General features: G+C 41.7%; 1 protein-coding gene across 1 annotated transcript; it reads right to left on the reverse strand.

Annotated features, from left to right (window-relative positions):
• Nucleotides 1–1,225: 1,225 nt before the first annotated feature.
• LOC122797883 (zinc finger protein 883-like) lies at nt 1,226–113,466 on the reverse strand. The gene is made up of 4 exons (XM_044066402.1): nt 113,375–113,466; nt 60,371–60,497; nt 41,973–42,080; nt 1,226–4,945 (listed from the first exon to the last, which is right to left on the reverse strand). The coding sequence occupies exons 1-4, from the start codon at nt 113,384–113,386 to the stop codon at nt 3,198–3,200; spliced, it is 1,995 nt and encodes a 664-aa protein (XP_043922337.1). The 5' UTR covers nt 113,387–113,466; the 3' UTR covers nt 1,226–3,197.
• Nucleotides 113,467–144,179: the final 30,713 nt, after the last annotated feature.

Genomic DNA, 144,179 nt, shown 5'->3' on the forward strand with positions numbered 1-144,179 from the left:
GAAGGAGTATAGTTTCCCCCTTGTTATCCAGGCTGATCTAATTTAAAGGTGTGTATTGTAAGTAGTTTTTACTCGAGGCTAAATCACTGTGTAACAATGTTAGTACCTTAAACCAATGGTTGAGTACAGGGTCTGCACCTGGCATTTTCCAATTGGGAGCCTTTCTTAACTTGCTATCTCATTTGCAGTTACTTCACTGCAATCCATATCCTCTGTTTTAGAATTTCTTTTTTGACTTATTTTATCCATTCAGCTTCCTTGTTATATTCAACTGGGTCTTCATAGCCAGAATCTATTAAATTATTCTATTCCTGGTCGTGTCTCAATTTTAGCTTTCTTTCCTAGCTCCTTTAGAATTTCTTTGGGTCGTCCTTAACTAACATCTAACATCCATAGTAAGCCAACTTTCTCCAACAGTTACTTCCACTACAATGACTGGCACCCAAAATTTCAAAAAAAAGCTGTGGTCAAAGGCCAGCTAGTAAGGCTTGCCAGAATGGTTTCAGATGAGTCTGTATTTTTGGTGGTGTGTGACAAATTGTTGGAAATGTTTATTAAACAGGCTTATCCAACTGAATTTTTATTGGGCATTAAGAAAGTAGTGGAGAAAAGGCGGGGGGGATTATATGCCCTTGCTACCAAAACCTATTAGTATTTGTGGTGGACCACTCAATGCAAAACACTCAATGGTGAGAGTAGATAAAGGAGTGGACTTTAGTAAACCCTTTATTCTAACTTTTACCATTGACGCCCACAGAATAGTGGATTGTATTTTAGAAAACGGGTTCATTATATCCTCTGATGAACACTTGAGTTTATTGGGTGACATGCTGAAAATGGTTTATAGGAAAAACAAATGTTTCAAGAATCTATTGGGAAAAAAAGCCAGAAATTTGAGTAAGCACAGTAATGGTGGTGGTGCTGCGGTAGCGTTGTCGCCTTACAGTAAGACGCTGTCCGGTTTGATTCTCAGCTAGAGAGTCTTCTGCGTGGAGACATGCGTGAATGCGCATACCTTCGTTGAAGGTTGTGCGTCAGGGCTGGTAACTCGGCACGTAAAAATCAACTACCAATCATCAGCGGACCAGAGTTCCACTGTGGCAACCCCTAACCGGGAAAAGCCGAAAGACACAACAACAACAGTAATAGTGGTATGTTTAAATGTGGGCATTGTAGGCATTGCCAGTTTATATTAGTGGGTGATACCTTTTATATTAAATGGCACAAATTTAAAGTTAAAGGGCATTTCAACTGTGAGTCTAGTTGGATAGTTTATATTGCCTGTTGTGATTCTTGTTTTGCCTTTTATATAGGGAAAACCTCCAGAAAATTAAAGCAGAGAATTTATGAAGCTGGCCTGGAAGTTAAGAAGGCAAAAACTAATGATGCCTTATACAAACATAAACGGGTTTGCCCTAGTCACAGATTTAAATTTAAAATTCTAGAGCAGATGAAAAGAGACACAAGGGGCTATATTATTGAAGAACTCCTGTTGGCTAGGGAATTTATTTGGCAGTTGAAATTAAATGCAACAGCACCCCCTGGGTTGAATAAAGCCTGTTCTATTAGACATTTATTAAAGTTAAAAAGGTTTATATGTTCAGTATTTTTTTTTAAGAATAGATATTATTTATATATATTTTTAAAGTTGGTGTTATGTAAACATATATTTAATATCTAATAAATTATGGGGCTGTTGTCCTGATATGACTCCATGCATCATTCAGGGTCACACACATCTGTTCTTATTCTGTTTTATGTATTTGTGTTTTACTTTAAGCACTAGGTTTTATATACACAATCTTAAGGGTTTTATTGTTTTATCAAACTGATTGGTTTATTAGATGTCGCATGATTAGTTTGAGATGTATTTAAATGGTTTGTGTTTTAATAATGGCAGTTCTGGAAAAGTCCCATTTGGGGATGAAAGCACTTAACTGTCTGTAATAAATCTGTGGAGTTTTATCTGGACTTTTGTTGTCTACCACATTTCTGGTGTAGTTATTGGTTGGACTGTTTGTTTGATTTGTTGTCATCCTTAAACTATTTTGCATCTTTTCTTTATATTTCTCTGTGTCTCCTGTATTTTTTCAGCCTGTGCAGAGATTTGTTTTTGAGATTTGAATTACAAGATTTCCGTTTTTCATTTGTTTTAGCTCACTCATTTTTCTAACATTGTTTAGACTGATTTCCTCTTCTATATTATTCCAATAATGATACTTCTTTTCTTCCTCACAGTTGTCTTTAATTGGAATTTCAGTGGTAGCGTTCTTTGTGTTCCTTTATTTCCCTTCAGTGACGTATGCTTTCTGGTAATACCCTGTCTGTTATTAGTTTTGCTGCATAGTAGTGTATTCTGTTAATTTTGGTTATGTCATGTGACTCTCTCTTTTTATGTAGTTCCAATTAATGTTATTAGTTTGGTTTATTAGCTTTTAACAATTTGTGTTGTACTTACTCTTGGTAGCCTCTGTCTGTCATCTATATTGCTATATTCACCCATGTCTATCAAATCCAACAGGTATTCACTTAAATTATTCTCTTCATGGCTAAAAGTTTCTTCTAAAGTATGTGTTCCTGCTCTCTCTGCCTCTTTGGTGATATTTTGTTTTTTCTGAATGGTTATCTTGCTAGATCCCATTTAAATTCATCACTTCTTAGCTGATCGATCAATCAGTTTTCAGTTTGCTCTTTTTCCCGATTGCTGAGATGTGTACTCTCCCCTGCATTACACTTCTGTTCTAGTTTGTTTTGTAACAATTACCATGTCTGTGTGTCTTTGCCTACGTGTATCATCAAATATATTTGACTTTGTTTTATGACTGAGAATCAAAATTGATTTTTTTCTGCACATGTGCTGCAACATGTTAGGTCTCATTTCTTCATAGGTGTATAGGCCAACTGCCCTGAAGGGTCATTTTAAGTCTAGTCAATAACCCGAGGTCAGACTCAAACCCTGCACTATAGGTCTATGAGGTGAACACGTTAACCATTATGCCAGTCCCTCTTCTCTCTACTCCATTCCACTTGAAAGTTGCAAATTCATGTGGTCTTTTTCCTTTCTCTCTTAACACTTCCTTTTTTTTGCATCTCTTTCTAATTTATCCAATTCTTTCTCATCTGCACACTGTTTTGTTTTTATTTGCTACATTAATGATCTCAGATAGGTATTCATCATTTCTGACATTTTTTCCATTTCAATGATCAGTCTCTTTTTCTATTTTTCTCTTATTCTTGCAGTGCAACTCCTTCTGCCCATTGTGGACATACTGGTGCCTTACCATGTTGCCTTTCTGTGTAAAAGCCTTACCACATATGGCACATTTATACGGTTTCTGTGCAGCATGAAGGATCTGATGCCCTTCCAGACTGCTCTTCCATCTGAAGTTCTTGTCACACCTGCTGCATTTATAGGGTTTCTGTCCAGAGTGGGTCATCTCGTGCTGGATCATGTGTCCTTTCTGTGCAAAACCTTTGCCACATGTGGCACATTTATAGGGCTTTTGTTCAGTATGGACATACTGGTGTCTTACCAAGTTACTCTTTTGGATAAAACCCCTTCCACAAGTGGCACATTTATATGGCTTCTGTTCACTGTGCACAGACTGATGTCTTACCACGTTATCCTTCTCTGTAAAATCTTTGTCATATGTGGCATGTATTCTTTGATGTGTTACCAAAATGCTCTTGTATCCAAAGCTCTTGTCACACAGGGTACATTTATAAGGTTTCTGCCCAGTATGGTTAACCTGATGCCTTACCAAATTGCTCTTGTATATAAAGCTTTTGTCACATGTAATGCATTTATATGGCTTCTGCTCACTGTGCAAATACTGATGTTGCCTCAAACTACACTTCTGTGTAAAACCCTTGCCACATGTGGCACATGTATAAGGTATTTGCTCACTGTGGGTGCTCTGATGTCTTACCATAGAACTTTTGTAACTAAAACTCTTGTTACACACACTGCATTTATAGGGCGTTTTCCCACTGTGGCAGATCTGATGCTTCATCAAGATAGACGTGTGTCCAAAAGTATGATCACACTTGGTGCATTTGTAGGGCTTCTGACTAGTGTGGGTATATTGATGCTGCCTCATGCTACCCTTCTGTGTAAAACCCTTGCCACATGTGGCACATTTATAGGGTTTCTCCCCACTGTGAGTGACTTGATGAGTTGCCATAGCACTCTTCCTTCTAAAACTCTTGTCACACATGGTGCATTTGTATGGTTTTTGCCCACTGTGACTAATCTGATGTTGCATCAAATTACTCTTCCTTACAAAACCCTTGTTGCAGATGGTGCATTTATAAGACAGTTGTCCAGTGTGGCTAATCTCATGCTGTATCATGCTGTTTTTGTGTGCAAAACCCTTTCCACATATAGCACATTCATAGGGCTTTTGTTCAGCATGGATATACTGATGCTGTATCATGTTGGCCTTCTTTTTGAAACCCTTTGCACATATAACACATCTGTACTTTTTTTGCTGAATGAGGACACACTGATGCCTTACCAAGTGTGCTTTCTTTGTGAAATTCGTGTCATATGTGGTGCATGTGTAGGATTTATAGCTTTGCTTATGGACTTGTTTGACATTTTCATTTAGCTTCTCAGTACTGAAAAGTTGTTGTAGTGTTTCCAAGGTACTCTTCTGACTATTGTCACTTTGAATTAAGTGGTCACTACGAAGGGTAAATGTGTCATTGCCGTTAAGCCATTTGCATGACCCTTCATCTCCAAAAGCTTCCAGATGCATTTCTAGTAGAGTTTCCTTGATAAAGTCATCACTACTTTCCACATAGTCGTGACAGTTGCTTCCACACTGCACCAGGTAGTGTTTTGTGAGCTTATCTGTCAAAGCATATTTACATTGGGAATTCCAGTACTTCATATGAAACGACTGCTGACTCTGAAGCTTAGTGAAATCTGTATCCCTGCTAACTAAAAAGAAAAAAAAACACTGAATCAGAAAATGATGCTTCATACTGAATATTTCTTTTCTTACTTGAAGTATAACAAACTGAAGTGCCATACCTCTTAACCTCTTAGAGCAAGAAATCTGGAGAATGCCATACATAATGGGAGGGGGAGAGAAAGACTCAATACTAGGGAACATTTTTAAATATTGCACTTACAAAGTTGATAGAATAACAGGCGGACTTTAGCATGATTTTTCTGAAGGGTTTGCAGTATGAAATTCAAATGTCTGCCATAATTTTGGGTCTTCAGTCTTTAATGAGTTACCAATAATTTGTCAGAACACCAACATTTTATGAAAAATGAACCAAAATATATGGCAAAAATCTGGAAATTCTACAAAAATCAGTTGAGAGGTATGGGAACTGCATATCAATATATAGTTTAGTAAACCTTTCTTAATGTTTAATTATAGTAAAAAAAAATCAAACCACTGTTACCTAAATTTTCAGCAGCAAATATGTTACCAAAAACTTACAGCAATGTGAGCATACTCACCATATGATTACATGTGTGAGTTTAGGCATCAGTGTTGTAGTATCTCTGTAATGAATGGGAGGTACGCACAGCCAGACATCTGACAATCCATGATGTGTGAGTTTAAGGATCAGTGTTACAGCATCATTGTAATGAATGGGAGGTACACACAGCCAGACGTCTGACAATCCATGACGTGTGAGTTTAGACATCAGTGTTACAGCATCATTGTAATGAATGGGAGGTATGCACAGCCAGATATCTGACAATCCATGATGTCAGAGTTTAGGGATCAGTGTTATAGGATCATTGTAATGAATGGGAGGTACGCACAGCCAGATGTCTGACAATCCATGACGTGTGAGTTTAGGGATCAGTGTTATAGTATCACTGTAATGAATGGGAGATATGCACAGCCAGATATCTGACAATCCATGATGTCAGAGTTTAGGGATCAGTGTTATAGGATCATTGTAATGAATGGGAGGTACGCACAGCCAGACGTCTGACAATCCATGACGTGTGAGTTTAGGGATCAGTGTTATAGTATCACTGTAATGAATGGGAGATATGCACAGCCAGATATCTGACAATCCATGATGTCAGAGTTTAGGGATCAGTGTTATAGGATCATTGTAATGAATGGGAGGTACGCACAGCCAGACGTCTGACAATCCATTAAGTGTGAGTTTAGGGATCAGTGTTGTAGTATCATTGTAATGAATGGGAGGTATGTGCAGGCAGACATCTGACAATCCACAATGTGACAGTTTAAGGATCAGGGTTGTAGTACCATTGTAATGAATGGGAGGTATGTGCATCCAGAAGTCTGACAATCCATTACGTGTGAGTTTAGGGATCAGTGTTGTAGTATCATTGTAATGAATGGGAGGTATGTGCAGGTAGTACCATTGTAATGAATGGGAGGTATGTGCAGGTAGTACCATTGTAATGAATGGGAGGTATGTGCAGCCAGACATCTGACAATCCAACATGACATTAACAGCTTAAAACCTCTCCTTTGAGGGGCCAGATGCTTCCCATCATCTCCTTTCAGTGGCTTGACTCTCCCCATTCTACAGACATTACTTGGATGAAAGACAAAGGACAGCGTAGCCCATGCCATTCTCTTTTGTTTTTTTAGTTGACAGATATGGTCATCACCATGTATGTGCTCTAGATCGGGACACAAGACAAAAAAGATGAGCTTTTCTCCCAGGAGAAATGACAAAGGTATAATTCGAGGATGTTGTCTCTACTCCAGGGGTGTCAAAGCATGTGGAAGCAACAGGGAGCAACTGAAAGGGTGACACTAACTGGAATGGGGGCTATAATACTATAAAGACATTAGTTCATTAAATTAACAGATGGATTTCAAATCTCAGCTGCTCTGACAAAATGTAATGCCAGATAATATTTCCACCATGCATCCCTCTTAACACATATAAATACCTCTGTGTTATAGCCAGTAAAGTACAGTTGTCTACACTTACCATAAATGTAGATGTTCGAGAGTATTCACTGTTGCAGTCATCACACTTGGGTTATCTGCCTGCAGGCAGCCGTCAGTCGACCCGAATACCAGAGTCTTAGATTTCTGCGTCTGATGCTGTCGCTTCTTGCATGACGTCAGGTCATCAGGGGTATAAAACAGGCAGCCAACGCCATTACATCAGTTTTTCTTGCCCCAAATGTCAGGAGCCCACAAATAGGAAGCTAGTATATGGTGGGGAATACAACCAGTAAAAAGTAAATACCAATGTCATTAGGAATGGCCATAGAGAGGAGAGGTAGAAAGACAGAGAAAGCCAGGGGGTGGAGGGAGGGAAACCAGGACAGCAACAGTGAATACACTTGAACATCTACATTTATGGTAAGTGTACACAACTGCACTATGTTCTTCGTGTTGGTTTGGAGGAAGGTCTGGAAACCCGCTTGAGGTTGGCAGTGTATGGAAGTAGAATCTGTACCCCTGGAATACAATGTTTAGGACCCATCTGTCCTGAGTAAAGGACATCCAGTTCTTTTTGCATGAAGGGCAAGCTTTCCTCCTAGGGACACAAGTAATTGGGCAGGGCTGGGAAGGATAATTGAAAAGTCATTGTGAACTTATTCCATAAGGGGGCAGCTTACCACTCCCTGTTTTTGAGGTGGGGGCACTCCATTGTTTAGATCTCTGCATACCCTGAGACTGTAGTTTGGGTGGCCTATTTCACCTGGGCTTGGTCTGAGAAGGCCTAGATGGGGTGGGAAAGGGACAGTTTTTAGAAGGCCAATGCCTACTGAATCTAGGTGGTTGCACTTGTAAGAATTCTTTAACAGTTTGCATAGATTGTAGCTTTTTCTTCCATCCTTTTAAGAAACTCTTCTGCTTTGGTGGCAAATAAACAGTCCTTATTTAAAGCAGCATCTAGTAATTTGGATTTGACATGATCTGGCAAGGTTTGTTCCTTCAGCCAAGCATGCCTTCTCAGTACAGATCCAGTGACTGCAGCCCTGCAAGATGCTTCTAGGGCATCAAAGCCACACTGCAAAGTATTACTAACTTGGTTTGCGGAATGCATTAACTCTTGTAATCTTTATTTTCTGCATAATCTGGAAGTAACACCATTTTTTGTTTAATTAGTTCCATAATATGCTGCTGGCACTTCAACACGTGAAAAGTACAGTTTTGTACCTACCATAAATGTAGATGTCCGATAGGTATGCATCTGCAGTCATAACATATGGGTTGTCCTGCCTCAGGCAGCCCTTCGGTCAGCCGGATTCCAAAGTCTGGGTCTGGCCTCGGCTGATGTCGCATTTTCCCCGACGTCAGAGCTTCTGGGGTATAAAGGCATCAGCCGACGCCATTTTCCTCAGTGTTTCTTGCCCCAGATGCCAGGTGCCCTCTAGGAAGGCTAAATTTGGATAAATGTTGAAAATTCCAAACAGTAGCAAACAAAATATATATATACATATATACATACAAACAAATACACCATAATAGATTCCCCCAGCTAGCTGAAAGAGGGGTAAGCACCCTAGGAATACCACAGCTAGCTGAAAGAGGGGTAAGCACCCTAGGAATAACACAGAGGGGAAGGAGGGTGGGTAATCCTGACTGCAGATGCATACCTATCGGACATCTACATTTATGGTAGGTACAAAACTGTACTATGTCCTTCAAGGATGCATCTGCAGTCATAACATATGGGTAGAATACCATAGCCAAAACTGGGGGAGGAGGTACTAAGATAAGGAAGGTGTAGTTAAGATCCCCTGTAAAACTGCAGTTGCAAAACCTGCTCGGGATCTGGAGTATAAAGGTAGATTGTAATGCTTGGCAAATGTATGCACGGAGCTCCAAGTAGCAGCTTCTAAAATGTCCTTTGTAGCCACCCCTCGTAGGAAAGCTGTAGTGGTGGCTGTGGCTCTTGTGGAATGAGGCCTGATATTTTCAGGAGCTGTCTTTCCATGAAAAGAGTAGCAAAAACGAATGCAATTTCCTATCCATTTTGAAATTGTCTGTTTGGAAATTGCTTTTCCTTGCACTCCAGTTGCATATGCTACAAAAAGTTGTTTGAGAATAAAGCCAGCTTTCCGCCCAAGGGTGCTTCCAGTTGTTCCCTGGTAGGCGGAATCAGAGTCAAGTCATTGTGTCTGTCCTGTGGAAGTGGTTGTAGTTGCAGCTATAGCAGTACTCCTCTGGTTGGCAGGCTGCCATTGACGACCCCTGTAGGCCCCCTTTGATTGCCCTCTACCTCTTGGGCGTCTATTCCTGCCTCTCTGTGCTCTGGAGGTGTCTGGAAAGAACCAATTCTTTGAAGGCCAGTTTCTGCTGAACCTCGGAGGTTGAACCTGCAGAAAATCCTTTACTGTTTGCACAGATTTTGCTTTTTCTTCCACTTTCTTTAGAATGTCCTGTGCAGGAGAGCCAAATAAACTTTGTTTCTCTATTGGAGCATCCAGTAGTTTAGCCTTGACATGGTCTGGCAAAGATTGCTCTTTTAGCCAGGCATGCCTCCGAATTACTGTGCCAGTCATAGCTGATCTAAATGAAGCCTCCAGTGCATCATAGCCACATTTTAAGAAATGATTACTGACCTGCTGAGAGTTGTGTACCAAATCCTGAAGAGACTTACGGTCTAAAGGTTCAGGTGAAGAAAGCTTTTTATTCAGCTGATCTAACAAGTATTCTTGGTACTGTATCATATGGAATTGGCAGTTTAATGCCCTGGCAGAAAGAGTAGCAGAAGTATAAACCTTTTTACCCCATCTCTAATGCTCTAGACTCTCTTTCAGAGGGTAGGGGGTTCTTGGCAGTGGCAGCTGCAACACCTTTTGGGCCCTGAGAAATAGTTTCTGGGTCTGCAGCATGGGCTTTATACAGGTGGAAGTGAGAATCCGGGACCCTGTAATATCCGTCAGGTTTGGCAGGGGCCGGGGGAAGAGAGTCAGGGGCAGAACTGACATCATTATACACATCATCAACTACAGTAAGCACAGGTGGTATGGCTAAAGGCCTATGCTGGGGCAAATGTAAGAAGGTCCTTAATCTTTTTCTAGAATCAGAAAAATCCTGACCCTGCCATTGAAAGTGTTCCCTCATTGAGTGTAAAGTCTCCCCAAAGGAAAATTCTTCAGGAGGGGAGGCAGAAGGGATAGAGTCTTCTGCATCTGAATCCTCATAAGGAGAGTAGGGCCCTTCCTGATGGTCTGATAAATCAGATCCATCTGAGGAGAAATCAGAGGATAGAGGTTCAGGTGGTTCAGTCCTAGGCCTTTTGTCAGGAGGAGGGTGAGAGGCCCTGTCTGGGTGAGGTTGGGAACCCCTAATCAATGATATAAGGTCCTCAGCAAGAGTGAGAATCTGAGAACTTGAGGAAGGTCTCTGAGAGGAAGATTTGGCAGGTAAACCTTTTGAGATTTTGGCAGCTTTGGCCCTGGAGAATGCCTTAATAGACAGAGGCAGGGGGCCTAGCTGCCCCACGTGCAGGGGTAGAAATGTCCAATGGAATGGTGTCGGACAATTCTTGTGCGCTAGCTTCGGTAGGGATTTCTGAAGCCGACTCAGCCGGGGCCTCTCTGGCCTCGGTTGTCGGAGGTAAGATTTCGGTAGAAGTAAGAACCGAGGACTCGGTTTCAGCCGAAACCGAGACACTCGCGGTGGGCCTAACCGTGGTTTCAGCCGAAACCGCGGGTCGTGAGTGTCGGTCCTTTTCCTTGTGTTTTTTGGCCAAATTTGTAGTCTGAGTCTCCGACGGCATTTTATATGCAAAAGCGGATCCAAAAAACTCTTCTGCAAACTCCGACCGATGTCTAAGAGTCCGTCGGTTGAAGGAGGCACAGGCTAAACAAGCTGATACGTCGTGGTCTGGGCCTAAGCAAGGAAGGCAGTAAGAATGGAAATCCTTATGAGGTATTTGTTTCCCACAAGTTAAACAGTTATTTACTTTGTCTGACATCGGCTGAGGCAAGAAAGAGTCCCCAACGGGGTACTTAGCTTTTTTAGAAGTCTTCGGTAGCTGAAATCTCTGGATCTGACCGACCGGCACTTGCGAACAGCTTCTGCTTCAGGCACCGCACGGCAAGAAAGACTGAGGAAAATGGCATCGGCTGATGCCTTTATACCCCAGAAGCTCTGACGTCGGGGAAAATGCGACATCAGCCGAGGCCAGACCCAGACTTTGGAATCCGGCCGACCGAAGGGCTGCCTGAGGCAGGACAACCCATATGTTATAACTGCAGATGCATCCTTGAAGGACATCTGGCAGTTCATTGCCTTGATGACAAGAGTTGCAGAGGTATACACCTTCTTACCCAATCTGCTAAAGCTCTGGAATCCCTATCTAAAGGGGTAGGATTTTTGGCTGTAGTAGCCTTAATACCTTTAGGTCTCTGGGAAATGGTCTCTGGATCCACAGTAGGATTCTTGAAGAGAAATTTGTGGGAATCAGGTACTCTGTAGTACCGGTCAGGTTTCCTAGGGGCCGGGGGTAAAGTATCTGGATTAAGACTGGATTCCATAAAAACATCATCTACAACATCCAGGACAGGAGGTATAGCTAGAGGCCTGTGCTGAGGCAACTCTAAAAATTCTCTGAGTCTCTTTTTGAACTGAGGGTAGTCTTGGCATTCCCAGTGGAAATGCTCTCTTAAAGTATGCAAGGTTTCAACAAAAGAAAAATCCTCTGGAGGGGAGGCAGAGAGAATGGATTCCTCTGCATCTGAATCCTCACAGGTTGATAAGGGCATGTCCTGATAATCAGAAGGGTCAGAGTCATTGGACTCCTGGTCTGTAGAATGAGAATGAAACTCAATTCTTTGTCTCTTAGCAGGGGAAGGATGGCTTCCCCCAATTAGGGTAATAAGGTCTTCAGCCAGTCTAAGCATTTGTTTTTGTGGCATGGGAGCTTGAGCATGCACATTGGTCATCAGTGCATACTCTGGGCCTCAGAAACTCTGTAATTTTAGATAAAAACAAAGTCATCGGTTTAATTCGAACATCTGTAGGTCGAATTACACCCTCAGAAGCCAGTGCCAGTGCCATCTGCAGGTTCCATAGTCGAAGAAGCATCTCATGGCATACCGGACTCTGGATGGATCACAGAAGAGGCCTATGAATCTGCAGAAGCGGGCATCAGGGGCTGGAAAGGCGCCTCACTGAGTACTGGTGGACTGGCAAAGCATCGTTGGCAGTTTTGGACCAATGCAGTCTGTCTCTGTCTTTATCTTTAAGTTTTTTCGGAAGATCAGTAGTCAGATGGCTTATCGAAGCCATTTTGGAAAACGGAGAATGAGAGCAAAAGAATTTAGTGACAAAGATAGCCCAACAATGAATGGTTCAGGCATTAAATAAGGCACAAAATCGACAGCGAGGAACGTCATGGTCTGGGCCTAAACAGGTGATGCAGTAAGAATGAAAATCATTGTGAGGTATTTGCTTTCCACAGGTAAGACAACTGTTAACTTTTTCTGACATCGGTTAGAGCAAGAAAAAAGGATCCCCAATGGGATACTTAGCTTTAGAAGACTTTAGGATTACAAACTTGAAAAAGAAAATTTCAGGTAGCAGCCAACCAGCACTTGCGAACTGCTTCTGCTTCAAGCTCCTCCTCGGCAAGAAAGACTGATGTAATGGTATCGGCTGCCTGTTTTATACCCTTGACAACCTGATGTCATGGAAGAAGTGACAGCATCTGATGCAAAAATACTAAGACTCTGGTATTCGGGCCGACTGAGGGCTACCTGCAGGCAGATAACCAAAGTGTGATGACTGCAACAGTAAAACATGAAGAACATCACAGTAAATAAGTTAGAGCTTTCCTCATCTTTATTATAACACTGGCTTATGTTTGAAAACCTTACAGAAAGTACTGTTGTGTACACTTACCATAAATGTAGATGTTCGAGTGTTTTCACTGTTGCAGTCATCATCTGTGGGTTATCCCTGCTGTGGTAGCCTTTAGCCGTCCTGAATACCAGAGTCAATGTTTTTCTGCATCAGCTGCTATCACCTGTAGACTGACGTCAGGTCATCAGTACTATAAAGCAAGGCAGCTGACACCATTACATTGTTTTTTCTTGGCCTAACCAATCAGAAGCCCCAGGGGATAAGGCACAGAGGTCTTAGTGGTTAGCAACCACCTCAAGAAGCTTATGTCTCCCTAATGAAAGAAGATATAAGGGGGAAGGAGGAAGGGAGGGAAACCAGGACTGCAACAGTGAATACATTCAAGCATCTACATTTGTGGTAATTGTACACAATTGTACTATGTTCTTTGTGTTTCACTATTACAATCATCACCTGTGAGAGGATTCCCAAAGCTGAAGAGAGGGGTGACAGGATAGTCTAGAGACCTAAGCAGGGGAAAGAAGGCCCTGCAGTACTGCAGAGGCAAACCCTGCCCTAGCCTTAGAGAAAAGAGGAAGGTGGTAATGCTTTGTAAAGGTATAGACAGAAGTCCAGGTGGCAGCTTCCAAGATGTCCCTGGTGGGGACTCCTCTGTCGTGTGCTGTGGAGGTGGAGGGTGCCATAATGGAATGAGTAAGAATAGACTTAGGGGGAGGTTTCCATGAAATCTGTAGCAGAAATGGATACAGTGTGATATTCATTTAGAGATAGTCTGCTTGGAAATGGGCTTCCCCTCTGCCCCTAGGGCAAACCTAACTAGAAGTTGGTCCGTTTTTCTGAAGGGTTTAGTACGGCCGAGGTAGTATCTGAGCTGCCTGCGCACATCCAGGGAGTGCAGAATTCTTTCCCCCTTGTTTTGAGGGTTGGGGAAGAAGGTAGGCAGATGAATGGCCTGGTTGCAAGTCACATTAGATATCACCTTGGGCATAAAAGGAGGGGGTGATCCTAAGGGACACCCTGTCTGCATGGAAAATGATGAAGGGCTCAATAGTCATCAGTGCCTGAAGTTCAGAAATCCTTCTGGCTGATGTGATGGCTAGCAAAAAAGCAGTCTTCCAGGACAGGAATTTCAGCTCTGCTGAAGCAGCAGGTTTGAAGGGGGGGGAGTAAGGTCAGTACTTCCAGAACATAATTAAGATCCCAGGATGGCATGGGAGGCCTTCTGAGAGGTCTGATGTTAGAAGCCCCTCTGAGGAATTGCTTAATCAAACAAGTGAGAGAACAAAGACTAGTCTGTGTTAAACTGAAATTAAATGGCTGAAGCATGCATTTTAACAGAAGAGGAGAGGCCACTGTTAAGTAATTCCGCTAGATAGTCCAGGATAAGAGGGACAGAAGGTTTTGAGGAACTAGCCTCCCTGGACTGGCACCAGGAGCAGAATTATTTTCCATTTCCCTGCATAAGATCTTCTGGTACTTGGCTTTCTGGCCTCTATGATAATGTCCAGGACCTGCTTGCTTAGCAGGGGTCCTTCCCTTACCTTGGGAGTATCAGCCATGCTGATAGCTTGAGAGTCTGCAAATCTGGGTGCAGCATTTCCCCCCCTGCTTGAGTCAAGAGGTTTGGGATCTGGGGGAAGCTGCCAGGGAGGATGTGACGTGAGGCTGCACAGCAAGGTGTACCAATAGGTCCATAGGTTGGTACTAGGCTATCAGTCCTAGGGCCTATACAAGCCTGGCCATAACAATTCCCTGGCTATTTCTTCCGAAACTATTTACTTCCCTGGACCCCTGTCTAGCAGGGCGACTGACGTGATCCCCGGGGTGAATTTCCTATCTCCCATCCAATCATCAAGGTTACTTTTGAAGAGGGCCAAAGAGGCTCTCTGCTTGACATGTATGGGCAGTCTATTCCAAAGTCTGGGGAGTCTCTGGGTCTGGAACCTATCCCTCCAGCATGTTTTGTTCATTGTGATGACAAGATTTAGATCCCTGGAGAGTGGGTCCCTGAGGGACTGGGACCAACAGCTCTGGGTTTGACATGGCCTGGTATGTTAAGCAGAGATCGCCTCTGAGTAGACGATATGCGACAGATTATAGGTGGAGTTTTTTTAGATAGTCAGCATAGGGCATCTGCTTTAGGCCTGTGATTCTTTTAATGAGGCATTTCTGCGGCCTTTCCAGTTGTTGCAGAGGTCTTGAGAGGTACATACCAAATGGGGCATTGTATTCTATAATGGGTCTAATGAGGGATAAGTACAGTGAGACAATGCCCTCCTTTTTTCTGGATAAAAAATCCTTAGTGATGAGGTGTGCCACATAGAAGGACTTCCTGACTGTTGTGTTGATGTGGTTTTCAAAGGTGAGACCACTGTCCACCTATATTCCTAAGTCTCTTATCACACTTTCGGTGTTTAGTGTACTGCCACCTATGTAGTAATTCACGGGTACATGTTTTTTCCCAAAGGAGATAACTATACATTTCTTGGCATTTGAGCCCATGGCTCTGGCACCAAGCATCTGTTTCTGTAAGGCCCTTTTGTAGAATATCCACATCATTTGGGGATTCAATAATGGCTCCCAGTTTGCAGTCATCTACGAACTTTGTTAGCCAGAGTCCCTTAGTGTTGGCCTGTACTTCAGAGAAGTAGATGCCAAACAAGAGCGGTCCTAGGCCTGAACCCTGAGGTACTCCACTTGTCACTTGCCTGGAGCTGGATTTGGAATTGGCTACTTTTACAGTGTGGGTTCTGTCAGTAAGCCAGTTGACAACCCATTGAGTGATGTAGGGATTAATGCCCAGCTTAATAAGCTTATCTATGATTCCAGAGTGGGGGATGGTGTTGAAGGCCTTGGCGAGGTCCAGATAGGCTGTGTGGACCACCTTACCCTTGTCAACGGCTCTGGAGACTGATTTGAAGAAGTCAATCAGGTTCAGGAGACAAGATCGGCTCTTCATGAACCCAAACTGCGTGGGGTCCAGTGTTTGAAGGTTGCCAGTATCTTTGTTTATAAGTTCCATGATAATGCGTTCCATGGCCCTGCAGATCAGGCTTGTCAGACTGATGGGGCCGTAGTTCCTGGGATCCAAGGTGGATCCCCCCTTGTGGAGTGGGATAACTGTAGCTGTGTGCCACTCACTGGGCATGAAGCGTGACATGAGGCTATGATTAAACATGACACTTAGGTGAGGTGCCAGTTCATTTTGTAGTGCATGTAGTACAGAGCCTGGGATGTCATCTGGTCCCATGGAAGCTGTACTCTTAGCTTTGGAGAGTGCGTATTTTACCTGTGTGGTCGTTATTACCGGAATTTGGCAATTTTTAAGGGGGTGGGAGGGGGGTGAAGTTTGCACTGAGTCGATCTGCCAGGACATTGGCAATATCCTTGTGATCAGTATATTTAATGCCATTCTGTTCTAGCTCAGAGCAGATTTGAGCATTGCCATTTAGATTCTTGACATAGCTATAGAATGCCTTATGGTTGTCTTTGGAATATTTAACAATTTTATTTTCGTAACTAGCTTTGGAGGATTTTATGAGGGATCTCAGCTTCTTTCTGAGGCTGGTAAGGTAGTTTTTTGCATCCAGGGATTATCCTTTTTTTCTGGAACAGTTTCTTCCTTTTGTTGTAAAGTTTGTTTATGGCAAGGGACCACCAGATTGGCTTCCTTTTTCTGGAGGAGAGCATCTTGGTTCTATTGGGGATGGCACGATTCATGCACGAGTGGATGTGCTCGTACAGTGCCTTAGTGTAGGATTCCTGTCTGCATGGGTGTCATGAAGTTTGTCACTTCTGACTTGAGTAGCATGAAATTGGCTTTGGAGAAGTTTTTTACGGAGGTTTCCTTACTGGAGGGTGGGGGTGGGATGTGGATGTCAAGGGTGATTAGCTTATGGCCAGACCTAACCTACGAGGGGGTGATCATAGGTGTGGAGCATCAATTTCCCATGTTAGTAGTGACCAGGTCTAGGATATTGGAGCCCCTATTGGGACCAAGGATTAGTTGATCAAGGGCATTGGAATTTATGAATTCCATGAACAGCTGGGAAAAGGTGTTGGCACGTGAGTAGTTTTTCCAGTTAATGGCAGGGTAGTTGAATTCACCCAGTATTAGGGTGGCTGGTTATAGCTTAATATTTTTCAGTATGTTTAGAAAGGTGTAGTGAGAATCTTGGGGCATGGTGGGGGATCTGTAGCAAGCTACAATTTGGAATGCCATCTTACCTAGTGTTAGTTGCACCTGGGGAATTTCAGATGCATTGTGCTGGGCAACTAGCCTGGTGTTGTGAATATCCTTGGTGAATATGGACACTCCTCCACCTTTAGTGTTTCGGTCCTCCACCTTTAGTGTTTCGGTCCTGGTTTGGTGGCTGAAACATGTGGTAACAGTTGTAGCTTGGTATTGCAGGGGTGCTCTCTGGAGCCTTGAACCAGGTCTCAGTTACTGCACAGATATCAGTGTTCTCCATTTTTAGGAGTGACTCTAGAGAGTGCATTTTGAGGTTTAGACTTCTAGCATTGAGTAACATTACCTTCAAATTTTGCATGCTTGTACCTGTTATGGTAGTCCTTTGAACTGTGCCTAAAAAAGGCACTATGGGGTGGCAAGAGCCTAAGCCAGTAACCTGAATCCCAGGGGTGACAGGTGCAGACCATCTCTGACAAAGCATCGTGGTCTGTCGATCATGCCACCCCAGGCAGACAGATACTGGATCCCCTTTGAATGACACCAGAAGCTTAGCCAATTGTTGAAGTCAGTCATTTTGTCCTTATACTGTGGTATAATTTTGGGCGAAGGCACGATGCTACTCAAAGCTAGGGTCATACTTGCCTGGGCCACATGATCCAAGAGCTTTTCCATGTAGTCTAGGGAGGTACGTCTCAAGTCATTCACTCCAACATGGACAATGACAGAGTCATATTGGTACTTTTTGTGGAGTGACTTGAGTGCATGCATTATGTGGCAGATCCTGGCACCAGACAGGCAGCTGACTGTACTTGTCTCCTTGTTCAGCCTGGTGAGTGGGACATCTGTGTGCCTGACTATAGAGTCACCTATGACTAAAGTGTTGGGTACGTTGTCTTGCCTTAGGGGCTGTTGTTGGGTGGCACACTTGTGTTATGAGCTATGTGACACTTTGGTTGTGATTGGTGTTTGCGTTTCAGCTTCAGAGGTCCTTGTTGCTTGGGCAGGTTACTGTTAAGGGCCTCCACATATGTGGGTTTAGTGTTGCTATGTGTGGGTGTTGGTGGTGTGGGTTTAGAAGGGCTTTGTGTTGCTTGAGGTGTAGTGCAGGTGTTAACCTTCTCCTTTTGTCTGTCTAGCACAAACTTGGGTGGAGACAGCTTTGCTTCCAGTTTGGCTATGTAAGTGCATCTTTCGCAGGTTGTAGTGTTGGGTGGTAGGATGAGAGGGTTGTATGTGTACATGAGGCAATTGCTGCATTGCCCCAGTATGCCCAGATTCACCAGGTGAACAGGAGAAATCACTGGAAGATGACCCTTGGACATGCCAGGTTTGGTGCTTTTTTTTTTAAGTACATGAGCCATTTTCCCTTACCTTGGCAAGGTACTTTGTAATTATAGGCTGTTTAGTGACTATAATTAATTTCTCCTTATTAACAAGGAGAGTTGAGCGTTTGTATCAGTTTTAGACTTCCTAATGCTTTCCAGGAGGTTTTAAACCAAGTGCTAGTCACAGGGATGCTTAAAGAGAAGATGAAAAAAAATGGTTTATCATAAACACTGCAGTGTGCACTAGAGGAGTTAGATGTGAAAGTAGGTAACTTAAGTTTTACTTGTCTAAAAAGTTAAGTTTTAGTGGAGAGTCATTATTTTTAAAACAGCAAGATAGATTGAAAGGGGGTGGTCACTTTTGTATTCTGGTACTATGGAATAGAGTAGGATGGCCAATAAATTTAAATAGTTGAAGGTGAGTGATTTCACAAAATAATAATTTTGTGCTTACTCACACAAGTCAGAAAAAACAGAGAAGAAATGAACTATATGGTCAAACTAACATAAGGGGAAGGCAACTAGAAAGACAGTTGTGTAAGAACCGGGTGGGACGGTGGGGAAAAAAATTCTGCCTGACTCACAAGAGACAGAGCTGTGGTCTCTTTTCAAGTTTTAATATGCAGTTAAAAGCAGAATAAAAGTAAAACACAAGGTGGATAAAACAAATCACAGTAGTAAAGCTCTGAAATGGTTTATTTTACCCCTTAAACAGAAGGTTTAGTTCCTAGCTCCAGCCCCTCAATTCACAAATGATTAACCTTAACTAACCTGTTCTATTGACCTGTACTAATTTCTGTCTGACTCACAAGAGACAGAGCTGTGGTCTCTTTTCAAGTTTTAATACGCAGTTAAAAGCAGAATACAAGTAAAACACAAGGTAAATAAAACAAATCACAGTATTCAAAACAGAAAAAAGCAATAAAGTAATACAACAAATAAAACGTAAACTAACCTTTCCCTCACAGCAAAGTGTAGCAGAGTCTGGGTGAGCCTTTCAAGTAAAGCTACAATGTTGCCTGGGCCAATCTGGAGCAATGAGGATGGCCTTGGGCCCCTCCTCCCTGATTTTGATGAGTACCTTGGGAACAAGAGGTAGAGGGGGGGAAAGCGTACACAAAGAAGGAGTTCCAAGGGAAGGTTAAGGCATCCACCTTCCATGCTAAGTGGTGATATTCCCTGGTTCAAAATTTCTTTAGCTGATGGTTGAGGTGCGAAGCAAAGAGATCCACCTCTGGATTTCCACACACTTGAGTGACTTGCCCAAAGTTCTTTTTGTGGAGCTGCCATTCGTGGGGGTCCACAATGTGTCTGCTTAAGTTTTCTGCCAGGCTGTTGTTGATTCCTGGGAGGTATTGTGCTATAAGATGTAATTCCATGGGGGAGGCAGTCAGCCAGAGATTCATGGCTAGCCTGCACAGGGGGTAAGATTGTGTCCCTCCCTGTTTGTTGATGCACCACATTATTGTAGTGTTGTCTGTTTTGGTAAGGAGAACCCCTGGCATGAGATGGGGCTGGAAGGATACCACAGCCTTCTGCACTGCAATAATTTCCTTCTGGTTGATGTGCAAGGGAAGGTGTTGGGCATCCCAAAGACCCTGGGTACACCTGCCTCCTAGGCGGGCGCCCCAGGTGATGTCTGAAGCATTGGTGGTGAGGGTCTGGCCTGTGGGGTGGTGGATGAAGGGGACATCCTGGTTCGTGGCACATGCCCCTGCCCACCAGAGCAACTCTGCCCTTATACAAGTCATCAGAGGGAGAGAGGTCTCCAGAGGTTTTGAATGTTGGCACCAAAGATTCCTTAGGTACCACTGAAGTTTCCTCATGTGTAGTCTGGCCAGAGGAATCAGAAGGATGCAAGAAGCCATGTATCTCAAGGTTTGCAAGAACTTCCTTGCTATGGGGTGACTTTGGACACCAGCTGGGCAAAGTAGAGAGCCAGGAAGCTCTGCTTCTCTGGGGGTAGGAAGGCTATTTAGGATGCTGAATCCAGCAGAGCTCCAAGAAAGATGATACTCCTGGAGGGAGCCTGCCTTGATTTCGTCTTGTTGATGTTAAACCCCAAGGAAGTTAGGCGGGTTTTGACGAAGTGTAAGTCCTGCAGCAGGTTTTCTTTGCTCTCTGCCTGGATGAGGCAGTCGTCCAGACAGGGATAAATCTGTAAGTTTTTCTGTCTGCAAAATGCTATTACCAGGGCCAAACATTTGGTGAAAACCCTGGGAGCAGTAGATAAGCCAAAGGGAAGAGCAGGGAACTGAAAGTGCTGTGACCCTGCTCTGATATGCAGGAATTTCCTGCAGGACTATCTTATGGGGTATGAAGGTATGCATCTTTTAGGTCTAGGGTCACCAACCAGGCATTTTTTGTTAGCATTGGCAGTAGCTGCTGCAGAGTTAGCATTTTGAATTTGGGGACCACCAGGGATGTGTTCAGCATGGACAGATCCAGGATGGGGTGTCAATTGCCCTCTTTTCTGTGAACAAAAAAAAGCCTGGAATAGAAGCCTTTGCCTGCTTGATCTACGGGAACCGGTTGTATTGTCCCCTGGTCTATGAGAATTTGGACCTGCTTTAAAGCCTCTGCCCACTGATTGGGAGGCAAGTCTGGGTACTCTCTGGGAGTTCGTAGAAAGTGAATTTGTATCCCTGGAAATGATCTTTAAGACCCATTGGTCCTTGGTTACAGACATCCAATTTTCTTTGCAGAGGGACAGCTTTCCACTGAGCTTTTGAGGGAGAGGGGGCAGAGGGGGGTGGGGGATTCATTGTGAGTTTTTGCCATAGAGGGATGGCTTAGAACTCCCTGCCCTGGGAGCGGAAGTGGTCCATTGTTTGGCTGTCTGTTGTCTCTGCTGTAGAGACCTGGTGTGCCTGTCCCTGCGGGGTTTAGCTTGCCCCCGTCTGCTGGGAGCAGGAAAGGACCAGTGTTTAGAGGGAAAGTTCCTGCTGCATCTAGGAGGTTGAACCTGAAAGAAGTCTTTAAATGTTTGCATGGATTTTGCTTTGTCTTCCATTATTTTTAAGCACCTCTTCTGCTTTTTCCCCAAACAAGCGGTCCTTGTCCAAAGGTGCATCAATTAACTTTTACTTGACATGATCAGGTAGAGGTTGTTCCATCAACCATGCATGTCTCCTAATGACAGATCCTGACACTGCTGCCCTGCTAGAGGCTTCTAGTGCATCATATCCACAGTGTAAAGAGTGCCTAGCCACTTGACAAGTGGAGTGCAGTAAATCTGCTAACTCCTTAGAACTGGCACAGTCAGGAAAAGTAGAAATCTTTTGCTTTAATAGCTCCAAAGTGTGCTGTTGATATTTTAACATATGGAACTAACAGTTGAGAGCTCTGATGGCTAAGATTGCAGAGGTGTATACTTGTTTACCCCATCTGTCCAGAGCTCTGGCATCTTTATCAGAAGGAGTAGGGTTCTTTGCAGAACTAGACCTGGCTCACTTGGGGCCCTGTGTAATGACCTCTGGATCAACAACAGGATTTCTGTACAGATATTTGTGAGTGTCTGGTACTCTGTAATACGTGTCAGTCTTACTGGGAGCAGGAGGAATGGCATCCGGGGCTAAACTGGATTCAAGGAAAACATCATCCACCACTTCTAAAACAGGGGGGATGGCAAGGGTCTGTGCTGAGGAAGGTCTAGAAATTCTCTTAGCCTTTTCTTGGACTGGGGGAAATCCTGAGATCCCCATTGGAAATGCTCCCTGAGGGTGTGGATGGCTTCCCCAAAGGAGAAGTCTTCCGGTGGGAAGGCAGAAGGGATGGATTTCTCTGCATCTGAATCCTCATAAGCACTAAGAGGTTGTTGATCCTCTTCCAATTCTAAATAATCTGATTCCTCAGAATCTTGCTCTGTCAATAGTTCAGGAGAAGGGTGTCTTTTCCTTTTAGAAGAAGAGGCTTGACTGCCCCTGATAAGAGAAATAAGATCTTCCGCTACCTTATCTGGGCCTGGGGTGGAGGGGCGGGAGGAAGGTGGTGGCTAGAGGAAGATTTCCTAGGGGTGGCCTGGCTTCTAGGCCTAAGAGAAGTCATTGGTCTGAGATTTGTGTTAGTAGGGAGAGAAGACGTCAGTTTCTGACTGGAATCAGTAGTGCGAAAGACTTCCTCGGAAGCCAGTGCCTGCTTAGCAGCTCCAGACCCAACTGTGGCAGCGACAGCCAAAGGCTCTGAAGACGAAGAAGATTTCTGCGGCATACTGGACTCGAAAGGGTCTTTGTAGAGGCCTGCATAGCAATCACATCGGTCATCAGGGGCTGCGAAAGCACCTCACTGAATTTCGGAGTACTGACGACCTGCTTAACGGAGTCGTTGGAAGGCTTGGCCTTGTGAGGTCTGTCTCTAGCTTTATCCCTACTCTTTTTCGGAGGATCTGTGGATTGTTGGCTGACCGACGCCATATGAGAGGATGGAGGACGAAAATAGTTATCTACAAAAAGAGCTCTCCAATGAATCGTTCTCGCGTTAAAGAGGGCACAGAACCTACAGTGGGCTACGTCGTGGTCTGGGCCTAAACAAGTGACACTGTATAAATGGAAGTCTTGATGTGGGATTTGCTTTCCACAGGCAAGACATTTGTTAACTTTTTCAGACATCGGTTAGTACAAGAAAAAGAGATCCCCAACGGTGTACTTAGCTTTAGACATTTTCAGCTGTGATCCGAACTCTGGTAACGACCAACTGGCACACTTGTGAACTGCTTCTGCTATGTGCTCCACGGCAAGAAAGACTGATGTAATGGCATCAACTGCCTTGTTTTATAGCACTGACGACCTGACGTCAGTCTACAAGCGACAGCTGCTGACACAGAAAAACATTGACTCTGGTATTCGAGCTGGCTGAGGGCTACTACAGCAGGGATAACCCACAGGTGATGACTGCAACAGTGAAACACAAAGAACATCTGGACAACAGTCACTGCAAAAGGAGTGGCAGCTGAGTGAGTATCTTGTAAAAAAAATATTACCTCCTACAACCATCTGTCAGGAAGATGCACATGGAATAAATGGTGTGTAATGTAAAGGCATGCATTACTGAAAAAGTGATTTCACGTTACTACAATCTGGTACAAAAGCAGCAAAAATGCATTTTATGATCAGCTTTGCAAAAATGCCATGATGGCAGCAGCATAAACAGTCAAAGTGAAGTTGTGAATTGGAATGCCATTAAGGAAAGCTCTCTTCTAGAAGATATACAGTAAATTACCACACAGGACCAATGCACAAGCAATTGCAGCAGTCCTTTGTTGGAAGAGCATTCAATGAGGCACTCTTGTTTGTGTCTTTTTGGCTTTTCCCAGTTAGGGGTCGCCACAGCGGAACTCCGGTACGTTAATGATTGGCAGTCTATTTTTTTGGTGCCGAGTTGCCAGCCCGATGCCCAACCTTCAGCGAAGGCACGCCCATTCATGCATGTCTTTCGGAGGCCACTCGACTGCGGGAAGGACATGCAGACTCCACACAGAAAGCACTCCAGCCGAGAATCGAACAGGAGAACCTCTTGTTGTGAGGCAACAATGCCACCGCGGATCTACTGTTCAATGAGGCACTTTAGATTCCTGAAAAGTTGCTTGAGGGTTCCATGCTAGAGTTTTCTATAATCAGTGCAAAGTTAACATTAAAAAAAACCCAGTAAAGTCACTTAATATGTTGTCTTTTTAGTAGAGGACAACACCTGATGTGTACAATTAAGCTCGGACTCACAAGATTCATGCAGAACGCTGACATGTAAATCCATAGTGGTTTGTAGCTCAAATGATTGTCTGGAAAGTACACCCATTTCTCTCCATCCATCCTCTGAAACCATATACATAAGAATAAAATGATACAGCTTTATCTTTGTTTGTTTACCAAGTAATGGGACCACTCCCCCTTGGATCTCATTCATTCAAAATAATAATGCATGCATGCATGCATACACAGACACAGAGAGACACTCACACATCCTTGTCAACAGTGGCATGTATTTAGAAAGGGACAGCATGAAAACCTTCTGTGATTGACTTACAGGTTCACAGATGAATACTACCTTAACTGCCCTGAAAGGACATTTTAAGTTTAGCCATGCTATCCTATTAACTGTTCAAATTACCCTTAAAATGATTTTTTACTTCCCATTTGTGAATAGATGTTTCTGGGTTCACAACAATGACTAGTGAAAAGGAATCATGCAACAGGATAGAACTTTTAGGTGCTGCCTCTGCTATTAGTAGCATAAGGTTAATAAATTGCTATGGAGATGCTGGGAAATGAACCCAGGACCTCATACATGCAAAGCATGCACCCTCTGCTATTAGCACAAGGTTAGTAAATCGCTATGGAGATGCTGGAAATGACCCCAGGATCTCATACATTCAAGGCATGCACTACACCACTAAGCTGCATCCCCTCACAGATATGATTTGCAGAGCAATGGATGAAGGCAAACTGAACAGAGTTTTCTTTTTGAACTGATCAAGTGACCAAAACTTTTTAGGGTATTTTAAAATCTGGAGATTTAACTTGAACAAACATTTTTTCTCAATTCTTTTTATTGAACATTTTAACAGCAAAACATTAATATATGATAATAGAAATTATAAAACAAATATGATATCTAAAAGAACAATAATAAACAATTAAATACCTATTTAAAATGGTGTCTACTATAAAACAAAGCTTTTTAAGCAGAAAAAGACATGTGATGAGTAGTTGTTAGTCAATTTTTAATGTGTTTATGTAGTGGTTCTTTGAATTTCAACCATAAATTATATGAAGAGGTGATTCTAGACGAACAGTTTTGATGAAGTCTGATGGAGAAAATGAAAGTGCTGAACTGTTCTGTGAATTTCATTAAGCAGACATTTCGCAAAAGTTCCAGGAGGTATTTTTTGTTATCCTACTATTCAATGTTTTCAATGTACAAATTCATAGCCTAAAAAAAAATCTTATCCCCACCCACTTATTCAAACCCCTCTTAAAAGAAGAAGTGATTCCATCTACTAATTTCAAGTGGTAAAGTATTCCACAAAATATCTACCCTATCATGGAAGTTCCTTCTTAACAAGGTAGTTCTCGACAAGTTAACATCTATAAATACATTTTAATTCCTAGTCTCTAAACAGCGATCTCTGAAATTAATCCTACTGTCACCCATGTACATTACTGTGCATCAACATAAGGCTTCCCCTTATCAATCTACCACTTATGATAAACAAGGGTAATTTCTCCAGTCATGCATTACAGCTCAACTGCTTAACACTAATAATTTACCTAGTAAAATATCTTTGTATTATTTTTAATCAATTAGCAAATAAACAGTTGTAACTATAAACTGATGCACCATATTCAACATTTGATCTTATAACTGATTTATAAACTGGAAGTAAAACTCACTGTCCCTACTTTTTATTGTCCTTCAAAACTTTTTAAGATTGTGATAACATTTCCTAATCCATACAAAACATGTATAGCAAAAGAAAAGTCCTTATCAAGATTAACTCGTGGATCTCTTATATGGCTGATGCTTGAAGAATTGTATTACTTGAAACGTATAAATAATGTGCTTTGGAATTTCCAACGTGAATAGCCTTTGACTTTTTTAGCATTAAACTACATTCAGCAAGGCAAAACATTCAGCCTATCCAAAAAGTTCTGCATACTATGTTAATATGAAACATTTGTAACAAGAAGTTATGTACTCACCATAACGTTCTATGTATGTGGTCCATCTCGCCTCACATTCTTACCAGTGGGTTCGGAGCCGAATATCGGATCCGACTCGGCCGATTTTACTATCTCAAAGTCTCTCATTGGCTGGGCTAAGAGGGTATCCCATGGTGCACTGCTTCAGATCCCCAGATCTAGTTTGCTATGAAAGAAACATACATACATCATGCACACCTCACACCCGTATCAACAACTACTTAAAGGGACTCTGCAAGAGACACCCTAACCTCCAAATCCTCCAGGCAGGGGGAAGGTGGGAGGGTAAGTAAGAATGTGAGGCGAGATGGACCACATACATCCAACGTTATGGTGAGTACAAAACTTCTTGATGTTATGTGGTCCTATCTCGCCTACATTCTTACCCATGGGGCAGTGTCCCTAGCACCTATATCCTGGGCAGCTCATAGGAAAATACTCCCGAGAACTGTGGAGCCAAAGGAAGATCTGCCCCTGGAGATCACGTCCAATTTGTAATGGGAAACAAAGGTGTGCGGACAAGCCCAAGTAGCTGCAGCACATATATCATCCACTGACAATCTAGCTTGAGAGGCTGTGGATGTAGAGACAGCCTACGTTGAATGTGCCTTGACTGGGAATGGCAAGCTTTTACCTCCTGCCTGATAGATGAAAGAGATACAGCTGGTGATCCATCTAGATAGCATGACCTTGGACACTGGAGAACCTAAACAGTTTTCCAAAAAGGAGACAAAGAACTGGTCAGATTTCCTGATATCTTTTGTCTGGTGTAGACAGAAGCGCAGCTGTCTATGTACATCCAATTGGTGAAATCTGAATTCTGCCTTGTTAGAAAAGTGGGGGAAGAACACCGGGAGTTCAACAGACTCATTTATGTTAGACACAGAAGCTACTTTTGGAAGGAAGGAGGGATTTGGTCTGAAAGAGACCCTGTCTTTATGGAAGATCAAATATGGGGGTTTGGTTGAGAGAGCTTGAATTTCCGATACCTGTCTTGCTGAAGTGACTGCTATTAGGAATGCTGTTTTCCATGTTAAGAACTTTAATTCACAGGTAGCTGCAGGCTCAAATGGTGGTGAAGTAAGAGCTTGAAGCACAAAATTGAGATCCCAGGGCATGACCGGTTCAGACACTGGGGGACAAAGCAACAGGGTACCTTTTAGGAATGCTTTGCATAGTCTGTGTGCCATGAGAATGGGTTCATTTGCTACGTGAAAATTAGATATAGCCGCCAGCTGAACATTGATTGTGGCTGATGCAGACCCCTGATAAAATAACATAGACAAAAACTCCAGAACTGAATCTATTGGAGCTGTGTAAGGATCAATGCCCTTCGTATGAGCCCAGATAGAGAACCTTTTCCATTTGCTAGAGTAAATCTTTCTAGTGGATGGTTTATGAGAGGACGATAATATATGGACCACTTCTGGTGAAAAATTATGAAGTCTAACTAACGATGGAAGTGGAGCAGCCAGGCTGTCAACCGGAGTGTCCTCAGAGAGGGGTAGAACTGTCCCAACATATGTGTCAGTAAGTCTGGTAGGGGATCCAGAATCCAAGGAGAGTCCACAATGTATGGTTGAAGAACAGGGAACCATACTTGACGAGGCCAGTGTGGGGCAATCAGAATCATTCTGCTTCCCAAGGATTACGCTTTCTGAATCACCCTTGAGAGAAGGGGAAATGGAGGGAAAGCATAAAGCAGACTGGAGGGCCAATCGTGGACTAGAGCATCCCTGGGTGATTCCCCCTGTGGTGAGATCAGCGTGGAGTAGTCGCTGCATTTGGCATTGAGGGGGCTGGCAAAAAGGTCACAGCAAGGCTGACCCCATTTGCTGAAGATTCGCTCTGCCACTCGGCGATTCAGGGACCACTCGTGAGGCATAAGTATCGCTCTGCTTAGCCTGTCTACTATCACGTTGGACTTCCCTGGAATGTGCATTGCCACTAGAAGCCATTGGGAAGCTGTTGCCCATTGCCACACTCGCATAGCCTCTCTGCATAGGGCGTAAGATTGGGTTTCCCCTTGCTTGTTGAGATACCACACTATGGACATGTTGTCTGAATGCATCGCAATAGTCCCTAGAGGAAGAACTTCCTGAAGTGCCTGCAATGCAAGAAGCACTGCTCTCATCTCCAGGATGTTTATATTCAAATGTATCTCGTATTCCTGCCACGTGCCTTGGACTGTCCTGCCGAGATAGTGCCTCCCCACCCCATCTGGGAGCCATCCGTGGTCACTGTGGCAACCGGGATGGAAGGAACGAAGGGTTTTCCCCCGTTCAAGTTGTCTGTGCATAGCCACCAATGGAGGTCCTGCTTGCATCTGTCTGCGAGTAGGATGGGGTGAGATAGAGGGAGTCTTTGGAGAGACCATTGGACAAAGAGGAGCCATTGAAGTAGTCTCATGTGTAATCTCGCTAGGGGAACCAACATGATAGTTGCCGCCATGGTCCCTAGGATTTGTAGAACCAGTCTTGCTTTCACTTGTCTCAGGGGCATCAGCATGTGTATCTGTTGCTGCAATCCTGTGATCCTTTCCTATGGTAAGAATGCTCGCATTCGAATGGTGTCCAACTCTGCTCCTATAAAGGTGACATGCTGTGAGGGCAATAAGGCAGATTTTTCCCAATTTAAAGTTATGCCCAACTGTTGACATAGGCTGATGGTCGCGTCCCTGGTCTGAACTAGTAGATGCCTGGTGGGAGCGGTAAGGAGCCAGTCGTCCAGGTAGAGAAACACCTGGAATCCCTGACATCTCAAGTGAGCAGTCACCACTGCCATACATTTGGTGAACACCCTGGGGGCTGTGGTGAGACCCAAGTGCAGGGCTCTAAACTGGAAATTACTGGCTCTCAGCCGGAAGCGTAGGCGACTCCTGGATGCTCTGTCCATTTTGATATGGTAGTAAGCATCCTTGAGATTGATGGAGCACATCCATACTTCCTCTCCCAACAATGGAAGAATCGACTGAAGTGTGACCACACGGAACTTGGACTTGTGTACGTAATTGATGATTCGACTGAGATCTAGAATGGGTCTCAGGTCCCCTGTTCTTTTCGGCACCAAAAAGAATCTTGAGTAAGTCCCTAATCCAATTTGGTCTAAGGGGACTCAATGGATGGCTCCTTTTTCTAGCAGCTAAGAGACCTCTAAGGCTACTTGATCCCTTTGACTGGGTGGAACGTCTAGGATTTTCCTTATTGGCGGTGGTATTGAAGAGAATGGAATGGGGTAACCTCCGGAAATTATCCTTAATACCCATCGATCCTGAGTGATGCTCTCCCAGGCTTCCGGATATAAGGAAATTCGACCCCCCCGACTGGCTCCGGATAAGCACAGTCGGGCACACCCTCAGGAGTTAAAGAATGGAGAGCCACAGAAGGAGTCGTGGTCTCCGGAATTGCGGGGGCCCCCTCTAGCTCTGGGGTGACGTCTCCCCGAGTAACCACCCCCTCCCCTGCCTCTGGAGGGGGGTTCACCTTGTGCGGCAGGAAAAGACCTCTGTGATTTCTTGAACCACATCTTCCCTCTGTGCCGAGCCTTGGGATAAGGCCTAGATAGAAGGGAAAGACGGACCCCAACAGCAGACAGGGTCTTTCCCTCTTGCTCGCACCTGGTGAGGGTGTCTTTCACTTTGGTCCCAAACAAGGAGGAACCGTCAAAAGGGATGTCAGTGAAGGAAGACTTGAAGGCCTCCGCGAGGTGACACAGGCGCAGCCAGGCTTGCCTTCTAAGGGCGACTCCTGAGCTCGCTGCCCTACTCGCTCCTTCGGCTGCATACGAAATGAGCCGTATGGATGAGTTAGCTATGGAGTTGAGGATAGAAACCTCTGCATTGACCATCTGAGCCACCGCTTCAGGTATGTTACCCACAAGAGTATCTCCCAACTCTTTGAGGAGATCTCTCTAGAGCCGAGTGAAATGGGACAAGTAATTCAGTGACCGTAAGGTGGAGGTTGCTGAAGAAAGGGTACACTTCCCGTACCAGCCCATGGTCCTAGACTCCTTGTTAAGAGGATGGACCGATGAGGAAGACTCTGCAACTTCCTTCTGTGTGGCTGCCGCCACCACCATGGCATATACAGGGACTCCTTTCGATAGAAACTCTTTCCCCTGGGGTGCAGACAGGAATTTGTTAGGGCACCTGGGGACAGGCTCCACAGAGTCAGGGTTTTCCCACACTCTTCGACAAATGAGGTCAAGAAGTTCGTCAAAGGGTAGAGACACCCAGGAGGTGGAGGGTTGAGTGCCAAAAGCCTGAAGGAATACTGACTCCTCCTCGGAAGGAGTTTTGGAAAGCCAGTCTCCTCTTTGTTTCAGTATCTCCAGGATATCGGGGAAAGAAACGTCATCAGAGGAAGACTTAGGGGACCCTTCTGATTCCTCGAGGTCAGTATCGGAGGTAAGAGACTCATCTTGGGAGTCTATGCGCTTCCTCTTGCAAAACTTCTTTCTGGGAGGCTCCTCAGGCACAGACTCTGTGGGACCCTCAGAAAGTTGGGGAACGCTTGTGGGGGTATCCTTAGGGCCTGGCGCTCTACTGTCCATGGATAGGTGAGTGTCAGAAGCTCTCGCCGGGGTGCTCTACTGTCCATGGATAGGTGAGTGTCAGAAGCTCTCGCCGGGGTGGTAGGGGACGGCATGACCGATCCTTGTGATGTCGCTGATGATCTTGCCAACATGCTCCGTATGGCCTCGAAGGCAGGTCCCCCCAAATCCGAGGACCGATCGGCCTCTGAGGCCACGACCAGGACCAGGGTCCCCAGAGCCGAAGCACCGAGTGGGAGACTAGGAACCGACAGGTGTACCGAAGTACCCCCCTCGGGCCCGACCGAAGAGACCTGAGTCTCGAACCCTGTGGACGGAACCAACATGGTTGGAGCCGATGTCGGCACCGATAGACCCAGAGTGGGTATTGGAGCCGGCACGGGTCACTCGGAGTGGAGCATACCGGCTCGGACGACAAAGATGTGCTCGGAGGAATCATCATTGAAATGGTCATAGGAACTGGCTCTGGAGCCGAGTGGGTCGGAGCAGAGAATAATCTGGCCAGCACCGGCGATTGTAGGAGCCTCTGCACTACCCTATCGACGTCCAAATCAGAAAGCCTGGAGGATTTGGAGGATAGTGATCGAGAATGATAGGAGCCGATGCCGATTCAGTTACCACTGATACCTCCTGAGGCCCCGAGGACAGTGGAGCCGAGGAAGTCGATTCCAAAATAGTAATTTTCTCCAGAGGCTCCGAGGTGGCAGATGGAGCCAGAGACCTTTTCTTAGACTTTGAAGTCTTAGATTTAGACTGAGTACTAGCCGATTGTATAGATTCTTCAAAGGACTGTTTTAGAAGTCCCTTTAGGATCAATTTATTTTTTCTCTCCTGGAGCACCCTAGGACTGAACGCGTGGCAAAAGCTACACGACTCCTGTAGGTGGATGGCTCCAAGACAGTACACACACACAGTGTCCATCCGTGATGAACATTTTATATCCACATTTTGAGCATTTTTTTAAAGCCAGATGGCTTATGCTCCTTTTGATCTTTAGACATTCTGTAAATAACAAAGTACAACACCTAGATGCAAGGCACAAAAAATGTGGGAAGACAGTACTAGGTACACTGTGAGAACCTCTAAATTAAACTGTTCACACAATTAGAACAGAAAACAGTGTAATCACAAGCAAAAACTCTAACACAACCCGTTGAAGACACTAAAGGGAGGACTAGGTCCTCTAACTAAAACGGGCCTAGCCCACTGGGACAGTAAGGATACCAACAGACAATACCACACTCAACTACCTAAAAAAAACACACAATTAGCGAAGATTCTCAAGAAATAGTTATAAAATGGCTATTGAGAAGGGCTTACACAACAAGGGAGAGGACTAGGTTCTCTAACTAAAACGGGCCTAGCCCGCTGGAACAGTAGGGATACCAACGAAAAACTTAACACACTCGATCCAGAAACACAAAAAAGCGTTCAGCAACAAGAAATAGCTATGAAAATAGCTTTTGGGTAATAACAATTTTCTCAAGAAAAAATTGCCAAAAAGAATTTACTTACCCACAGCCAAGCGAGACCACGTCCAAGCTTCAGAAGCGGCAAATGAGATCTGGGGATATGGAGCAGTGCACCATGGGATATCCTCTTAACCCAGCTAATGAGAGACTTTGAGCTAGTAAAAATCGGCCGAGTCGGAGCCGATATTCGGCTCCGAACCCAAGGGTAAGAATGTAGGTGAGATAGGACCACATAACATCCACAGTTCCAATCTTCCAGTTGTCAGTAAACTTACTCAATGGAAAGCAGGATATAAAGATGAAAAATAAAACTGGACCCCTGCGGTACCTCTGAATATATACTATTTGTAAATGAGGTAATGTTACCTATTTTAACTCTACAGTTTTTATCTTTCAGTCAGTTGCCAATCTATATACACTACCCATTAACTTTATTCTCGAACATTAATTACAAAAACTCTCTATGGAGTACCGTGTCAAACACCTTTGCCAGGTCCAACTAAATAATACTGCATCTAATATGCACTACTAGAAACAGAGTAAGTTTTTTTAAAGAATGATGCACAATAAAAGCCATGTTGGATTATGTCCATACAGGATATCATTGAATAAGATATAATTTCCTTTAACAAACTTTGAAAGCAATTTTCAAGATTGCAAATTAGACTGAATAGTCTAATAATTTTTTTTTTTTTTTTTTTACAGAAGTTGGTTCCCCCCACATGCAAAGGTACAATAAGCTATACCCTACTGTTGAATTAATGTTCTCCAATGTAAATAAGTAAAGCTGTTAAAAAATAACTGTTTCACTTCACAGCAAGGTAACAAATCACCATGAAGCACTGAGGAAAGAAAAAGAAATGGCTGCCATCTTACACACTCTAAACATGGCTGAAACACGTTTGCTAGAGAACATGAATAATAACTTATCCAACAGTGCAAATACAGTACTGCTCACCCTCAGCCTTCAGTACCACACCAGGTTCTACAGTAGTGCTCACCCTCAGCCTTCAGTACCACACCATGTTCTGTAGTACTGCTCACCCCAGCCTTCAGTACCACACCATGTTCTGTAGTACTGCTCACCCCAGCCTTCAGTACCACACCATGTTCAGTAGTACTGCACACCCCCACCTTCAGTACCACACCATGTTCTGTAGTACTGCACACCCCAGCCTTCAGTACCACACCATGTTCTGTAGTATTGCTCACCCTCAGCCTTCAGTACCATGCCATGTTCTGTAGTACTGATCACTCCCAGCCTTCAGTACCATACCATGTTCTGTAGTACTGCTTGCCCCCAGCCTTCAGTACCCCACCATGTTCTGTAGTATTGCACACCTACAACCTTCAGTACCATACCATGTTCTGTAGTACTTCTCACCCCTGTCTTTAGTACTACACCATGTTCTGTAGTACTGCTCATCCCCAGCCTTCAGTACCACACCATGTTCTACAGTACACCTCACCCTCAGCCTTAAGTAACACATCATTTTCTGCAGTACTGGTCACCTCCAGCCTTCAGTACCCCACCATGTTCTGTAGTATTGCACACCTACAACCTTCAGTACCATACCATGTTCTGTAGTACTGCTCACTCCCGGCCTCCAGTACCACACCATGTTCTGTAGAACTGCTCACCCCAACCTTCAGTACCACACCATGTTCTGTAGTACTGCTCATCCCAGCCCTCAGTAGCACACCATGCTCTGTAGTACTGCTGAACTGCAGTCTTTAGTACCACACCATGTTCTGCAGTACTGCCCACCCTCAGCTTTTAGTACCACATCATGTTCTGCAGTACTACCCATAGTCACCCTTCAGTACTACATGCTCTGTAGTACTGCTCACCCCTGTCTTCAGTACCACACCATGTTCTGTAGTAATGCTCCCCCACAGCCTTTAGTACCACACCATGTTCTGCAGTACTGCTCACCGTCAGCCTTCAGTACCACACCATTTATGTAGTACTGCTCACCCACAGCCTTCAGTACCATACCATGTTCTGCAGTACTAATACCCCAGCCTTCAGTACCACACCATGTTCTGTAGTACTGCTCAACGCCAACCTTCAATACCACACCATGTTCTTTCTGTAGTACTGCTACCCCAGCATTCAGTACCACACCATGTTCTGTAGTACTGCTCAACCTCAACCTTCAGTACCACACCATGTTCTTGCTGTAGTACTGCTCACCCCCAACCTTCAGTATTACACCATGTTCTGTAGTACTGCTCACCCTCAGCCTTCAGTACCACACCATGTTCTCTAGTATTGCTCAACCCCAGCCTTCAGTGCCGCATTATGTTTTGTAGTACTGCTCACCCTCAGCCTTCAGTACCACACCATGTTCTGCAGTACTGCTACCCCAGCCTTCAGTACCACACCATGTTCTGCAGTACTGCTCAACCTCAGCCTTCAGTACCACACCATGTTCTTGCTGTAGTACTGCTCACCCCAGCCTTCAGTATCACACCATGTTCTGTAAAATTGCTCACCCCCAACCTTCAATACCACAGCATATTCTGCAGTACTTCTCAGCCCCAGCCTTCAGTACCATACCATGTTCTGTAGTACTGCTCACCCTAGCCTTTAGTACCACACCACCCCAGCCTTCAGTACCACATCATTTTCTGCAATACTCCTCACCCTCCAGTACGACATGATCTTCTGCAGTACTGCTCACCTCCAGCCTTCAGTACCACACCATGTTCTGCAGTACTGCTCACCCCCAGCCTTCAGTACAACACCATGTTCTGTAGTAGTGCTACCCCAGCCTTCGGTACCACACCATGTTCTGTAGGACTGCTACCCCAGACTTCAGTACCACACCATGTTCTACAGTACAGATCACCCCCCAGCCTTCAGTATCACACCATGATTGTTCATCGTGTTTCACTTTTGCAGTCATTACAATTGGGTTATCCTGCTGGCAGGCTACCTGCAGTCGGCCTGAAGTCCTGGTTCGCCATAGGTTGCTGTCGCCTCCTCCCTGACGTCAGTGCGCCAGGGGTATAAAAGATGCAGCTGACGCCATTTTCTTCAGTCTTTCTTGCCGCGCGGTGCCCGAAGCAAAAGCAGTTCGCAAGTGCCGGTCGGCCGACTCCTGAGATTTTCAAGTTCGAATTTCAGATTCGAAGTCTTCATTAAAGCTAAGTACCCCGTTGCGGAAACTTTTTTCTTGCTCCAGACCGATGTCAGAAAAAGTTAATAATTGTATTTCTTGTGGGAAGCAAATACCTCATAAGGATTTTCATTCTTACTGTATTCCTTGCCTAGGCCCTGACCACGACGTTGCTAGTTGTCGGTTTTGTGCTAGATTTAACCAACTCACTATTAAGCGTCGGTACGATTTTGCATTTCATTATTTTGGCAGAAGATTTAAATTATATAATGCCGTCAGAACAGCAGACTACCACAATCTCTAAAAAGCACAAAGAAAAAGAAAAGGACAGGCATCCGAGGTCCAAAATCGACGACGAGGCCTCAGCTAAGCCAGTCGCTGGTTCTGAGTGAGGTGCTTTTGCAGCCCCTGACGCCCACTACCTCAAAGCCACAGGCCGCTTCCGATTCCCACGTGGAGCCGACTAGGCTGCTGGAAACTCAAGGTATTGGATCCTCGATAATTATTCCCTCAGATGGGTCCGGAGCCGCTGAGCAGGCATCGGCTTCTGAGCGTGTTTTCAGCCCTACACAGTTATATGTGAAAACGACTTCAACTTCAAAGGCAAAGAGTAAAGCACCTCTAAAGACAAAGAAACAAGTACAACATTCCCCTGGACAGGCCTCCATGCCTAAAAAACAGATGCTTAAAATGGCCGAAGACCTTATTACATTGATCAGGGGTTCCCATCCCCCTCCTGATAAGAGGCCTATGCAAGAGACAGAATATGCATCTTCAGATCAGGTTTCCATTTCCTCTGATTCCTCTTCTGAACAGGAATACTCTCTTCCTCCCTATGAGGATTCTGATGCTGAATAATCTATCCCTTCAGCCTCCCCTGAGGATTATTCTTTTGGAGAGACACTGCATACTATGAGGGAGCACTTCCACTGGGAGAGCCAAGATTACTCAGAATCTAAGAAAAGGCTCAGAGATTTTCTCTTACTACCTCAGCACAGGCCCCTTAGACATTGTAGATGATGTATTTTCAGAGTCCGGCCTATTTCCCCGACTCTCTACCACCAGCTCCTGTTAAGCCAGACAGATACTACAGGGTTCCAGATTCACATATATTTCTTTATAAAAACCCTGCTGCTGACCCAGAAACTATCTCTCAGGGTCCCAAAGGGGTCAAGGCTTCCACTGCAAAAAACCCTATCCCCTCTGATAGGGATTCAAGGGCCCTGGACAGATGGGGGAAAAAGATTTACACTTCTGCTACCTTGGCTGTAAGGGCTTTAAATTGTCAGTTTCATATGCTTAAATATCAGCAATATCTTGTGTCATTACTTAAACAGAAAATGATGACAAATTCTGAATGTGCAGAAAACAAAGAAATGCAGGATTTATTGCATACAGCTGAACAAGTGGGAAAGCATACTTTGCAATGTGGTTTTGATTTTCTGGAGGCCTCTTGCAGGGCCGCTGTTACGGGTTCTGTCATTAGGAGGCATGTGGTTAAAGGAACAGAATCTGCCTGATCATGTTAAAGCAAAATTATTAGATGCTCCATTACAGCATGATACCTTGTTTGGTGCTAAAGCAGAAGAGGTGTTGAAGAAAATGGAGGACAAAGCTAAATCTATGCAAACAGTCAAAGAGTTCTTACAGGTACAACCTCCCAGATTTAGCAGGAACTGGCCTACAAAGAATTGGTCCTTTCCAGTGTCAAACAGGCCACAAAGAGGCACATACAGACACCCCAGAGGCAGATTCCAGCCACAAGGCTCATACAGGTTTAAACAATGGGGTGCTTCTACCTCCAAAAGCGGAGAAGATAAATCACAGCCATACAGAAAACAGTCTCATTGACTTTCCCCTGCCAGCACCAAGCACTTATCTTCTGGCAGCTCCTTTAGGAGGAAAACTAGCACTTTTTTCACAAAATTGGCACATGATCACCCAGGACAAATGGGTTTGAATATAGTGTCAGAAGGCTACAGGTTCCACTTTCACACCCTGCCAAGGACAAACTGTATGCCAGACCTGCCACACAACCAATGGGCAGAGGCACAAAAACAAGTTTCATCCTTCATGGCATTGAGGGCCATTCAGAGAGTACCACAACAAGAGCAGGGACTAGGATTTTACTCAAGACTGTTCTTGGTGCCCAGAAAGGACAAAGCCTGGAGACCAATACTGGACCTGTCTATTCTAAACACATTTCTGGAAATTCCAAAATTCAAAATGTTGACTCTGCAACAGCTTCTGCCCATGCTGGGCAAGAAGGCTTGGCTTGTGACTTTAGACCTAAAAGAGGCATACCTGCATGTCCCAATCAGACAATCATGCAGAACATGCCTCAGATTTATAGCTGGCTCAATGCACTATCAATTCTCTGCACTGCCCTTTGGCTTATCTACTGCGCCCAGGGTCTTCACAAAATGCCTGGCACCAGTAATTGCATTTTGCAGACAAAGAGGAATACAAATATATCCTTACTTGGATGACTGCCTTATTCAAGCAGAGAACAAGGACATTCTACTACAGCATCTGGCGTTTGTAAAAAGATTACTAACATGTCTAGGGTACACAGTAAATGAAAAGAAATCAAAGCTAGTACCCTCTCAAGAGATAATATTCCTGGGTGCAAGCTTAAATACAATTGCCCAGATGGCTTATCTCATGCCAGACAAACAAAGACAACTGACTACTTATTTCAAAATGTTGGCAACAAAGACCCAGTTATCTGCAAAAAAAATTCTGCAGGCATTGGGCTTCATGGCATCCTGCATTCTGCTGATTCCATATGCAAAACTGCATATGAGGAAACTACAACGATATCTAAAAAGTGTTTGGACTCAACACTGCCACAGCCTGGAAACAATAATTACCCTCATTCCCTGCCTGCAACAGGAGTTTCGATGGTGGGCAAAGGCCTGTCACCACAACAAGGGGCAGCCTTTCACTTTACCCACAGCCAGGCAGACATTAACAACAGATGCATCAGATTATGCCTGGGGAGCCCATATGACAGGAAGATGTATTCAGGGCACATGGTCTGCAAGCCAAATGCATCTACATATCAATCAAAAAGAGATGCTAGCTGTTCAGAACGCCCTGACAGCCTTCAAAAATCTACTTCAGCCAGGACAACTATTGATGAAGACGGACAATACTACAGTCATGTGGTACATAAACAAGCAGGGAGGCACACATTCCTACCCCCTCTGCAGACTAGCCATGACTTTGTGGGATACAGCACTGACTTACCAAGTACATCTGCAAGCACAATTCCTGCCAGGAAAGATAAATACTCTGGCAGATGAACTAAGCAGAAACCTAATGGATCCACATGAGTGGAAATTGGATCCACAAGTCTTCAGCATGCTAACAAGGAAATGGGGATGCCCGGACATAGACCTATTTGCCTCCCCTCACAACTGCCAACTACAGAGATTCTACACAAGGACTTATCACAAGCAAGCATGGAAAGTGGATGCTATATCTTTCAGCTGGAAAAACTTAACAGTATATGCCTTTCCTCCACTGCCACTCCTCACCAAGGTGCTCCTAAAGGTCAGACAAGAGAAGCCAAAAATGATACTGATTGCCCCAGACTGGCCACGCCAGCACTGGTACCCAATCTTAAAGAACTTGTCTCAATGCCCAGCCTGGACATTACCTCCAATTCCTCACTTATTGACCCAACAAAATGGTCAGATCCTGCAGAGCCAACTCAGGACCTTAAATCTGGCAGCTTGGCGGATAATGTAACCATTCGAAACACTCCTCTCTCTAAAGCGGTGATGGATGTTATTTTGGAGGCCAGGAGGCCTAGCACCAGAAAATCTTATGCAGAAAAATGGAAGAGATTCTGTGCTTGGAACCAGGCACAAGGAAACTGACACGATTGTGCCAAATATTCCTCAGATTTTGCAATACATAACTGAGATGCTAGACAAAGACCTATCCTTTTCATCAATTAAGATTCATGCCTCTGCCATTTCAGCTCATTACAATACAAAACCACCTATTTTTTCTCATCCATTACTAAGGCAGTACCTCAGAGGGGCCAAAAACATAACACCCCAAAGGAGAGCACCAATACCTGCATGGGACCTCAATTATGTCTTGGAAAAACTCACACTTCCTCCTTTTGAGCCAGCCTCTACAGCTGATATAAAATTCTTATCTGGAAAACAGCTCTGCTCCTAGAAATAACCCCTGCAAGATGAGTCTCAGAGTTACAGGCACTCATGGCTGTGGAACCTTTCATCATCTTCCATCCTGACAGGGATTCTCTGAGGACAAACCCAACATTTATGCCTAAGGTAGTGTCCAGTGTGGCCCTGAACCAAACAATTAATTTGCCTACTTTTTATCCAAACCCACAGAACAAGGGTGAGAGACTTCTGCATTCTTTGGACATTCACAGACAGCTACGCTTCTACTTGGACAGAACCAAAGCTTTCAGAAAGACTGAGCAACTTCTAGTGGCATATGCTGCAGGATCACAAGGAAAGGCTATCTCAAAGCAGACTATTTCAAAATGGATAGGCCACTGTATTCATTTCTGCTATTAACAGCATGGCAAATCAGTGCCTAAGGGCATTAGGTAACATTCAACCAGAGCAGCAGCCACTTCAGCAGCCTTCCTCAGAGGAGTACCAACCAAAGACATCTTAAAGGCTGCAACTTGGAGTTCAGTGCACACTTTTACAAAGGATTATCACTTGCCTCTCTACTCTAAATCCAGGACAGGCTTTGCCACTGCAGTTCTGCAGGGCCTCATAGCCTCTCCTAATCCTATTTAGCCCCAGCCGCCCAACCTTAGCTTTGGGATTCAACCCAATTGTAATGACCGCAACAGTGAAACACGACGAACATAGTACAGTTGTGTACCTATCATAAATGTAGATGTTCGAGTGTATTCACTGTTGCAGTCCAGGTTACCCACCCACCATCCCCCTTTCCTTTGCTGGGACTTATCTGTACTTCTCTATTCTATACATCTATTCTATACAACCTATGTGGTGTATTTGCTTGTAGATGAAGGGAGAGTTTACTTTACTGCATGCACATTTATTGGCATAAATTAGCCTACCCTTTTGGGGGCACCTGACATCTGGGGCAAGAAAAAACTGAAGAAAATGGCGTAGGCTGTATCTTTTATACCCCTGGCGCACTGACGTCAGGGAGGAGGCAACAGCAACCAATGCCGGACCACGACTTTGGAATTCAGGCCGACTGCGGGTAGCCTGCCAGCAGGATAACCCAATTGTAATGACTGCAACAGTGAATACACTCGAACATCTACATTTATGGTAGGTACACAAATGTACTTTCTGTAGTACTGCTCCCCCGCAGCCTTCAGTACCACACCATGTTCTGCAGTACTGCTCACTCCCTGCCTTCAGTACCACACCATGTTCTGCAGTACTGCTCACTCCAGCCTTCAGTACCACACCATGTTCTGCAGTACTGCTCACCCCAGCCTTCAGTACCACACCATGTTCTGTAGTACTGCTCACCCCCAGCTTTCAGTACCACACCATGTTCTGTAGTACTGCTCACCCCAAACCTTCAGTACCACACCATGTTCTGTAGTACTGGTCACCCCAAGCCTTCAGTACCACACCATGTTCTGTAGTACTGCTCACCCCAGCCTTCAGTACCACACTATGTTCTGCAGTACTGCTCACCCCCAGCCTTCAGTATCACACCATGTTCTGTAGTACTGCTCAACCCCAGCCTTCAGTACCACACCATGTTCTGTAGTACTGCTCACCCTCAGCCTTCAGTACCACACCATGTTCTGTAGTACTGCTCACCCTAGCTTTCAGTGCCATATCATATTCTGCAGTACTGCTCACCCTCAGCCTTCAGTACCACACCATGTTCTGTAGTACTGCTCACCCTCAGCCTTCAGTACTACACCATGTTCTGTGGTTTACTCATCCCCAGCCTTCAGTGCCACATCATGTTCTGTAGTACTGCTCACCTACCTTCAGTAGCACATCATGTTCTGTAGTACTGCTCACCCCCAGCCTTTAGTATCACACCATGTCCTGTAGTACTACTCACTCCCAGCCTTCAGTAACACACCATGTTCTGTAGTACTGCTCACCCCCAGCCTTCAGTATCACACCATGTCCTGTAGTACTACTCACTCCCAGCCTTCAGTAACACACCATGTTCTGTAGTACTGCTCACCCCCAGCCTTCAGTACCACGCCATGTTCTGCAGTACTGCTCACCCCCAGCCTTCAGTACCACACCATGTTCTGCAGTACTGCTCACCCCAGCCTTCAGTACCACACCATGTTCTGTAGTGCTGTTTACTCCCAGCCTTCTGTACCACACCAGGTGCTGCAGTACTGCTCGCACCAGCCTTCAGTACCAGATCATGTTCTACACTACTGCTCAGTTCCCCCTCCTACATTTCAAATGCCTTTTAATGTTATTTTCACCGGTCCTAAACAAAGTTCCTTTGTACCGTGATATTCCCAGCTCTATTTTGACATTCTTATTTTTGAATTAGTCTCCTCCCTTTTCTGAAATCAAATATTTAATAAGGACAAGGAAATGAAAGAAGCATGGCTGACATGCCTGCTAGGCTTGGTATATTTCAGGTAATTCCATATTTGTTTGGGCTCAGTAAACTGAATCAAGCTTTGTGCGTTTAGACCAGTTCACTCATACATATTGGGTATACTCTTTTCTCTACATACAGGAACAAAGTCTGGTCTGTAATGCGACTGTAATAAGAGGACAAGGAACAGAAGATAAAAAATTAGAATGACTTGTCTGATGATGATCTTACTGCCAAAACTCTTACCAGGAAGCTGCCTTTGCTGTACCATCATTTCTTCTTTGGTGTTGCCAGATGGAACTGTCTTATCCTTCTTGATAAATAGCCAAAGTTGATCGATTGGGATTTGATATCCTGCAAAATAAAATCCTCAGGAATTATTACTGAAGTCTGCATGTGACCTGTAATGATTTGTTTATACCAAGCTGGTGAGCAGTAGCAGGAATGCACACACTACAGCTACGTTTTAGTGCGAACCATCGAAAAAGATGGGTTACTTCTGCAATCACATGGTTAACTTTCATATTCTTTAAAAAAAAAAAATCATGCATTGACAAAGAACTTTTTGTTCAAAAGCTTTGCTGTATTAAGGTGTTGCAGTTGGATTCTTGGTTTTTATTTACTTATTCTTTATCCGCTGGATCCATTTGGCCACTCACCAAGCTATTTTTTGTGACTTTCATATTCTTTTAGTGCTGTTCCGTTTTTATCATAAATATTACTATCTGTGAGAACCAATAAATGACTGCACACACCAGAAAATAAAGTTTAGCGCTTTCAATCACTTTAATAACACAAACTTCATGTTATTACAGCAAGTGAAAGCGCTAAATTTTATTTTCTGGTGTTTGCAGTCATTTATTGGTTCTCACTTTACGTATTTTTTCATTTATTTATTTAGTTTTCGTGGCGTTGCCGTTTATTTATTTATTTATTTAAATATTGCTATCTGATTTCACTTAAAAATAATTCACATCTTTAATCTTTCACATTTTTTCTACTGGCAGGAAATTACCACACCAAATACTTTAATTTCAGAAATATTCGGTTCTTTACGTACATATTATGTATTCATTTACTTTACATATTAAGCAAGTAAAAGGAATAATGCAAAGGATCCATTACATTGCAACCCAAGCCAGATCCATGGTAGATTAATTGCGTGTAATACAGTAAAGAAACATTCTCAGTGCCCATGAACTACCACATAGGCAGCAGCCTACTTAATGCCATATGTGTTATAAGAGACCTGGGGACTCAGGTGGACAGTAGTCTCTCCTTTGATAATCACATTGCCACAGTAGTCAGGAAATCCTTCTATGTGGCACACCTCATCACAAAAGGGTTCTCATCTAGGAAAAAAAGAGGTCATTGTTCCCATCTACTCGACACTCATTAGACCCATTACAGAGTACAACGCCCCTTCTGGAATGTACCTCACAAGACATCTACAGCACCTGAAAATGGCACAGAAGTACCTCACAAAGAGGATTACTGTCCTCAAACAGATGTCCTACACTGACCGTCTCAAAAAAACTCCAGCTTTACTCCATAGCATATCACTTACTCTGAGGTGATCTCTGCCTAACATATAAAGCTATGTCAAACCCAGTGCTGTTGGACATGTTACACCTAAAGAAATCCCATTCCCTCCAAGCTACATGCTCTAGGGACCTAAACCTTGTCACCACAGCATGCTGGAGGGATAGATTCCTGTCCCAGAGACTTCCCTTACTCTGGAACAAGCTACCCATCTATGTCAAGCAAAGTTCTTCATTAGCACTCGTCAAGAAAAATCTTGATAAGTGGATGGAACGAAGAAATACACTCCAGGGATCACTTCGGTGGCTCTGCTCGACAAGGGCACAGGAAAATAACTTTCTTGGGTGGCATAAGCCAGGAAACCTTGTTGACTAGGCTTACTTAGGCCCTTGGGCCGATAGCCTAGTACCTACCTATGAACCTAATTGGTATTTCAATATGGTAAGCAAACAATTTAAACAATGTAGGCAGATTAAATTAATCAAGGAAATGAACAGAAAGCTAAAGATAACTACAGTTAAGTATACGTGATAGTCCTTATTTGACAATTTCTTGGTTTGAAGCCAGTCTATTTGCATTCACAACTAATAAAACATGCAACCATTATATTGAAATAGACAGGTTTCTTAACTAGCACTATGCCTTATAACAGCAAAACGTATTCTCTGACTGAGGTACGTACACAGAATTAACATCAGGAGCAATCCTGTCATTCCTGAAACAAATGTTACAGCAGAAGAAACATGACCTTTAAAGTATTCAGAGAATGGACTGGGGAACAGAGGGAAGAGATTAGGGAGATTTTTGTAAAAGTTTATTTTATTTATTTACCTCTGTTAAGAAGTTAGGAGAACTAGTCCTAAAATCTTTTTCAGCCACAACCTGAGAAAGAGCATTTGGGGAAAAAGTATCCTCAGTGTAGAATTATAAAGGGAAAAAATGCATACGCTTAAAAAATGCTTACAAATATGATACAAATTGCTAGCAACACTCCAGGAGTCGTATATGCAGTTTTCATTCATTTTATACACAATGAACTGTTATATACTATTTACTACACAGGGTTTGCCATTTGAGCTTTTAAATACTCAAATTACACAGAATGTTGCATCTGAAAACATGTATGAGAACAGAGGGAATAATAAAATCAAGGGCTGTGAAAATAAAGTCGAAAAAGAAGAGTCGAAAGTAAAAAGTTACTTAGTAGATTTAAACACGAGTCCTTTTGGTAGTTAAGATGTGTATATGCTTAAAAGACAATCCGATCGATACAGTCTACAAGGACAGGAAGAGGTGTAGGGATATGACAATAATAACAGGATACAGGATATCGGAAGGGATGGGACTTTAAAAGGAGGACACAATATGGGAAAGGATGCGACTATAATAAGAGGGTAGAAGGAAGTGAATGGAATGGGACTATAAAAACATGATGCAGATTATGAGAAGGGAGGGGATTATCATAAGTGTAAGGACACAAGATATAGGAAGGGAGTCGAAGTGGGATGCGAAAAGAGGAGGAGGAAGGATGATTCAGGAATGTAAGAAGAGACATGTTTTGAGAAGGCAAGGAGTGGGAGTTAGCCCAGCTCTCTGGAGCATCTGCACTGTATTTTATTTTTAGATGGATGTAAAGGGTCTGTCTAAAGGGAGACAAAGTGGGAAGTATGTGAATTTCTGATAGAATGGAGTCCAATATAACTGGATCCATTTTGTGGAAGGACCCTTCATAGGTTAGAAGATTGAAAGGTAGCCCAAGAAGAGAAAGGACATCTGGTAGTTGGAAGCACAGTACATAGCAATAGAAGGTAACAGTTAATTTGCTGGTAAAAGGGGGCAGACATTTTGGTTAATAGGTTTGTAACATAAGGAAATAAACAGGAACAAAGTTTGGGCTGTAATGGCAGTGTATCAGATTGTATGAGGCAATGAATACATAAACCTTTGCAGAGCATTTTTGAAAAAGGGATGTACTTTATGGAACAGATTGAGCTACTGGAGGAAGGTGTACTTGAGTTTGGAGATTAATACCCTCTTAGCACTGGGCTTCTGAGTTTCAAGGTAAGAGTGATGGTTACTCTCTAGGTCAGTTAAAAGTGACTGAGAACTTTGTTAGGTATTAGGTCAGTGTGATTATGGAAGCAGAGGAATGGATCAAGCAGTGTCATCGGAAATGTGGTGCAACTTGGGCACCTGCTGTAGGTGACAACTTGTACATGGCAATGAACCATGAGAAAAAGTTTTGACAGCTTACAAGAGGTCATTAAAGCAATCATGATCACTTATGGACAGTGTGTGAAGTCTAAACCTTAGGCCTAGCTAAAAGAAAGTTTACAGCTATTTGGTTATCTAAGTGACAGCCAAAAAGCAGAGAGTGCAGTTTTGTTGGAGTCTCTTATCTCCCTGATATCAAACCAAATGCACAGAACAAGTTCAAAGTTACTGGTAGATGATAATTGGATCTTTCAACTCTAACAGAACGACTGTAAATAAAGTCAAGGCTTATACTCCTTCCAGTCACTCTGCTAATTTTCCATGTGCCTTTTTTGTATCATCAGGGATTCTATAGTCAAACAGATGGGGATACAACCCACTTTTATCACTTCCTAATGCAAAATTCACATTCCCCCTCCCCCAATAATTTGCTTATATTGCTGTGACCACAAACATTTTGATTCATTGCTTACGTTATTTACATTAAGAATGATTGTGACATACAGTGTGTGTGTAATACACTACTTTGGCTAGAATCATATTATTATATGCATCTTTAACATAAACTCAGACAGTGATGTGAATTACAATGTACAATGTTTACAGGCTTCACTTACTGCTGTGGTAAGAATTATTTAATTATTTACACTCTTTCCATTAATACTGACTGTGATATGCACTAGAATGTACAATGTGTGAAGATGTCACATGTCGCTGTGATATTTCATTACGTACATTCTTTACATTAACACTGAATGTGATCTGGGTTATAAAGTACAGTGTGTGAGGATGTCACATAATGCTGTTATAGGAATCAAGTCATTACATACATTCTTTACATTAACACCAAATATATGATACACATTATAATTTGGAGTATGTGAGAGTGGGACATACGTCTGTGAGACGAATCATTTCATTATTTACATTAACACTAGTAGTGATTTGTGTTATAATGATATAGCTTGTTAGGGTATCATACACTGCTAGGACCAGAATCATTTCTTTATGTATATTATTTACATTAACAGTGACTGGGATGTGTATTTTTATGCAGAATGTATCAGGGTGTTGCACTTTGCTGAGAGGAATAATTTCATTATTTACATTATTTACATTAACATTGAATGTCAAATATGTTACAGCGTACAGTGTGTGAGGGTGTCACATACTGCTATGACCAGAATCCTTCATTATTTATGTTAACACTGTGAACTACTTAATGTACAGTGTGTGAGGATGTCACATAGTGCTAGGACCAGAATAATTTCATTACGTACATTTACATTAACTCTGATGTGATCATTGTTATAGTGTACAGTGTGTGAAGGTGTCACATACTGCTATGACCAGAATCATTCATTATTTACATTATTTATGTTAACACTGTGAACTACTTAATGTACAGTGTGTGAGGATGTCACATACTGCTAGGACAAGAATCATTTTCACATACTGCTAGGACCAGAATCATTTCATTACGTACATTAGATAGATAGATTCATAACCCAGAGGCTTCCCATGCTCTGGAACAGAATCCCAGTTCATGTTAGGCAGAGCCCCTCACTAACTCTCTTCAAGAGAAATCTTGATGAGTGGATGGGAGATCGTAAGTTTACCCCAGGGGTCACCTCTGTGTCACTACTAGACAGGGGCACAGTAAACTAATTCTATTATATAAGGGGACCTTCACTGTGTCACTACTAGACAGAGGCACAGTATTCTAAATCTATTCTGTATATTTTTGTACCATTTCATGAGGTGGCGAAAGCCACATCACTATGGCTAGGCTTACAAATGCCCCAGGGCAGATAGCCTAGTAATAAACTATGAAAATATGAAACTATTATTTACATTAACATTGAATGTGATCTGTTATAGTGTACAGTGTGTGAAGGTATCACATACTGCTATGACCAGAATCATTCATTATTTATGTTAACACTGTGACCTACTTAATGTACAGTGTATGATGATGTCACATACTGGTAGGACCAGAATCATTTCATTATGTATATTTACATTAACACTGAATGTGATCTATGTTATAGTGTACAGTGTGTGAGGGTGTCACATACTGCTATGACTAGAATCATTCATTATTTATGTTAACATTGTGAACTACTTAATGTACAGTGTGTGAGGATGTCACATACTGCTAGGACCAGAATCATTTCATTATGTACATTATTTACATTAACACTAAATGTGATCTATGTTATAGTGTACAGTGTGTGAGGGTGTCACATACTGCTAGGACCAGAATCATTCATTATTTATGTTAACACTGTGACCTACTTAGTATACAGTGTGTGGGGATGTCACATACTGCTAGGACAAGAATCATTTAATTGCGTACATTATTTACATTAACAATGAATGTGATCCGTGTTATAGTGTACAGTGTGTGAGGATGTCACATAGTGCTAGGACCACAATAATTTCTTTACGTACATTATTTACATTAACACTGAATGTGATCTATGTTATAGTGTACAGTGTGTGAGGATGTCACATACTGCTGTGGCATTTTTAAGGAAGTCTGGGGTATTATACAAATGCACACAATTGATGGTTGAAATCCCCTCAGCTTTAAACATTTACTCCCAAAACATTTATTCATAAAATTGGGAAGCACGGGAATAAAAATCATGGTAAGGGTAATTTGAACACCTAATGTGCAGTTAAGCCTAGTATTTGCCTACGAACCTGTTATGTACATTATATTAACACTGACTGTGATGTGTATTACAATATGCAGTGTGCAAGGGTGTCACACACTGCTGTGACCAGAATCATGTCATTATGTACATCATTTATATTCACTGGCTGTGACATGCATTATTATGTACAGTGTGTGAGGGGTCACATACTACTGTGACCAGAATCATTTAATCATATACATTATTTACATTAATACCGACAGCCACATACATTATAACATTCAGAGGGTCTGAAGATGCCAGATACTGCTTTAAGAAGAATCATTTCACTATGTACATAGCATCATAGGATCATAAGAGATTACTAGGCTATTGACCCTGAGGTCATTTTAAGCCTAGCCATTTCATCCCTATAATACCATAGAAATGCTAGTCAATACCCAAGACTGCATTTAGTGATGACTGCCCATGTCCAGGAGGGTTGTGCCCCATCAATTCATCCAGGTTGCTCTTGAACAGTGTCCTAGAGGTGCTCTGTTTCACATGAATTGGTAGCCTGTTCCAAAAATGTGATAGTCGCTGGAAGACAAATCTGCCCCTCCGTGTCCTGTTTAAGTCACAGGCCATATTTAGGTCCCTGGAACGGGTAGCCCTAGTCCCATTTGAATTATGGATATGCAGCAAGTTCATTAGGTTTGGGTCTTGGGTTGCTCTGTAGGCCAGGCATAAGTTTCACCTAAGAAGTCTATAAGATACGGAGTATAGCGACAGGGACTTTAGTCAGTCCATGTAAGGCACGTGATGGAGCCCCTTGATCTTCTTTGTTAGAAACCTCTGAGGTCTCTCTAATTGCTGCAGGTACTTAGTACAGTACATGCCAAATGAGGCATTATACTCTATTATGCGCCAGATAAGTGCTGAGTACAGGGGGTTATAACTTCCTTTGCACTCGAGAAGATGGTTTTACTAATCAAGTGTGCTATGTAGAAGGTTTTCCTTACTACAGTAGAAAGATGGCGTTCGAAGTTAAAGGTCACATTCAACTTTTGATCCTAGGTCCCTTACCACTTCATGGGTACTTAGGGTATTGTTGTTGACTTGATAGTGTGAGAAGACATTGCTTGTGCCAAAGGGAATGATAATGCATTTCTTTGCATGACTAACAGTCATGCACATTATAACATTTAGAGGGTCTGAGGATGTCAGTTAATGCTCTGAGAAGAATCATTTCATTATGTATATTACTTACTTTAACACTGTCAGTGATGTGTATTATAATGTACATAGTGTGAGAATGCTACAAACTGCTGTGACCATAATCATTTCATTATGTACATTATTTACATTAACACTGACTGTGGCATGCATTATAATGTACAGTATGTGAGGGGCCACATACTACTGTGACCAGATGCATTGTGCATGTTATTTACATTAGCAGTGACAGTGATGTCTAGACTTGGTGGTGGTGTGTGGAAGTACAGGACAGTATACAGAGGAAGAGGTTGGTGAAGAAGAAGTGGGATTGTCAGAGAGATGAAGAAAGTAGACAGGAGTATAAGGAAATGAGGAGTATGGAGAAGAGAGAGGTGGCAAAGATTAAGGATAAGGCATATGGTGAGCTGTACAAAAGATTGGACACTAACGAGGGAGAAAAGGACCTGTACTGATTGGTTAGACAGAGGGACCAACCTGGGAAAGATGTGCAGCAGGTTAGAGTGATAAAGGATAACAAGGGAAATGTACTCACAAGCTAGCAGTGTGTGCTGAGCAGATGAGTATTTTATGGGGTTGATGAATGAAGAGAATGAGAGAGAGAGAAAAGGTTGGAGGATGTGGGGATAGTGAATCAGGAAGTGCAATGGGTTAGCAAGAAGGAAGGACAGCTATGATGAGGATGAAGAATTGAAAGGCTGTTGGTCCAGATGACATACCTAGCATGGAGGTGTTTAGGAGAGATGGCAGTGGGGGTTTTAACCAGCTTATTTAATGAATTCTTGGAAAGAGAGGATGGCAGTGCCATCCCTCCACTGAGGAGTGGAGAAGAAGTGTATTGGTACTGATTTTTAAGAATAAGGGTGATGTGCAGAGCTGTAGTAACTACAGAGGGATAAAACTGATCAGTCACAACATGAAGTTATGGCAAAGAGTAGTGGAAGCTAGGTTAAGAAGGGAGGTGATGATTAGTGATCAGCAGTATGGTTTAATGCTGGGAAAGAGCACTACAGGTGCAATGTCTGCTCTGAGGTTGTTGATGGAGAAGTACAGAGAAAGTCAGAAGGAGTTGCATTGTGTCTTTGTGGACTTAGAGAAATCATATGACAGGGTGCCTAGAGAGGAGTTGTGGTATTGTATGAGGAAGTTGGGAGTGGCAGAGAAGTATGTAAGAGTGGTACAGGTTCACGGTGGAGGTGGGATTACAACAACGATCAGCTCTGAGCCCTTTCTTATTTGCAGTGGTGATGGACAGGTTGACAGACGAGATCGAACAGGAGCCCTCATGGACTATGATGTTTGCAGATGACATTGTTGTTTGTAGTGAGAGTAGGGAACAGGTTGAGGAGGCCCTGGAGAAGTGGAGATATGCACTAAAGAGGAGTGGAGAGGTCAGCAGGACTAAGAATAAAAGTGTGTGAATGAAGGGGAGGACAGAGGAATGGTGAGGATGCAGGGAGTACAGTTGGCGAAGGTGGAAGAGTTTAAATACTTGGGATCAACAGTTCTGAGTAATGGTGAGTGTGGAAGAGAGGTGAAGAAGAGAGTGCAGGCAAGGTGGAGAAGAGTGTCAGAAGTGATTTGAGACAGACTAGTACCAGTAAGAGCGAAATGGAAGGTCTGCAAGATTGCAGTGAGACCAGCTATGTTATATGGGTTGGAGATGGTGGCACTGATAGTGGTGGCAGAGTTAAAGATGTTAAGATTTGCATTGGGTATGATGAGGACAGACAGGATCAGAAATTAGTATATTAGAGGGTCAGTTCAGGTTGGATGGTTTAGAGACAAAGCCACAGAAGCAATATTGCATTGTTTTGCACATGTGTGGAGGAGGGATACTGGTTATATTGGGAGAAGGTTGCTAGGGATGGAGCTGCCAGGTAAGAGGAAAAGGCGAAGGCCTATAATAAGGTTTATGGATGTGTTGAGAGAGGACATGCAGGTGGATGGTGAGACAAAGCAAGATGCAGAAGACAGGAAGAAATGAAAACAGATGATCTCAAACCTCTAACAGGAGCAGCCAAAAGAAAAGGAAGTGATGTCTATTACAATGTACAGTGTGTGTGAGGGTGTCACATATTGCTATGACCAGAATCATTTTATTATGTACATTATTTATATTAACACTGAGTGAGGGTATCCCATACTAAGACCAGAATAATTTCTTTATGTACATTACTTTCATTAACACTGACAGTGATGTTTTTTATAGTGTACAGTATGAGACAGTGTCACATAGTGTTGTCACAAGAATTATTTCATCTGCACTGACAGTTACATAATTGTTTGTGTCTTTCGGCTTTTCCCGGTTAGGGGTCGCTACAGCAGAACTCCGGTCCGCTAATGATTGGTAGTTGATTTTTACGTGTCGAGTTACCAGCCCTGACACACAACCTTCAACGAAGGTACGCCCATTCACGCATATCTCCACGCAGAAGACGCTCTAGCTGAGAATCAAACTGGACAGCGTCTTACTGTGAGGTGACAACGCTACCGCAGCACCATTGAAAGTTCATAAAGGTGCCATATATTGCTATGAATAAATTATTTCATTCACATGTTCATCGTTGTTGGTGTTAATTTAAATAATGTACATAATGGACAAAACACACAAAAAAGACTGACAAATTCAAATGAGATGAACAAAAACGGCGCACTGCTGGTCTCCAGTAAAATGTCCTTTAATTTGAGTGCTTTCGTCAGCCGTTAAGCTATTGACTTCATCAGAATAAAAGATGCATCAAACTACATTTCATTATTTAATCTTGTGACTAAAACCAATTACATCCATTACATCCAATCAAAGTGAAACATTCATTAGTTTGAATCACTTTGAAATAATTGTCGAACTCAAATTAAAATTAAAATTGCAGCAGCAAGGTGAATTTACAAAACTGAATTCTGTATAATACTGCACTACCCTAAACCTATCTAATCCTTACAAAATTACACTAAATATAATAAATATATAAGTATATAAATAAATATTTCACTTAAATATGAAATTCTGCTTTTAATTTACGATAACTTGATATAGAAACTGTTTCATTCAGTCCTGGGGGGTGGTGGCATTGCATTTTAGTTGCCACATCGATTCATGAAATTCTAAAATTAATTCAATAGGGCTCCCTCTATCCTTGTGTCCAACTTGTCCGATAGCAGTAAATTTAAAACAATGATCAGGGTTATCTTTGATGTGCTTATACAAGGCGTTTTTTACATTGCTTTTCCTAAGTGCTGGTATACACGTTTATCAAAACTGTTAATTGTCTTTCCTATATAAAATCCTTGACAATTTTGACAAATAGCAATGTAAACCAAGCTCTTACTACCACAATTAAACCTTTGTGTCAAGAAAACTTTCCCATATCCTGGTATAATGAAACCCTCATTTTCTAAAATATAAGAACATTGGTTGCAATGGCCACACTTTTTCATAGTACCTCTTCCACTATTAGATACATTTCTTTACAACAAATTTTTAAGTGACTTATCCCTCTTATATGTAACCACTGGATGGTCACCAAGTTTGTTTATGTACTGTTGTTCTATTTCAAACACTGTCCAATTATTCCTTAAAATGGCCTTAATGCTCTCAAATGATGGACTATAAGTTAACACCATGGATTGATGAAATGTTGTTTTGTTTTGTTGAACTTTCAAGGCCATTTCGCACCAATATTGGGGAGATCTATTGATAATGGCCATAATACCGAAACAGTGGTTACTAACATTAACAGAACAACATTTCAACAATCCATGGTGTTAACTTATAGTCCATCATTTGAGAGCATTAAGGCCATTTTAAGGAATAATTGGACATTGTTTGAAATAGAAGAACAGTACATAAACAAACTTGGTGACCATCCAGTGGTTACATATAAGAGGGATAAGTCACTTAAAAATTTGTTGGAAAGAAATGTATCTAATAGTGGAAGAGGTACTATGAAAAAGTGTGGCCATTGCAACCAGTGTTCTTATATTTTAGAAAATTAGGGTTTCATCGGGTGGCCTAATGGTTATGGTGTTTGCCTTGCAAACACAAGGTGCAGGGTTTAAGTCTCACAAGGGACAATTGGCTAGGCTTAAAATGGCTTGCAAGGGCAGTTAGCTTAGTACGAACCTATGATTCATATGATTCCTATGATTCATTATACCAGGATATGGGAAAGTTTTCTTGACACAAAGGTTTAATTGTGGTAACAAGAGCTTGGTTTACATTGCTATTTGTCAAAATTGTCAAGGATTTTATATAGGAAAGACAATTAACAGTTTTAATAAATGTGTGTACCAGCACTTAGGAAAAGCAATGTAAAAAATGCCTTGTATAAGCACATCAAAGATAACCCTGATCATTCTTTTAAATTTACTGCTATCGAACAATTGAATTAATTTTAGAATTTCGTGAATTGATGTGGCAACTAAAATGCAATGCCACCCCCACCCCCCCAGGACTAAATGAAACAGTTTCTATATCAAGTTATCTTAAATTAAAAGCAGAATTTCATATTTAAGTGAAAATATTTATTTGTAAACTTATATATTTATTATAGTTAGTGTAATTTTGTAAGGATTAGATAGGTTTAAGCAAACTTAAATAGTGCATCATTTGAGGCATCTGTAAATTCACCTTGCTGCTGCAATTTTAATTTTAATTTGATTTAGACAATTATTTCAAAGTGATTCAAACTAATGAATGTTTCACTTTGATTGTATGTAATGGATGTAAATGGTTTTAATCACAAGGTTAAATGAGTATTTAATGAAATGTAGTTTGATGCATCTGTTATTCTGATGATGTCAATAGCTTAACGGCTGACGAAAGTGCTCAAATTAAAGGACATTTTACTGGAGACCAGCAGTGTGCCGTTTTGTTCATCTCATTTTAATTTATAAATGTACATAATAACTAGAGGAAAACAGTTTTTTATTCAGGCATGTCCAAGGGTCAGCTCCCAGTGTTCTCTCCTGTCTACCTGATGAATCTGGGCATCTTGGGGCAATGTAGAAATTGCCTCATGTACACAGGCAACCCTTTCCTCCTACCACCCAACACTACAACCTGTGAGAGATGCACTTATCTAGCCAAATTGGAGGTAAAGCTCTCTCCAATCAAGACTGAACTTGACAGTCAAGAGGAGAAGGTAAACACTTGCACCACACCACACATCACATAGTCTCACTAAATCTACACCACCAAAATCCACACATAGAAACACAACAACATTAGGGGAGGCTCTCAATAATAATCTGCTCAAGCAACCTGCAAAGCAGAAATGCAAGCAACCTCCACCCCCAACACAACTCAAATGACACATAGCCGGAGACTCAGTGTGCCACTCAGCCACAGCCAGTAAGGCAAAACAACATACCCAACACACTAGTCATAGGTGACTCTATAGTCAGGCACACTGATGGCCCACTCACCAGGCTAAACAAGGAGAAGGTTACTGTCATCTGCCTGTTGGGTGCCAGGATCCGCCACATAACCCACGCACTCAGGTCACTCCACAACAAGTACAAATAGGACTCTGTCATTGTCCATGTTGGTGTGAACAACCTGAGATGTACCTCCCTGGACTACATGAAAAGTGACATGGAAGAGCTCTCCGATCTTGTAGCCCAGGCAGGTATGACCCTAGCCCTGAGTAGCATTCTGCCATCACCCAAAATGATACCGCAGTACAAGGACAAAATGATTGACTTCAACAATTGGCTAAACTTCTGGTGTCATTCTAAAGGGATTCAGTATCTGTCTGCCTGGGATGACAAGGTCGACAGACCATGATGCCTTGCCAGAGATGGCCTGCACCTGTCACCCTTGGGATTCTGGATACTGGCCAAGGTTCTTGCCGCCCCTATAGTGCCTTTTTTAGGCAAGGTTCAAATGACAAATTCACCACCGTAACAGGAACAGGCAAGCAAAAATGGAGGGTGATGCTACTAAATGCTGGAAGTCTAAATCTCAAAATGCACTCACTCGAGGCACTCCTTAAAATGGAGAACATAGATATCTGTGCAGTGACTGAGACCTGGTACAAGGGTCCAGAGAGCACCCCTGCACTACCAGGCTATAACTCATACCACACTTTTCGGCCATGTAACCTGGACCGGAACACCAAAGGCGGAGGTGTGTCCATATTCATTAAGGATATTCACACCTCCAGGCTAGTTGCTCAGCATAATGCATCCAAGGTTATCCAAGTGTAACTAACTCTGGGTAAAACTGCAATCCAAATTGTAGCTTGCTACAGATCTCCCACCATGCCCCAGGACTCCCACTCCTCTTTTCTTGATGTACTGGAAAATATTAGGGTTCAACCAAACACCCTAATAATGGGCGATTTCAAATACCCGACCATTAACTGGGAAACCTACACATGTACCAACTCCTTCGCTCAACGTTTTCTGGAATTCATAAACTCCAATGCCCTGCATCAACTTATCCTCACCCCCACCAGGGGCAACAATATTCTACATCTAGTCATTACCAACATGAGTGACCGGTGTTCCACACCTGAAGTCAGTGCCTCATTGGTCCGATCCGACCATAAGCTAATCACCCTAGATATCCACATCCTGCCCCTACCCCCCATTAAGGGAACCACGGTAAAAAATTTCTTCAAAGCCAACTTCATGCTTTTTAAGACAGAAATGGTGAACTTCATGACACCTATGCAGATGGACAATACAGTTACGACTACTGAATCCTACACAATTGCACTTTATAAGCACTTACACGAGTGCATGGATCGTGCTATCCCAAACAGAACCAAGATGCTATCCTCCACAAAAAAGGAAGCCATTCTGGTGGTCCCCTGCCACAAACAAACTGTACAACAGAAGGAAGAAAATGTTGTAAAAAGAGAGTAAAATCCCATGAGTGGAGGAGCTCCCTGGTCAGCCTCAGTAAGAAGCTGCAATCCCTGATAAAATCCTCCAAAGCTAGTTACGAAAACAAAATCGCCACTGATCCTAAAGACAACCACAAAGCATTCTACAGCTATGTCAAGAATGTCAATGGCAACACTCAGATCTTATCTGAGTTACAGCACAATGACAGTAAATATACAGACCCATCTGATATTGACAGCATCCTGGCAGATAGGTTCAGTGCTAACTTTACCCCCCTCTCACCCCTTAAAGGGGCCATCTCTGTACCGGAAGAATGCAAAGTTTCTGTAATCACAGCTGCACAGGTAAAAAAAAACACTCTCCAAAGCCAAGAACACAGCATCCATGGGACAAGACAACATTCCAGGCTGCGTTCTGCATGAACTACAGAATGAACTGGCACCCCACTTAAGTACCATGTGCAATCTTAGTCTCACCTCAGGCTTTGTGCCCGCTGAATGGCGCACAGCTATGGCTATCCCACTCCACAAGGGGGGAGCCACCACGGACCCTGGGAACTACCGCCCCATTAGCCTGATGAGCCTGGTCTGCAAGGCCATGGAACGTATCATCATGGAACTTATAAACAAAGACATTGGTAATCTCCAAACTCTGGACCCCACCCAGTTTGGGTTTGTAAAAGGCAGATCATGTCTCCTAAACCTGATAGACTTCTTTGAAGCAGTCACCAAATCCGTAAACGAGGGTAAGGTGGTTCACACAGCCTATCTAGATCTTGCCAAGGCTTTCGACACCATCCCCCACTCTGGAATTATAGATAAACTCACTAAACTAGGTATAAATCCCTATGTCACAAGATGGGTTGCCAACTGGCTCACTGACAGAACCCACACTGTGAAAGTAGTAGACTCCAAATCCAACTTCAGACCAGTGACAAGTGGAGTACCACAGGGTTCAGTCCTGGGTCCTCTCCTGTTTGGTATCTACTTCTCAGAAGTACAGACTAACCCAGAAGGTCTTTGGCTAACGAAGTTCGCAGATGACTGCAAACTAGGAGCCATAATCAAAACTCCTAACGATGCGAACATCCTACAAAAGGGCCTCACTGAGACAGGTGCCCGGTGTCAAAGCCATGGCCTCAAGCTCAATACCAAAAAGTGCATTGTCATCCCCTTTGGTAAAAACTCTGTACCCATGAACTACAACATAGGCGGTAGTATACTTAACACCGAAAGTGTGATAAGAGACCTTGGGACACAGGTGGACAGTAGTCTCTCCTTTGATAATCACATCGCCACAGTAGTCAGGAAATCCTTCTACATGGCATACCTCATCACAAAAGGTTTCTCATCCAGAAAAAAAGAGGTCATTGTTCCCCTCTACTCATCACTCATTAGACCCATTATAGAGTACAACTCCCCTTTTGGTATGTACCTCACAAGACATCTACAACAACTGGAAAGGCCGCAGAAACACCTCACAAAGAGGATTACCGGCCTCAAACAGATGGCCCTCATGAACCGTCTCAAAAAACTCCAGCTTTACTCCATCGCATATCGCCTACTCAGAGGTGATCACTGCCTAACATACAAAGCTATATCAAACCCAGAGCAGCTGGACATGCTCCACTTAAAGAAATCCCAATCCCTCCGAGCTACATGCTCTAGGGACCTAAACCTTGTCACCACAATAAACAGAACATGCCGGAGGGATAGATTCCTGTCCCAGAGATTTCCCATACTCTGGAATAAACTACCTATCTATATAAAACAAAGCTCCTCATTAGCACTCTTCAAGAAAAATTTTGATAATTGGATAGGAAATAGGAAATTCACCCTGGGGATCACTTCTGTGACTCTGCTTGACAGTGACACAGGAAAATAATTTTCTTGGGTGGCAAAAGCCAGGGTACCTTTTTGGCTAGGCTTGTATAGGCCCTAGGGCCGATAGCCTAGTACCTACCTATGAACTTATAATTAAATGATTCCCTAGTGATGTGACAAAGTACTTGGGACTAATAAGTGGAAAACTCTGTATCAGCTCAGTTACTCTTCCAGATTTGAAAGATGCAAACGCTTTGGAAGCATAAATGCAATGGCAAGAAGGTGAGAATATCTTAATGTAAGTAAACAACCTCAGTGCTGTGAAAGAACACAAAATTCTTACCTCAGTAACAGTTGTATCTGGCTCATTCCTTAAGGCTGGGGTGTAACATGTTTCTCAGTAGGGTGATCCTGGGTACATAGTACTTTGTGACGGTTGATCTGGCTCATTCCTTAAGGCTGGGGTGTAACATGTTTCTCAGTAGGGTGATCCCGGGTACACAGTACTTTGTTACAGTTGAATCCAAGTTGTAGGATCTACAGTACCAAAGGCCCTTTGGTCCTGTAAGGTTTACTTATGGCCTAATTCAGACAGCTCCCACATTTTCAGGTTATGTCAAAGGGATTCAGATTTGTTCCAATACAAGCTGTGGATCAAGGGGCACAGACAGGTCTAGATATAGAAAGTTAGGAACGAAAAAGGCCATAAGTCATTTGGCATGCTGCTTAAATGGCAACCAATTACTCTTTCAAAAGGGTAACAAAGTGACGTTTGGTGATTTACTAGACAGAAGAAGAAGTAGATGTTTACAGTTGTTTGACATGACCTGATATTATCTGATGGGCCTAGAATTAAAATGGGAGGCTGTAATGTAATGGAGGTCAGAGTATTACAAATACTTAATGTGCACTTGTACAGTAATGCACATTATTTTGATGGCACATCAACACCACGACTACATGAAAACCAACATTACCAAAATTACATTGATCTGAAAAAGAAATCAAATTGACTCTATTCGTGGTCAGTAACAAAAAAAGTAAAAGCAGCCACTACTGTCTACAAAGTGATATTAGGGGAAGGCTGTTTAGTAATCTAATATGTAGCTTTAGGGGTAGGAACAGAAGTAGGGGACAGTCAAGACACATAGGTAAGCGTGGCCAGGGTGGTTAGTCAGCACACATAGGTAAGCGTGGCCAGGGTGGTTAGTCAGCACACATAGGTAAGCGTGGCCAGGGTGGTTTGACTTGGTCTTTTTTCATCTTCTTAACACAAGAGTAAATAACATGGTTGCCTGTTTACAAGGTCTTTTATAATTTTCTCTTATTACACATTACTATAGGTATCCATGAAGTACTGAACCCTCCAGAGGTCATCATGTCAGTTAATACAAGGTATATTACAGCAGAAACCTAAAAACAAGTGTTGTCCAGATGTTCTCTTCAGGGAGGCAAGGAAACAGTTACCAGGATTCTTAATTCTGCTAGAGACAATGGTTACAGTACCCAGCCCAATGTTCTTGTGTGACCACTTACAGAGGAGACACTGTGGGGCAAAGCATTCTACTGGATCAGTGTGGTATGATTCAGATATAGTAATTCCAGAAAAGGGGAGGGGGCACTCAAGAAGTCTGCTGACACACGTCAAGATAAAACCTACAGCAATAAATGCTCAGGAGTATAACTAATGTGGCCACTAAACAGAAAAGGAAAGGTTTCTGTGTAGGAAGATGACCCCTGACCCATGTGCTGTACCCAAACACACACCAAAGCTTATCTCTTACTCAACTCACTTCAAACTGCATCTTGTCGGAGTTCAGCTGACAGATCCAAGTGATGCATTTCTAAATGTGTGCATTGTTAAAGATATGAGGGCAGTATGAGGCAATACTACACAGTAACATAAAACAGAAAGAAGAACTGAAAAAATCTGACTTCCACAGTGCATAACAGCTAGCACGTTATACCTTGTCTAACATTAAAAATAGCTACTTACACTATGGTGCCTTAGTTCATATGATGGGTTCTACCACAAATAGCCAGATTTTATTCTTACAACCAATACTTCCAGGACAGTAAATTACAAGCAGGTCAGTTAACAAGTTAGTTAACAACATTAAGCCTCTTAGATCACCTCTGCAAAAAGGAAGTATCAACAGTGGGTTTTAGCTAATTCACAGAGACAAGCAAATGTATTGAGATCAGCGTAGTTTGATGTACTTTAGAAAAAAGAACATGTGCATGACAGAATTCCTGAACCATTTTGCATTTTTCTTTCATATAACATTTTTGTAATTACAAAAGTAAATTACACCACAAAACTCTTCCTTACCTACAGAAATCATGTTCTCGTAGTTCTGTACCATCACCTCCCTGTGTAGCTCTTTCTCTTGGTCACTCAGGATGTCCCACTCCTCTCTTGAAAATCCAACAGCAACATCTTCAAATCTTTTTGGCATCTGAAAGCACACAGAATTTATTTGCTTGCTCCTAATTGCACTGTGCATATCTCCATGGCATAAAGTATGCACGAATGAGCTGAAAGAAATGCAACAGATAATGCAAGATTCAAATCCAGTTTACAGATATTGTAGGGATTGGGGGTTGGCATAATGGTTAAGGTGTTCACCTCACAGACACGGAGCTGGAGTTTCACCTTTGAGAGAAATTGGTTAGGCTTAAAAATGGCCCACAAGGGCAGCTAGCCTAATACTTACCTATGAATAGTCAGTCTTTCCTATGTTCAGTGTAGTTGGTCTGGGTGCCAGTTTCATTAACTTACTGTCAGATAACCATTTTACGTAATACAGAGTCCTCATGGACCTAAAGTTTATCCAGGCAAGTGATAGGCATATGGCAGATCACCATTCTTGTGTGAGACACCAGTCCATTGCACATGAAACAGAAACAGAGGCTGACACAGTAAGTCGCACACACACACACACATTGCAGGCAATTCAGTATCACTGATTCACCTATCAGAATGTTTTAAGATATGGAGGGTAACGGAGATTGAAATAAAAAAAAACACATGGAAGCAGGAAGGGTCTGCAGACTACACACACACACACACACACACACACACACACACACACACACACACACACACACACACACACACACACACACACACACACACACACACACACACACACACACACACACACACACACACACACACACACACACACACACACACACACACACGGCACTCCTGCTGGGAACTGAACAACGTAGTACAGATCTGTAACACAGTGATGACAACCACTGCAGCATTGTAACTAATTCCTCCTAATTAGCTCAGTAAAAAACAATTTCACAACAGGTTAGCAATCAAGATGGTTACATATCTTCATTCATTACTGTTATAAGACAGCATTTGTCGGAGTATAATTAGCTGCAGAAAGCAGAGTACACAATGAACAGAATGGTTAAATAATACATGCTTATAAATAAGCAAATAACATGCATGCATCCTTGTGTAGTCACTTTAATCACTCCAGATATAATATATTTACACTTTCTTTGTGGCATGTAATATTGCTGAAACGGCATGGGGATTGTGCCACTTATCCAGTTTCCAGATAGATAAAATGCTAACTATTTGAATGCTCATAGTCTATATAACAAAACTGTATATTTTAGACCTAAAGGCACCAGGTAACAACCCATCTTGAATGCTCAGAATCATTCTCAGCAGTCGTTTCTATATGCTTAAAGCTTAAAAACATTATTTTTTTTAAATATTGGAACTACCATTAACCTGTAGCATACAAGAACAAAGGGACATCCACAACTGTTGGCAGTACAGAGGCATCAACTCCTATCACACTGCATGAAAGTTCTGGAGAGGGTGATTGATAAATGGATAGGCAGAGTAGTAGAATGTAAGATGGGAGATGAGCAGTTCAGATTCAGATCAGGATGGAACACAACTGACCAGATGTTTGCAGTGAGACAGATAGTTGAGAAGAAGCTAGAGATGAGGAAAAAGCTAGAGATGAGGAAAGAGTCCAACTGGGCATTCCTAGACTTGGAGAAAGCATATGACAAGGTTCCAAGAAAGCTGATCTGTGCAGTACTGGGGTGGTTCGAATTCCCGGAAACACTGGTAAAATTACTGCAGGCTATGTACAAGGACCCAATGATTCAAGCATTCACAGTGGGAGTGGGTGTACACTACGGTTCATCTCTGAGAGAAGATAGTGGAACAGGTAAATAGATTCAAGTGTATCTGGGAGGGGTGGTTGAGGAGAATGGAAATCTGAATGAAGAGGTCAAAGGTAGAATCAAAGAGGCTTCAGCCAACTGGCATAGAGTCTTATGTGTAGTCTATAACAGAAGAATGCCAAAGAAGCTGAAAAGTAAGGTGTATAAGACAGTGGTGTGACCAGTACTACTGTATGGTACAGATACCTGGGCAGAACAGTTTAAGAAGTTAGAGGTGATGGAAATTAAGTGCCTGAGAAGGGTGGTAGGATGCACACTGTGTGACAGATGAAGAAATGAGGACATAAGAGCAGAAGTCAAAGTAGCTCCAATTGCAGAAAAGATCAAAAAGTCAACAAATTATGGTGGTTTGGACACATGCAGAAAAGCAGAAGACAATCTGGCGAGGAAGATTTGGGCCAGACAAGAAGAATGTAAGAGGAAACGAGGGCATCCAGCAAAGAGGTGGATGGATTGTGTGAAAGAAGATCTGCGACAGTCAGGCATGAGTGTTGAAGAAGGCAGGAGTGTGGCACTGAATTGAGAGAGATGGCGGCAGTTAACACGATACCCCGACCCCATGTAGAAAATGGGAAAAAAGGGGGCTGATGATGATGAAGATCACTAACCTGTGGTTTCTTCTGCCAAGAGACAGTTTAGGAAATCTTAATTTAAGGTTTGCAGTTTTGGATTATTTCTGTCCTTTATGCTCTTAGTTGCTGCAGTTTACTTTAGCTTAAATGTGTTACACTTTACATTTATTTTACATTTGTTTTTTTTTTCCTTGAACTTTTAAAAGTAATCAATCAGTTAGAATAAGTAAGCAAACTTTTTTTTCTGTTCTCTGCTCTAACTGCAGAGAGATTAAGTCTAGAATTCTAGATGATCTGTGGGAAGACCTGAGAAGCAGAACTTGTTCAAGGTTAACAGAAAAGAAAAAGCTTTTAACCTTTTGGAGGTGCCACTGACCTGCTTCTATTGTCAGACCGAGTTTCCTACCCACCCACCCTTTCTCTGTTCTGCTGTTAAACTCAGTGGTTCTTGCATGACCTGTCCCTTTTGTACATTTGAAGTTGGAAGCTCTTCCCAGTTTCATCCTGTCTGTCCATACTAGTGAGCACTAGAAGTTCAAAGTAGGAAGACCCTCCTCTTAGACAAATTATTAGTTACTTTCTTGGACATTTAAAAAATTGTTTACTTTCTTTTTCATACCTTCCCACTGTTTAGTGCACACTGCAATACAAGCATATTAATCCACTTGCTTCCATCCTACTTTTAAAATCACAAACATCTGGGCAAGGTTACCAATCAATCAGTGGTCACCTGCAAACCACCTCTTAGAAATTATAATCAGATTAGCGAGTATCATTCCTGATAAAGGCATGACACTTCTCAAGGCTGGTACCCTTCCTGCCGCTGACACATGCTTAGCAAGTTCCATCATGCCTCTCAACATGTCTCTCTGGGTGGAGTACCTCAGGTCATTCACTCCCACATAGGCAACCTCTAGGTCACAGTCTGGTTTAAGACTAGGAGCCCAGTGACATCATGGATCCTGGCACCAGACAAGCAGCTAGCAGTCACAGGTACTGCAAATGTTTCTAAGCATGCAAGCGTATATATAAAAATCTAGATAGATTATAACCTGGTGCCATAAGAGTATTTATATTACCTGCTAGAAGAAAATATATCTATGCTTCTTCCATCACCAGGATTAAAACAGAAGCACTAATCCCAAGATGACTACAGAGACATGGCTTATAGCAGTGTGTAATGTACTTACTTCATTGGTCTGATTTTGTACCCCTGTGCAACTTAGCTGTTTTCCTCTGAGCTGCTTTATGCTCTGGCCAGGGCATCTACTAGAAAAAAAGCTATGACAAGTCTACAGACCCAAGCAACATTTAGAAGTCGACTGCTGATCACCTAAAAGCCCATCACCTGCTTCTCAGGAACTAGTATGTTTTACTTCTCATGAGTAAATAAATAAAGGGACACTGACTCCTAGCTGATTGCAGCTGTGGTGAGAGAACACTTGTAATAGCCAGGTAGTAGCCAGTAGGCAAATCACCACAATGTATCCTTCTTGGCAAACCCACCTCTGTCTTTTCACCAAGTACTGCTACATTAGCCACCATCTAACCTAACCTCATGCCACCTAAAGTATTTTATCCCTAAATCCACAGGGTCTACTATAGCAGTCTCCTCCAACCCCCGAGTACCACAATCAGCCCTAGTTTCACATTCTAGCACCATGGCTCAGGAGTCTGCTTTCACTCCATCAGTGGCCACTCTGTCTGTATTAGGTATTCTAAGGCAGTGCAACAACTGCCTTATGCATACTGACTGTTCACTGCTTCTACTAATTGATATGTAAATACTTAAGAAACTTGGAGGCAAACCTCTCATACAGTCCACCGTCAGTAAGCATAATACATCCACAACACCACATCACTTAAACCACAAAGTACATAAGTTTTGCTGCAGCTGTAAAGAAAATTTTGTCAAAGCTTCCTGGAAAACACAGTAAAACATCTCAAACATCATATGCAACAACTAGAACTTTCACAAAGGTTCCTCACAAAAAAAAAAAAAAAAAAAAAAACTGGTGTAGAAAACAAGTCCTATGCAGATTGCCGCCTTGTCTTTACATTCAGTCTCCTACAGCATTCTGATCTAGCATTAATGGACCTGTTGAACATCCACAAAACAAACAGAAACACCAGATCCAGGGGCCTATCTTTTTTGTGACATAAATAAGACATGCTGGAGGGACAGGTATGTTTCTCAGAGGCAGCCCTTTCTCTGGAACAGGCTTTTCATCCATGTGATGCAGAGTTCTTCCTTGCACTTAAGCAAAACTTGGATGAGTGCATGAGGAATTGTAGATATACCCCTGGTCTGGCACCTGCGTCTTTATTAGAGAAAAAAAGCTTGCAAATACTTCACAGCTCCTAACTAAGCCAGTTATATCACCCTCTCAAACTCTATGGAATTGATACCTATCTAATATTATTTGGTAGCACGGTTAGGCTTAAAAGGCCATTCAGGCTCGTTAGCCTAGTATTCTGTTATGATACTGTGATACTGCAACTCCGTGGAACTCCACACAAATCATCCAACACTCACTAGGAAAACAGGCCTAAGCCCATAAGGTCCACTAAATCTGCTGCCAACAGGGAAATGTCTTATTCATGGTTGACTTTATGTAGAAAGACATACAGACTCTACACTCGCCAGCCTGGACAAGACAAAGGTGAAGCCAAGTTGCTTATCTGATGCCAGATCTGTGGATGTCACAATGGTACTAATGTCCCTTAACCCAGACAAGTACAACTTTCATCTAGTGGTAGCTCATGTGAAATGGAATAACCAGAGGCAATCCACCCAGAGGGAAATGCAGAGAGACATGATGGAGCTTCCTATGCATGTGTTAAAGGCAGGAAAGGCACTGGCCTTCCATACTATCTTGCCTTCACCAAGAATTATGTCTAGGTAGCAACACAAGACAATTTGCTGTAACAATTGACCACGTAGTTGGGATCAGTCTAACAGGATCCAGTATGTGTCTGCCTAGAATGAGATGGTAGAGAAGCTCCTGTCTCACAACAGATGGCTTACACCCATCCCAAGACTACTGGCTAAGCATTGGTCGCACCACAGTGGATTTTTTTAGGCAGAGTCTCTCTACCCCACATTCCTAAACAGAAAACCTAAACTGAAATTCAGGCAACAACATGGTGGCATTACTCACGGCTAAACAGAAATATGACCGAACTTGAGGCCCTCCTGCAACTTGAACATATTCATAACTGTGTAGCTACTGAAACATGTACTCAGTGTAACAACACTATCTTTCTATACCAGGGTTTAATGCGTATCATCCCTTCAGATGCTTTGTTAACTGTATTTGTCAGTATTCCCATCACATCATGTCAAATTACCCACAACTCTAACTTGGAGTTCCTGGAGATCCAAGTCACCCTTAACAAATCCAACTATTACTTCATTACTTGATACAGTTTCTCATCAATTTCCCCCCAAAAATCATGGAAATTCCCTTAATATCACTGAGGGGTTAATTATCAAGCCATACATCTTCATGTAAGGAATCTTCAATTACCTGTATTGATTGGCACTTATACCTCTAAAATAGATATGTTTAGCATTTCCTAGATCTTGTTAATATCAAAGCACTGGAGCAAATTGTAGGCCTACCACTGGAGGCTCCAATATCCTTAACTTAGTGCTTACCAACCTGGTCCTGGCCTGTAATCTATCTTGCGTCTCCTCATCCCTGATTAAATCTCACCACAAAACAAGTTATCTTCTCTGTCAGGCTTAAGTACATCACCCCACCATTAAACGAGACCAGCTTTAAGGATTTCTGTAGGGCAAACCTTCTTCATCTTGTGGAATACCTATGCAAAATTCCCCACAATCCCCCAGAGATGGACCCAAATGACAGGGTTGCCACAGTCACTCAATTTTTACCATCATTTAAAGAGATGGAAAGAAAAATCTGTACCTTTTCAGCCTACATATAATGGTAAATTCAGGAATAAACCTCTCTGATAGAACTTCCATGTTTAATAAACTGTATAACTAATGAAGAAAAAGTAAAGAAAAGTTGTAAGAAATACCCATCCGTTGACCTCAAGGCAAGACTGATACACTTGCCAGCAAGGAACTTAAAGCAGAGTATGAATTTAAGGTGTCTAAAGATACCAAAGGAAACTACAAATCTTTCTTTAGTTACATCAAGAAAGTCAGGGATAATGTTCGACAATGCACTGAGCTCATCCATAACAACATAACGCATTGCAGCCCAAAGGATGTAGCCAATATATTAGCACATCAATACAGTTCTAACTTCATCCCACCTACCAACATTGATGTGACCACTATTGAAAATGTAGTTTCCTCCGAAGCTAAAAAATGCTTTTATGGGACTAAATAACATATCGGGCTTCAGCTTCATCAGTGACAAGTATGCGTCCACTGAGACTTTGTATAAACTGTCCAGTATCAAACTATCCACACAGTTTGACCCTGATGCCTGTTGGAAAGTCGCTGTGACTCCTCTACTCAAGGGTGGACCCTCTATAGTCCCAGAATTATATGCTCATTAGCCTCTCTGGCCTTATATGCAAAGCCATTGAATGTATCACAGCAGAACTCATTTATGCTGACACAGGCAACAATGGCAGTGATCTGCAGTTTGGTTTTGCAAAGGGCAGGTTCAAGCCTGCTGAACCTAGTAAACTTCTTTGAAAAGTTACAGAGGCTGTGGACAGTAATCAGTGTGCACACTATTTACTTTGACCTGACCAAGGCTTTTGACACTATCTCCCATGCTGGTGTTACTGAAATGTTAGGCAAATGTAATATAAACAATTATGCTGCGGTGTCCATTAGACTGCAGACTGGATATCTAAAAGATCCCGAGTAGTGAAAGCTGTTGGTAGCTTCTCTGAACATAAAATGAATTAGTGGGGTACCACAAAAGTTAGTGCTGGGGCTTCTCCTGTTTGGCATTTTTTGCAGACAGGCAGTACACAATCCCTGATCTGTGGTTTACTAAGACTGCTGATGACTGGGCAATGATCCACTCACCTACTGGTTCAAACTGTTCTAAAAGGGCTGAAATATGCAAATATCTGATGTACTGAAAATGGTCTCAAGCAAACAGGAAAAAAGTGTAGCTTGGTAGCATTCGGCAAGCAAGCTGTTTCCACCTCATACATTATAAGTAGAGCTTGTTTTCAAACTAATATGGTTATAAGTGACATTGGTACTTATGCAGATGACTTGCTCTCAGTTGACCATCTTGTTTCCAACTCAGTAAGTAAATCCTTCTATCTGGACCAGTTAATTTCCAAGAAGTTCCAAACAAGTCATCTTGCTACACTACATTTCCTTTATCAGACCCATCAGCATTTTTTTTTTTAATTTTTGTATCTTTTTAGGAGAGAACTGGGGTGGCAATTATACTGTTAGAAGGAATTTGGCAAGGGCATTGGGGAATGTACAGTTGTGTAAGTAAATTTACTGTGTAGATTTTCAAACAGTCACTGCTGCAATAGCCTAAGCAACATGGGTTATGTCCTCCCAAGGACACAACAGCTGGCCGCTTTCAAAGCTTCAGGGCACATTCCACGCACAAAAACTGAACTGACAAAAATGACAGGTTTGGGCTCCAAGCACTTTGGAGCTTACATGCCAACAGAGAAAGGGAGGCTGGGCCCTGAAAGGACAGTGTTACGTAAAACAAAAAATAAAATTCCACACCCTGGGAAAAACAACACACCAAGAAACAATTAAGGTGGAGGGAGGGAGCAACTACTGCAGTACTGATCAACCAAACATCTACTGTTATGGTAAGTTTACTTACACAACTGTATTATTTTCTTCATACTGAGCCCTGCTGCAGTAGGCTGTATGGGTAGACCACCACAGTTTACAAATTTTAGGAGGTAGAAGTGAAAAGAGTCCAGGAGCCCCTGGAGAATTATCCTAGCAAACTAGACCTAGAGAAGGAATCAAACTTATAATGCTTTGTAAAAGTACTTAACACAGGACAAAGTTGCTGCTTCTAGAATAGTCTAGACTGCAGCACTTTCCAAAAAGCTATAGATGAAGCCAAGGCTGGTGGAGAGAGCTCTGACCCTGTTTTGGTGAGTATAACTAAAGGTAATAGCCTTAGACAACCATTTGGAAATAGTCTGCTTTGATGCAGGTTGTCCCTTCTTCTTACCTTCACAAGAAATGAACAATCAAGCCAAAGATCTGAAAGATTTAGTTCTGTTAAGATAGTACTTGATTTGTCTGAGGACCTCCAAGGAATGGCGTATCCCTTGTCCTTTATTTTTAGGTTTAGGAATGAAAACAGGGAGATGGATAGTTTGGCTTAAAGTAAACTTAGATAACACTTTGGCATAAAAGAAGGATTAGTTCTCAAGGAAACTGTCCATATGGCATATGATATAGGGTTGATTTACCATAAGAGCTTGCAACGCAGATATCCTTCTTACAGAAGTCATAGCAATTACTAAACCTGTTTTCTATGTTAAGAGCTTCAAGTCAACCAGTTTAGCTGGTTCCAATGGAGCAAATGTTAGCTTCTCTAACAAAAAATTAAGATTTCAAGGAGGGGCCACCAGTTTCCTTGAAGGCATGTTACACAAAATCCCTTTCAAAAACATTTTAACGTGAGAATGCATTGAAAAAGGAGGCCCTATGGGCTGACATTCCAAAATGATTGATAAATTAAGTTTGATGGAGCAGCAAGAAAGGCCGTAGGATAGCGACTCACACCAATACGGCAAAACCAAAGAACAACTAGCTCTGAATGGGCGCTGGTTATGTCAAAGAACAACTAGCTCTGAATGGGTGCTGGTTATGTCAAAGAACAACTAGCTCTGAATGGGTGCTGGTTATGTCAAAGAACAACTAGCTCTGAATGGGTGCTGGTTATGTCAAAGAACAACTAGCTCTGAATGGGTGCTGGTTATGTCAAAGAACAACTAGCTCTGAATGGGTGCTGGTTATGTCAAAGAACAACTAGCTCTGAATGGGTGCTGGTTATGTCAAAGAACAACTAGCTCTGAATGGGTGCTGGTTATGTCAAAGAACAACTAGCTCTGAATGGGTGCTGGTTATGTCAAAAGAACAACTAGCTCTGAATGGGTGCTGGTTATGTCAAAAGAACAACTAGCTCTGAATGGGTGCTGGTTATGTCAAAGAACAATTAGCTCTGAATGGGTGTTGGTTATGTTGTTGGCACAGACTAGAAAACCTTTTCCATTTTCTAATATACGATTTTCTAGTAGAAGGCTTTCTTGTCTCCGTTAATACCTGCTGCACGGCCTCAGTAAACAGGCGCCTGACAAGAACTAAGACCCTGTCATCCAAACAGTCAACTGAAGTTGATTGAGGTGTATCAAACACACCTGATCTTGTGCAAGTAGATCCAGTCTGTGAGGAAGTTTGTGGTAATTGTCCCTAGTCATATCCAAAAGAAGGGAAAACCACTGTTGGCTGAACCAGAAGGGAGGCACCACAATACTCTTGGGGGATTCCTTCTGAATCTTCACAGTTACCCTGGATATCATTAGAAAGGGTGGAAAAGTGTACTGGAATATTCCTGTTGAATGAAAAGAAAAGGCATCTGTCTTGCAGGCCTTCTTGCATGGAGTTTTGGAGCAGAATCTTGCCAGCTATTTGTTCATCTGTGGTGACTGACTGCTTTGGAACACAGAGGGAGAAGGGGAGACCAGGATTTCAGGATATTTACTGTCTCCTCAACATGATTTCCCTTCTAACAAACTCCAGTACTGGGATTTGAAAGGACAAAGGATATTGGTGCTGGGACCAAACAGACTTTAGACATCATTGTATCTTTCTTATGTAAAAGTCTTACCAGGGATACCATGAGAATCATAGATGCCACAACACCCAGAATCCCGAGGTACTTCCTCACAGTGTCCGAAGTCTGAGTGGTAAACCTTAGAAAGAGATATAGATACAGATCTACTTCTTTCCTGTGGAAGAAAATCTCTTTAAACTGTGATGTCTCTGACACCCCAGGAACACAATCCTGTGTGAAAGAGCCAAAAAAGACTTTTTAATGTTCTGTTGGAGTCCGAGCTTGTGTAAGAGATTTCTCACCCAAATGAGTGATTCCTGACACTCTAAAAAGACTCTGCAAACATAAGCAAGTCACCAAAGTAGGGAAAAAAGTGAAAACCCCATAGCCTGCTACGAGCTATAATTGGAGCTAGGCACTTTGTGAACATGGGTGGCGCAGTGGTTAACAATGTCACCTCACAGCAAGAGGATCGCTGGTTCGATTCTCGGCTGGGGTGCCTTCTGTGCAGAGTCTGCATGTCCTACCTGCGTTTGTGTGGGTTTCCTCTAAGTACTCTGGTTTCCTCCCACATTGCAAAGACATACATCTGGAGCGTTTCTCCCAGAGCATCTGCTAAAAATAGTCTCTATCCTTGTCGGACTTTCCCAGTCAACAAATGTTAAATAAATAAAAAATAAAAATAAAAAATTCTGGTTGGAGTGGACAGTCCAAAAGGTAAGGCAGAGAACTGATAATGTAATCCAGACAGACAGAACCTTAAACGCCTGAAGTCTGAACAAGCAGGGTGTGATAAGCATCTTTTAAATCTAGAGTTACTATGAAACTTGAATGAGGAAGACCCAACAGAATGTGAAGTGACGGCATTTTATACTTTGGTGTTATAACAAATAGGTTTAGGAAAGAAAGAAAGATCCAGAACTGGTTTCCAAGCATTTTCTTTCATTCTCACTAAAAATATCCTTGAATAAAAATGTTTTACCACCTGGGAAGGAGGAACCGGTTCCATCATTCCCTGGGAAAGCATGTGACGAAGGACAGATGGAACTAGAGTATGGTCTGCTGGATGGCAGACTTCCCCCTGGAAAGGAGGAATTTCCTCCCAGTGTCAACTGTAACCTTGATGACCCACCTGTCTGAGACGATCTGTTTTCAAAGAGAAAAGTGGGGATTCGGATTTTCTGAAAGGGAAAGGGGACTTCCAGGTTGGGAGCAGGGTGACAAGTTCCCTGAAATAGTCTTTATGACTTGTTGTACTCTCTTTGGCATTAGAGGGTTTCCGAATTCTTTTTGGAACCCCACTTGCAGGTAAAGGGAAGTCTAAGAAAAAAATGGCGTTTTGTTGATTATTTTATTTTATACCAAAACTGTATAAGGGATTACAGAATCCTTTAGAAAATTTAGAAAAAGAGAAATTAAAATCTTAAGACATTCCCTGTATCAGCTTACCCCTCCCATCACACTTACTGATCCCTTCAGTAACAGGTGGGTCCAGAAACTATCCAAGAGAATTTTAAATCTGATTTTTAACATCATCCTCCAGGTTCTGAGAACACAGCCAAACACACTTCCTTAAAACAGTACCAGTGGCCACAGCCCTGGAAGAAGTACCCACTGAAATATATACACCCTGTATTAAATGAGTAGTGACTTGAACAATGGAAGAAACTAAATTATTTAAAGCAGATATTTCCTCACAAGAAGAAACTGTAGGCAAAACATTCCTCATGCTTCACATCAAGTCAGAACAAACCTTCACATATAGAGTCATAGATTCTATCATAATCTATGACTCTTAACATATGAGCCTGACAAGTCAACATTCTGAAAATTAAAGTTGCAGAAGCATAGACTTTTTCTCATACTTATCAATACTTTTCCCATCCTTATCAGAAACAGTAAGATTGGAATTAACTAAATGTTTAGCAGCAGTAGGATTAACTAAAGTTACAGCTGCTGGGTCAGGTTTGCGAAATGCAAATAAAAACTTGTACAGAGGAACTTTAAACATCCTATCTTCCTTTTTACGGGCAGCTCGCTGACTGTCAGGAAAAATGCAGACACACACACATCTTCCAAAGCAGACAGAGCTGGAGGAATGGGTGTTGATTATGGAAATTTCTTCTTGAACAGCTCATAGCATTTTCTGAGGGACTGAGATACCTCAGTGTTCTTCCACTGACAACACTCAGGCATTCTGGAAATAATCTAAAAGAGAAACTCCACAGAGAGAATCAGAAACTGAGTTCTCATCGGAGTCTGAATCAGAAATCTAAGAGTCAACCCCTGTATCTGTCCCTTCGTCTTGCTGTCCAGATTCAGAATCTGGAATATTTTTAGGAAAAGTGATATGTCCTTCTTTCACTATGAAGGATCAATGGCCTGAATTAAACCCTAGGCTAGACCCAGTAAATTACTCCTGTCCAATGATATTTGAGGAGCAATAAATACATGTTTACTTTTCTGTTTATTTTTGATAGGTAGAATGGAGTCAACAGTGTAATTAATGGCAACAGTAGATTCCCTGCAGATGGGCACAACATTCTGACAAAACAGGAAAGTCTTCCCTGTCCCTCTCCCAGGACCAACAAGAGTGGCAATCCCTTACCTACTGAAGGGACCACACAGATGCAGAAGATGTGGCTAGCCTAGTCCATAGTGGCGACTCTCACTTACTCACTGAAGGCACCACAACAGCTGGAGAGGATGTGGCTGGCCCCTAGTCCATAGTGGCGACTTTCCCTTACCCACTGAGGGGACAACAACAGCTGCAAAGGATGTGGCTTGCTCCTAGTCCATAGTGGCTGTAGATGCTGCACCAGAGTGGTCTGGTGTAAAAGATGAATGGTCTGAGGTACAACTAATGGCCACGGCAGAGTCACCCACCTGCAGCTGAGGCAAACTGTTAGCCTGCTGTGTTGGCAAAGGCTGTTTACTTAACTTTTTCTTTTTGTGGCTGGAAGAAGGACCAACCGTGGGGCAGACAGTTTGTAACTGTCTAACCTGTACCTTCCCACCTGTACTTCAGCAAAACGCATAGTACTACCTGTCTGCCACATGTACTGCACTGTTCAAATGTCACTACATCTTTATAAACTGCACCCAAAACCAGTACTGTTACACAAATCTCACTGCTGTGTGCACCACCCAGCCTTCACTGCTGTGTGCAGCACCCGCCACTCACTGCTGTGTGCACCACCCACCACTCACTGCCGTGTGCACCACCCACCACTCACTGCCGTGTGCACCACCCACCACTCACTGCCGTGTGCACCACCCACCACTCACTGCCGTGTGCACCACCCACCACTCACTGCTGTGTGCACCACCCACCACTCACTGCTGTGTGCACCACCCGCCCTTGTGCACCACCCACCACTCACTGCTGCATGCACCACCCACCACTCACTGCTGTGTGCACCACCCACCACTCACTGCTGTGTGCACCACCCACCACTCACTGCTGTATATACCATCCACCAGTTGTATTATAATACAAACCTGTAATGTTATAAATAACATATCATTGCTCATTTATGCAGATGTGGGCAACTTAACCGAACTAGACACCACTCAGTTTGGTTTTGTGAGAGGCAGTTCTTGGCTCCTGAACCTAGAAAACATCTTTGAAAAAGTTACAGAGACTGTGGACAGTGCTTAACTTGACCTTGCCAATGCTTCTGATACTATTCCTCATGCTGGTGTTGCTAACAAATTAGCCAAACTCTTATGTTGTCTACCGGATTGCAAACTGGCTATCCAACAGATCCCAGGTAATGAAAGTTGCTTGTATCCTGGTGTTCCACAGGGATCAATGCTGGACCCTCTCATGTTTAGTGTTTATTCTGTAGACTCTGAAGCCAAGATCCTGGTGTGTTTGACCATGTTTGCTGATGACTGCAAGTTGAGCACTGTTATCTTCTAATCCAACGATACTAAACCTCTCCAGCCAGGGTTGGAAAATGCACATACCTAATAAGTTAAAAATGGTCTAAAAGTGAATGCAAAACAGTGCAGTATAGTAGTGTAAAAAAAGCTGCTACCATCTCATATATTATAAACGGGATTCCTATTCAGACAGACACAGTCACAAGAGACCTGTATACTTACATGGAGAACTCTATCGTTTGATCATCATGTTTTCATCAGTCAGGAAATCCATCGAACTGGCCTGGTTAATGACCAAGAGAAGATCTTCAAGAACTAAAGAAGTTATCCTGCTGTTGTGCTCTTCCCTTCTCACACCCATCGTTGAAAACTGCGCTCCCTTTGATATCTACACATCCAAGCATATCACTCAGCTGGTGCTCCCTTTGGTATCTACACATCCAAGCATATCACTTAGCTGGAAAGGCCCCAGAGATTTCCAACTAAGAAAATTAAAGGTCTTAAATTCCTTCAACTATCCCAAAATTTGCTATGTTATATGGGTTGGAGACAGTGGCATTGACAAAAAGGCAGGAGTCAGAGCCTGACGTGGCAGAGCTGAAGCCGTTAAGATTTGCACTGGGTGTGACGAGGATGGACAGGATTAGGAATAAGTATATTAGAGGGTCAGCCCAGGTTGGAAGGTTTGGAGACAAAGCCAGAGAGGCAAGATTACGTTGGTTTGGACATGTGCTGAGGAGGGATGCAGAGTATATTGGGAAAAAGATGCTAAGGATGAAGCTGCCAGGTAACAGGAAAAGAGGAAGGCCTAGGATAAGGTTTATGGATGTGGTGAGAGAGGACATGCAGGTGGTTGGTGTGACAGAGCAAGATGCAGAGGACAGGAAGAAATGGAAACACTTGATCTGCTGTGGCAACCCCTAACGGGAACAGCTGAAAGAAGAAAATTTATGTATTTACATATTTAACATTTGTTTACCAAGAAAGTCTGATTTGGAATGAACCAATTTTCAAGGGAGGCCTAGGGAGATACACCCAGATGCATGTCTTTAATGTGGGAGGAATCCGGAGCACCCAGATGAAACCCATACAAATGCAGAGAGGACATGCAGACTCTGCACAGAAGGCACCCCAGACAAGAGTCAAACCAGAGAACCTCTTGCTGTGAGGTGACAATGCAAACCTCTGCACCAGTATGCCATCTTGTAAGTCTTCTTATATTCACTAACCTATGGCTGTTCCAAGGTGACCTGTGTCTATTTTTTCTTGAGCCACGAAAGACCCATTTCTAATTGCCCTCCTATTTTTTTACAAAACCACTGCCTCTGTAAACACCCACACCAGATATACAAACCTACATCAGAACAAAACTAGCTGGAAAGACAAGTTCCTAACTCAGTGTATTCCTAGCCTATGGAATAAGTTACCACTACAGGTCAAACAACGTGCTACCTTTAAGGTTAGTCTTCATGAGTGTTTGGGTAGAGTAATTTACACCGGGCTTATCATGTAAGTACCTGCTTGATTTTGGAGGTAAGCAGTGTTAAATGCTTGACAAGGGTGGTAAAAACTTTTATATTTGTCACTAAAAGTTGTATGTGGCTAAGCATCTTACAGTCCCTGAGATCACTTGCCTACTATTATTCTTTGTTCATAAGACCACTCCCTAAATCCCTAGCACCTGTACTATAACTATGCAGTGATAGTAACACCATGTAAAACACTTGTACAACATGCACCATGAAATCTATATGATTACAGACAACTCACTTTACTGTGCTAGACCCCACACATATTGTACAATGAACCTCTAGTGTTATGCGCTACCCACGTTGTTATATGTTACTCACGCATTCTACTACTTGTGTCATAGCCATCTAGTAATGCACACAGCCCCTTATATCTCCACACAAATACAACTCTCCAACAAACTCAATAGTTTTAAATTACTGCTTAAACATCTTAAATAATCCTGGTCCTGCATATGCTCATCACAAGATTAAGACTTTGTGCTCACCATAGGATACTCTTCAAATACTCTCCTTAAAACAGTGTACTCAAAAACCTCTCAGTGAAATGACAAAACAATTTTTATACATAACTTCTGCCTGTACAATCCACTAAGGTGCACATGGGCTTTCTCTTTAGTAACTTCTACTCAGTAGAATCTTAGAAAGTATAAATATAACCACTGTTTGTGTATAAATGCAAACAAAAATGAAACTACTCTCCGTTTAACTTGAACTTAGTTTAATGCAATGTAATAAATTTAGCTTTTCTCCACCAAGCCTCTGATGAAAATGGATATTAACCAGAGATAAATGAATAAATATATTATAACGCTACCATTACGTGTACTGCAGATGTACACCCCCTGCTCCCACTTTGCATACATCTCTATGAATAGTAAATAGTTTGTCAAAGCCGGAGATAAATAGTTCTGGCTCTACGCACAATATTTTTTAGCTGATAAAAGGCCTTGTCTGCTGCAACAGTTTACAAATCTTAGATGAGGGTGTTATGAAAGGTCAGATCTGTGAGCGTAGAGGCTATGCCCACTTAGGAATGCCTTTATTTGGTGCTTGTTACTGGGCATCCGTCAGTTCTACATAACTTCTATCTTATTGTCTTGGGGTTAAATTACCCCCTCCCAATCACATACCCTAAATGATGGCATACTCTTGCACCATTATCAGCAAGCCCTTCCCATCTTAAAGATTCTGGTATAGCTTTCACTTTGGTTAAATGGGGATTCACAGTTTTCTGAATAAATTAGCATGAATTAAGTTAGCAGCTAAGTACCTGGCATGACATTTTATAACTAAATACATAAGCCTTTCATAGGATCTTAGGATGTCACTAGGCTAATGGCCCTGGGGCCCATACAAGCCTAGCCAAGAGTTTATCCTCAAAAAAGAAACCTCAGTCAGCACCTGTCACCCCTGTCAATGAGGGACAAAGGTGGAACGCCTGGGACAAATTTCTGATTTCTCATCCACTCATCAAGATTACATTTGAAGAGGCCAGTGAGGAACTCTGTTTGACATGTATGGGAAATCTATTCCAGAGATGGGGCAGACTCTGGGAGACAAAACTGTCTCTCCAGCAGGTTTTGTTGATGTTGCATATTAGATTTCGGCTTATCGAGTGGGTACTGCGTGAGGAGTTAGACTTACAGATATGGAGCATCTCTAGTAGGACAGGGTCCGATATTGCCTTGTAGGCAAGACACAGATCACCTCTGAGCAATCTGTATGATACTGAGTAGAGTGATAGTGATTTAAGCCTGTCCGCATAGGATAGGTGTTGGAGGCCATGCATTCTCTTTGTGAGGTATTTCTGTGGCCTTTCCAGTTGGTGCAGGTGTTTGGATAGGTACATACCAAACAGGGCATTAACCCAATCATAGATCTAATAATGGAGGAGAACAGAGAGGTAATAACCTCCTTTTTTCTGGATGCAAGCCCTTTACTTATAAAATGAACCAAGTAAAAGGCTTTTCTGACCACAGCCACCACATGATGGTTGAATGTGCGATTGTTGTCAACCTGAATACCCAGGTCTCTCACCACAGGTTGCATGCTTAGGGCGTTGCCGTTGATGTGGTAATCAGTAGGGGCCGTGTTTTTGCCGAATGGTAGGATAATACATTTTTTTTTGCATTTAACTTAAGGCCATGACTTTGGCACCTGTTATTTGTAGCTGTGAGACCCTCTTGCAGTATGTTAACATCAACTGGTGAGTCAATGATAGAACCCAACTTACAGTCATCTGCAAACTTGGTCAGCCATAGGCCCTTTGTCTTTGCCTGGACCTCTGAAAAGTATATGCCAAACAGTACGAGTCCCAGGACAGATTCCCTGGGGAACACCAATAGCGACAGGTCTGCTGTCGGAGGTGGCAGCACCTATTTTGACCTTGTGGGTCCCATCTGTGAGCCAGTTGGCCACCCATCTGACTAGATAGGGATTAACACCAAGTTGTGTTAGCTTTCTGATGATGCCCAAGTGGGGGATTGTGTCAAAGGCCTTGGCCAGGTCAAGATAAGCTGTATGTACTGACTTTCCCTCATCCAGGGCTTTGGTTAAAGTCTCAAAGAAGTCAACTAGGTCCAATAGGCAATACCTTCCCCTGACAAATCCAAATTGGATAGGGTTGAGTGCTTGGAGATTGCCTATGTCCTTGTTTATGAGATCCATAATAATATGCTCCATGACTTTACAGATCCAGACTTGTCAAGCTGATGGGGCGATAGTTTCTCAAGTCAGTAGTGGCACCACCTTTGTGCAAAGGGATGACAATGGCAGTTCTCCACTCTGCTGGAATCAAGCCTGTAGTTAGGCTGTGGTTGAATAGGGTTGCTCAATGGTGAAGATAGTTCTTGCTGGAGATGGTGCAGAATACAACCTGGGATATTATCAGGTCCCATGGAAGCTGTGTTCTTTACCTTGGATAGGGCCTTTAACAATTTACCTACAGAGAAGTGAGGTGTGAGACAGGAAATGGGGATGTTGACTGAGCCTTTAGGAGGTGATAAGGGGGTGAAGTTTGCACTTACCAGCAGGGTGGCTAAGTCAGCAGGATCAGTGTAAGTGGTACCATTAATACTAGTTCAGAACAAACTTGGGCTTTGCCATGGAGGTTCCTAACATAACTGAAGAAGGACTTGCGGTTTCCCTTTGTTTTGGAGGTTGTTTCAACTCATAATTGATTTGGAGGATTTTACTTCTTCGTCTTTCGGCTTTTTCCCGGTTAGGGGTCGCCACAGTGGATCATCTGTCTGCTCATGATTGGCAGTGGAGTTTTACAGTGTCGAGTTGCCAGCCCTGTGCCTAACCTTCCACAGAAGGCACACACATGCACACACTCACACCTAGGGCCAATTTAGAGTGTCCAATCCACCTACTGCATGTCTTTGGGATGTGGGAGGAAACCGGAGCACCTGGAGGAAACCCACGCGACCACAGGGAGGACATGCAGACTCCACACAGAAGGCACCCCAGCCGAGAATCGAACCGGAGAACCTCTTGCTGTGAGGTGACAATGCTAACCGCTGCACCACTGTGGCCGCCCGGTTTGGAGGATTTCACTAGTGATCTAATTTGTTTGTTGAGGCAGAGGAGGGAGTTTTTCCGATTTGGAATTTGGTCCTTTTTACCCTTGGACAACAGTTTCTTCTTTTTGTTGTAATGCCTGTTGATAGAGGATGTCTACCAGACAGGTTTGTGTTTCTTTAAGGTGCAGGTTTTAGTTCTGTTGGGTATGGCTGAGTCCATGCAGTTGTACAGGTGCTTGTATACTGCACTGGTGTACTGTTCAACATAGTTGTCTGCATCATCTGAGGGTGGTGGTGGTGTGAAGCTGCTGATACCCTGCCTTAGGAGGTTGTAGTCGGCTTTTGAGAAGGTTTTTTAGCCTGGTTACGGCTGGGGAGGGGTTGGGTGGTATAGAAACTTTGAATGAGACAGACTGATGATCTGATCTCATCAGGAAAGAACATACTATAGGAATTGTGCAGTGGTCATCCATGTTGGTGAGAGCTAAGTCCAGTATGTTATCTCCCCTTGTGGGGGATACAACCAGCTGATCTAACTCATTAGAATTGATGAAGTCAAGGAATCACTGGGTGAGTGCATTAGTGCAGGAATAGTTTACCCAGTCTATGGGTGCAGAGGTCAAGTCAGTATAAAGAAAGACGCTATTAGGGGTTGCGGGCTACCTTTACTTTGGCTACAGGAGTAAGGGGCTTCTGCCAGTATCCTTTGCCAAATGAAGGATGGCCAAAAATCTTGCTTTGCCTAGCTTCTGTATGAGCACATCCCCTCAACACATTGGACAAGTGTCAAGCATGGATATCTCATTCAGTTTCCAGAAGTTATTACAAAATGTTATGGAGCTGAGCAGTTTAGAGACCAAAACAACTGGACTGTTCAATTCATTATGGGATTGCTCAGTAACAGCCAATATAAACATCTTTTCCGGTAATTCACTTACTCTTTAGGTTTAGGTTTACCTTTTCTGTTGGCACAGTTTTGTTGTTATACTGAATTATGTTTGTTCTAACAGATATCACCGAAAAATGTACATCTCCGCAACAATTCTTTCACATCTTGTTTCTGGGTCTTAAAACAAAGTCTTGTTTACTTGAAAAGCAGGGATAATATTCCCTGGTACCATCTAGTGGTAGCTATCTCAGTTCCCATGGTATCTACTGAAACTTTAGCTTCTGAAAGGTTTTAATAAATTTATATATGACATACCGCTCTGGTCTTCTCTTTCCAGTTTGGCTTACTTTGTAGTTTACAGGATCATAGGAAGTTACTAGGCTAATGACACTAGGGCTCTTACAGGCCTAGTCAAGTTCTACCCTTATTTCCATGACCATCACCAATTGTTCCTAACAGGGACAAAGGTGGAAACCCTGGGGTGAATTTACGGTTACCCATCCAATCATCCAGATTGTGTGTGAAGAGGGCCAATGAGGTGGTCTGCTTGACATGAAGTGGGAGTCCATTCCAAAGGTGTGATAACCTCTGGGAGACAAATCTGTGCCTCCAGCAGGTTCTATTAATGTCACACACCAGGTTAAGGTCTTTAGAGTGAGTAACCTGTGTGCCATTTGACTTGAGGATATGCAGCATTTCCAATAAAGCAGGGTGAAAGATTGCCTTACATGAAAGGCATAGATCGCCTCTGAGTACTCTGTATGAAACAGAATAAAGCGACAATGATTTCAGACAATTCTCACACAACAGATGCTGAAGATCTTGAATTTTCCTTGTGAGGAACCTTTGTGGTCTCTCCAATTGCTGCAGGTGCTTGGAAATGTACACACTAAAAGGGCCATTGTACTCCAGTATTGGCTTGATGAGGGAAGAGTACAGAGAGGTTATAACTTCTTTTTTTTTCTGGATGCAATACCTTTACTATGAGATGAGCAATATAGAATGCCCTTCTTACCACTATGGAAACATGGTGATCAAAGGTAAGGTTGCCGTTAACCTGGGTGCCCAGGTCTCTCACCACTGAGTGTGTACTTAGGGTGTTTTTATTGATGTGGTAGTTAGCAGGAACACTGCTCTTACTGAAAGGGATGATAATCATTTTTTTTGCATTGAGTTCAAGGCCATGACTTTGGCACCAATCATTTGTTTGTGTAAGACCCTCTTGTAGGATGTTGACATCATTCAGGGCTTCTATGACAGTTCCCAGTTTGCAGTCATCAGTAAACTTTGTCAGCCACAGACCTTTAGTTTTAGCTTGTACGTCAGAGAAATAGATTCCAAAACAGTAGAGGTCCCAGGACTGATCCCCTGTGGTACACTGCTGGTTACAGGTCTGCTGTTGGAGGTGGATTCCCGTACTTATTTTGACCACATGAGTTCTATCAGTGAGCCAGTTAGCAACCCATCTAATGATATAAGGGTTGACACCAAGCTGGGCGAGTTTGTCAATAATGCCTCAGTGGGGGATAGTGTTAAACGCCTTGGCTAAGTATAGGTAGGCTGTATGTGCAGATTTCCCCTCGTCCAGGGCCTTGGTGACTATCTCAAAGAAGTCCACCAAGTTTAATAGGCTTGATCTCCTTCTGACAAATCCAAACGGAGTAGGGTCAAGTATTTGGAGATTACCTATATCTTTGTTGATAAGGCCCATGATGATTCACTCTATGGCCTTGCAGATAAGGCTAGTCAGGCTACTACATCTATAATTCCCAGGGTCAATGGAAGCATCACCTATCAGGTATGGCTGAGTCAATGCAGTTATACAGGTGTTTGTATAAAGCATTGGCATATAACTCGGCATAGTTGCCAGTTCCATCTGAGGGGGGAGGCACAGTAAAGCTATTTACATCATCCCGTAAGCGGTTATAATCTGCTTTGGAGAAGTTGTTTAGTTTAGTTGTTGGGGGGGTATGATAGTTACTTTGAATGAAACAGATTTATGGTCAGATCTCACTAGGGAAGACCTCACAGTGGGTGGGGGTGCTACAGCTATCCCCCATATTGGTAAGCACCAGATCCAGAATGTTGGCACCTCTTGTGGGGGTGTCAACCAGCTGGTCTACGGCACTGGATTTAACAAAGTTGAGGAACCTTTGGGCAAGTGAGTTAGAGCATGAGTAGATGGGTAGTTAAAGTCTCCCAAAACCATGGTGTTTGGATGTATCTTGATAGAGTCAAGTACATCCAAATAGGCAGAGTCTGTGTCCTGATTCATGGAGGGGGTCCTGCAGCTGGCAATTACTTGAATAGGTGTCTTACCAACAGCTAAATGCATCTGAAGCATCTCCAGGGAATCATACTGTTTAACCAATCTAGAGGTGTATTAATCTTTAATGAATATCGATACACCACCTCCTTTAATTTTCATGCCTTCAGTTTGTGGTCTGAATGTGTGGAAGGAAGTGTAGCCCGTTATGGCTGGGGTGCTCTCCACATTCTTGAACCAGGTCTCTGTGACTGCACAAATGTCTATGTCTTCCAAGGTGAGTACTGCTTCCAGTGAGTGCAGTTTCATGTTAAGACTCCAAGCATTTAGCAGCATAAGCTTGAGGTTGTTTTTAGATGGAGTTTTTACATTGGGAATTTTGTCCTTGAGACACTGGCTAAAAAGGCACTATGGGGGTGGCAAGACCCTTAGCCAGTAGCCAAAATTCTAGGGGTGAGAGATGAAGACCATCTCTGGCAAAGCACTGAGGTCTGTTGATCATGTCATCCCAGGCTGACAGATACGGGATCCCCTTAGAATGACACCAAACTAAGCCAATTATTGAAGCCAATCATTTTCTGTTTGTATTCCGGTATCATCCTAGGTGAAGGTAAAATGCTGCTTAAAGCTAGGGACATACCTGCCTGAAACACACAGTCCGAGAGCTCAGTCATGTCTCTCTTCATATAGACCAGAGAGTTACATCTCAAATCATTCACACCAACATGGACTATGACAGAGTCATAACAGTACCTGTTGTTGAGAGACTTAAGTGCATGTGTGACATGGGAGATACTGGCACCTGACAGACAGCTGACTATGACCTTCTCCTTATCCAGCCTAAGAGGGACATCTGTATGTCTCATGATGGAATCACCTACTACTAATACGTTTGATTTTGTGTTTTGCCTTAAGGGCTTGACAGGTGAGACACTGGTGCATGAGCTACTATGTGTATTGTGTTCTGCAGAGGAAGTATTATGTGTCGCGTGCTTGTGTTGAAGTATGTTTCTGGTGAGGATCTCTGCATATGTAAGGTATGTGTGACGTGGGTTTGGGTGGAGTAGGAGATGAGGTATGCATGCTGACAACCCGCTCACTGTCATATGTACTGACTGGTGTGTGCAGAAACATGGAGTCAAGGTTCTTAATACAGTTTCATTTCTCACATGTTGAGTTTGTGTGGACTAGGAGTAGAGGATTGTTGGTGAACATGAGGCAGTTGCTACACTGTTTCAGGATGCTCATGTCGACCAAGCTGGTTGGTGAAACTGTGGGAAATTGTCATCCATAGTGTTAGGTAAGTTTATATGGTCAGGAAGAGAGGTCGCACTTAGGAATGGCTAGTGTGTAAGAGGTGTGTTTGTACCTCTGAGGCTCAGCTTACTGTTCCACCTGACAATAGAGCGGGGTCATGAAAAACCTCTAGAGGACCACAAGCAAAGTGCTAAGGGAAAAGAAAAACATTTGAGCCTATAACCCAAGGTAACCACCACTATGTGGCAGTGCATGATGGTGCACTACATGCAAAAAAGCACACATGCAGGGCTTAAGTAAAACAAGAAATAACCCTTTTAACTCAAACTAGTCAATAAGGACACTCTGTCCCCGAGCTGTAGTCCAGTTACCCTCAATTAGATGGGACCAAGACAGCATTCTCTTCTCACAAGTGTGCAGAAGGACCTTGTCCAACAAAGACAGCTTGAATTATATGCTCAGAAGTTACAAAACAGAGCCAGAAACAGCAAATCTGTAACTGGGCTATGCTACAGCTGAAGTAGTACAGTATACAGTAAAATGTGGGGAAAAAAACAGTTCATACACTTCAAACAGACAATAGAACGCAAATGCAATTAAAGGTGCTATGCAAGAGTAAAAATAGGCACTTATAGTTAGTTGGAAGCAATGGATGGTTCACATCTTTCTGAATCTCAGTGAAGACCTAATTTTAGTGCTCAAGTGATACAAAACAGTCTAGATTCAGGATTCAGGAAGTCTGAATCCAGCCTATGCTACAAAACCCAGGAGCACCAGAAATCCAAAGTGCATAAGATCACAATCACAACAGCAAAAAAACAGTTTAAATAAAGCAGCAATTCAGTAGAATACTGTCCTCAATTTAATCAGGCTACTGATAAGCAGTAATGAATGTGGCAGAATAAATGCAGTTAAACACTTTTAAGTACAAGCAGCAAAATAAAGTAGGAAGATGCACAAATACAGTATGGAGAACATCGATGTCTGTGCAGTGACAGAAACCTGGTTCAAGGCTCCTGAGAGCACCCCAGCACTATCAGGTTTTACCTCTTATCATGCGTTCCGGCCCCAAAATCCGGACAATACCAAGAAAGGAGGGGGGTATCCATATTCATCAAGGACACCCACACCTCAAGACTGGTGGCAACGCACGATGCATCGGAGACCATCCAGGTGCAATTAGCCATAGGCAAGACTGCTCTGCAAATTGTAGCATGTTACAGGCCACCCTCACAAACTCAGGAACCTCACATGGCCTTCCTGAAAACACTAGAGGGATAAATGTATCACCAAACACCATCATACTAGGTGACTTCAATTACCCTAATATAGACTGGGAACACTACTCAAGCCCAAACACCCTAGCCCAAAAGTTCCTGGAATTCATAAACTCAAATGCCATGGAACAACTAGTCACCATCCCCACAAGAGGAGAAAACATACTTGATCTCATCATCACGAACATGGGAGCACAATGTTCAACACCGAAGTATACCCCTCACTGGTGAGATCAGATCACAAACTAATCTCACTGGAGGTCCTCATCCCACCCCCACCTGAAATAAAAAGACCACAGTAAAGAACTTCTCGAAGCCGACTTCACACTTCTAAAGACTAGTGTGGTCTCCTTTAAGGCCCCGAGCATGGAAAACAGTACTCAAGCCGCTGAATCACTTACAAATGCCTTCTACCAGCACCTGCAGGACTGCATGGATAAGGCAATCCCAAGCAAAACAAAGACTCTTTGTACCAAAGGCAAGCGTCCAGTCTGGTGGACCCCAGCCATAAACAAACTCTACAACAAAAGGAGGAAGCTACTACAAGATAGAGCAAAATCCTTAAAAGGTAAGACACCCTTGATCACTATAAGTAAAAACTAAGAGCTCTCATAAAATCATCCAAAGCAAATTTTGAGAGAAAAATAGCTAAAGACTCAAAAGACAATCATAAGGCCTTCTTTAGCTATGTTAGAAACCTGGGAGGAAACTCCCAGATATGCTCAGAACTAGTTCAAAATGATGTGAAGATTACTGATCCTACTGACATTGCCAACATACTGGCTGACAGGTTCAGTGCAAACTTCTCCCGTCCCCCAAAAGGAGAGATATCTATACCAAGCGATTGCAGCCCCCCAAACATCTCCAACGCCCAAGTGAGAACTGCTCTCTCCAAAGCAAAAAATCACAGCATCCATGGGACCTGATGGTGTCCCCGGCTGTGTGCTCCACGAACTCAACGAGGAATTAAACCCACAGCTAGGACAGCTGTTTAATCATAGTCTTACCTCTGGATATATACCCAGGGAGTGGCGCACTGCGACTGTGGTCCCACTTCACAAAGGCGGTGCCTCCACCGACCCTGGAAATTACCGGCCCATTAGCTTGACAAGCCTTATCTGCAAAGCCATGGAGAGGATCATAATGGACCTCATAAATAAAGACATAGGGAATTTGCAGACTTTGGATCCATCCCAGTTTGGCTTTGTCAAAGGCAGATCATGCCTTCTAAACTTGGTTGACTTTTTCGAAACAGTCACCAAAGCCATTGATGAGGGAAAGGCAGTCCATACAGCCTACCTCGATCTGGCGAAGGCCTTCGATACAATACCCCACTCGGGTATCATTGAAAAACTCATCAGCTTAAATGTTAACCCATACATCACAAGATGGGTTGCAAACTGGCTGAGTGACAGAACCCACAGGGTCAGAGTTGCTGGCGCCATGTCAGACTCAAAGCCTGTCACAAGTGGTGTACCACAGGGCTCAGTCCTGGGCCCACTCTTGTTTGGCATCTACTTTTCGAACTACAAGCAAACACAGGAGGGTTATGGCTAACAAAGTTTGCAGATGACTGCAAACTGGGCCATAGTAGAAAACACATCTGACACAGATATCCTTCAGAAGGGTCTCACAGAAACGGATAACTGGTGCCAGAGCCATGGCCTAAAGTTAAATGCCAAAAATGCATAGTCATACCCTTCGGGAAAAACAAGGTTACCCCTAGCTACCAAATAGGTGGCAATCCACTGAGCACAGAAGAAGTTATCAGGGACCTGGGGACCCAGGTTGATAGTAGTCTGTCATTCGACACCCATGTAGCTAAAGTAGTTAGGAAGACCTTCTACATTGCCCACCTTATCATGAAGGGATTCTCATCTAGATCAAGGGAGGTCATAGTCTCCCTATACTCATCACTCATCAGACCAATGATTGAGTACAATGCCCCATTCGGAATGTATCTGACCCGACACTTGCAGCAGCTGGAGAGGCCACAAAAGTTCCTCACCAAAAGGATAAAGGGTCTCAAACATCTGTCCTATGCTGCCCGACTGAAAGAACTCCAGCTCTATTCAGTCGCAAACCAGTTGGTCAGAGGTGACCTTTGCCTAACATACAAGGCCATGTCAAACCCAGATTTGATGAATATGCTTCACCTCAAAAAATCTAGATCCGTCAGAGCCGCAAGGGCGGGAGACTTAAACCTCAACAGGGCTATTAATAGGGCGTGCTGGAGGGATAGATTCATCACCCAAAGACTCCCTATGCTGTGGAATAAAATCCCGGTATATGTGAGGCAGAGCACCTCGCTGGCCTTGTTCAAGAGAAATCTTGACCAATGGATGGGAGATCGCAGATATACCCCAGGGATTACCTCAGTGTCACTGCTCGACAGAGGCACAGCAAAATAATGGGTATAGTTCCCCATACTAAAGGGGTGGCGTAAGCCACAAAACTATGGGCTAGGCTTGTAAATGCCCTCGGGCAGATAGCCTAGTATGAACCTATGAACCTATGAACCTACAGTAGGAGCAACTGAATAAAGTGTATTTTTCTGAAGTAGAAAGAGAGGAACCAGAAGATAATTCAAGGTTAAGAAGCTAAGGGGGTGGGCCTTCACAACTGATGTTACTGTACTCCCCAGAATGAGCTGATGGAATGGGTGGGCCTTCACAAATGATCTCACTGTACTTTGGAGAATGAGCTGATGGGATGGGACTGGGAGGAGTGTCCAATATCAAATTTATAGTAGAGGCGGGCAACTCAGAAGTCACCAATTTCATTCATTTTCTTTTCTACCTCAGGGTTCCTACCATCCTGCTAGGAATTTGTTCTCAACAGAGAACAAATTTAAGTCCCTGCTGTAAATAATGTATATACCAACTTAAGTATAGAGATCACATACTAATTATTGTTGTAAATGTTGTATATATAAAATGTCCAGGGGGTTAAAAGCTGGCATAGTGGTTAAGGTGCTGACCTCACAGACTTGACGTACAAGGTTTTGAATCTCACATTTTTTAAACACAATAACTGAATTATCACATCTGACATAGGTGAACTTACATTTATGTAAAAGTAATGAAACCATATTAACAAGTTCACATTTATAGACAGCATACATTACACATCCCATATACTGCTGTATACCATATAATTGAAGCAACATTACATAAAGTGTTCACTTCCTGCCTTCTCTTAAAACTTATTTTTCCTCAAAAACATTTTTCTGCTTGCATTGTTCCAATTTCCATTTTTTCTATGTAATTTACCTCTGCTCTTTTAAAAAGATCCCACTTCCTGTAGTTTTATCTCTGTTACAATATTCACTACTTCAAGTATAGTTGGTTTAGATTTTGATTTCCATTTTCTAGTAATTAGGGTTTGATTCTCACCTTTGAGTGAAATTGGCTAGGTTTAAAATGCTAGCCTAGTACTTGCCTATGAGCTTATATAAAATATGTTTCTAACTGTTACTACATGCCTTGTCTGCTGCTCCATTGAAGCTTGGGTCAATTGACTAACCCACCTACCCGGTTACCAAGTGGCAATAAATAAACACTAACACTTTATCCACTGAATGTCACATTCCTCTTATACAGCTCCTGTTGTATTTCTTGTACCACTCGCATGTCTTCCATCACTTTTAATTCTGTGAAATATGCTATTATGCTTTTACACAGTATTTGAGACTTGAGAAGAAGAGAAAATCTATGTCCAACAAGCCCAAATGGAGTAAACCCTGACCAAGCTTGGGATGCCTTTCTTAAGCAAACACAAAGTAAGGAAGCAACTGATTCCATTTCTTACCATCTTGTTCTGCTGCCTTCTTTAGCACAGATATCAGACTTTTATTAAAATGTTCCACTAACCCATCAGTTTAAAAGTGGCGTACAAATTTCTTAACTGTTTTACTTAAAACACTGGCAAACTTTGTCCATTACCCTTGATATAAATGGGGCTCCTTTTTCTGTAATCATTGCTTCTGATATCTTTACATGAAGAAAAACAACACTATATCTTTACATACTGACTAATTGGTCTTTCACACGGATACTGCTTTAGAAAATATTAAAGCATTGCCAATAATAACTTGGGTGTATTTATAGCCATGAACAGACTGTACTAATGAGCCCACATAATCCACGGCCATCTGCTGGAGTGGGACCTTCATAGTTGTGACAATGTGAGGTACTACCAGCTATGCCAGGAGAAGTAGGGCAGTAGATGTGTAACATATGCCAGCAGAACTAGTTGGAATTTTGTAAATAATTATATGCCATTTGTATATCAAACTGATTTGCACAGATTCTTTTACTGAAAAATGTATTTATAAAAGTTTCTCATGTTAAAAAAATGTACCAATAGTGGGTCCTGACAATATTGTAACAGATTAAATGTATATGTTTTAACAGAGGATACTGGAAGAAAAGAGGAGAATCTCAGTCCAGCTAACTTTGAAATGAAATTATTTAATTCATTAATTAATTTATTTTATTTATTTATTTCAGTTTGATAACCGGGGAAGTCCACTGGGCCACAAGGAGCCCGTTTTTACTGGAAGCTGAAAAGCTCCAAAGAACAGTTACAGAGAAACAAATATAAACAATCACTTTTTAGAGAAAAATACAGCTTACAATATAGTAAATTCACAGAGAAATACATTGTATAATACAATAAAATGAAAGTGAATTAACACCTTTTTAATATAGACAAATGAAAACTACATGTGATATATATATATATATATATATATATATATATATATATATATATATATTTTTTTTTTTGCAAGGTAGAACAACAGTTTGAGGCCATAAAGATTGTTTGTTACAGTTATGACTACAGCCAGATATGAAATATCAGTGCCAGAGAATGATTTATTAGCCCCTGTAAGAAAAGTGGAAGTGTTTTACAGTTTTAGGACTTCCAGAAGCTGCAACAGATCTTAGCAAAGCTCTGTCTGTGTGTATGGTAAAACATTTGAGAGAGATTCTGGATCATTTGCTAGGAATGGGGGTAGTATGGGAACCAGAAGTCAGAAGACCAGATGTACGTGACATCATTATGTAATCCATCACAAAAAAAATGATGCTTTAATACTAGATGAGACTGAAGTCTCAGAGCATTCTGTTTTTGGAACCTGACAAGGAAGGACCCCTCACTTATTTCATCTTGCCTTGCTCTAGTAAGTTAACCAGAGAATAGTAATTCTTTAGATCAGTCAGGAAAATATAGTGAGATTAGTCAAGTACTATTTTTCTGCATCTGTGTGAATCTATTCATCTGTGTTATTTTAATATTCCTGTGATTGAAACGCTGGTGTTTACAGTAACTAGATATTTAGCATTTTCATGTTCTTTTATTATTAAATATATTTAAACTTTTCATTCTGGCTGGTCCTTTAGAGAATATTTTAACCTTTCAGAGAATGCATATCTATTTAGTGACTATGTGGCCACTCCTGAAAGCCTTACTGCATTGCTCAAACACTATCATTCATATTAATATTAATTTCACTCAGTATAATTGGGTACCCTTGTAAGAGCCTTAGAGTAGCTGGCTTTGGAGTGCCTGGTGGCACTACCTTATAGTCTGGGCAGAAGGGGGCATAGCTAGTAAATCTGTGCCAGCCTTTCCCAGGTGTGTGTGTATGTGTGCAAATCAAATCTTCAAGAGTGTGTGTGTGTCAGATGCTTGAAGCAGGGGCACAAAGCAATGGTTTCACAGAGAGGGTGCTGGAGGACTTGACTTGAACACTGGGCTAAGGAGTCAAATATACAGCTGTGACAGTGGGGTGTCTCAGTGGGGCCCTGGAGAGACAGAGAGAGAGACATAGAGAGAAATCCAGACCTCAGACTGAGTGTGTTTGCTGTGTGCTCTTAAGGGAAATTGTACTTGATGCAGATAGCTGCATCTGGAAATACTGTGTGTAGCCATTTTTGTTCAAAGTGAATATCCCTCTTCTGTGTCAGTGGTGAGGATTCAAGTTCCTTGATTACTGGCCCAGAGAGGTGACGACACAATAGTTATCAATGAATTTATGAATACAGCGCGTGATATAGTGTCTTCATATTCTGCTCATAGTACACTGAAATGATCAGTCTACCATTATTTATTTATTTTACATTTGTTAACCGGGATGGTCCATCTATTCCAAACCAAATAAGATTCTAGCTTTATTTTGCCCATCCTTAAAATGACTTACCACAATACAACTATGTGTCACTTTCATTACAAGTGTTCAAAAAGTTGGTGTAGTACGTCTTTGTCAATTTACCCTGTAAAGTAAGCCATTTTGTAACTAAAATACAGCTATGATATGGGGACAATACACTCATCTGTCTCTCCTTGCACTAAGGCTATATTTTTTCTGGCCCTACGTAATGCATCACTTTCCCCACTGTGCTTTCATAAAATTTCCAATGCTTATTTGCAAATCTAAATGGACAGGAACACTTCATCACTTCACCGACATGCAGTGGTGGGCGTAGCTTCTTCAACTAATAATACAGACACATCTTACTTACTTCTTTTGTTTCTTCCACTACAAAAGGACCCTCATGTCAGTGAGTTTCTTCTGCTTTTACCAATTCCTTAACATTTACTTGTGTTTGGCATAATTTTTAAGGTTTTTCACCTCAGAGACACAAGGTGTAGGGTTTGATTCTGACCTCGGGGTGTTGGCATTTAGCCTAGTACTCACTTCTGAATTCAGAATTACTTTAGTAATGTCTGTTCTCCCAAGTGTGTACCCATTGACAGTCCCATTTCTGACTAGTCCTCTATTACTTCATGGAGACAAACCAAGGACTCGTTTTAGATTCCCTTTCTATTCTCAGTGAGTGTATCACTACTGTATTTTACCAGTCTCTCTCTGCAAAGCCATCCTTCAATACCTTAGACACTAGGACCTTCTGACAAGGTTTCATAACAGGTTAAAGAATTCATCGTCAGTTTCTTACTGACTTCTTTCTAGGTTCTTCTCTATCAGTTTTTGTAGTGACTTCTTTCAATCACGTTTTTTTAGCAGTGAATGAAGCTACCCCCACCCCATTTTTAATTCCACTATACTTAGGGCACAGAATGTGTAACTGTGTAGCCTTCACCATCAATTTCCTGAGTACCTCAATCTGAAGGAAATCTTTACCTATTAATCATGGGATAAATTAAACAAATTATAGGATGTAGTGTTTTACCCAAGAGTCTGTATTCCTACATGTGTTAAAGGGTTATCTTATATCCATGAACACAACCTTTCCTTTGGTTATAGGTTTTATGCTTACTGATATAAAGAGTAGTTGTGTAAACTCTTACATAACCATAGATGTCCTTCTCTTCTGTGTTGCAGTATTCTTTATATATGGATTGTATTCCGCCCTATGACCTGATGTCCAGCCAGTATACAAAAGTTTCAAGCTACTGCCAGTATGTGGGACGTTGCATGTCTGCTTTGACAGCATCAGCCATAAAACGATGTCCGCACGTACTATCCTCAGAATGAGAATGCCCCATGAGGAACAGAAGTCCTAAGGAAAACAATAAGTCATCCAGGGAAACGACAACATACAGGGGGAAGGTGGGAGGGACAGAAAACTGCATCATAGAAGAGAAGGACATCTATAGTTATGGTAAGATTTTACACAACTATTCTATGTCTTTCTAGTCAGTCAGTGTTGCAGTATTCTTTACAGGGTCTATACTGACTTGTCGAAGTTTCAAAACTTTGAAACTGATATGGTCGGCACCATATCGAAGTTTTGAAAGATTGAACATTTTAACGGAAATCTCCATAAGGGAAGATTTCCCTTTAATGCACTGCAGTGCAATCTCGGAGTTTGTTTATGTAAGCAGCGTTGGGTGTGGGGGGTGCAGATGGGCTTGCCCCCCTGCTTGAAATGTTTAGGTGAGTTACTTTTTATTTTATTTATTTATTTATTTACATATTCGAAGTTTTAAAACTTTGATGATATGGTCTTGCCCATATCAGATTCGATGTTTTAAAACTTTGATTTTGTGATATAGACACTTCTTTACATATGGGAGAGTGCCATAGCTTAAATGGAATCTAGGGAAGAGGAAGGAACAAAGAAGGCTGCAAGGAGAAAGACTCCAGAAACCCATGAAGAAGAGCCCTTGCAAACTCGGTTCTGACTCTAGAAATCGAGTCCAACTTGTAATGTTTAGTGAAAGTGTGCAGAGAAGACCAAGCAGCAGCCTCCAAAATAGTTAGTATCCAGACCGTTAAAGAAATCCCCCGAGGAAGCCATAGATCTAGCTGAATGGGCTCAAGTAGCCAAAGGCTTACCATGGAAATCATAACAAAAGGCAATAGCTTTAGAAATCGTCTGTTTAGAAATGGGTAAACCCAGAGACCTGAGGTGAAAGGACAAGAAAAGCTGATCCGACTTCCTAATAGCTTTAGTCTTGTCCAAGTAAAATCTAAGTTGCCTGTGTACATCTAATGTATGCAAAATTCTTTCACTGGATGACCGAGGAGAAAGGAAGAAGGTAGGCTGTTGGATAGACTGGTTAAGAGACAAGTCATTCACTACCTTAGGCATAAAACAGGGATTAGTTCGCATGGAAACTCTGTCCTTGTAGAAAACCAAAAAAGGGTGGAGATGATATCAAGGCCTATAACTCAGAGACCCTCCTACCAGAAGTTAAGGCAACCAAAAGCACAGTTTTCCAGGTGTAAAACTTCAGCGAAACAGAACCTGCAGACTCAAAGGAAAGCAGAGTCAGCTTTTCCAGAGCATAATTATGGCTATGTCAATGTATCAAGCTTGGCTAACTCTCTCTAGAATGTGAAATCTGTTAACCAGCTTACTGTGTAATTTAATTTAATCCTGATTAACTCTAACCTTTGGAACTTGTTTAACTTGCTTATTTATGTAATCACTGTAAATAGTCTGTTTATATTATGTAATGCTGTATCTACTTACCCTTGGAGCTTTTCTCCCCAGGCCTCCGCTGAAAATGGACATGCATCCAGTCGGACTATCCAGGTCAACAAATGTAAAATAAATAAATAAATTAAGGTCCAAGGGGGAGAACTGGTTTCCTTGGGGCCTTAATATGTAGGATGCCTTTAAGAAAAAGCTTGACTTCCAATCTGGAAGCTAAAGGAAGTGACAATGGCAGGCAAGAAGAAAGAGCAGAACAGTGGACTTTCACAGAAGAATATGATAAGCTGTTTTTTAGAATCTCACACAGTCAGAAAGCACAACAGGAATGTCCACAGTAAATGGATCTAGATTTCTTTTAAGACACCAGACAGAAAATGTTATCCATTTGGAAATATAAGATTTTCTTGTATTGGGTTTCCTGGCCTCCTGCAAAATCCCAAGCATGTCCTGAAAAAAGGGATCAGAAGCTGATCACCCACAGGGTCAGCTGTAATGTTGACAGATGAGGATGACGCAGGGATCCCTTGTCCTGTATGAGGTGATCCATCTGGTGAGAAAACCTGTGGTGATGGCCCTTGGCTAACTGCAGAAGAAGGAGGAACCAATGCTGTCTTGGCCAAAAGAGTCACCAACAAGATTTTCAGTTTTCCTGCTGAATCTTCAGCAGAACATTCTGTATGAGAGAGAAGAGGGGAAAGCATAAAGAAACATCTCCTTCCATGAGAAAGAAAGGGAATCCACCTTCCAAGCCAGAGGATGCAGGATCCTAGCACAAAAGAGAGGAAGTTGTCTGTTCTGAGAGGAGGCAAATAGATCCAGATGTGGAGTATCCCACCAATGACTCAGGTCCAAGAACACATCCCTGTGAAGCATCCATTCAGGGATTGTGTCATGTTCTGGTCATGCTTAATATGTCTGCCACAACATTTTGAGCAAATGGAAAATAAACAGCACGAAGACTGACCTGGTACTGAATGGCTAGCTCCCATCCCTTCATTGCCAGCCTGCAGAGAAGGTAAGATTTGGTAGCCCCCATTTATGTACCATAGGACAGTGGTGCTGTCTGCAAGGATTTTCAGAGGACCTGGCTGAAAAAGGGGTGGAAAATTTGTAAAGCTATGAGCAAAGCCCTCATTTCCCTGATGTAGATGTGCTCTCTCTTCTGAGATGGAGACTACAGACCCTGAAGTTTCCTGGAAGCAAAGGTTGCCCCCCAGCCCATGTCTGAAGCATCTGTGAATAGTTGTTGAGAAAGCTGGGCCAGAAGAAGAGGAAGACCTGGATTCAAAGGAAACTGCTGAATCCACCAAAGGAGCTCTGATTTCAGACATGGAAGAAGTGGAATCATGGCATCTAATGGATGAGCATTCTGGGACCAAGTAGTCTTTAGAAACCACTGAAGCTTTCTCATGTGGAGTTTTACAAAGGGCAGCATGGGAAATGTGGAAGCCAAGTTTCCTAGGAGTCTCAGGGTCTCTAAGAAGTGAATGAGAAATAGAGCCTAAATGTACATCCCAAGAAAAATGTGATCCTGAGATGGAGTCAAACTGGAGTTTTTGAAATTGATGGTGAAGCCTAGGTTCTGAAGGAGATGAATGGCCTTCTCTAGATTTAGAAACAAGAGATTGGAGTTGTTTGCAAGGAAAAGAAGGTCGTCCGGGTAGGGAGAAACCTGGACACTCAGAAAGGCAATGGCAGGAGCCAGGCATTTTGTGAACACCCTTGGGGCAGTGGAAAGACTAAAAAGCAAAGCAAAAAATTGAAAATGCAAAGAATCCATAGAGAAAATCTACAATTTCCTGTATACAGGATGCATGGGGATATGCAAGTAGGCATCTTTGAAATCCAGAGAGGCCATGCAGGCCCGAGGTAAAATGACAGGTAAAAGTGTCAGAAGAGACAGCATTTAGAAAGAAGGAGCCTGCAGGAAGGTCTTCAAGTGGCAAAGATCCAGAACTGGTCTTCAAGGACCATCTTTTCTTGGAACCAGAAACATTCTTGAGTAAAACACATTTCCTCTCTGATCCCAAGGAACAGGCTGTATGGTGCCCTGAGACCTCAGATGAGAAAGAAAAAGCTGCATCTGACTGGAGGGGGCCATGGAATACCCATGAAAGCAGGAAGATTCTTCCAAATCATGAAGTAACATTTTTGGATAATGTACAAAACCCAGGCGTCCTGGATGATCCTTGTCCAGGCTGGAAAAGAATGAGAAAGGCAAAAGAAAGAGGGGTATGACTTGGAAGAAAACCTTGGTAGTCACAGAGAACTAGATCTGGGCTGAAACGACTGCTGAGAAGAGGGAACTGTAGAAAATTATTTTGACTGAGGGGTCTTCTAGATGACTTCTTAGACCTAGAAGCAGAAGAAGAAGAAGCTGATTGTGCTGGTTTCCTAACAAAAGATGTTTTGACAGGAAGATTTCTATGAAATTTAGGGACCAGTGAAACAAAGAGGTGTTTAAGGTCTTGGAGTTCCTTTCTTTTGTCTTGCAAAGCCTTAAGTAGCTCTGCAGCTGCTGATCCAAAAAGAGCAATCTTGTCCAAAGGAGCATCTAGTAACTTGGCCTTAATGTCATCAGGTAATGACTGAAGTCTCAACCATGAATGCTTCCTAAGTACAGAGGCAGAAGCAGCAGCTTTAGACGATGCCTCAACAGCATCATAGCTGCACTTAACAGAATGCCAAGCCACCTGAGAGGAAGTAACCAAAAGAGACAGGACCTATGTTTTAATCTCAGAATCTGGCAAGGAAGATAAGGCCTGAGAAACTTGAGAAAGCAAAGCAAAGGAGTACCTGGACATATGCATCTGATAATTAATAGCTCTGATTGCTAAAGACGAAAAAGTATATACCTTTTTAAACAGTCACTCAAGAATCTTGCTCTCTTTATCGGATGGAAGAAGCTTAGCAGAAGGGGATAACCGGAAAGACTTATCTGAAGCTATGGAGATCACTGCTGGATCTGCAGAGGGGCACTTATAGAGGAACTTACAATCATCAGGAACCTTATAGAACCTGCCAGGCCTCTTAGGAGCTGGATCTTGAGATTCTGCAGTTTTAGAGGAAGAAGCAAATGTGTCTAAGAAAACTAGAAGGACTGGAGGAACTGCAGAGGGTGACGGAACCCACATCTGAAGGAGGTAATAGTATCTCTTTTGTTCTTCAGAAATCTGGAACAATCCCATTTGAAGAACTCTCTCATCTTATTAATGGTTTGTCCAAAGGAAATTTCCTCCTGAGGGGAATCTCCTCCATTGGATTCCTCCTCAGGAGATGCAAATTCCAAAGGAGAAGTAAGTTTGGTGGAAGAGCAAAAAGAATCATTATCAGAAGCGGAGTCCTCAGAAAGAGAATCACGTACCTGAGACACAGTAGCCTGAACTGGGGAGGATGAGAAAACCAGCAGAAGAGAAGTAGATTTCAACACCATGAAGACCCTGAGAAAAAGCTTCCCAATCCAGCCCTAAATAGAAAAGCCACAGCTCGTGGCTATCTTTGTATGGAATCTACCTTCCACATCTATACTTGCCCTTCCTGGATGACATGAACAAAACAAAAGGCAGTAACAAGAAATACAATCCCGAACAGGGCACTTACCTGAGATGGTAGTGATACACAAATGAAATCTGACTGCAGACCAAACGTTAGCAAACATATGACGTCCCATGTACTGGCAGTAGCTTGAAGCTTTTGTATACTGGTTGAATGTCGGATCGTAGGGTGGAATACAACACATATGTAAAGAATACTGCAACATCGAATAGAAGGACATAGTTGGTAAATAAGTGTGACCATGCTCCCAAAATAAAGTAATGCCTTCATTTCCTTACACAACACCAGTAGTCTATACTGAATTAAAGTAGGCCTTACAATGAACACCGAGAGCAAGTCTTTTGGAATCTGGCTCCAGAAATTTCATCTTTTATTCCTAAGCCAATGCTTTGCTTTTAAGTCTGAGTACAAATAACTGAAGTATAAAATATGTCAATCAGATAAAAAATGTGAATGTACATTTGCTCCCCAAAGTCAAAACCAGCAAAACAGAAGGGGAATCTGTCAAAAACAGGACTACTCTACAGCATATAAAAACTCAAATGCCAAGCAAATATAATACAGTATATACTTTCCATGATAAACTTTCTAAAGCGGCTTCTTCAGATGCAACCCTGTAACAAAAGTGAAATACTAGACAGCAACAGTATGTTTTAGTTCTAAATCTAAGGTGACTATGTAACATTACTCAAGATAATGTATCAGCTGACAGGGATCTGTATAAAGTTAATGATCGATATGCTGAGTCACAACAGAACTTCAAAATATTTTAAGTTCAGATGAAAACTGTAAAACAACAATAAGCATATGGACTATCTTAAAACAATTTTAAGAATGTGTGCTATAAACCTGACACTTGGAATATGAATCCAAAACCTCTAGCATTCTGTACTGATGTCACTGCCAATATATTGTCAAAAGCCTCTGGGCAGATAGGTGTTGTGTTTTTGCACCTTACTCATAGCGATTTAATGTAATAGAAAACATCTCTGTCCATGGAAGACGTTGCTACTTACATCAGGTAAAACCACTCGCTACAAAAGGAGGACTAGAAAGCAGAAGGTAGAACCACAGTGCTAGAAATTGTCATCAAAACTATTCAGAAGGTAGTTCAAAGCCAACACGGTGCCATATGGGTGCCCTATTTTCTTAATTTCTTCTATCATCACTAACCCAGAAGCAGAGCTTCATTCAGGCCACACCTCCTCAAACACCCACTGTGGCTGTAGGTCTCAGCTCTCCTGTACATATACAAAGAAGCAATTTGTCTGGACCACCTACTGGTCACAGGAAATTACTGTGCAACAGGTCATGCACCATTCATGTCCCAAATGAATTCTGTAATTTAAACAGTTATGGAAAGGGCTCATGATTAGAATCCTGAGTCTCCTGCTTGTATGCATTTCTGTAAGTGACAGTTGAAAAGATTTATCTGACAGAAGAATGTGGAATTTGTAGACGAGATCACTTAAAATGCTTTTGTTAAAGAATGTTCTTTAAAACGAGATATGCAAACCTTCAGTTCTTTACAGCAAAGACACACCCACGCTGCCAAACAGTGCACTCAAATCACTTCTCTGACGTCTCAGTCATGGCAGTAACTACATATCTTCTTGCCAAAGTAAATAAACATTCAGACACTGCATATGCATTGATCAGGGCAGATTCCTGCTTCATCTAAAATACGTCACATTGTAACATAACCTACCTATACATATTGGTTATATTAATTTAGTAGAGAAAGCCTACCATACAGGGGGAGCCGTATATATATTATATCTATACACATATACATACATACATACATATACACACACACACACATACATATACATATACACACACACACACATATATACATATACATACACACACACACACACACACACACACACACATCATACACACCACACACAATGCGCACAGATATAAACACACTGCAATGAATTACTTGTATAAATCATTATTAGCTCAGTATTTCTTTTCGTGAATAATGCCAAATCATATAATTACTACCACAAGAGAAACGGAAAAGCAGGTTTTACCGTTCTATTTCAAGTACACTGGAGGGTGAACTTGAATTGTGAAGTGCCTTATTCACATCTTTTTTTTCAGACTCAAACTTTATTGAATAATTTATTTTTAAAACAAAACATAAAGGATACATATTGTCACAGCTTCTACAAAGACAATACAATACATATAACCATCAAATGACATTGACCCTAACTGCACAATAAAATGAAGGCTCAGTAACTTAACATTTGTGTTAACTAAAACAGGAAGTTTTACAATATATTTTTACAGACAATTCAGTCATAAAGTGATATGCAACTTTGTATATCAATAATAAACACCACTATTTTAACTCTCTCTCTGTCTCTGTCTCAGTTGCTAACACTTTCTAGCGCTCACCCATCTCCTGCCCTGACTCTTAATACCTTGCAGCATTTCCACCATGATGTAAGCCTGATATATAATTGTGAATTGTAAACATGTATTGTTGTTTATCATCATTTGATTATCAGGAAGGTCAGACTGGTTAAGAGCCCATTTTCAGCGGAGGCCCAGGGAGAAAAGCTCCAAAGTATTACAAAACATTTTGAGAACAATAATTTTACAGTCTTTAAAATAATACAAAAAAAACCTACAGTTTAAATAATTATACCAAATTAGACATAATATGAAAACATTGGTTAAGAAAAGATTCAAATTATATGACAATGATTTAATAGTCAGAGAAATTTTAGCCAGTTTCTAGAGAAGTTAAAGGTGAGTTAGTATAATACAAACATGAATTACAATATGAAGTGATCAAAAGCAGCCCTGTGGTATATTTAGAGAGAAAGCCAGATGTAAGCAGTGTGTGTGTGTGTGTGTGTGTGTGTGTGTGTGTGTGTGAGAGAGAGAAACCATCATTCAGATCATGCCCTGTATAAGGACAGATAATCTTTGGTGGGCAGCTTCATGCAACCACAACAAGGGACTGCCCTTTACTCAACCCCATGCCACCCAGACCCTAACCACAGATGCATCAGATTATGCCTGGGTGGCACACATGGACAGCAAGTGCATTCAGGGCCACTGGAGCCCAAGTCAAATTCATCTGCACATCAACCAAAAAGAGATGCTAGCTGTTCAGCACACTCTGACAGCTTTCAGATCCCTACTCTCACCAGGACACCTGCTAATAAAAAACAGACAACACCACAGTTGTGTGGTACATCAACAAGCAGGGGGGAACCCACTCTGCATGCTAGCAGTGGCCTTGTGGAACAAGGCCTTAGACATGCAGGTCGATCTGCAAGCTCAATTCCTGCCAGGCAAACAAAACTTGCTGGCAGACAACTTAAGCAGAAATCTCCTAGACCCACACGAGTGGCAATTAGAGCCCAGCACCTCCATCCTTCTGATTCAGCAATGGGGGACCCACGAGGTGGATTTCTTTGCCTCCCCTGAATCACCAGCTCAGCAAATTCTGCACCAGGACACCTCACATCAGGGCCTAGAAAGTGGATACCCTACCCTTCCAGTGGGTAAACCTCATAATCTATGCCTTTCCCCTTCTGCCCCTTCTCCCAAAGGTATTGCTCACGATAAGACAAGACAGACAAGACTGACTGCCCTGGACTGGCCATGCCAGCACTGGTACCAACTCCTACGCCGCCCGTCACCAGTGCCACCCTGGCACCTACACCAGAACCCAACCCTGCTCTCTCAGCAGGGGGGACAGATCTTCCATCTGCATCTGCAAACTCTAAATCTTGCAGCCTGACTTATTCCTTGAAATCTCCCCCTGTAACCAGCCTAAGCAAGTAGGTGCTGGACATCATTTTTGAGGCCAGAAGACCCAGTAAAAGGAAATCCTATGCTGATAAGTGGAAAAGGTACTATTCCAGGATTCAATCTAAAGGAGATGATACAACCCTGCCCTCCCTACCTCTAATCCTGTATTACTTAGCAGATCTACTCCACAGAGGCCTATCCTTCTCCTCCATTAAGAGCTATGCCTCTGCCATTTCGGCTCATTACAACACTGAGCCACCCCTCTTCTCTCACCCTCTTATCAAACAGTTCCTGAGAGGGGCAAACAACTTAAGGCCACCAAGGAGAGCATCCACCCCTGCTTGGGACCTTAACTTTATACTGGAAAAGCTCACGCTACTCCCCTTTGAGCCTGCAGTGTCAGCCGATTTAAAATTTCTCTCTTGGAAAACAGCCTTGCTTCTGGCAATCACTTCAGCTGGAAGAGTGTCTGAGCTACAAGCACTTATGGCTGTGGAACCTTTCATTATTTTCCATGCTGACAGAGTTTCCCTCAAGACTAACCCTTCCTTTATGCCTAAAGTGGTGTCCAGTGTGGTTCTCAACCAATCTATCCATTTGCCAACTTTCTTCCCTAATCCTCAAAATAAAGGGGAAAGGATCCTGCACTCCTTGGACATGCACAGACAGCTCAGATTCTACCTTGATAGGACTAAGCCATTCAGGAAATCTGATCAGTTACTAGTCAGCTTTGCACCAGGGGCAGAGGGCAAGGCCATTTCAAAGCAAACAATTTCCAAAAGGATAGCACACTGCATCCATTTCTGCTACAAGCTCCATGGGAAAGCAACCCCTCAGGGGGTCAGAACACACTCCACTAGGGCAAGTTCCACCTCTACAGCATTCCTCAGGGGAGTCCCTACCAGGGACATCTTGGAAGCTGCTACCTGGAGTTCTGCACACACTTTCACCAAGCATTACCACCTGCCTATCTTTTCCAAATCCAGGGTGGGTTTTGCAACAGCAGTCCTGCAGGGCATACTAGCCAGCCCCAACTCTTCTTGATTGCCTCCACCCATTCTTCAGCTTTGGGAATCGACCCAAAAGTGATGACTGCAACAGGGAAACACGAAGGACATAGTACAGCTGTGTACACGTACCATAAATGTAGATGTTCAAGTGTATTCACTGTTGCAGTCCTGCTTTCCCTCCAGCCCCCTTCTCTCTCTCTCCCCTCTCTAAGTCTATTACTCACCCCCTTCAGGGGTATTGGTATTTACTTTTTAATGGTGGTGTATTCCCCACCATAAGTTAGCTCCCTAATTGGGGGGCTCCTGACATCTGGGGCAAGAAAAACTGATGTAATGGTATCGGCTGCCTGTTTTTATACCCCTGACGACCTGACGTCAGTCCTGGAGCGACAGCAACTGAAGCAAAAATACTAAGTCTCTGGTATTCGGGGAGACTGAGGGCTACCTGCAGGCAGACAACCCAAGTGTGATGACTGCAACACTGAATACACTCGAACATCTACATTTATGGTAAGTGTACACAACTGTACTTTCCAGGCCTTAGCATCCTTGAACAAGTATAGACAATGCGCAGGACATTTGCTAGGTTTATAGACAGACAGGAGTTTTTGATCACTGCAATGTACTGACCGACTGGGAATATAGTTGTGCAGAATGTTTTTAGTGCTGGACAGGCAGATGGATGCTGCATAATTTGGTACGTGGTAAGAAGTTGTGTATATGTTAGTTGATATGGCAGTTCTAACCAATTTAGGTTTTTAATTGCTAATATGCATTTCTGTCATAACTGTTACTACAATTATTATTTACTACTCTACAGTTTTTGTGATACATTGTTACTTCTTGTTCTGTTTTGATATGTAGCACTTACTGCCTCTTTGTTCTTTTGTTTTTCTTTTTTGTGAGTTATTTCACCTGGCCAGTACCTGCAAAAGGTGAGTTGTGAACAGTGTACAACCCTAGTAAACAAATGTATAATAAACATAAAAATAAAACAGAGTCATTCCATGGTTCTGAACATAAAATAAATCCATACCAACATTCAGAAGGCAGAACCTCTATTGTTTTCTATCAAATAATTAATCAAGCTTCAAGAGTAAGCTTACAATATATATCTAATGTTACAGCACTTAAAAACTTCAGATGCAGTACTCACGCGCTTAATAAACTTTGGATGCAGTGCTCACTTACAGATGCTATAACCATTATAAACTGTTTGACCCCAAATTCAGGAATATGTTTATAACACAGACAAATTTAGCAGGAAACATCCACAATATCACTTGAGAAAGACGTCCATAAAATGAGTGAAATTTTATCTTTAGCAAACTAGTTCATCATTGTGATAAGTTTAGTGTAGGTGAATGCAAGCAGAGTAGATGGTAACCTACCTAACAGACAGTGATACCATTTTCAATCCTATGCTTTAGTAAAAAATAAAAAAAAAAAACATTTAGTAATGCCAGTTAAAACAAGATGTCCAACTTTTCTGAAAGGTCATTTTTTTACGATAATTATCTTCTCAACGTACTGAATGGCAGGATTCAGGAATACTACTGATTAACTCTTTAAAGAACATGGTTTCACTTTGATATGGTGTATTATTTACTAGTATGTGCAACAAATGAATGGAAAACTGCTTCCAATAAATTTGGTTTCACTTTGATATGGTGTATTATTTACTAGTATGTGCAACAAATGAATGGAAAACTGCTTCCAATAAATTTGTACATACTCTATTCACACTGCAACACTGCTCATGAAGAAAACTCACTAACTTGAGTTCATTTGTAATTAAGCACCACATTTGTTTGACAGCAGCAAATACCACCCCACCCCACAAGATACACCCAGTTATTTTGCAAGCCGCTATGATTACCAATCTCATGCACTCACACAAAAGATGTAATTGTCGTTTTTGGGTCTGGAGTTAAATACAATAATACATACAAAAGTGCAAGTACAAATATTCTGTTATTGTTTATCTGCTGTTGCTGTTCCAATATGAGAGGAAGTTCCTGTCTTGCTTCAGCTATCAGTATCAAAATCATTAGTGGTTTGTAATTTTAATTTTGTAAGCAATGAGGAAGGGGATTAATGGCAGTTAGCAGCCCCCTTTACATGGCAAGAACCATAACTTGCTTTCTATTTCTACCTGTACCATTTCCAATGAATGGCAATTCTACTTTATGGCAGTTGGTGCTGAGGTTTAAGGCTATAAAGTATAGTTCTTGTGGTAAGTCACTAGAACCGTAGATGAGGGCAAGGTAGTGCACACAGCCTATCTTGACCTTGCCAAAGTTTTCGATACCATCCCCCACTTTGGAATTATAGATAAACTCATTAAACTGGGCATAAATCCCTATGTCACAAGATGGGTGGCCAACTGGCTCACTGACAAAACCTTGGGCATAAATCCCTATGTCACAAGATGGGTGGCCAACTGGCTCACTGACAAAACCCAGACAGTAAAAGTAGCCGACTCCAAGTGACAGGTGGAGTACCACAGGGTTCGGTCCTGAGTCCTTTCCTATTCAGCATCTACTTCTCTGAAGTGCAGGCCAACACAGAAGGTCTTTGGCTAACAAAGTTCACAGATGACTGCAAACTGGGAGCCATAATAGAATCACCTAATGATGTAGACATTCTATAAAAGGGCCTCACAGAGACAGATGCTTGGTGTCAAAGTCATGGCCTCAAGATCAATACCAAGTGCATTGGCATCCCCTTTGGGAAAAACTCAGTACCCCTGAATTATCACATAGGAAGTAGCTCACAAAACACTGAAAGTGTGACAAGAGACATCAGGACACAGGTGGACAGTAGTCTCTCCTTTGATAACCACATCGCCACAGTAGTCAGGAAATCTTTCTACATGGCACACCTCATCACAAAAGGGTTCTCCTCTAGAAAAAAGGAGATCATTGTTCCTCTCTACTCATCCTTCATCAAACCCATTATAGAGTACAATGCCCCATTTGGTACGTATCTCACAAGACACCTACAATTGGAAAGGCCACAGAAATACCTCACTAAGAGGATTACCGGCCTCAAACAGATGCCATACACAGACCGTCTAAAAAACTCCAGCTCTACTCCATCACATATTGCCTACTCAGAGGCAATCGCTGCCTAACATGACAGCAAACCAAACACATAATCACACAAAAACATACTCGGAGGCTTTAAATAAAGATCTGCCTAAGCAGCAGAGATCTCCAAAGCAGACACCCAAGCAACCGCTACCCCAAAACAAAGCACGTGCAACACATATCTCACAAAGCCAGTGTGCCGAACAGTCACAGCCCTTAAGACTAAACAACACACCTGATACACTTGTAATAGGTGACTCTATCGTCAGGCACACTGACATCCCGCTCACCAGGCTGAACAAGGAGAGGGTCACGGTGAGCAGCCTGTCGGGTGCTAGGATCCGCCACATAACACAAGCACTAGGGTCACTCCAAGGCAAGTACAAATATGACTCAGTCATTGTCCATGCTGGTGTGAATGACCTGAGACGTACCTCCCTGGACTACATGAAAAGAGACATAAAGGAGCTCTCTGAGCATGTAGCCCAGGTCGGTATGACCCTGACCTTGAGTAGCATCTTACCCTCACCAAAAATGATGCCACAATATGAAGATAAGATGATCAATTTCAACAATTGGCTTAAGTACTGGTGTCATTCAAAGGGGATCCAATGCCTGTCAGCTTGGGATGATATACTCGACAAGCCACGATGCTTCGCTAGGGATGGCTTGCACCTGTCATCCCTGGGCTTTCGGATATTGGCAAAGGCTCTTGCTAACCCGATAGTGCCTTTTTTAGGCAAGGCTCAAAAGACAAACCCACCTCCATAGGTATCACAAGGGATAAGAAACTAAAAGTAATGCTACTCAATGCCAGAAGTCTAAACCTCAAGATGCACGCACTCGAAACTCTCCTTAGCATGGAGAACATCGATATCTGTGCAGTAACAGAAACCTGGTTCAGGGCTCCCGAGAGCACCCCAGCACTACCAGGTTATACCTCATACCATGCTTTTCGGCCCCAAAACTTGGACCGAACCACAAAAGGAGGGGAGTATCGATATTCATCAAAGATACCCACACCTCCAGGTTGGTGGCAAAGCACGAAGCATCAGAGACTATCCATGTGCAACTAACAGTGGGTAAAACTGCCTTCCAGTTTATAGCCTGCTACAGACCACCCTCCCAAACCCAGGAACCCCACTCGACCTTTCTGAGAACACTGGAAAATATGAAGGTCTCTCCAAACACCATTATATTGGGCTTACTTCAACTACCCAAACATAGACTGGGAGCATTACTCTAGCTCCAACACCCTAGCCCAAAGGTTCCTAGAATTCATAAACTCAAATGCTATGGAACAACTTGTTACCACTCCCACAAGAGGGGAAAACATACTGGACCTGATCATCACCAACATGGGGACTATGCTCCAGACCAGAAGTGTATCCCTCACTGGTAAGATCAGACCATAAACTAATCTCACTGGATATTCACATCCCGACCCCACCCCTGCCCAGAAAACCACAGTGAAAAACTTCTCTAAAGCAAATTTCACACTCCTCAAAACTGAGGTGGAATCCTTCAAAGCCCCCCGGCCTGTGGAAAATACGGCCCAGACCGCAGAATCCTTTATAAATGCATTCTATGAACACCTTCAGGAATGCATGGATCATGCAATCCCAAATAAAACCAAGACCCAATCCTCCAAAGGCAGACGTCCTGTCTGGTGGACTCCAGCCATAAACAAACTATACAATAGAAGGAGGAAGTTACTAAATGATAGAGCAAAATCCCAAAAAGGGAAGGCATCACTGATCAGTATTAGCAAAAAACTACGGGCACTCATAAAATTGTCTAAGGCCAGCTTTGAGAGAAAAATTGCACAGGACACTAAGGATAATCACAAGGCTTTCTTTAGTTATGTTAGGAACCTGGGTGGTAATTCCCAGATATGCTCAGAATTAGTCCAAAATGACAAAAAATACACTGAACCCACAGACATTGCCAACATCCTAGCTGACAGGTTCAGTGCAAACTTTTCCCTCCCCTCCCCACCAAAAGGGGAAATATCTATCCCAGCAGAGTGCTGCCCCCCTGACATCTCAGATGCTCAGGTAAGAGCCGCCCTCTCCAAAGCAAAAACACAGCATCAATGGGACCAGACGGTGTCCCGGGCTGCATCCTACATGAACTCCAAGAAGAGCTAAACCCAAACATAAATCTACTGTTCAATCTCAGCCTTACTACAGGATATGTGCCCAAAGAGTGGCGTACAGCAACAGTGGTCCCTCTCCATAAAGGTGGTGCCTCAACGGATCCTGGAAACTATCACCCCATAAGCCTGACTAGCTTGGTCTGCAAAGCTATGAAAAGGATCATCATGGACCTCATAAATAAAGATATTGGGGACCTACAGATACTGGATCCTACCCAGTTCGGCTTTGTTAAGGGCAGATCCTGCCTCTTAAACCTGGTTGATTTCTTTGAAACAGTCACCAAGGCCATTGACGAGGGGAAGGTGGTCCACACAGTCTACCTGGACCTCGCAAAAGCCTTCGATACAATACCCCACTCGGGCATTATAGATAAGCTCACCAGCTTAAATATAAACCCCTATGTCACTAGATGGATTGCAAACTGGCTCAAGGACAGAACCCACATGGTTAGAATTGCTGGAGCCATGTCAGACTCCAAACCAGTTACAAGTGGTGTCCCACAAGGCTCAGTCCTGGGACCTCTCTTGTTCGGTATATATTTCTCGGAGGTACAGGCCAACACGGAAGGACTGTGGCTGACCAAGTTCGCAGATGACTGCAAACTGCCATAATCGACTCTCCAGCCGACACAAGCATCCTCCAAAAGGGCCTCATAGAAACAGACAACTGGTGCCAGAGCCATGGCTCAAGCTAAATGCCAAAAGTGTATAGTCATCCCTTTGGCAAAACAAAGTGCCCACAAATTACCACATAGGTGGTAATCCATTAAGTACAGAAAAAGTAATTAGGGACCTGGGGATCCAAGTTGATAGCAATCTCTCATTTGACAACCATGTGGCCAAAGTGGTTAGAAAAACATTTTATATAGCCCACCTAATCATGAAGGGATTCACATCTAGATCAGGGGAGGTCATCGTGCCTCTTTACTCATCCCTCATCAGGCCCATAATTGAGTACAATGTCCCTTTTGGGATGTACCTTACCAGACACCTGCAGCAACTGGAAAGACCCCAAAAGTACCTCACCAAGAGGATCAAAGGGCTCAAACAGATGCCATATGCTGCCCGGTTAAAGAAACTTCAGCTCTACTCAGTGGCATACTGCCTGTTCAGAGGCGATCTGTGCCTGACGATAAAGCCATGTCCAACCCGAATTAATGGACATGCTGCACCTCAGAAAATCCAAATCCCATCGAGCTACACGCGAGAGACTTGAACCTCAGCACTGAAATAAATAGGACATGCTGGAGGGACAGATTCATAACCCAGAGGCTCCTTCACTCTGGAATAAAATCCCAGTCCAGGTTAGGCAGAGTCCCTCATTGACTCTCTTCAAGAGGAATCTTGATGAGTGGATGGGAGATCGTAGGTTTACCCCGGGTATCACTTCTGTGTCACTGTTAGACAGAGGCACAGTATACTAACCTCGAAAAAGGGCATAGCAAAATAAATTTAAAATGGGTGGCGAAAGCCAAACACATTCTGGCTAGGCTTATAAATGCCCTAGGGCAGATAGCCTAGTATGAACCTATGAACCTATGAACATACAAAGCTATGTCAAACCCAGAGCTGTTGGACATGCTACACTTAAAGAAATACCAATCTCTCCGAACCACACACTCCAGGGACATAAACCTTGTCACCACAATAAACAGAACATGCAAGAGGGATAGATTCCTGTCCCAGAGACTTCCCATACCCTGGAACAAACTACCCATTCATGTCAAGCAAAGCCCCTCATTGGCTCTCTAAGAAAAACCTTGACAACTGGATGGGAAATAGAAAATTCACCCCAGGGATCACTTCTGCAGCACTGCTTGACAGGGGCACAGGAAAATAATTTTCTTGGGTGGCGAAAGTCAGGGAAACATTTTGGCTAGGCTTATATAGGCCCCAGGGCCAATAGCCTAGTACCTACAGGGTTCAAATCCCTCAGCCCTCATTTACCTACTACGTGACATTAAGCAAGTCATTTAAACAGATACTAATCCTGGGTCACCCCTTAAAATGGACTGTGTGTCCACTGGTCATAGCCGGTTAACAAATGGGTGGCATTTATTATTATTACTGCTTTTTTTTGCAGTACACAGGGTGACCAATTTTTGTAGTACACAGGGTACCCGCTACTCACTCAAGACCCCACAGATTCAATTGTCAGTCTCAGAAATATGTTGGCATATAATTCATTTTGCAACTATCGGGAAGTTAAAGGAGGTTCCTCCTTTACCTGCTGTAACAGCACAAGTAAATCCCATGGCAAGAACAACTGCTTTATTTGATACTTTTTCCAGTACCTTCTTTGTGACTGTTACTCTACCACTGATCCTGCTGGATGTGAAGGTGGTATTATCACCCCCCCCCCCCCCGGCCACTTGCAGTTTCAAACTGTCAGTTTCAAAAGTACCAGTACATACTTTTGCAGAATATACAAAAGCAGTAATTTCTCATTCTTGATTTCAGTATAGACTTTACACAGTTCATAATTGTGTAGGTAGTTTTGGCAAATGGGTGGACCTTTTGTGAGCTGCATTACTGTATAATGAATTTAAGGGATTCCACGTTCAAATGTAATATGCACTTTACTGTATAGGACTGCCTATACAAATACAATGCTGTGAATAATTACTCCTGCCAGTCATGGCCAGACCAGAAATTCATCCCAGGTTTGTCACCTATGTCTCTAATGGACATAGGTAACCTGTCAATGGTTCAACTCCCAGGCCCACTCCCAGGCCCACGCTTGTAAATGTTTCATCTCCAAAGCCTGTGCTTATACTTATCAAGGGTATCAGAACTTGTCAGAGATTTAAAATGCATGGCTAGGCTTAAAAAGGCCCTTGTGGTTGGTAGCCTAGTAAACACCTATGAACCTCATGAAAAACAGCAATATGGCCTCACTTTACAATGTAGTTCCGTAGGTCCATGCCCTGCAACAACAAATCTCACTTCTATCATGCATCCACACAACATTCTGTGGAGTATACTAAATATTTTCTGTTCTTAATAAATGATACTATAAAGTCCATAACATTTCAGAAACCAAGAAATTAAGCCCACTGCAACTCAGAATTCTTTATCTGCAATGTCATAATTCCTTTTCCTGCCACATCCCTGGCAATATTTTGTAAGCACTGCTTTTCGGGCTCAAGACTTCCATTCTCTTATCAAATGGCTTAATAACAAAAAATTAATGCTGAACACTTCCAAATCTAAAGTAATGATGTTTGTTACCTTTTCTAAATGACAGAAAAACTCTCAAACACTCCTTATCTGTGACCATCTTGACAACCCTGTTCATCAAGTCATCTCCCTCAAATACCTTTGTATGTGGCTTGGTCATGCACTAAACAGTTACCTTCACCTAGAACAAATATGGAAGAAAATTAATTTCTTTCCATTTTGATCTTATAAAAATTTCCCCCTTTCACTCCAGACCAACCAGGAATACAACAGACAAATGAATTGTACTAGCCAAGCCTGAATATGGACTTACTCTGGTTGCAGCAGCATTTAACAAAAACCCTTTGCTATCCAGACTATAAGTAACTCTATCTGCCATTTCATTACCTTCTTCTGTAGAAGTGAGTTTCATTATATAACACTTCATAAAGCCAGTTAATTACTGGTCCAACAATGTGCCAACCTGCTCCTTGGATCCCAACTCAACAAGTGCCTCAAACAAACCTCCTATTCTTCGTTTGCCTCCAATATCTTCAGTTGGCACCAGAGTTACAATCTAAGAATTCTTAACCACTCTGGACCATTTTTGTAATAGGTTCATAGGTTGCTACTAGGCTATCGGCCCTAGGGCCTATACAAGCTTAGCCATAACAATTCCCTGGCTATTTCTTCCCACACTATTTACTTTCCTGGACCCCTGTCTCCAAACTGGATTTCACTGCATTAACCATGCCTTCTCCATCGTAGCCACAAAACTCTGGGATTCCCTTCCTACTAATCTTAGACGTCATGTCTTAGCTATCATTAAAGATTAGTTCAAGTCCAAGTCAATTTGGAAATGCTTTCACTCTGGACAAATCTCCTAATTCCTCACTCTCCCCTTCATCAGTCAGTCATATTTGTCTTTCACACATTACTTCCCTACACTAATATGTGACATTTCTTCCACATTGTATATATTATATTAACATTGTATATATTATATTATATTATATACAGTTAATATTATATTATATTATATTATATACAGTTAATTTCTGTATATTATATTATATTATATTATATTATATTATATTATATTATATTAACATTGTATATATTATATTATGTTATATTATATTATATTATATTATATTATATTATATTATATTATATTATATACAGTTAATTTCTGTATATTATATTATATTATATTATATTATATTAAATTATGTTATATTATATTATATTATATTATATTATATTATATTATATTATATACAGTTAATTTCTGTATATTATATTATATTATATTATATTAAATTATGTTATATTATATTATATTATATTATATTATATTATATTACATTATATATAGTTAATTTCTGTGTACCCTTACTTTTGCTGTCTTTTACTATTTGTGCTCTATTCCCTCACTATTTTGCTCTCTTCTTCCACCCTCCTGACTCTAACCACCCCTCCATGTTGTCCTCTGTACTGTATACTTTGTTATTATTACTACTGTTATCGATTCACTGCTAACTGCACCCATTTTCTTTGTATTAATAATATTTCTTGCTAATTTGCTTGTCTATTCTCATGTACATTTGACTGGGTATAGACTGAAGTAGGCTCATTTGCATCAGTGACCTACCCTCATTACCAAAATAAATAAATAACAAAGCAATGTCTTTTCGGCTTTTCCTGGTTAGGGGTCACCACAGCGGAACTCTGGTCCGCTAATGATTGGCAGTAGATTTTTACGGTGCCGAGGTGTTAGCCCGACTCCCAACCTTCACGGAAGGCACACCCAAATGCAGACACACCTACCTGCATGTCTTTATCATTTATGCAGCCATAGGGAGGACATGCAGACTCCGCACAGGAGGAACACTGACCTAACGGCAAAAAAAAAAAATACTACTATATGGGGTTTCTGAATCAGATAGTGGGGAAAAAAGCTTACTTTGTGTTTGTACTCTGGGGAGTCTTGGCTATCTGGAATACAGCTAATCACATTTTCTGTAGTATTACAGATATTCTTTTAATGTGTTACAAAGCACATTACTGAATAAGAACATAGCTTTTACCATAATGGGAAAAAGTTCTAGTTTTATTTCTGCATTACCTTGCACTGTTTTGAGATAATTTAATTACTCACACAAAGTGTTTTTCTAGTTCAGTTCCCAGTGAACTCTGCATTTCTTTCCTCTAACTTCATGATTCTGGTTCTGTTCTGTTGAACTTCAGCTGCACAGTTTATAAACACAAGGGCATGCTACCCTTTGCAATTCTGGATCAGTACAAAATAAAATGATTTCACATATATCTGTTCCCTCTGTTGATCCATGTAACTTAATATACCTTATTCTGTCTACAGGAGTTTAGAATTAGAAAAACAAAGGGTACCTGTCAACAGAAAACAAGTTTTGTCATCACATTTCAAGTTCTTACCTCCATCTTCATAATCCTTTCTTTCAGGCTCCAAGTGCTGATTGTAGGAACTAAGAACCGAAGAAGCAAAACGCAGCAAACAGCAACCCAGATATTTCTGATACTTCGTGCCTTCTGAAACTTTTATGGAATGTGACACATTTCCTGTTCGTCTCTGAAATGATTCCCTGTATTATGCTAACTGATTAATATTCATAACATAATACTGTGAGAAATACATAGGGGAGGGGCTAATTTAAATATTCAGTGAGGTAGGCTGGTACATCATGCTTTCATCCACACATTGCTAGTATTACAGCACTGGAAACTCAACACATTTGAGACACTAGCTTACAAAATCTTCTCTGAGAAATACGTGTGAGCAATGTTTTCTATAAATGTCAGTGACTGAAAAACATGATAGGAATTAACAAAAAGAATAAAAACCTGCAAAAAAATGCAATGTCTGGTTTAAAGGATCTCAGCTAAGATAGAGCTTATGTAGAATTCCTCTCCCTATTAAAGCATAATTATCAATATAAATTAATATTTACATTGCTTGGGATTAATTCTTCTAGAAGTCAGATGTAAACCAGCAGTAAAACTTTGCAGCAGCTCTTATAACTGGCAGCTCAGCTTGCTATTAGGATAAAATTGCATGTAAAGGTCACAGCAGACTGGAACGAAGGGTCACACACTGACACATAATTTGATGTATTGTAACAACAGGGAATGGCTGTTTTATTATAGGTTTCATAAACATGAATCAATTAGTAAGTTTCTACCCCTGTCAGAAACAGTCATAAAACATATGGGCAAAGATGTGAATACATATAATGTAATATATATATATATATATATATATATATATATATATATCTACAAACATCAAAGGATTAGAAAATATATATTGCTCTTACTCTGTATGCTGTCTATAGAATGAAGGACTGGAACAGATGTTGTGTCTTGTATATATGTGCTGCACTGAAGACTTGACATACAAAGTTTTTTTAAGCTTTGTATTACTTCATATGTTGCAAACTTTCATTAATTCTTAATCACTGAACAGCAATAGCAAAACAGATATTAAAATGCATCTATAATACTAATGAATACAGAAATAATGATGTTGTGATGAAGACAAGGAATGCAGCCACATGACCAGATTAGGACACAATGTAGCGGCACTCTTCCCATTCAAGGAAGAGAAGATAAAACTATTTTCTGTCAGACAGCATTATTTAAAATAGAAAGGCAGGGCTGCTTTGTACAAGACAGTATAAATGCCTTGGATCCAGTTGCAATCCTTATCAGTTACTTGGAAAATAAACTGCCCTGACCCAGCTGTCGTGCTTTGCTTGCTTGTCATTTAACTGCTTGTTTTTTTCTTTCGTCGTAGATGCAGTGTTTGTACATGCTTGTACAGCTAGGGATAAGAATTATGCTGATGCCGTTTAGAATAATGCAGATTATTTATCTTTACATTTCCCTTCAGCTATCAACTCTGTGTTATTTTATAGACTGCACATTAAATTCTAACACTGTTGTCACTCTTTCAGGCATTGTATCAGATTAGGATCAGTCTGATTAGAAACCACAAAGACATAATATAGGCACAGTTTAAAGAAGTGCATAAGGATCGCTGTTCAGATTTCATACTGCATGGCACACAACACCAAAGTTCACTGCTCTTTGTGACATCTGAGGTGCAGCCTTTTAAAATTTCTCAAAGGAAGACTACAATAGACAGGTGCTATGCATTTGTCTCTTTAGCTTCAACTAATTACAGACACATACATTCAGAGACGTTAAGGACAATTTGGCCCACCCTTTCTGCACATTTTCCTTCCTTCCCATTGAAATGCAGTTTGCTTCACAAAAAATTTAATTGATTTCATTGTCCGCCTCCAAGCATACTACTGTTTTATGGCCGTCCAATATTCTCTTAAATTATGTCAATGTTTATGGTTCTACCACCTCTTCAAGATAGATGTTCAGTAAATTCACCACTATTCTTCCTTCCATTTAGCCATACAATTGACCACACAATCCTTTGCTCTTCTGTCTAGATAACCATCCTAGGCCACACACACACACACACACACACACACACACACACACACACACACACACACACACACACACACACACACACACACACACACACACACACGCATGCACATACATGCACGCTATATAGGTTCCTAGGTTCATAGGTGAATAGTAGGCTAACTGACCTAGCAGGCAGTTTTAAGGTTAGTCAGTTATCCCATTTAATCATATTACCCATACACAATTTCATGGTTTATATTTATATACTATCCATAGGACAGGGGTTAGTTCTGAGTAAGATAGTGATTACTTTTACAGTACTACCATTAAGTATTTCTAGGACCATAGTATAAGAAGCATTTAAGTGATATATCTCTCAATACGTAGTGCAGGGGCATTCCAGGGGTATATGGCCTTATTCCAAGCCATAGATCCAGGTTATGCTTGAACAGGGACAGAGATAAACTTGGCTTTACATGTATGTCTGCTCCAAAATAATGGTAACCTCTGAGAGATATACCTGATTCCCAAAACCATTCTGCTTAAGTTGCTCCCCCTATCTTGACCTCCTGAACTCTTTATGTGAGCCAGTTAGCAACCTGTCTGGTGACATAGGGGTTTATTCCTAGTTGTACACTTCTCCCCATGCCTAAGTAAGGTATTGTGTCAAAAGCTGTGGCCTGGTCTAGGATGGCAGTTTGCCTTTGTCCATTGTTTTGGTGACCCTTTTTAAGAAGTCTAATAATTTAAAAAAGACCTATTTTTGACAAAAACAAATATATGTTTGGAGGTTCCCTATGTCCTTACTGATTAAATTCATGATAATTCTTCCCATGGCCTTAAAAAACTAGGCCGATCAGAATTATGGGTCAGTAATTACCTGTGTCAGTGGATGGCCCACTTTTGCGTAGGAACAGGACAATTGCTGTCTTCCATTCCCTTGGTACAAAAGCTGTGTAGAAGCTTAGGATGAACAGCACTGTTGGGGCATAGATAAATAACGCTTCATGCTATTTAAGATACATCCTGGGATATCATCAGGGTCATTTGACACAGTATTATTGGCCTTTGACAGTGCTTTCAGTGCTTGGTCCTGCGTGAGAGCTTGGGGGGCAATAATTACTAGAATTTCTTATGCAGGTCCAAGAGGAGGGAAGATGGGGGTAAGTTTATCAGCTAGTAGGTTTGCTATGCCTTCAACCTCATTGTTGGTGGTATTGTTCACAATCACCTCAGCACATTCCTGTGTAGACCACTTGAGGTTGCGAACATAACTAAAGAAAGATTTAATGGTTGTCTTTTGCTTGGGCGGTGATCTGTGCCTCAGACTTTACTTTGGTGACTTTAATTAAACTCCTGAGTTACTTATTTATGGTAATTCGATTCTCAGCTGAGGTGCCTTCTGTATGGAATCTGTATGTCCTGCCTGTGTTCACGTGAGTTTTCTGTGGGTGCTCCAGTTTCCTCCCACATTCCAAAGTCATGCAGTAGATGGACTGGACACTCTAAGTTGGTCAGAGGTGTGAGTGCATGTGAGAATGTGTGATGTGGAAGAACTACCACAGCAGGCCTAGCAACCACATGGTGTAAACCTTGGTTCTAGATGACTGTCACTAGTAAAGTGATACCTCACCCCCATGTGCAAAAATGGTAAAAAGTGCATTATAGATGCATGAATGGATGGAATGCAAACATTTATGTAAGTTATGTTTGCAAACAGCAAGTCTAATGACTTTATTTGAATTTGTTTGGCACTGTAGCAACTTAGGCTTGAATTCTGCGAATGTTACTGATTTATATAAGACATTTTAGAAGCTTAGGTTTTCCTATTTTGTTTTATATTATGCAGAAAGGCAAACTGTTAACACTTTTTAGACCTGATGTAGCCACGGAAATATCACATAAACATTTGTTTTAAGTATTTATTTCCTACTTTACATTTTTATTTTTAGATTTGCATTGATAAAGTCCTTTCAGGCAAAACTTCTACAGATCTAGTTTGACGAAATAAGATAATTAGTTCTGAATGTGTACCTCTTCTCCCCATGTATTCTTTCTTTTGGACTGGGATAGATAGATATATAGATAGATAGATAGATAGATAGATAGATAGATAGATAGATAGATAGATTGATAATAGATAGATAGAAATATAGATAGATATAAAGATAGATAGAAAGATAGATAGATAGAAAGATAGATAGACATTCACGTGAATCACAACTCCACAATACAGCAGTGGAAGACAGTCACTATTTCGAATTTAATGCTGAATTCGAAGAATTGACATTTTTCAGCATATGCATTCCCCTGCACCTTTCAGCACAGCAATGGAAGTTAAACTTCTCAGCAGTACATATGTACTGCACAACACAGAAATGCCCTTTTTTTCCAGGGCCCCCCACACCCCCTGCAAATTATATATTCCAACTCTGAGAACGCACTACAGTGGGGGAAAAGGGTAAATTTCCTGATCTGGACTGTACCACAATCTCTAGTCCTAAGGGTGAATGTGCAGTGCATTCGCTGAACCAGGAACTCAAATGCAAGTAGGTTGACAACACGGAAGTCATCCAACTGTTGTTCGACATTCCGTGTTCGCTGAACCTAATCACGGCATACTGATAGTAAACCTATATGGTTACATTTCATTTTAGGGAAATGAGGTTGTTGACCATGAAGCTAAGTTTCACATTTACTGGAATGCCTGACTTGTCTACTTGTGTGCAGGAAAGGCTTTTGCTTACTTGGACTGATTGCTCTTTTGTTGTGGTTGTGCTATCATGGATTTAAGTTCAGTTTACAATGTTTGTTTGATTGTGTGTGTGTGTGTGTGTGTGTGTGTGTGTGTGTGTGTGTGTGTGTGTATATGTGTGTGTGTGTGTGTATCTCTCTGTGTCTTTCTATGTGCTGTCCATGTTTGGGTTTTGAAGTGTTCACAAATACAAAGCTGATTTTTTGCATTTATGATTGGTTGTGTGTGTATGGTTTCAGTGGTTAGATATTGCATAGTCAACATTTTGTGTTGAGCTATCTGACTGTTGATCATTTTAGCACTGAATATTTACTTACATTATCATACACACACGTGCTCATAAATATATATTTGTGTAAATGCACTTAAAGTGACATACAAAATATCATTGCAAGCACTTCATCTACACAAATGATTGCAAATACAAATCCTCAAAACTATACCAATTGCAAAAGGAAACAGTATATATGATAGAGGTCAGGAAAAAGTCATTTAGTGACCTAATATATAGGGTGAGGGTTAGGGCCAGAGATGTGGGTTGATGTTAGGGTGACCACACATGAGTAAGGGTAGACAGGGGGGGCCTCCTCTCCTACTGACAGAAACTATTCTCAAATCCAGAAAGAGGGACTTTGAATTTTGATAAAAAGAAAATACCATTACTACCTCTGAGGTAAAGAAATTCAAGTTGTTTACTCTTCACAGACCATGAATAAGTTGTTTAGTGAACATAACAGTTTGCCTGCTACTGCTGAATCAAGAATTCAGACAAAGGCTTATAATACTGTCAGTCTATGGCTATCAGACAGAAACTAGAATTCCAAAGGTTATGGGAATGCTGGTAGATTTTCAAGAATTCTGATTCTTGAAGGAATTACAGATTATTCAATGGTGGTGTAGTCGTGCAACAGTTGACATTGTCACCTCACAGCAACATGTTCTCCAGTTTGATTATTGGCTGGGATGCCTTCTGTGCAGAATCTGCATGTCCTCCCTGCATTCATGTGGGTTTCCTCTGGGTACTCCGGTTTCCTCCCACATTCCAAAGACACGTCTCTGTTATTTATTTCTGAGCCTCTCCTGAAAATAGGATCTGTTCTAGTACAAATTATTTGCATGCTCTGACTGAAGAACATTTCCAGGACATTCTTGCAGAAGTTAAAAATGGTTGTGTATGTAAAAAGGACTGACCAGGAACTGTCGATAGTTTTGACATTTGTTATGGATGGCTGATCTACAAAAGTAGATGAATATGAAAATGTTTAAAAAAGAAGAGATCTATGCTTCCAATCGAAACCATTAGTATGGAAGAGATGAACAATCATTCTGTGAATGCAATGTCAATGTTATTTCACTACATATAAATATAAAAGCCTTGCTCATTGCTAAAATTTGACTCAAAGATGTTAATGCTTATAGCCAGAACAGGGATATACTATCCTGATGTGGTTTCTCCAGGTGGGAATCATTAGCATACAAAATGTAAGTGTTAGTTCACACATTAGAAATAAGTTACACTGGAGTAATTGACATACCTCTCAGCTGTCCAGATTTTTGCCTCATATTTTTGCTCTGTTCCTCATAAAAGTTGTGGTTTTCTGGATTTTTGTTGCAAATCAATGAGGACTGAATTCAGTAAATAATGGCAGGCATTTGAGTTTCAGACTTCATATCCTTCAGAAAATGCATGGTAACACAAGACCTTTTATTCTAACAACTTTGGAAGTTTATGAAAACAATATTTAAAAACTGTCCCTATTTTGGGTGCTTTGTCCTTCATTATCTCTGGCTTTGTCCACATATTTTGTGCTAATAGGTTGAGAGTTATGTATAAGGTCAATTCACAGACAGAAAACTTAAGTTTTCATGTAAGGTGAAGTCAGAGACGGAGTACTTACAATTTTCATATCAGATGAATTCAGAGACAGAGTGCTTACATTTTGCATATCAGATGAATTGAGAGACAGAGTACTTTCAGTTTTCATATCAGGTGAATTCAGAGCCACTTATACTGATCCTGTTGACTTAGCCAACCTGCTAGCAGATAGGTTCAGTGCAAACCTCACCCCCCATCCCCCCAAAGGCGCATTCAACATCACAATACTTGTCCAACACTTCACATCTCTATAGATCAAGTGTTAAAGGTCCTAGCCAAGCCAAAGAACACAGCTTTCATGGGACCTGATAGTATCCCAGGTTATATTCTGCACCATCTCCAGCAAGAACTAGCTTCAACATTGAGCATCCTGTTCAACCACAGCCCAAGTACTGGCTTCATTCCAGCAGAGTGAAGAACTGCCATTGTCATTCCCTTGCACAAAGGTGGTGCCACTCTACTGACCCAGAAAACTATTGCCCCATTAGCTTGACAAGTCTAATCTGTAAAACCATGGAGCGTATTATTATGGATCTCATAAACAAAGACATAGGAAGCACTTGACCCCACCCAATTCAGATTCATCAAGGGCAGATCTTGCTCAATAAACCTGGCTGAATTCTTTGAGACTGTTACCAAGGCCCTGGATGAGGGAAAGTCAGTACATACAGCTTACCTTGACATGGCCAAGGCCTTTGACACAATCCCCCACTCAGGCATCATTGAAAAGCTAACACAACTTGACATAAATCCCTATCTCATCAGGTGGGTGGCCAACTGGCTCGCGGATAGGACCCACAAGGTCAAAATAGGTGCCACCACCTCCAACAGACCTGTCACTAATGGTGGTCCCCAGGGATCTGTCCTGGGACCCCTACTGTTTGGCATTTACTTCTCAGAGGTCTAGGCAAAGACAAAGAGTCTGTGGCTGACCAAGTTTGCAGATGACTGTAGGTTGGGTGCTCTCATTGACTACTCAGATGATGATAACATACTGCAAGAAGGTCTCTCAGCTACAAATAACTGGTGCCAAAGTCATGGCCTTAAGATAAATAAAAAAAAAAGTATTATCATACCATTCGGCAAAAACACGGCCCCTACTGATTACCACAGGAACGGCAACCCCCTAAGCACACAACCTGTGTTAAGAGACCTGGGTACTCAAGTTGACAACAATCTCACATTGAAAAAACGAATGTGTAGAAACACAGACTAACTGGAGAATAATTTGTTTTACTTCAAATGAATAATACAACCATAAAATACGAGCATCCAAGTAAATAACATACAAATCAAGTAAGCTCTTTCGTTTGGCGGTTGCCAAACTTTTTCAAACAAATAAAAACATCACTTCCTGTTTACTAAATACACTAATTTAGTGATTGATGTAATACAAGCTTTGCACTTAGTTGTTTAAAGAAACAGTGTATTACCTAAAAAAATATAACAAAAATGTATAACAAAAAACGTTACATCCTATAAATCATCCAGTAACATCTAATAGCCATAATATACACAGTAGCTATTGTTAAACATAAGCTACTGTTAAACATAAGCCCAATCTTCAAGATCATTCCTAAATAACCATATAAAAAACAAGTAATTCTTGTGTACTCAATGAAATATAATAAAATGATAAAAAATAATTGAAAATAAATTGCAACAGAAATACTAAATTTATATTGTGCGCTCCATTAATATTCATAAAAAACGCTCCTTTTATATTCATTAAAAACACTTGTTTTTCATTACAAAGCAGGTGTTTCATTCATAAAAGGCAAGTGTTTCATATAAAACAAGTGTTCCATTCAGAAAAAACCTATAACAGCAAATGTTTAAGCTTCTCTATTAAGTGTATTTCATAATTAACCTTTTATCAATGTATAAATGTCATCTGTTTTGCATGTATCATACAGCTTACAATAAGAACCATGCAAACTTTTAACGTGCTCGTTCCTATTAATATTCCATGGGAAATGTTTTGTTTAAAATATGTAGATAGAAAACCATAAGAATAAACCTGTAAGGACTTATAAAAATGTTATACGAGGGAGAAATCCATCAACCAGACGGAATGAAGGTGTAAAAAAAATGATATTTGTAATGTGTATTGCATAAATAAACCTATTCACACAAAATCAACCCTAATAATAAATATCGCTAGTGTTTTTGTAACTCTTTATAATCTACATACGAATATGTAAAAAACAATTTATTTAATATTAAAGTGCAATGTGCGTTGCTATCGTAATATAATTAATGAAATAATTATGATACTATGTATATAAATATAATAATATGATAATATGATATATGTAATAAATATAATAAGTTCTATAAATAATAAATAATTGAATTGATATACTTCAGTTTTGTGATAATATAATATAATATGTATAAAAAATGTATGAATGAATATATAAAATGAGGAAATACAAGTATACGTAAATAAGTATATATAAAAAAATATAGAAGTATAAATAAGTAAATGAATGGATATGGCCACTATGACAAAACAATGTTCCAATACAGGAATGCAATAAAAATTAATAATGATGAAATATATATAATACGCCTATTGACAAAAATAAAAAAACAAATGAGAAAACGTGTAGAGAGAAATGTGAGAATACATTCTAAAAATTTTTAGAATGTATTCTCACATTTCTCTTGGCTTCACATTTTTATTGCATTCCTGCATTGGAACATATCATATCAGATGAATTCAGAGATAGAGTATTTACAGTTTTCATACAAGGTGAATTCAGAGATGCAGCACTTACAGTTTTTTGTTCTACACAATAGCCTGAATGCACTTAAAGTGATGCATAAAATATCATTGCAAGGATGTATGGAGGATACAACTGAACTGCAGAGAGTGTAGATAGGTTACACTCATGTAATTCTGATATATATAAATTCTAATATAAATTCAGAGAGAGAGTACTTACACAGCCTTCTGTTCTGTACAGTAACCTAGCAAACATACACAGGTTATAAATTGTAGATGATTTTCACTGCCACAGTTCTAATACTTAAGGTGAATTCAGAGACAGAGTACGTACACAGTGGTTTGTTCTATATAGCAGCCTAAACCATCACAGATTATGTATACAGATTAATCTGATATACGTATGAGGGCAGAACAAGCTATATGGGTATCTATCTAGGCAAAAAGCTATAAAAGAGGTGTGAAACGTGTTCATTAATAATGTAATAATAGCTGCATAAACAGTAAGTGTTCCAAAAATGATGTTACTTACTGGTCAGGAGAAAGAGAAGGCACAGGAAAGCATAAAAGAAGGCAGGATTTCAAAGAGATGTCTTACTGTTAAGGCTGCAGACAGACCAAAGTGAGGAATAAGCAGGGGGGTGTAGCAATAGACAGGTGATACATACCTAGAATCAGGTAACAGATCCTGGCAAACAGGGAAACCTTGGACAGGTAAACATTATTCTGAGTCAGTTGTTTAGTGCTGATGAATGCCACCTTCAGACTGGTGTCAGGTATGTCATTAACACTAACCTTATTAACAAGGGCTAACCTATGTTTTCCTTAATGGGATACTGGATGGGAAGGGAAGTCCATATATTCTCTCAACAAGGACAGATGGCCTCTGGCTGCTTAACCTCCACCCCAACTTTCTTGCAATAAACTCTGTCAATTTAGCTGCATTAAGGAACTAGTTCAGAATTTTGAAAACAAATACCAAGATCAAGACTTATGTCACCTTTTGCAGTGAAGGCTGTTACAACATCCCAGAGTCAAGAATGTACACTATTGTATTACTGTTCGTGACTATTGAAATGGGCCACCCACGAGCTGTGTGTGACACGCATATTGAATCCTTTGCTGATCAGCGGCATTGTCATTACCTAAAAAACTCTTCACAGAAACTTACCAAGTACAATAAATTCACTCAGCACAGTGTAAAAAACACTAAAACAGTTTAATTGCAATAGATTCGTAGATTAGTACTAGGCTAACTGCCCTTGTAGACCATTTTAAGCCTAACCAATTGCCCCAAGTGAGAATCAAACCCTGTACCTTGTGTCTATAAGGCAAGCACTTTAACCATTATGCCAACCTCCCAACGATATAAAAACTTTAAAAGATAAAATGACAAAATGTGGAACTTGTGCACAGTGACACATATTCACCAAATGGAAGTTATAGAAGTGGCCAAAAAAAAATTAAGATGAGAAGTCAATAGTTGTCAAACCCAGAGAATCGTATATATTGCAATGTGTAACTTATGTTCAGCATTTTACATCTGAAAAACTGAGCAGAAACTTAAACAGCAAACATGCAAACATATTGCTTTTATTCAGTTTCATTTGTTTTTCAGGATGCCCAAGCGTTTACTTACCTGGAGTGGTAATTCAGTGTTCCAGGATATCGGTGTTCTTGTGCTGTCGGTCTTTTCATCTGTGTGATCTGGATTTGGGTAAGTGGTATTTTGGTCTACAGAAGTAGACCCATATACATATATATATATATATATATATATATATATATATATATATATATATATATATATATATATATATTATATAAAGTGTACACATCCCTGTTAAAATGCCAGGTTTTTGTGATATAAAAAATAAAACCACAATAAATCATTTCAAAACTTTTCCGACCTTTAATGTGACCTATAATCTGTACAATTCAATTGAAAAACAAACAAATCTGTTAGGGGAAAAATATAAACAATAAAAAACATACAATAAGCTGGTTGCATAAGTGTGCACACCCTTAAACTAATACTTTGTTGAAGCACCTTTTGATTTAATTACATCATTCAGTCTTCTTGGGTACACACCTGCCATCAATTAAAGAGACTCTGATTAATCCCAAATAAAGTTAAACTGTCTTAGTAGGATTTTCCTGACATTTACCCAGTTGCCTGCTACAGCAAAAGCCATGGTTCGCAGAGAGTTTACAAAGCATCAAAGGGATCTCAATGTTGAAAGGTATCAGTCAGGATAAGGGTACAAAAATGTTTCCACATCATTGAATATAGATTTGGAGCACTTTTGCAAGGAAGAGTGGGAAAATATTGCCATGTCAAGATGTGCCATATTGATAGACTCCTACCCAATAAGACTGAATGCTGTAATTAAATCAAAAGATGCTTCAACAAATTATTTGTTTAAGGGTGTGCACACTTATGCAACCAGGTTATTGTATGTTTTATATTGTTTATATTTTTTCCCTAACAGATTTGTTTGTTTTTCAATTGAATTAAAGGTGGGAAAAGTTTTGAAATGATTTATTGAGGTCTCATTTTTTTATATCACAAAAACTTGGCACTTTTTATATCCACTGTATATATATATATATATATATATATATATATATATATATATATATATATATATATATTAACCTTTTATAACTTCATATTTTATAACTTCATATTTTCTTCTTCAGCTTTTATTTATTGCATTTTACTAAAAGGTCATAATTGATGTGAGATATGAGGTGTGAGATATTGATATTAAAGATGATCATCAGTTTTGTTTATATACAGTTGCTGCCATTTGGAAACATATAGATGCAATGTTTCTTTAAAGTTTCAAACTGATCATGTGATTAGAATGTTATAAAAGAATCACATAACATTATTACAAATGACCTCATGAAGTCTAAGAAAAGTTTTCATGAAAGCACTTATATTTTATAGTTTTTATACTGTTTTAACTCGTTGCAATTAAGCTGTTTAAATGTTGTTTGTGCTGTGCTGAGTAAATTAATTGTACTTGTTATTGTCTATCTTTGTATCTGTTGCAGGTTTCTCATCTATCATGATTTATTTAATTCAGGTTCTGTATACTTAATTTGTTAACCTTCTCCCTAAGCAGGATCATCTTTGGATCCCAAACAATATTATGATTCAGAGGTTGCCATCAAGATTGATCACGCCAGACCTATTCAAAGAGCTTTTTTCTCAAACCAAGGCTCCGTCAACATATGGTTACCTCAAGGTTTGGTTCTAAGTCCATTGTTTTTCTCACTTTTCATAAATGATCTCACCAATGACCTCCCCAGTCTGAATATTACAATGTATGCTGAAAACTTCATCATACCCAAAAATAGAAATAAACTTCCACAGCTCCAGCTGAAACTACAAGACTGCTTCCGTTAGTTGCAACTGGACCTAGAACAACAGATTGCTTAACACCTTAAAATCTAGCATCATGATCTTTGGAACTCCTCAGACAATTTCCAGGAACACCAGTATTGTTACAGACACAGAAGGAAGCAATCTTCCATTTGTGACTGAACAAAAGTACAACGGCCTCATTACTGACTTCTCACTATCCTTCTGTAGACTCACTAACATTATTATAAACAAAGCACTCTCGACAGCTAAAACTGTGCTATAAAATATCTCACTTACATACATCAGCCATCCATCCAGCGATAGCAAGGAATGTATTAAATCCAAAAATTAAATATGGTCTTCCACAAATAAAAAAAAATACAACCAGCAGTTAACAAAATTTGCAGGTTTGCATTGCCTGCTGACGACCAGAGAACCTATCCTTGCTTTACTCTTATCCAAGGTAAATGGCTACCAGTGAAAGAAAGCAGCACTTTGATCACGTGTATCCACTGTTATAAGGAAGTCTTTGCTCATCACACAGCTTATATGTAAAGGTAGTGCATCCAGATCCAGGGATGTGATCATTCACCCATTAGGTTGATCATCGAGTATAATGCCCCTTATGGTATGTACCTGTTCAAACACTTGTCTCAGCTAGAATGACTACAATGCTTTATCACTAAAACATCAAGGGTCAAAACTGTAAAAATTATGCAGACCACTTCAAAGACTTTTCTCAGTATCATACAGGCTACTGAGAGATGACCCGTGCCCCCTGTAAAGATCGTCAACAGACCCTGTTCTCTCAGACCTATTACACATTCACAAGTATAATGTTACCAAAAATACAGTCAAGGGATCTCAGTCTTTTTTTGTGAAATTAACAGAACATGTTGGTGGGATAGTTAACTATTACTGACAATAGCAGTTCTATGGAACTGCCTTCCACTTCACATAAAGCAAAGTATTTCTCTTACTCTCTTCAAAAGTAATTTGGATGAACAGATGAGTAGCCATGAATTTATCCTGGTTAAGCACCCTTGTCTCTCATAGGGGTAATTTAATTGCCCACCATATCCTTGTTCGGCCTATCTCTGGGTAACTTGTATGCAAAATATAAGGGCTAAAAACTACCATGGAACTGTAAGGCTAGGTTTCTTAAGATCCTCACAGATCAATAGCCAAGTAAATACCAATTAGCCTATGAAACAACAATCATCAAGTTGGGCTATTGCCCCCCATTAAAATCCAAGTTGCAGATCAGATACCACAGCTATGCACATGAGGTATGTAAATGAGGATATCCTTTCCCTGCTTAGTTCAGACTTACAATGGCTATAAGCAAAAAGACTTTTACAAGGCTTGCATTTGCCATCAGGAAGTATAGAAACGGCTGTACCTGAACAGATTAAATCTTGGTCTTGCTGCAAAAACAAGCCAACCTGTCACACCCCGAGTATAAACATGCTATACAACAAGAGGAAGAAACTAATTTCCAAAGACAAGAGGAAATAGCTACAGCAAAGGAAGAAATTAGGGATCTTGTAAAGTCCTCCAAAGCTAATTATGAAGCAAAAATAGCGACCCTAGCTAAGGATAATCAGACAGCATGCTTTAACTATATCCAAAACCTAAAAGGGAATACCCAGCTGAACATGGAACTGGTTGTAGATGGCACCACCTCACTCAACCATAAGTAATAGCCAACCTGCTAGATGACAGATTTGGAGCAAACTTCACACTTCCATCCCACCGGTCATTCCCAAAAATATATCTGCCTCCTTTACTCAGCCTACTACATCAGGTGAGCAGGTCATCTCTGTACTCTCCAAGACCAAAAGCATGGTAACAATAACAAGAGGGACCACAAGATCCCAGTTTGCTTTTTAAACAACTTGAAACATGACCAAGTTGATCCTCTTGGTACCTTGTTTAACCACAGCCTGCATACTGGCTATGTTCTGGTGGAATGGAAGACAGCAACAGTAATCCCTTTGCATAAATGGGGACCATCAACTGACCCTGGGAATTATAGACTCATCAGCCTTACTAGCCTCATCTGCAAAGCCATGGAGAGAATCATTATGGAGGAGAATAATTGCAAGACCACTTTGCAACTGAGCCATGATAACGGACAGATTATTATCCCAGGGATAGAAATTCAAAGGGGGGTATTCCAGGGTGACTCTCTGTCACAGTTGCTATTCTGCCTTGCCATTAACCCACTAAGCTGTCTACTTAACATCTTAGGCCATGGCTACAGTTTGGCTCCTAGAAAACACCAAAGTCTAAAGACTTCTCATCTTCTCTTTGTCAACAATTTAAAACTGTATAGCTCATCAGATAAGGAACTGAAAGCACAACTGCAGGTTGTTAAAACTTTTTCAGATGATATTAGAATGTCATTCAGTCTTGATAAATGTGCAAAAGCAACCTTTAAAGCAGGAAAACTGCACCACCAGGAAAACATCAGTTTGGGACAAGAATGTGATATAAAAGAACTTGAGCAAGAGGGAGTGTATACATACTTGGAAACTGATGAAGGATCAGCAATAACACATGAACAAATGCAAATAAAACTCAGCAAAGAATACTTTAGAAGAATTAAATTAATCCTGAGAACAGCGTTGACATCTAGGAACTAGATCCAAGCTATAAATCAATTTGCTCTTCCTGTCCTAAATTAGTTTTAGAGTGATTGACTGGCCCCAAAAAGCACTGGGTAGATTAGATATTAAAACAGGAAGGATGCGTCATGCTCACCAAATGATTTATAAAAATCAGTGCATACCAAGATTATATATTCCTCATTCCGAAAGAGGGATGGGCCTCCTTGAAATTGATTATATGTGTAGATCTGCAATTGTGGGACTCCACACATATCTGCTGACCTCACAAGATCCAAATGTAGTGAAAGTTTTGAAACATAAGGAGAATAAATCTAACATGACTTCTCTGCTTACTTTAGCAGAAGCATATCAGCGTCAAGCAGGAATGGAAATCAAACCAGAAGTAGATAAAAATCAGGCAGCAACTGAATGTGCTAAAAAACAAAAGAATATAAGGTGAAGGACCAGATGAGAAGGCAAGAAATGTGGAAAATGCATAAATATAGTTGCAAGTATAGAAAACTTCTGGAAGAACCTCATGTTGATCAGGAACAAACACAGGAATGGTTGAGGAGAGGTGAATTCAAACTAAGAGATAAAAGGTTAATATTGGCAGCCCTAGACAGTGGGCTGTGTACATGTTGGTTTACAATGTCTACTGAACATGTGGGAGAAATAGACAAGTGTAAGTTTTGTAAAACCGAATTGGAAACAGTCGCATACCTCGTTGTTGGTTGCAACATACTAATGGCAGAAACATTGTATATTGAAAGGCATAATAATGTGGCAAGACTGTTGCAATGGGGATTGTGCAAACATTGTGGTATTGATGTGAATGAAAGACATTGGAAACATGAGCTACAAAGCATCATAGAAAATTAGGACGTCTACAGAGCCCCCACCATGCCCCAGGATTCCCACTCCTCATTTCTTGATACACTGGAAAATATTAGGGTACAACCCAACACCCTAATAATGGGTGATTTCAATTACCCCACCATTAACTGGAAAAACTACTCATGTACTAACGCTTTTGCTCAATGTTTTCTGGAATTCATAAATTCCAACACCTTGGATCAACTTATCCACATCCCCCACCAGGGGCAGCAATATCCTAGACCTGGTCATCACCAACATGGGCTACCGGTGTTCCACACCATAGGTCAATTCTTCGTTCGTCAGATCCAACCACAAGCTAATCACCCTAGAAATCCACATCCCACCCCCACCCCCCATTAGGGAAACAACTGTAAAAAATTTCTCCAAAGCCAGCTTCACACTCAAGACAGAAGTGGCAAACTTCACGACACCTATGCAGATGGACAAAAGAGGTACGACTGCTGAATCCTACACAAATGCACTTTATAATCACTTACACAAGTGCATGGATCATGCTATCCCTAACAGAACCAAGATGCTATCCTCCAAAAAAAGGAAGCCAATCTGGTGGTCTTCTGCCATAAACAAACTCTACAACAGAAGAAAGAAACTGTTGCAAAAAAGAGTAAAATGCCATGATTGGAGGAACTCCCTGGTCAGCCTCAGTAAGAAGCTGAGATCCCTCATAAAATCCTCCAAAGCTAGTTATGAAAACAAAATTGCCACTGATTCTAAAGATAACCAGAAAGCATTCTATAGCTATGTCAAGAATCTCAATGGCAACACTCAGATCTGCTCTGAGTTACAGCACAATGGCACTGAATATACAGAACCTACTGACATTGCCAACATCCTGGCAGATAGGTTCAGTGCTAACTTTACCCCCCTCTCACCCCCTAAAGGGTCCATCTCTATACCGGAAGATTGCAAAGTTCCTGTAATCACGGCTGCACAGGTAAAAACCTCAATCTCCAAAGCCAAGAACACAGCATCCATGGGACCTGACAACATCCCAGGCTGCCTATATGAACTACAGAATAAACTGGTACCCCGCCTAAGTACCATGTTCAGTCATAGCCTCACCTCAGACTTTGCGCCCATTGAATGGTGCATTGTGATGGTTATCCTACTTCACAAAGGGGGAGCCATGACAGACCCCAGGAACTACCGCCTCATTAGCCTGACAAGCCTGGTCTGCAAGACCATGTAACGTATCATGGAACTCATAAACAAAGACATTGGAGGTCTCCAAACTCTGGTCCCCACACAGTTCAGGTTTGTAAAAGGAAGATCATGTCTCCTAAACCTGACAGACAATTTTGAAGCAGTCACCAAAGCCATAGATGAGGGTAAGGTGGTTCACACAGCCTATCTAGACCTCGCCAAGGTGTTCGACAACATCCCCACTCTGGAATTATAGATAAACTCACTAAACTAGGTATAAATCCCTATGTCACAAGATGGTTTGTCAACTGGCTTACTGACAGAACCCACAGTGTGAAAGTAACAGACTCCAAATCAGACTTCAGACCAGTGACAAGTGGAGTACCACAGGGTTCAGTCCTGAGTCCTCTTCTGTTTGGTATCTACTTCTCTGAAGTACTGGCTAACACAGAAGGTCTTTGGCTAATTAAGTTCACAGATGACTACAAACTAGGAGCCATAATCGAAACTCCTAATGATGTGGACATCCTACAAAAGAGCCTCACTAAGACAGATGCCTGGTGTCAAAGCCATGGCCTCACGCTCAATGCCAAAAAGTGCATTGTCATCCCCTTTGGTAAAAACTCTGTACCCATGAACTACAACATAGGCAGTAGTCTACTTAACACCAAAAGTGTGATAAGAGACCTTGGGACACAGGTGGACAGTAGTCTCTCCTTTGATAATCACATCACCACAGTGGTCAGGAAATCCTTCTACATGGCACACCACATCACAAAAGGTTTCTCATCCAGAAAAAAAGAGGTCATTGTTCCCCTCTACTCATCACTCATTAGGCCCATTAAAGAGTACAATGCCCCTTTTGGTATGTACCTCAGAAGACATCTACAACAACTGGAAAAGCCACAGAAATACCTCACAGAGAGGATTACTGGCCTCAAACAGATGCCCTACGCAGACCGTCTCAAAAAACTCCAGCTTTACTCCATCACATATCACCTACTCAGAGGCAATCTCTGCCTAACATACAAAGCTATGTCAAACCCAGAGCTGTTGGACATGCTTCACTTAAAGAAATCCCTCCGAGCTACACGCTCTAGGGACCTAAACCTTGTCACCACAATAAACAGAACATGCTGAAGGGATATATTCCTGTCCCAGAGACTTCCCATACTCTGGAACAGGCTACCTATCTATGTCAAACAGAGCTCCTCATTAGCACTCTTCAGGAAAAATCTTGATGAATGGATAGGAAATAGGAAATTCACCCCGGGGATCACTTCTGTGGCTCTGCTTGACAGGGGCAGAGGAAAATAATTTTTTTGGGTGGCGAAAGCCAGGGTACCTTTTTGGCTAGGCTTATATAGGTCATAGGACCAATAGCCTAGTACCTACCTATGAACCTATGAACATGGGATCACCCATTACCAACAGTTTGAAAGATAGATGCTAATAAAACAGATATAGTGGTCGAAGAAAAACAAACAAGAGTAGCATTGATTATCAAAATTGCCATACCCAGTGACTACAGTGCCTTGCATGCAGAGAGACGCAAAGTTATAAAATATCAGGATCTGTAAGCAGAAATTAGAGCAATGTGGAAGAAAGATACCCAGACAGTTCCAATAGTAGTAGGAGCAATGTGTCTTATAAAAAAGAATTTATAATCATATTTAGATATATTACCAATTTATGCAACTATGTACGAATTGCAGAAGGAGTCAGTACTGGGCACATTTTGGGTGCTGCTACTGGCTGACATCAAAGATTAAAACAATACTAATTTCATGAACTTGAATCATACTTTGACTTAGGAATGGGGTCCATTCCCGTCATGGTATTAGAAACCCAAAAGACTTGGAGAAATTAAAAAAGAGGAGAATAACTCTAAGATGACTTCTCTGCTTACTCTAGCAGAAGCATATCAGCGTCAAGCAGGAATGGAAATCAAACTAGAAGTAGATAAACATCAGGCAGCAACTGAATGTGCCAAAAAACAAAAGAATATAAGGTGAAGGACCAGATGAGAAGGCAAGAAATGTGGAAAAACATAAATATAGTTGCAAGTATAGAAAGCTTCTGGAAGAACCTCATGTTGATCAGGAATGAATGCAGGAATTGTTGAGGAGAGGTGAATTCAAACCAAGAAATGAAAGGTTAATATTGGCAGCCCAAGACAGTGGGCTGCATACACGTTGGTTTACAAAGTCCATTGAACATGTGGGAGAAGCAGATAAATGTAGTTTTGTAAAACCGAATTGGAAACAGTCGCACACCTCATTGCTGGTTGTGACATACTAATGGCAGAAAGACTGTATACTGAAAGGCATAATAATGTGGCAAGACTGTTGCAATGGGGATTGCGCAAACATTACGGTACTGAAGTGGCTGAAAGAGACTGGAAACACGAGCCACAAAGCATCATAGAAAATGAGGAAGTCTACATCACATGGGATCACCCATTACCAACAGTTCAAAAGATAAATGATAGAAAACTGGATATAGTGGTTGAAGAAAAACAAACAAGAGTAGCATTGATCACAGAAATCACCACACCCAGTGACTACAGTGTCTTGCATACAGAGAGACACAAAGTCATAAATTATCAGGATCTGCAGGCAGAAATGAGAGCAATGTGGCAGAAAGATACCCAGACAGTTCCAATAGTATTAGGAGCAACGGGTCTTATAAAAAAGAATTTACAATCTTATTTAGATAGTTTCATAGTTTCATAGTATAGTACTAGGCTATCTGCCCTAGGGCATTTATAAGCCTAGCCAAAGTGTATCTGGCTTTCGCCACCCCATGTAATGATACAAAAGTGTACAATTTAAATTAAATTTAGTTCACTGTGCCTCTGTCTAGCAATGACACAGAGATGACCCCCGGGGTAAACCTACGATCACCCATCCATTCGTCCAGATTTCTCTTGAAGAGAGTCAGTGAGGGGCTCTGCCTAACATGGACAGGTATCCTGTTCCAGAGTGCGGGAAGCCTCTGGGTTATGAATCTGTCCCTCCAGCATGTCCTATTCATATTTGTGCTGAGGTTTAGATCTTTAGCTCTCGTGGCTCTGATGGATTTGGATTTTTTGAGGTGGAACATGTCCATTAATTCTGAATTGGACATGGCCTTGTACGTAAGGCACAGATCGCCTCTGAGCAGGCGGTATGCTACTGAATAGAGCTGAAGCTTTTTCAGTCTGGCAGCATATAACATATGCTGGAGACCCTTGATCCTCTTGGTAAGGTACTTTTGGGGTCTCTCCAGCTGCTGCAGGTGCCGGGTGAGGTACATACCAAATGGGGCATTGTACTCAATCATAGGCCTGATAAGGGAGGAATATAAGGGTAGAATGACATCCTTTGATCTGGATGTGAATCCCTTCATGATAAGGTGGGCAAGGTAGAAGGTCTTTCTAACCACTTTGGCGATGTGGGTGTCAAATGAGAGGTCATCGTCAACTTGGGTCCCCAGGTCTCTGATTACTTTTTCTGCACTTAATGGATTACCACCTATGTGGTAATTTGTGGGTACTTTGTTTTTTCCAAAGGGGATGACTATACTTTTTTTGGCATTTAGTTTAATGCCATGACTCTGGCACCAGTCGCCTGTTTGTGTGAGGCCCTTCTGGAGGATGCATGTGTCAACTGGTGTGTCGATTATGGCGCCTAGTTTGCAGTTGTCTGCGAACTTTGTCAGCCACAACCCCCCCTATGTTTGCCTGCACATCTGAGAAATAAATGCCGAACAAGAGGGGTCCCAAGACAGAGCCCTGTGGGACTCCACTTGTGACTGGCTTAGAGTCTGACATAGCTCCAGCTATTCTGACTTTGTGGGTTCTGTCCTTTAGCCAGTTTGCAACCCATCTTATGACAAACGGGTTTACATTTAAGCTGTTGAGCTTGTCTATGATGCCTGAGTGGGGTATTGTGTCAAAGGCTTTTGCCAGATCCAGGTAGGCTGTATGAACTGCTTTGCCTTCATTGATGGCTCTAGTGACTGTTTCAAAAAAGTCCACCAGGTTTAAAAGACAGGATCTGCCTTTTACAAAGCCGAACTGGGTAGGGTCAATTGTCTGTAGGTCCCCGATGTCTTTGTTTATGAGTTCCATAATGATCCTTTCCATAGCTTTGCAGACCAGGCTGGTCAAGCTTATGGGGCGGTAGTTTCCAGGGTCTGTAGAGGTGCCACCTTTGTGGAATGGGACCACTGTAGCTGTACGCCAGTGTTCAGGGATGTATCCTGTAGCAAGGCTAAGATTAAACAGCGTTCTTATGTGTGGGTTTAGCTCCTCTAGGAGTTTACGTAGCACACAACCTGGGACACCGTCAGGTCCCATGGATGCTGTATTTTTAGCTTTGCTGAGGTCAGCTCTCACCTGGACATCTGAGATTTCAGGGAGGTTGCATTCAGCTGAGATATTTATTTTGTCTTTTGGGGGAGAGGGAGGGGAGAAATTTGCACTGAACCTGTCTGCCAGTATGTTGGCAATATCTTTGGGTTCAGTGTATTTTTTGCCATTATGAACTAACTCTGCGCATATCTGAGGGTTTCTGCCCAGGTTTCTAACATAACTGAAGAAGGCCTTGTAATTATCTTTAGTGTCCTTAGTGATTTTTCTCTCGAAGTTGGCCTTTGATGATTTTATTAGCGAACATAGTTTTTTGTTAGTGCTGATCAGGGATGCCTTCCCTTTATGGGATTTTGCTCTTTCTTGCAGTAGCTTCCTTCTCTTGTTATAAAGTTTGTTTATGGGTGGGGTCCACCAGATAGGATGCCTGCCTTTGGTGGAAAGGGTCTTGGTTTTATTTGGGATTGCATGATCCATGCATTCTTGGAGATGCCCGTAGAAAGCATTTGTGAAGGATTCAGCAGTGTGGGATGTGGTTTCCACTGGCCCCGGGGGCTTGAAGGATACCATTTCAGTCCTAAGGAGTGTAAAGTCGGCTTTTGAGAAGTTTCTCACTGTGGTCTTTTGTGCTGAGGGTGGAGGTGGGATATGAATATCTAGGGTTATTAGTTTATAGTCTGATCTCACTAGTGAGGGGTATACTTCCGGTGTTGAGCATTTTGTCTCCATGTTTGTGATGATCAGGTCAAGTATATTATTTCCCCTTGTGGGGGAGGTGACTAGTTGTTCCATCGCATTTGAGTTGATGAATTCCAGGAACCTTTGGGCTAGGGTGTTGGGGCTTGAGTAATGCACCCAGTCTATGTTTGGGTAGTTGAAGTCTCCCAATATGATGGTATTTGGTGAGACATTCATATCCTCCAGTGTCTTCAGGAAGGCCGAATGGAGTTCCTGAGATTGCAAGGGTGGTCTGTAGCATGCTACAAGTTGTATAGCAGTTTTGCCTATGGTTAGTTGCACATGGATGGTCTCTGATGCTTCATCCGTTGCCACTAACCTGGAGGTGTGGGTGCCTTTAATGAATATGGACACTCCCCCTCCTTTTGTGGTTCGGCCCAGGTTTTGGGGCCGAAATGCATGATGCGAGGTATAACCTGGTAGGGCTCGTGTGCTCTCAGGAGCCTTGAACCAGGTTTCAGTTACTGCACAGACATAGATGCTCTCGATACTGAGGAGTGCTTCGAGAGCCTGCATCTTGAGATTTAGACTTCTGGCGTTGAGCAGCATTATCCTTAGTTTTTTTCCTTTATTGTTTTCTAAGGTTGTGGGTTTGTCTTTTGAGCCTTGCCTAAAAAAGGCACTATGGGGGTGGCAAGAGCCTTAGCCAATATCCGGAAGCCCAGTGGTGACAGGTGCAAGCCATCCCTTGCGAAGCAGCATGGCTTGTCCAGCATGTCATCCCAAGTAGACAGACATTGGATCCCCCTAGAATGACACCAGTAATTGAGCCAATTATTAAAGCTGATCATCTTGTCTTTGTATTGTGGCATCATTCTTGGTGAGGGCAAGATGCTGCTCAGGGTCAGGGTCATACCGGCCTGGGCTACATAATCAGAGAGCTCCTCTATGTCTCTTTTCATGTAGTCCAAGGAGGTACGTCTCAGGACATTCACGCCGGCATGGACAATGACGGAGTCATATTTGTACTTGGTTTGGAGTGACCTGAGTGCTTGTGTTATGTGGCGGATCCTAGCTCCCGACAGGCAGCTCACCGTTACCCTCTCTTTGTTCAGCCTGGTAAGTGGGACGTCAGTGTGTCTGACTATAGAGTCACCTATTACTAGTGTATCAGGCATGGTATTTCGCCTTAAGGGCTGTGATTGTTTGGCACACTGACTTTGTGTACTATGTGTTGCATGGGCAGAGTTTTGAGGTGGTGTTTTCTTGGATGTCTGCTTTGGGAGCCTCTGTTGTTTCAGTAAGTTTTTTATTAGAGCCTCCGAGTATGTCTTTGTGTTATTATGTGTTTGGTTTGCAGTTGTGGTTGGTTTATGTGAGACTGGGTTTGTTGTGTGTGTGGTTACCTTCTCCTCCTGTCTGGTCTTGCTAGTCCTGTGTTGAGAGAGTTCAGCCTCCAGTTTGGCTATATAGTTGCATCTCTCACATGTGTTTGTTGGGAGGAGGAGAGGGTTGTCTGTGTACATGAGACAATTGTAACATTGTCTCAGGATTCCCAGATTAACCAGCTGAACTGGAGAGGACATCAGTAATATACCACTCGACATGCCAGAATAGTATAAGGGGGTGATGTGTAACTGGGTCAGAGAGAGGACTTTGAAGGGAAGTGGGTATTAGCACGGGTTGTAGGTGGATGTAATGCTTACGTTAGTTTAAGGGTGCTTCACTTAAAAGAAAGGTTTTAGGAGCAAGTGCTAGGCTTATGATAAAGCAAATAGACTGATTTTGTTGAAAGTAGAGCTTTCTTAAGTGAAAAATTGAAGTGCAGACTTGGCAGAGCCAGGAATAGTTTAAGCCTGTTTAACCAGCGTTGCGCTATGCACACAATCGCACAAAGCCACGCAAACGCACATTTTAAACAGGGAACTTCAAAAGAGCTGGAAATGGTCCAAAATGACCAATTACTACAAGCTCTTGTGCTGAGGTCACTCCTTCAGGGACAGATAGGCTGCTCAAGGCTCCCCACTCCCACTGGTGAGCAAAGAAACTTTCTTCTATCCAAGTAAGGCAATGGACAACACAGGAACTACACCACAGTCCAGAATACAGCAAAGCCTGTATACTGGTCTAAACTAGTCGAGAAAGGCGGGAAAACAAGGATTTTTTTAGGGGGTTTTTTTTGTTTTTTTTTGGTTAAAAAGTACACAGAAATGCAGGAAAAACAGTAATAAATCACACAGGCTAGCTCACTTTAGTGGGTAGCCTCAACAGTTAAATTTAACAACAAACTTTCGACCAAATGTAACTTTAAGTGCAGATAATGTACAATGCAAAAACAGGTAATAAAGCAGTTTAAACTTGTTCAAAGTAAGAAAAGGAAGGTCTCTCAGGTAAAAACAGCAAAAAATACTTAGATCAGGAAAGTAGTCACTTTTCTCAGTTCTCTGCTGCTAGCACCACTCTGCAGGACCACGAGGAGCTGTTTCTGAGTAGTATAGCCAGAAAAAAAACGCTCAGGGGCGGATTTTAAACAGGGAACTTCAAAAGAGCTGGAAATGGTCCAAAACAACCAATTACTACAAGCTCTTGTGCTGAGGTCACTCCTTCAGGGACAGATAGGCTGCTCAAGGCTCCCACTCCCACTGGTGAGCAAAGAAACTTCCTTCTATCCAAGTAAGGCAATGGACAACACAGGAACTACACCACAGTCCAGAATACAGCAAAGCCTGTATACTGGGCTAAACTAGTCGAGAAAGGTGGGAAAACAAGGATATTCTTTTGTTTTTTAGGTTAAAAAGTACAAGATATGTTACCAATTCATGTAACCACGTACAAACTGCAGAAGGAGTCATTACTGGGCACATTGTGGCTGCTGCAAGGAGCACTATTGGCTGACATCAAAGATTGAAACAATAATTTCATGAACTTTAATTGTAATTTCAGTTAGGAATGGGGTCCATTCCTGTCATGGTATTAGAAACCCAAAAGACTTGGAGAAATTAAGGGAGAGGAGCTCATCAACAAGAACAGGGGCAATCCCCCAAACTTTGGATCTAATGCAGTTTGGATTCATCAAGTGTATATCTTGCCTGTTAAACCTGGTTGACTTCTTTGAGAAAGTCACCAAGGCCCTGGACGAGGGAAAGGCAGTGCATACCGCCTAGCTAGACCTGGTAAAGGGATTTGACAATGCCCCACTCACGTATCAAAGAGAAACTCTCCAAACTGGGGATAAACCCTTCTGTCACAAGATGGGTAGCCAAATGGTTCATTGACAGGACATATGCTGTCAATGTAGGTGACTTCAACACTAGCAAAAGACCAGTCACCAGCGGTGTACCCCAGGGTTCTGTGCTGTTCCCCTTTGCTATTCAGAATTTATTTCTCAGAAGTCCAGACAAACACGGACAGCCTGTAACTGACAGAGTTCTCTGATGATTGCAAGTTGGGAGCTATTATTGAGTCCCCCGATCAATGTTAACATACTGCAGAAAGGGTTAACACAGACAAATGATCGGTGTCAAAACTATGGTTTGAAGCTAAATGCAAGAATATGCATTGTTATTCCATTTGAGAAAGCCAAAATCCCCGCTAATTACACTATAGATGGTACCCCCTAAATGCAGTCCCAGTAGTGCTTGATCTGGATACAAAGGTTGACAGCGATCTGAACTTTGACCACCAAGTATCCACAGTGGTAAGGAAATACTTCTATGTGGCACATCTTATAATTAAAAACATTGCATCCAGATCAAAGGATGTTATAATTCCTTTATGCTTGACCCTCATCGGGCCAATAGAGTACAATGCTCCCTTCTGCATGTACCTCACCAGACATCTGCAACAGCTAGAGGGACCACAGAGGTTTCTTACCAAGAAAATTAAAGGCACACAACACAAGTCTTATGTAGAAAAACTGAAAACCTTGTCACTGTATTCATTACCTACAGGCTATTAAGGGGTGAACGGTGTCTGGCTTACAGGGCAGTCTTTGATCCTGCCTTGATGAGAATGCTACACATCAACAAATCTAACTGCATGAGGGTCACTTGCTCCAAGGATCTTAATCTAGCCTCAGATATGAACAGAGCTTGCTAGAGAGAGTTTGATACATCTTCCAGAGACTGCCACTTCTCAGGAACAATCTTCTAGATCACGTGAAGCAGAGCTCCTCCCTGACCCTCATAAAACGCAACTTAGATCATTAGATGAATGACGGTAAATTTACTCCTGGGGTGGCATCCATATCCCTCGTGGAGAGAGGCAGTCAGTATTAATTAGTCTTATGGGACATCTTGGGATAAATATGGCTAGGCTTGTAAAGATCCTAGGGTCGGGAACCTAATACCCTCCAATGAAGGAGTTGGGAGGTTGGCATAATGGTTAAGATGTTTACTTTACAGACACAAGGTGTAGGGCTTGATTCTTATATGGGGTAATTGGCTAGGATTAAAATGGCCCACAAGAGCTATTAGCCTAGTACTAACCTATGAACCTATGAACTCTCAACTGATATCAGGAATGTGAATACTTTTTGCATGTTCAAAAGCAATCTGAAAGAGTCTCTTCCTAAGGAACATGTCTATGTTTGCTATAAAAAGGGTTAAGCTCACAAAGGAAATAACTTCCTGCATACTGCCACAGATGCTGTGCACAATATTCATGCTGCAGTCACTTTTGCCTTCCTCAATATGCATTTTACTGTTTTTGATGTTTTGACACCAAAAGCTATATTGTAAATGTAGTGCTATTTTTAACAAGTGTGAAATTCCTGAATATTTTTGTACTGACAACTGTAAATCACAAAACATTTACCAGTATACACTGTAAGCCCACATTTGAATTAAGATATCACTGCCAAATTCTGTGCATTCATAGATTCATTGGTTTATAGGTGTTTACTAGACTAATGACCACAAGGGCCTTTTTAAGCCAAGCCATGCATCCCAAATCTCTGACAAGTTCTGATACCCTTGACAAGTGTAAGTATGGGCTTGGGAGATTAAGCATTTACAGGTTACTTGTTTGCATCAAAGACAAAGGTGCCAAAAAAGGGATGAATTTATGGTCTCCCATCCAGTTGTCCACATTGCACTTGAATTGGATTGGGGAGGAACTCTGCTTCACATGGATGGGGAGCCTGTTCCATAGATGGGGTAGTCTCTGGGATACATACCTCTCTCTCCAACAGGTCCTATTTATATCACAGGCAAAGTTTAAGTCTTTAGAATGGGTAATTCTGGTACTGTTTGTTTTGTGGATATGCAGGAGGTTCATCAGAGTTGTGTTTGACCTTTGGGTCATTTGCAATATTGAATTTTCATTGTTCTAATAGGGACCCTTGTCAATATGATAGTTACCAGGGATGGATGACTTCCCAAGGGATACTATTATGCATTTCTTGGCATTTAGTTTTAGTCCATGACTCTGACACCAGCTGTTTGTCTGTGTCAGTGTGAAATTCAATGACAGCTCCTAATTTTCAATCATCTGCAAATTTAGTCAGCCAGAGACCACTGACATTGGCCTTGACTTCTGAGAAGTAAATGCCAAAAAGGAGCAGTCCAAGGACTGATCCCTGAGGGACTCCATTTGTGACTAACCTTTTTGTAGTGGTGGACTCCCCCAATTCTAGCCTCCTGGGTCCTGTCTGTGAGCCAGTTGGCTATCCATCTGGTGACATACAGGTTTGTGCCTAACCTCTTGAGTTTGTAAACAATGCCTGAGTGGGGTACTGTGTCAAATGCCTTGGCCAGGTCAACGTAGGCAGTGTGAACAGTTTCGCCCTCATCCATTGCTTTGGTGACCTTCTCAAAGAAGTCCACCAGGTTGAGTAGGCATGATCTGCCCTTGACAAAACCAAACTGGGTTGTGTCCAGTGTCTGGAGGTTAACTATATCTCTGCTGATCATCTCCATGATAATTCTTTCCATGGCTTTACATATAAGACTAATGAGACTTATGGGCCTGTAGTTTGCCCATCTTTGTGCAGAGGGATGACTGTTGCCTTTCTCCATTCATGTTAAAATAGTAATTCCAGAAGCTCCGATAGGTCATGCTTCATGCTATTTAGAAGGCATCCTGGGTATTGTCTGGGCCCATTGATGTAGTGCTGTTGGTCTTAGACAGAGCATTAAGGACCTGTTCCCTAGTGATGGGCAGTCTTTCCATTTCTTTCAACTTTCTGGTTTAAAAGCCTGCATTTGTGGTTGTTTTCTGCCTTTAAAAATAAGAAAAATCTGTAACTAGTCTAGTCCAGATACAGATTTGCTGTATCCAGGACTGTCTGTAAGCTTCTGAGTGGTGGCAAAGTCTGCTCTTCAATTTTTCCCTTAGATCTGCTAGTTCTGTCCTCTCCTGCACTTTTACTAGCTTATTAGTCTAGCACTTTACCAGACTTCTTGCAGCAATTATTGTAGCACACAAAAGTGCTACCAGCACTAAACGTTCTATAAGGAAACAGTTCCAGTACTTATCATTAATGCTCACACCTCCAGGCATTTCTAAAAGTCAGTTCTATGTGCTTTCTCCTATTAACCTGGTGACCTTGGGCATCCTGAAGCAATGTAGCAACTGCCTCATGTACACCGACAACCCTCTCCTTTTACCTCCCAACACTGAGACTTGTGAGAGATGCACTTATATATCCAAATTAAAAGCCACACACTCTCCAGCCATGACCAGAATAGCTGGTCAAGAGGAGAAGGTCAACACTTGCACCACACCAAATGGAACACATAGCCCTCCAGAACACACACTGGCACTACCTTCACATAAAAACACAAACCACACACTCACCTTTGTGGAGGCTCTCAATAAAAATCTACCCAAACAGCAGAGACCTCCAAGACAGTAATGCACTTGACCACCACAATACAACACTAATCATAATACACATAACTCTCCTAAACAGTGTGCCACTCAACCAAAGCCCCTAAGGCAAAACAGCATGCCCAACATGTTAGTCATAGGTGACTTGATAGTGAGGCACACTGATGTCCCACTCACTAGGGTGAATAAGGAGAAAGTAACAGTCAGCTGCTTGTCAGGTGCCAGGATCTGCCACATGGCACACACACTCAGGTCCCTCAACTACAGGTACAAATATGACTCCGTCATTGTACATGTGGGTGTGAATAACATGATATGTACCTCCCTGTACTATAAGAAAAAAAGACATGGAGGAGCTCTCAGATTATGTTGTCCAAATGGGTATGACCCTAGCCCTGAGCAGCATCCTACCATCACCCAGAATGATACCACAGTACAAACAGAAAATGATTGATTTCAACAATTGGTTAAGTTTCTGGTGTCATTCTAAGGGGATCCATTATCTGTCTGCCTGGGATGACATACTTGACAGACCTCGATGCTTTGCCAGAGATGGCCTGCATCTGTTACCCCTGGGCTTCCGAATACTGGCCAAGGCTCTTGCCACTCCTATTGTGCCTTATTTAGGTGATGTTCCAAAGACCCAATTACCACTGTAATAGCTACAAACAAATGCAATCTGAGAGTCATACTGCTCAACACTAGAAGTCTAAATCTCAAAATGCACTCACTCGAAGCAGTCTTTAAAAATGAGAATATTGACATTTGTGCTGTAACAGAGACTTGGTTCATGGCAGCAGAAAGCATCCTTGTACTACCAGACTATAACTCATTCCACACCTTTTGGCCCCAGAACTTGGACTGAAGCTCAAAAGGCAGTGGTGTCTCCATATTCATAAAGGATGCGCACACCTCCAGACTGGTAGCCCAACATAATGCATCAGAGATACTACAGGTGCAGCTAACATTGGGTAAGACAGCGATTCAGGTCATAGCCTGCTATAGGTCCACAACCATGTCCCAAGACTCACACTCCATGTTCCTAAGCACCCTGGAGAATATTAGAGTCAAACCTAACACTCTCATATTGAGTAACTTCAACTACCTTGCCATTAACTGGGAAAACTGCTAAATGTATACAACATGATGACATCACAGAAGTATGACTTTTAATTATGTGCATCACATATATCAACAGTAACAGTAGACTGGCATGCTATACAGTAGATATATAAACATATATTGCCTGTGCTGCAGTGTAGAATTTATTTGCTATACTCATTCTTGCATATAGTGTAGCATATAGTACTTGATGTATTAGTAATTGTATGAAAGAGTAGTATTGTTTAATAGTATCAGACCATAATGATTTTATTCCAATTCCAGTCTCACATAGACCTACCACAACAGAAAACCAAACACATAATCACACAAAAACATACTCGGAGGCTCTAAATAAAGATCTGCCGAAGCAGCAGAGACCTCCAAAGCAGACACCCAAGCAGCCGCTACCCCAAA

This window comes from Protopterus annectens, chromosome 3.part1 (genome assembly GCF_019279795.1).
Source record: "Protopterus annectens isolate FY-2018-M chromosome 3.part1, PAN1.0, whole genome shotgun sequence".
Classification (NCBI taxonomy): Eukaryota; Metazoa; Chordata; order Ceratodontiformes; family Protopteridae; genus Protopterus; species Protopterus annectens.

Bases quoted from the DNA above. Each gene is read 5' to 3' on its own strand.
- LOC122797883 (XM_044066402.1), bottom strand. The intron at 42,081-60,370 runs GTAAGGAAGAGT...TTTATTTTGCAG, and splicing joins CGAGAACATGATTTCTGTAG to GATATCAAATCCCAATCGAT. The intron at 4,946-41,972 runs GTAAGAGTTTTG...TTTTCTTTTTAG, and splicing joins ACAGCAAAGGCAGCTTCCTG to TTAGCAGGGATACAGATTTC.